Here is a 110992-nt window from a genome sequence, read left to right as displayed (position 1 = left end):
CACGATGGGGCGAATGGCCTTCTCTGAATTGGACACTTTTTGTTCTTCTTATCACTTTAAGCAGAATACTGCCTCATTTTAAAGTTACACTGAGAACCAAGCAGTGCAAAGAAAGAACTCTGACAAAACCATGTAATAAAAGTCTTCTACACAGCTTTCTGAGATTTGTATGCAGATCATTTATTGTTCTTTTAGCAGTTCTATAAAAAAAATAAGTCACTGGAACACACTGTGTGATCTACACCTCTAAGACTCTAAGGAGTCTAGCGAGTTGCAGGCTGTTCTCTGTTTGACGCAGGAGGAGAAATGATTTTCTCAAATAAAAAAAACCCAAACCAACAGTTTTCTTTTTGTCGCCGACTTGAGGCGGGATTCCAGCCACGTGGCGTGTGCCGTATACAGACCTGCTGACACACACGGCAGTGATGTGCACCGCACCACTCCACTGCATCCTGATAAAACAATGTCTGATCCCGATTCTCCAAAAAAACACTTGCTGGTCATATTCCAGTTGATCGTAGTGGGTCTTTATTCAATCGTTTCGTTATCTTTCAAGTCAAAAGCACTGCCCAAAGGGAGGGGTCAACTAAACCTTCCTATCCAAGCTGTGTCACTCAGACAGTGCCTTCCTATTTCCTGTTTGTGTCTATGGTGAGGCACACAGGAACTGTCTTCGCCGTCTCACCTTGGGGTCCTCAGGTTGTCTCCAGGCCTTGTCTTTGGTCTTAAAATAGCTGAAATAGTTTTCGTTGCGGGTGACGCATTTCTCTATATAGTCACTGCATTCGAGACTTAATTACGAACGAACACAGCTGTTGAGTCTCAAGACACTTTATTGCTTCCGGTTCTGTTCGATCCCATGCCGAAGCGCAGTCAGCCTCCACCAGGCGGTTCTGAGAGTTCGGGTCCCACTGTGCCGTGGACGCGCCTCCGAGACCAGGGTTTCCCTCCTCCCTGCGCAGCTGGGTGTCGGCCTCCTCTCTCTCTCTCTCACCCTGAAAGAGAAAGCAAAAACGATCAAAACAAAACAGATATTAATGCACCCTCCCCCCGAAGTGCCTTGTCCAGGACATGCATGACATTGTATTACTGTACTGAGTCATTCACTCGCACACTATCTTGTGTGGAAAAGGCTCAGACGCCAGCCTGCTCTAAACTCAGACCATCTGAGACCGCTGATCTAATGGGACAATGGTCAGCAAGCGTGCGGTTCACTGTGTCTGTTCTGAGCGGCAACTCACAGCCTACATGATCCTGAGGTGCTGCTACAGTGAAATGAAGAGTCTTTATTAATGCAAATAGAGAAGCATCTCTCAGTGACAATCAGAGAATGAACACACCGTGATTCCTGCTGGACTCGCGTCCCCTGTGCGCCTCGGTGCCTCGGCCTCACTGCGCTGCTCTTCAATCCCTGGCTCCCCCTCTCATTCTCAGTCTCTCCCTCTGCCTCATCTTCACCTGCCTCCTTCCTTCAGCTACATCTTCCTGCTCTCGCCCTGCTTCTTCTAGCTCTCTCTCTCTGTCTATCTGTGTCTCTCTCTCCGTGTGTCTCTCCATGTCTCTATCTCTAGTCTCTCTCTCTGTGTCTTTGTGTTTCTGTCTCTCTCTCTCTGTGTGTGTGTGTGTCTGTCTCTGTTTCTCTCTCTGCGTGTCTGTCTCTCACTCTGTCTCTCTCTATTGCCCCGTTTCCACTGGTGGACACGTCCGTGTTTTGTGGACAGTTAACTATCTGCTGCCAGACGTGTCCGTAAGCGTCTGTCCCGCCCACTGAGGAAATATCTCCGCTTCTGAAAGCGAAGATGTGCACTTGACTTGCAGACAGACAGGGAGGAGATCAGATACATTGTGTCGGAAGATATAATCTCAAATGCCGTGTGCGATCACGAAGAAATTAGTTTTATTAGCAGCATGTAGTGAAATCCACATACAGAAACAATGACTGCTTACAGTTAATATCTGAGTGTATTATAAACCATTTACAAGTTAAATTAATGAATACAAAAATACAGCAGATCTGGGTTTCCCTATAAAACATTAAGGACTGGTTTAATAAATGCGTCCGTAAGTTCATAAACGCTATGACCGAGACGTGCACACTTCAGTTAAATTATAACCGGCTATATTGTAGCTAGATTATTAATCGTGAAACGTGTGTATTTTGTAAAGTAAATTATAAATAATACGGCAAAAAGCATTATGTAATAAATACATATATACTAGCACAAATGATGACGATAATAATATTGTTGCACATGGAAACGTATTCTTATGTGCACATGCTTGCCTGAATATAATGTTGTCTACAAGTTTAGCTCTTCCTAATATCTCTTAACAGAAACGTGTATTTATTACGCCGTTTACAATCATGTAAGGCACGAAGAATAAAATAAACACAAAAGTCCTCTCCACGTCAGGCTGTGTCGCTCGTAGCGTCTCTGTTTTTAAAACGAAACAAAAAACAAACCCACAGTCCCACCCATAAGAGGGACGGATTCACAACGGCCTGGTTTTACAAAAAAAAGCTCTGGGACGCGTCGGCATGGCATGGCACAGCACGGCACGGACGCTTAAGCCAGTGGAACCGAGGCATAAGTCTCTCTGTGTCTCTCTCTTTGTCTCTCTCTCTGTCCGTCTCTGCATCTCTCTCTCTATGTCTCTCTGTGTCTCTCTGTCTCTGCCCCTGTCTCTGCATCTCTCTCTGTCTCAGCATCTCTGTCTCTGTCTCACTCTCTATGTCTCTGTCTGTCTCCCTCTCTCCCTCCCTCCCTTTGTCCAGAATTAGATTTTATCGTCATTAAGAAACTTTATATACCCCCCTTCCTCTGCATCTTATTTTATGTCAATCTATTCAGCACATAAAGCCCAATAACACATAAATGTACTGAAATGTGATCTTCCATAAAACAACCACAACAAACAGAACTCAGTGGAAGCGGCTCGGTGATTGTGGCAGCAGTGTGGACCGCCGTCCATGTTTCAAAGAGAAGCAGGCAGTACCATAGAGGACTGAACACCAAAGTCCAGCTATACAAAGCCTGTGTGATCAGCAGTGTCCTCTATGGCAGCGAGTCCTGGACGGAGCGACGCGTCAGGGAAGACGGCTGACGGATGCCAACAACAATTCAATTACAATTAACCTATTCCGGGCGGCCCTTTCTAATTTTGTTCCAATTCATATGATGATGACAATTTGAACTACCCAGTGAGCAATTAATTTCAATGCGACGCATCAGGGACTATGAGGCGCCGTTAGGGACATTATCACTGAATAACAGTTACGCTCTCTACACTGAAAACGAGACCACATAGGTGACGTCAAAATATCAGTACTCCCGCGCAGCATTATTGCATATTAAGTGAAAGTGGAAACTAACATGTGTAATACAGATTAAGCGCAAAGGGCTGGTTTGTCACGCATTTGCATTCTATACATATGTATGGCTATGTACTGTAGCCTATGTATATACAATTAATAGAGTTGTATAAATGTGTTGTTAGGCTATATATTAAAAGCCAGCTGAAGCACAAGCCAATCCAAGCTTGTGTCATAAATATACATTTCACTATGATTATGGCGCGGTCTAGTCTGGACTTTGGCGGAGGTGGTGTGGCATTTATAGCCTGGATAGGATCCTTGGATCACTCGGTTATTAATGGACACCAAACGAGCACGATGGGGCGAATGGCCTCCTCTCGATTGGACACTTTCTTATGCTCTTACGTTCTATTTGATTTAATAAAAATGTTGGCACATTTCTGTGGACTCATGCTTAACTTTGTGTTAACTTTTGTATTATCACTCTTTACTATTGATTACAAATTGGATACAATTTTAGGTCTGTGTGTCCAGTTTGAGCTCATTTAAATTTTTCATTACATTAGCATAGCACAATGGAAGCCAGTTGTCGCAATTGCTAACTTTCAAAAGCTGACTAATATCTGTTTGAGTAGGAAATCTGTCTAAATGCCAAAATACTGTAGTAGTATCCCTTTATATAACTTAAGGCTTAATAATAATAGTAAAGAGTGATAATACAAAAGTTAACACAAAGTTAAGCATGAGTCCACAGAAATGTGCCAACATTTTTATTAAATCAAATAGAACGTAAGAGCATCAGACAGTGTCCAATCGAGAGGAGGCCATTCGCCCCATCGTGCTCGTTTGGTGTCCATTAATAACCGAGTGATCCAAGGATCCTATCCAGGCTATAAATGCCACACCACCTCCGCCAAAGTCCAGACTAGACCGCGCCATAATCATAGTGAAATGTATATTTATGACACAAGCTTGGATTGGCTTGTGCTTCAGCTGGCTTTTAATCTATAGCCTAACAACCCATTTATACAACTCTATTAATTGTATATACATAGGCTACAGTACATAGCCATACATATGTATAGAATGCAAATGCGTGACAAACCAGCCCTTTGCGCTTAATCTGTATTACACATGTTAGTTTCCACTTTCACTTAATATGCAATAATGCTGCGCGGGAGTACTGATATTTTGACGTCACCTATGTGGTCTCGTTTTCAGTGTAGAGAGCGCAAGTGTTTTTCAGTGATAATGTCCCTAACGGCGCCTCATAGAAGACGGCTGACGGACGCCAACAACAATTAAATTACAATGAACCTATTCCGGGCGGCCCTTTCTAATTGTGTTCCAGTTCGTATGATGATGACAATTTGAACTACCCAGTGAGCAATTAATTTCAAATTAGACCAAAAACATTCTGCTGTAAACGTATGAATCTCCAGCGATTCTCAGTCACAGCTTTGGAAGTTTGTAACCCAAAATAATTTAAAGATTCGGTCATCAATAGACGAATCCTCCGGTGGTTTTTTAGATTACATGAACATTCAGTCCAGTGATCTCAAACTGGCTGAGCTTATTTGCGTTCAGGGACTCAGCCAGTTTGACACAGTGCTGCGTCACCTCCTGTATGCTGTTCTTTGTGATCAGCACACAGGTTCCGTCTGGGATTTGCATGCCGTTCTCATTTCTCGAATGAGAGTCGAACACGTGGAATGCCCTGCTTCCACGTATCACGGCAAACGTCGATCCTGCAAACGTGACGAGACAAGCTCTGAACTCAGTCAGCGTTGTCTGCAGAGCGTCGCCCAGGGACAACACTATCCCAGATAAAGCACTGTCACTGGGACCGCCCAGCAGCCCGGCCACCGACTCGCCCATCGATGTGGTGCAGCTGGTGCCAAACACTTTCAGCTGACCTGGAAGTTCAGTAACTAATGTATACGTGTTTTTCACTGCAGCAGTGCTCTGCAGCTTGGAGTACAGCTTGTTCCCGCGCTGCAGGATAGCGTCCAGGTCAGCACTATCCCACTTCTCGGGGCTCTTCACTTCGCTGTATATTACTGAACAGAAGCTGTTGGGCACACACTGCTTCCCGCTGTTGTGCCCAAAGCGCTCGTGGCCCTGGTGACAGCTGCCGCGCACGACGCCGATGGCCGCCTGCTCTCTGGGGAGACGTGCGGTCTGTGTCGCACACGGCTTTGTCTGCTGCACAGAACCGCCTCCACCTTGAGTTCTGCTCGCCGCGCTCGTTTGCTGGTCAGTGTAATTGGTTTTCTTTTTCTCTGTCTGCATCATTTTAACAGGAGACTTAACTTCGCTGTGGTCAGTCGCTTTACCTTCCGAGGAGAGGCCCTCCTCCTCTGCCCATGCCTTCCTCCGAGGCAGAGTCTTACATGGCACCTGTAATATAATACATGTGTATATCGGCTACATGTACATATCAGAATCTATTCAATCTTTTTTTTACCTTCTACCTGTAATTGCTGCTTACCTGACACATTTATAAAGGCAAGACTTCTGCCTGAGGTTGCGCAGCTCGGTCTGGATGTGCGGCCCTCTGCTTCCTGTATCTGAGCCCCAGGAACCCGCACAGCAGCGCCGCACACCAGAGCAGTTCACTATGACACCTAACAGCACTTTTCTTTCTGTCGAGAATTCATCTTTACTGCCCAGACTCTTAAACGACACAGAAGCTGTCCGCGCTCTGTGCTATGGAGTCCTCTTGACTGGTAAACTTGCGCACAGGATTGGCATTATGATTGTTTTATAAAGCACTGCAGTGCTGTGCCATTGGAAAACCACGGTTCACAGTAAACAAAAACCAAGTGAAAGCATGATAAAGAATGGAGAAATATAGGAAACATACAAGAAATTGTCCGCTGTCAAAGCAAGAGTATGTGCAGAGACAACCACATGATTACACAATTGTTTCTATGCTGATCTGTCCCAGATCATTTTTAACAATTAAGGCTGGAAAATAAAGCCTTCTACAGATGTGTCAGACACTTGCAGCTCAGTGTCCTTCCCTTCAATCTCCAGGTATGAAGAGTTTCTAGTCCCAGTCACAGGTGATATAGAAAACGAGAGCGGGACGCCTACCTCTCTCTCCGACTCCTTGCTCTGCTGCTTGGCGAGAAGGGCCCGCAGCTTCCGGTTCTTGCTGAGGAGGGCCTGGTTGCAGTCTTCCACATTCTGGACATAGTTGTCACAGTCGGCCTTCATCTTGGCCAGACTGTCTCTGAACCGCTCCTGCTCCTCGGCCAGGGCCTTCTCGTGCACCAGGCCCTGTTTCTGAGCTGCTGCCAGCTGCTGGCGCAGGAGCTGGTTCTCCAACTGTGCCCGGGCCAGTCTCTCTGCCAGGCTCTCCTCTGGAACTGAGGTCTCGTGCCGTGGCTCCATCACCTCTCGCAGCAGGGCCTGCAGGTGTGCCTGGGCTTGGTCTCTCTCTCGCTGCGCGCTCTCCAGGAGAGCGGTCTTCTCTGCAAGGCAGTGGGTGACCCGGTGGCACTTGTTCTGCAAGACGGTCAGCTGCAGCTTCAGAGACGCAACCTTTATGATAGAAAAGCACAAGAGACACACGAACGGTAAGTCTGGCATTCACAAGTGCTCCCACGTTCACAGCCAACACTCGGACACGGGCTGGTGTTTCTGGGGGACACAGCCTGCCTTCTCACAGGCACAGAGCTGACAGTGAGGAGTGGATTGAGTGAGGATGTGCAGACCTTTGACTGACACACTGACGGAAGCTGTGCCTTTACAGTTTGCCCGGCAGGATCAGAAACTAGAAAAAGACTGAACTGATCAGTACGTATCATTTACAGAACAATATTGATTAAGCTGACTGACAGATCAAATGACATTAAAAATGTAGATGATAAAGACACACATCTACAGGATTAGGACTCATTGGCACGCTGACAGTATTATGTGGACTTTGGGTCCATGTCTGCACCGGACTGAGAGCAGGCCAGCCGTGTCTGTGTTGTAATTCACGGGACAATGAAGCAGGGAGTCGCTGCGACTTCCACATCATGTCCTGTAGCCACAGAGCGAGCAGACAGGACCAAGACAGGAGGGAAGAGAAGAGTTTACCTCATCCCATGCCTGTCCGTCTTCAATGCTGGGGTCACTGGCACTGTCGAGAGCTGCCCCTCCCAGCGTCCATGCTCTGCTCAGGCTGCCAGGGAGCTTGGCCTCCTGTCCCTTGCTGTGTGACGGAGTCTGCGCAGGTCTGCTCTTGGTCCCATGGGTCATGATGCGATTTGAGCAGCTGGAAAGCAAAGGCAACAGGCTCTTAAACAGACACGTTATCTTCCTGTGAGAGTCACAGAGCCGCAGCACTGGAGAGGAGACCCCGGTCACTCGTCCGACTCAGTGTCAGTGTGAGGTGACACAGCCCCTCGTCCCTGGTGAAGCTCTTCAGAACAATTCGAATCATTGTTTTAAATTCCTCTCATTAGGAGCATTTCTTATAAAGACTAATATACATTTGAAAAACTTTTATTACATATATTGTAACGAGAGATACATATGTGTATTCTACATGTGTGCGAGTCAACACTGCTGCATCTGAATCTAAAGGAAAGTACTTTTTCACAAAACAATGCAACAATGCAAAACAATTCACAAAACTACTTGATAATAGATGATCTGCAGAGCAGTCTCACCCGTGGTGTCCATGCATCGCTGCGAGGACCTCAGCAGTGTGTCCACTGCTGTCCTCCAGCGATGCGTCCGCACCGTAGCTCAACAGGATGCAGACCAAGGGCAGGAAGCCGTTGCTGGCAGCTATCATCAGCGGCGTCCTGAGAAAAGCCAGATCATCTTGTTACAGGACAATACTCAACCGTTTCATATAAACACTGTTCATTCTGTGCTCTTGCAAGCTGTCGAGACATTAAACCGCCATCCGGTCCGATCCAGAGGAGACACTCCCCGTCCCTCCCTCTCACAGATCTGTCGCTTTTCTAGGTCATTCTGTGGTCCAGAGAAATAAACCGCTGCCCACCTCATTGAGTTGTCCCTGGCGTTGATCTTGGCCCCTTTCTTGTGCAGCAGGGTGACCACGCGGATGTGGTTCTCCGCGGTGGCCAGGAGCAGCGGGGTGCAGCCTTCCTAAAAGTGAGGAGAACATCTTTACAGCACATCATTCAACTACCCATTACAGTCGCTATTTCTGCATCACATTTTCACTATATATTCACTATATATATGTTTGTGTATTCATTTTACATGTTACATGCCATAAGGCACACAATCCGGAGCTATGAAGCCGTACCTTATTCCTGGCCTCAATGTCTGCCCCGTGTCGCACTAGCTGGGCAGCCAGAGCGACAGACGGGACGAGGGCAGCGAAATGGAGGGCCGTGTTCCCGTCCACGTCCATCACGTTGGGGTCGGCTCCGTGTTTCAGGAGCGCCGCCACGCAGCCCTGCTGCCCACACTGCACCGCCTGCAACACAAACCCCAAAGACACGCTGCGTTACCATCGATCCCACTGGACACTCTTCGTGGATCAGAAGCTGGGTGGTTTGATTGTCTTTGTTTAAAAATAAGAAACTAGGGAAAAAAACTATTTAGAAAGGGAGGGAGTGCAGTACTGATGAGACAGACACGCAGACGCTGGGCTTTACCTTCATCAGTGCAGTGCTGTGCTGGTCATCGCACAGATCCAACTCTGCCTTCCGCTCGGCCAGGAAAGCGACGACCTCCTCCTGTCCAGAGACGCAGGCCAGGTGCAGGGGTGTTCTGGAGACAGAGACAGCAATTAAAACCCTGTCTGTGTTCTCACTGCAGCAGTAGTAGTAATAATAATAACAATAATAATAATATAGAGAGATGTTAATTCATAGTGCAAAGTCTGTATCTAAGCCCTGCCGAGTTCATAATAGACCATAGACACACATATGGCCACCACATCACTATTTTATCCCTGAAGAAAACACTGGAGAAGGAAAGAAATAAACAAACTGACAGGAATGGCTGCGCATCAATGCTTGCATTGGTAAGAGTCTACACTGAGACTCGCAGACCTGCCTACCTGTACGCATCGTAACAACAAAACACGCAAAAATCGGGCTGAAGTTCTGCACACCTGCCGTTATTAAAAGACCGATTAAACACCGAGCAGAGCCAATCCAGGCTACAGTATAAATATGGAGGATTGTGAACATCGCGCGTCACTCTCCGGGCTGGCAGGCGAGACGCCGCCCCCTGTCGCTCGACTCTGACGTCAGTGTCGATGCGACGAGCACGGCGTTTTGTCTGAAGGTTTATTCAAGGTTACCCGTGAAATACAGCATCTCATTGTTCATGCATTATGAAGCAATTAGTCGCTTGCCGTAAATCTGGCAACCGATCAAACCATTAGGAAGTGCGGCTCGATGAGCAGCGCAGGGCCTGCTGTGTGCGTGTGAGGCGTGCAGCCCGAGGCCCAAGACACGAGTCGAGAGCGCGCAGGTCGAGTCGCTACTCGAGTCAAACTCGGCGGCTGCGCGTCATTACAGAGCCGAGAGATGAGCTCCGTCCTCGACAGGTGACAGTTCAGCACCAGCTCTCGTCTCCATTACTGTCCTGTCCCTCAAACAGCACTGCGCGACATCGCAGGACACCCAATTAACCTTAATTGCACGTATACATGCACATACTACTGCCGAGCCGTAATTACGTGTGTACAAGGACTATCACACACACTGAACACAAACACGGCACCGCGGAATGACTTTGATTAGTTTCACTGCTTATGTTGTGTGATTTGCAGCCCATGGCCCCGGCCTTCAGGCGAGTCATTTCTGCAGGTCAGCTAGAACAAACTGCATTATTTGTGGTATTATTCAGTGACTGCACTCTATTTATTCATTAAATGTTGTCTTTTTGTGTTGAGTAAACAGCAATGAGCTACATATACTTACGTTTTCGGGTAGCTACAGAGGCTCTGTTTTTATGTATTAATACTCTACTTGCACTTTATATTGAGAGAAAGCTTATCAGGGAGCACCAGCCCGATACCAGGACAGCAGTTAAGGTAAAAACAGAGTAATAAAGCAGTTGTTATATGCATAGTGTATGGTTTTCTGGGGGACAGGTTGGGCAGTGTAAGTGTCTTAGGCCGCTGAGCGTCCCACTCAAAAACACAATGTCCAGGGTTGGCAGGTGTGTACAGTGAGCAGCATATACATGCATAATAATAATGCACGCTGATACGGTTATGTGCTGGAGAGCAACCTAAATCATCTGGTCTATAAATAGGTTTTTATTTTTTAAACAACATTAATCTAGATCTTCGGCAATAATGTGCCCCCAGAATAACTTTCGATTATCAGTTATTCAGTGTATGATACATGTGTTAAAAAGGCAGGAGCTTCCTCTATAAAGCAGTCATTTTATTCGAGTAATATTATTATTATTAATAATAATAATAATAATACATTTCTTACCTGTTATGTTCGTCCAGCATATTGAAGCCATGCTTCTTTCCAAGTTTTTTCAACTGCGACAGATTCCCCCTGGCGGCAGCTTTGTGTATCTTTCCGATAATATTTTTCTGCTTCTTCTTATTCATAAAACGGAACATCTTTAGTTCCTCTTGAATTGTTTAGTGCAATATGAATGATATCCGCTCGCCGTCTGTCAGCAATGTCAGCTAGTTATGACGAGTTATGACAACTTATGGAAAGACTGATGCACAGTCGAATTATGACGTCATAGTTGCAGTGTACTTTACCATGGCATGGCAACCAGACACGTGTCTGTACAGTGTCTGTGTCTCCCTCATTTTATTATATATATGTATATATATATATATATATATATATATATATATATATATATATAGTTATACCCTGAAACCTTAATAGACACACTGTCAATGTTTATACATTAGTGTAGGAAGTCATGCTTTTGCATACACAGTATGTTTAGCTTTTAAGTCTTAGCAAATGAGCTAGTATTTGGCTGGTTATGTCTAAAATGTGATTATAAAAGTGTCTGAAATACAGATCCCACAATGCACTGTGCAGTCTACCTAATTTTTCCCTAATTTTTGAACGTTCAAAAACAGACTGGATAGGATCCTTTGATCACTTAGTTATTAATGGACACCAAACGAGCACGATGGGGCGAATGGCCTCCTCTGAATTGGACACTTTTTGTTCTTCTTATCACTTTAAGCAGAATACTGCCTCATTTTAAAGTTACACTGAGAACCAAGCAGTGCAAAGAAAGAACTCTGACAAAACCATGTAATAAAAGTCTTCTACACAGCTTTCTGAGATTTGTATGCAGATCATTTATTATTCTTTTAGCAGTTCTATAAAAAAAATAAGTCACTGGAACACACTGTGTGATCTACACCTCTAAGACTCTAAGGAGTCTAGCGAGTTGCAGGCTGTTCTCTGTTTGACGCAGGAGGAGAAATGATTTTCTCAAATAAAAAAAACCCAAACCAACAGTTTTCTTTTTGTCGCCGACTTGAGGCGGGATTCCAGCCACGTGGCGTGTGCTGTATACAGACCTGCTGACACACACGGCAGTGATGTGCACCGCACCACTCCACTGCATCCTGATAAAACAATGTCTGATCCCGATTCTCCAAAAAAACACTTGCTGGTCATATTCCAGTTGATCGTAGTGGGTCTTTATTCAATCGTTTCGTTATCTTTCAAGTCAAAAGCACTGCCCAAAGGGAGGGGTCAACTAAACCTTCCTATCCAAGCTGTGTCACTCAGACAGTGCCTTCCTATTTCCTGTTTGTGTCTATGGTGAGGCACACAGGAACTGTCTTCGCCGTCTCACCTTGGGGTCCTCAGGTTGTCTCCAGCCCTTGTCTTTGGTCTTAAAATAGCTGAAATAGTTTTCGTTGCGGGTGACGCATTTCTCTATATAGTCACTGCATTCGAGACTTAATTACGAACGAACACAGCTGTTGAGTCTCAAGACACTTTATTGCTTCCGGTTCTGTTCGATCCCATGCCGAAGCGCAGTCAGCCTCCACCAGGCGGTTCTGAGAGTTCGGGTCCCACTGTGCCGTGGACGCGCCTCCGAGACCAGGGTTTCCCTCCTCCCTGCGCAGCTGGGTGTCGGCCTCCTCTCTCTCTCTCTCTCTCTCTCTCACCCTGAAAGAGAAAGCAAAAACGATCAAAACAAAACAGATATTAATGCACCCTCCCCCCAAAGTGCCTTGTCCAGGACATGCATGACATTGTATTACTGTACTGAGTCATTCACTCGCACACTATCTTGTGTGGAAAAGGCTCAGACGCCAGCCTGCTCTAAACTCAGACCATCTGAGACCGCTGATCTAATGGGACAATGGTCAGCAAGCGTGCGGTTCACTGTGTCTGTTCTGAGCGGCAACTCACAGCCTACATGATCCTGAGGTGCTGCTACAGTGAAATGAAGAGTCTTTATTAATGCAAATAGAGAAGCATCTCTCAGTGACAATCAGAGAATGAACACACCGTGATTCCTGCTGGACTCGCGTCCCCTGTGCGCCTCGGTGCCTCGGCCTCACTGCGCTGTTCTTCAATCCCTGGCTCCCCCTCTCATTCTCAGTCTCTCCCTCTGCCTCATCTTCACCTGCCTCCATCCTTCAGCTACATCTTCTTGCTCTCGCCCTGCTTCTTCTAGCTCTCTCTCTGTCTCTCTGTGTCTCTCTCTCCGTGTGTCTCTCCATGTCTCTATCTCTAGTCTCTCTCTGTGTCTTTGTGTTTCTGTCTCTCTCTCTCTCTGTGTGTGTGTGTGTCTGTCTCTGTTTCTCTCTCTGCGTGTCTGTCTCTCACTCTGTCTCTCTCTATTGCCCCGTTTCCACTGGTGGACACGTCCGTGTTTTGTGGACAGTTAACTATCTGCTGCCAGACGTGTCCGTAAGCGTCTGTCCCGCCCACTGAGGAAATATCTCCGCTTCTGAAAGCGAAGATGTGCACTTGACTTGCAGACAGACAGGGAGGAGATCAGATACATTGTGTCGGAAGATATAATCTCAAATGCCGTGTGCGATCACGAAGAAATTAGTTTTATTAGCAGCATGTAGTGAAATCCACATACAGAAACAATGACTGCTTACAGTTAATATCTGAGTGTATTATAAACCATTTACAAGTTAAATTAATGAATACAAAAATACAGCAGATCTGGGTTTCCCTATAAAACATTAAGGACTGGTTTAATAAATGCGTCCGTAAGTTCATAAACGCTATGACCGAGACGTGCACACTTCAGTTAAATTATAACCGGCTATATTGTAGCTAGATTATTAATCGTGAAACGTGTGTATTTTGTAAAGTAAATTATAAATAATACGGCAAAAAGCATTATGTAATAAATACATATATACTAGCACAAATGATGACGATAATAATATTGTTGCACATGGAAACGTATTCTTATGTGCACATGCTTGCCTGAATATAATGTTGTCTACAAGTTTAGCTCTTCCTAATATCTCTTAACAGAAACGTGTATTTATTACGCCGTTTACAATCATTTAAGGCACGAAGAATAAAATAGACACAAAAGTCCTCTCCACGTCAGGCTGTGTCGCTCATAGCGTCTCTGTTTTTAAAACGAAACAAAAAACAAACCCACAGTCCCACCCATAAGAGGGACGGATTCACAACGGCCTGGTTTTACAAAAAAAAGCTCTGGGACGCGTCGGCATGGCATGGCACAGCACGGCACGGACGCTTAAGCCAGTGGAACCGAGGCATAAGTCTCTCTGTGTCTCTCTCTTTGTCTCTCTCTCTGTCCGTCTCTGCATCTCTCTCTCTATGTCTCTCTGTGTCTCTCTGTCTCTGCCCCTGTCTCTGCATCTCTCTCTGTCTCAGCATCTCTGTCTCTGTCTCACTCTCTATGTCTCTGTCTGTCTCCCTCTCTCCCTCCCTCCCTTTGTCCAGAATTAGATTTTATCGTCATTAAGAAACTTTATATACCCCCCTTCCTCTGCATCTTATTTTATGTCAATCTATTCAGCACATAAAGCCCAATAACACATAAATGTACTGAAATGTGATCTTCCATAAAACAACCACAACAAACAGAACTCAGTGGAAGCGGCTCGGTGATTGTGGCAGCGGTGTGGACCGCCGTCCATGTTTCAAAGAGAAGCAGGCAGTACCATAGAGGACTGAACACCAAAGTCCAGCTATACAAAGCCTGTGTGATCAGCAGTGTCCTCTATGGCAGCGAGTCCTGGACGGAGCGACGCGTCAGGGAAGACGGCTGACGGATGCCAACAACAATTCAATTACAATTAACCTATTCCGGGCGGCCCTTTCTAATTTTGTTCCAATTCATATGATGATGACAATTTGAACTACCCAGTGAGCAATTAATTTCAATGCGACGCATCAGGGACTATGAGGCGCCGTTAGGGACATTATCACTGAATAACAGTTACGCTCTCTACACTGAAAACGAGACCACATAGGTGACGTCAAAATATCAGTACTCCCGCGCAGCATTATTGCATATTAAGTGAAAGTGGAAACTAACATGTGTAATACAGATTAAGCGCAAAGGGCTGGTTTGTCACGCATTTGCATTCTATACATATGTATGGCTATGTATATACAATTAATAGAGTTGTATAAATGTGTTGTTAGGCTATATATTAAAAGCCAGCTGAAGCACAAGCCAATCCAAGCTTGTGTCATAAATATACATTTCACTATGATTATGGCGCGGTCTAGTCTGGACTTTGGCGGAGGTGGTGTGGCATTTATAGCCTGGATAGGATCCTTGGATCACTCGGTTATTAATGGACACCAAACGAGCACGATGGGGCGAATGGCCTCCTCTCGATTGGACACTTTCTTATGCTCTTACGTTCTATTTGATTTAATAAAAATGTTGGCACATTTCTGTGGACTCATGCTTAACTTTGTGTTAACTTTTGTATTATCACTCTTTACTATTGATTACAAATTGGATACAATTTTAGGTCTGTGTGTCCAGTTTGAGCTCATTTAAATTTTTCATTACATTAGCATAGCACAATGGAAGCCAATTGTCGCAATTGCTAACTTTCAAAAGCTGACTAATATCTGTTTGAGTAGGAAATCTGTCTAAATGCCAAAATACTGTAGTAGTATCCCTTTATATAACTTAAGGCTTAATAATAATAGTAAAGAGTGATAATACAAAAGTTAACACAAAGTTAAGCATGAGTCCACAGAAATGTGCCAACATTTTTATTAAATCAAATAGAACGTAAGAGCATCAGACAGTGTCCAATCGAGAGGAGGCCATTCGCCCCATCGTGCTCGTTTGGTGTCCATTAATAACCGAGTGATCCAAGGATCCTATCCAGGCTATAAATGCCACACCACCTCCGCCAAAGTCCAGACTAGACCGCGCCATAATCATAGTAAAATGTATATTTATGACACAAGCTTGGATTGGCTTGTGCTTCAGCTGGCTTTTAATCTATAGCCTAACAACCCATTTATACAACTCTATTAATTGTATATACATAGGCTACAGTACATAGCCATACATATGTATAGAATGCAAATGCGTGACAAACCAGCCCTTTGCGCTTAATCTGTATTACACATGTTAGTTTCCACTTTCACTTAATATGCAATAATGCTGTGCGGGAGTACTGATATTTTGACGTCACCTATGTGGTCTCGTTTTCAGTGTAGAGAGCGCAAGTGTTTTTCAGTGATAATGTCCCTAACGGCGCCTCATAGAAGACGGCTGACGGACGCCAACAACAATTAAATTACAATGAACCTATTCCGGGCGGCCCTTTCTAATTGTGTTCCAGTTCGTATGATGATGACAATTTGAACTACCCAGTGAGCAATTAATTTCAAATTAGACCAAAAACATTCTGCTGTAAACGTATGAATCTCCAGCGATTCTCAGTCACAGCTTTGGAAGTTTGTAACCCAAAATAATTTAAAGATTCGGTCATCAATAGACGAATCCTCCGGTGGTTTTTTAGATTACATGAACATTCAGTCCAGTGATCTCAAACTGGCTGAGCTTATTTGCGTTCAGGGACTCAGCCAGTTTGACACAGTGCTGCGTCACCTCCTGTATGCTGTTCTTTGTGATCAGCACACAGGTTCCGTCTGGGATTTGCATGCCGTTCTCATTTCTCGAATGAGAGTCGAACACGTGGAATGCCCTGCTTCCACGTATCACGGCAAACGTCGATCCTGCAAACGTGACGAGACAAGCTCTGAACTCAGTCAGCGTTGTCTGCAGAGCGTCGCCCAGGGACAACACTATCCCAGATAAAGCACTGTCACTGGGACCGCCCAGCAGCCCGGCCACCGACTCGCCCATCGATGTGGTGCAGCTGGTGCCAAACACTTTCAGCTGACCTGGAAGTTCAGTAACTAATGTATACGTGTTTTTCACTGCAGCAGTGCTCTGCAGCTTGGAGTACAGCTTGTTCCCGCGCTGCAGGATAGCGTCCAGGTCAGCACTATCCCACTTCTCGGGGCTCTTCACTTCGCTGTATATTACTGAACAGAAGCTGTTGGGCACACACTGCTTCCCGCTGTTGTGCCCAAAGCGCTCGTGGCCCTGGTGACAGCTGCCGCGCACGACGCCGATGGCCGCCTGCTCTCTGGGGAGACGTGCGGTCTGTGTCGCACACGGCTTTGTCTGCTGCACAGAACCGCCTCCACCTTGGGTTCTGCTCGCCGCGCTCGTTTGCTGGTCAGTGTAATTGGTTTTCTTTTTCTCTGTCTGCATCATTTTAACAGGAGACTTAACTTCGCTGTGGTCAGTCGCTTTACCTTCCGAGGAGAGGCCCTCCTCCTCTGCCCATGCCTTCCTCCGAGGCAGAGTCTTACATGGCACCTGTAATATAATACATGTGTATATCGGCTACATGTACATATAAGAATCTATTCAATCTTTTTTTTACCTTCTACCTGTAATTGCTGCTTACCTGACACATTTATAAAGGCAAGACTTCTGCCTGAGGTTGCGCAGCTCGGTCTGGATGTGCGGCCCTCTGCTTCCTGTATCTGAGCCCCAGGAACCCGCACAGCAGCGCCGCACACCAGAGCAGTTCACTATGACACCTAACAGCACTTTTCTTTCTGTCGAGAATTCATCTTTACTGCCCAGACTCTTAAACGACACAGAAGCTGTCCGCGCTCTGTGCTATGGAGTCCTCTTGACTGGTAAACTTGCGCACAGGATTGGCATTATGATTGTTTTATAAAGCACTGCAGTGCTGTGCCATTGGAAAACCACGGTTCACAGTAAACAAAAACCAAGTGAAAGCATGATAAAGAATGGAGAAATATAGGAAACATACAAGAAATTGTCCGCTGTCAAAGCAACAGTATGTGCAGAGACAACCACATGATTACACAATTGTTTCTATGCTGATCTGTCCCAGAACATTTTTAACAATTAAGCCTGGAAAATAAAGCCTTCTACAGATGTGTCAGACACTTGCAGCTCAGTGTCCTTCCCTTCAATCTCCAGGTATGAAGAGTTTCTACTCCCAGTCACAGGTGATATAGAAAACGAGAGCGGGACGCCTACCTCTCTCTCCGACTCCTTGCTCTGCTGCTTGGCGAGAAGGGCCCGCAGCTTCCGGTTCTTGCTGAGGAGGGCCTGGTTGCAGTCTTCCACATTCTGGACATAGTTGTCACAGTCGGCCTTCATCTTGGCCAGACTGTCTCTGAACCGCTCCTGCTCCTCGGCCAGGGCCTTCTCGTGCACCAGGCCCTGTTTCTGAGCTGCTGCCAGCTGCTGGCGCAGGAGCTGGTTCTCCAACTGTGCCCGGGCCAGTCTCTCTGCCAGACTCTCCTCTGGAACTGAGGTCTCGTGCCGTGGCTCCATCACCTCTCGCAGCAGGGCCTGCAGGTGTGCCTGGGCTTGGTCTCTCTCTCGCTGCGCGCTCTCCAGGAGAGCGGTCTTCTCTGCAAGGGAGTGGGTGACCCGGTGGCACTTGTTCTGCAAGACGGTCAGCTGCAGCTTCAGAGACGCAACCTTTATGATAGAAAAGCACAAGAGACACACGAACGGTAAGTCTGGCATTCACAAGTGCTCCCACGTTCACAGCCAACACTCGGACACGGGCTGGTGTTTCTGGGGGACACAGCCTGCCTTCTCACAGGCACAGAGCTGACAGTGAGGAGTGGATTGAGTGAGGATGTGCAGACCTTTGACTGACACACTGACGGAAGCTGTGCCTTTACAGTTTGCCCGGCAGGATCAGAAACTAGAAAAAGACTGAACTGATCAGTACGTATCATTTACAGAACAATATTGATTAAGCTGACTGACAGATCAAATGACATTAAAAATGTAGATGATAAAGACACACATCTACAGGATTAGGACTCATTGGCACGCTGACAGTATTATGTGGACTTTGGGTCCATGTCTGCACCGGACTGAGAGCAGGCCAGCCATGTCTGTGTTGTAATTCACGGGACAATGAAGCAGGGAGTCGCTGCGACTTCCACATCATGTCCTGTAGCCACAGAGCGAGCAGACAGGACCAAGACAGGAGGGAAGAGAAGAGTTTACCTCATCCCATGCCTGTGCGTCTTCAATGCTGGGGTCACTGGCACTGTCGAGAGCTGCCCCTCCCAGCGTCCATGCTCTGCTCAGGCTGCCAGGGAGCTTGGCCTCCTGTCCCTTGCTGTGTGACGGAGTCTGCGCAGGTCTGCTCTTGGTCCCATGGGTCATGATGCGATTTGAGCAGCTGGAAAGCAAAGGCAACAGGCTCTTAAACAGACACGTTATCTTCCTGTGAGAGTCACAGAGCCGCAGCACTGGAGAGGAGACCCCCGTCACTCGTCCGACTCAGTGTCAGTGTGAGGTGACACAGCCCCTCGTCCCTGGTGAAGCTCTTCAGAACAATTCAAATCATTGTTTTAAATTCCTCTCATTAGGAGCATTTCTTATAAAGACTAATATACATTTGAAAAACTTTTATTACATATATTGTAACGAGAGATACATATGTGTATTCTACATGTGTGCGAGTCAACACTGCTGCATCTGAATCTAAAGGAAAGTACTTTTTCACAAAACAATGCAACAATGCAAAACAATTCACAAAACTACTTGATAATAGATGATCTGCAGAGCAGTCTCACCCGTGGTGTCCATGCATCGCTGCGAGGACCTCAGCAGTGTGTCCACTGCTGTCCTCCAGCGATGCGTCCGCACCGTAGCTCAACAGGATGCAGACCAAGGGCAGGAAGCCGTTGCTGGCAGCTATCATCAGCGGCGTCCTGAGAAAAGCCAGATCATCTTGTTACAGGACAATACTCAACCGTTTCATATAAACACTGTTCATTCTGTGCTCTTGCAAGCTGTCGAGACATTAAACCGCCATCAGGTCCGTGTCTGTGCTCTGTGATCCGGTCCGATCCAGAGGAGACACTCCCCGTCCCTCCCTCTCACAGATCTGTCGCTTTTCTAGGTCATTCTGTGGTCCAGAGAAATAAACCGCTGCCCACCTCATTGAGTTGTCCCTGGCGTTGATCTTGGCCCCTTTCTTGTGCAGCAGGGTGACCACGCGGATGTGGTTCTCCGCGGTGGCCAGGAGCAGCGGGGTGCAGCCTTCCTAAAAGTGAGGAGAACATCTTTACAGCACATCATTCAACTACCCATTACAGTCGCTATTTCTGCATCACATTTTCACTATATATTCACTATATATATGTTTGTGTATTCATTTTACATGTTACATGCCATAAGGCACACAATCCGGAGCTATGAAGCCGTACCTTATTCCTGGCCTCAATGTCTGCCCCGTGTCGCACTAGCTGGGCAGCCAGAGCGACAGACGGGACGAGGGCAGCGAAATGGAGGGCCGTGTTCCCGTCCACGTCCATCACGTTGGGGTCGGCTCCGTGTTTCAGGAGCGCCGCCACGCAGCCCTGCTGCCCACACTGCACCGCCTGCAACACAAACCCCAAAGACACGCTGCGTTACCATCGATCCCACTGGACACTCTTCGTGGATCAGAAGCTGGGTGGTTTGATTGTCTTTGTTTAAAAATAAGAAACTAGGGAAAAAAACTATTTAGAAAGGGAGGGAGTGCAGTACTGATGAGACAGACACGCAGACGCTGGGCTTTACCTTCATCAGTGCAGTGCTGTGCTGGTCATCGCACAGATCCAACTCTGCCTTCCGCTCGGCCAGGAAAACGACGACCTCCTCCTGTCCAGAGACGCAGGCCAGGTGCAGGGGTGTTCTGGAGACAGAGACAGCAATTAAAACCCTGTCTGTGTTCTCACTGCAGCAGTAGTAGTAATAATAATAACAATAATAATAATATAGAGAGATGTTAATTCATAGTGCAAAGTCTGTATCTAAGCCCTGCCGAGTTCATAATAGACCATAGACACACATATGGCCACCACATCACTATTTTATCCCTGAAGAAAACACTGGAGAAGGAAAGAAATAAACAAACTGACAGGAATGGCTGCGCATCAATGCTTGCATTGGTAAGAGTCTACACTGAGACTCGCAGACCTGCCTACCTGTACGCATCGTAACAACAAAACACGCAAAAATCGGGCTGAAGTTCTGCACACCTGCCGTTATTAAAAGACCGATTAAACACCGAGCAGAGCCAATCCAGGCTACAGTATAAATATGGAGGATTGTGAACATCGCGCGTCACTCTCCGGGCTGGCAGGCGAGACGCCGCCCCCTGTCGCTCGACTCTGACGTCAGTGTCGATGCGACGAGCACGGCGTTTTGTCTGAAGGTTTATTCAAGGTTACCCGTGAAATACAGCATCTCATTGTTCATGCATTATGAAGCAATTAGTCGCTTGCCGTAAATCTGGCAACCGATCAAACCATTAGGAAGTGCGGCTCGATGAGCAGCGCAGGGCCTGCTGTGTGCGTGTGAGGCGTGCAGCCCGAGGCCCAAGACACGAGTCGAGAGCGCGCAGGTCGAGTCGCTACTCGAGTCAAACTCGGCGGCTGCGCGTCATTACAGAGCCGAGAGATGAGCTCCGTCCTCGACAGGTGACAGTTCAGCACCAGCTCTCGTCTCCATTACTGTCCTGTCCCTCAAACAGCACTGCGCGACATCGCAGGACACCCAATTAACCTTAATTGCACGTATACATGCACATACTACTGCCGAGCCGTAATTACGTGTGTACAAGGACTATCACACACACTGAACACAAACACGGCACCGCGGAATGACTTTGATTAGTTTCACTGCTTATGTTGTGTGATTTGCAGCCCATGGCCCCGGCCTTCAGGCGAGTCATTTCTGCAGGTCAGCTAGAACAAACTGCATTATTTGTGGTATTATTCAGTGACTGCACTCTATTTATTCATTAAATGTTGTCTTTTTGTGTTGAGTAAACAGCAATGAGCTACATATACTTACGTTTTCGGGTAGCTACAGAGGCTCTGTTTTTATGTATTAATACTCTACTTGCACTTTATATTGAGAGAAAGCTTATCAGGGAGCACCAGCCCGATACCAGGACAGCAGTTAAGGTAAAAACAGAGTAATAAAGCAGTTGTTATATGCATAGTGTATGGTTTTCTGGGGGACAGGTTGGGCAGTGTAAGTGTCTTAGGCCGCTGAGCGTCCCACTCAAAAACACAATGTCCAGGGTTGGCAGGTGTGTACAGTGAGCAGCATATACATGCATAATAATAATGCACGCTGATACGGTTATGTGCTGGAGAGCAACCTAAATCATCTGGTCTATAAATAGGTTTTTATTTATTAAACAACATTAATCTAGATCTTCGGCAATAATGTGCCCCCAGAATAACTTTCGATTATCAGTTATTCAGTGTATGATACATGTGTTAAAAAGGCAGGAGCTTCCTCTATAAAGCAGTCATTTTATTCGAGTAATATTATTATTAATAATAATAATAATAATAATAATACATTTCTTACCTGTTATGTTCGTCCAGCATATTGAAGCCATGCTTCTTTCCAAGTTTTTTCAACTGCGACAGATTCCCCCTGGCGGCAGCTTTGTGTATCTTTCCGATAATATTTTTCTGCTTCTTCTTATTCATAAAACGGAACATCTTTAGTTCCTCTTGAATTGTTTAGTGCAATATGAATGATATCCGCTCGCCGTCTGTCAGCAATGTCAGCTAGTTATGACGAGTTATGACAACTTATGGAAAGACTGATGCACAGTCGAATTATGACGTCATAGTTGCAGTGTACTTTACCATGGCATGGCAACCAGACACGTGTCTGTACAGTGTCTGTGTCTCCCTCATTTTAATATATATATATATATATATATATATATATATATATATATATATATATATATATAGTTATACCCTGAAACCTTAATAGACACACTGTCAATGTTTATACATTAGTGTAGGAAGTCATGCTTTTGCATACACAGTATGTTTAGCTTTTAAGTCTTAACAAATGAGCTAGTATTTGGCTGGTTATGTCTAAAATGTGATTATAAAAGTGTCTGAAATACAGATCCCACAATGCACTGTGCAGTCTACCTAATTTTTCCCAAATTTTTGAACGTTCAAAAACAGACTGGATAGGATCCTTTGATCACTTAGTTATTAATGGACACCAAACGAGCACGATGGGGCGAATGGCCTTCTCTGAATTGGACACTTTTTGTTCTTCTTATCACTTTAAGCAGAATACTGCCTCATTTTAAAGTTACACTGAGAACCAAGCAGTGCAAAGAAAGAACTCTGACAAAACCATGTAATAAAAGTCTTCTACACAGCTTTCTGAGATTTGTATGCAGATCATTTATTATTCTTTTAGCAGTTCTATAAAAAAAATAAGTCACTGGAACACACTGTGTGATCTACACCTCTAAGACTCTAAGGAGTCTAGCGAGTTGCAGGCTGTTCTCTGTTTGACGCAGGAGGAGAAATGATTTTCTCAAATAAAAAAAACCCAAACCAACAGTTTTCTTTTTGTCGCCGACTTGAGGCGGGATTCCAGCCACGTGGCGTGTGCTGTATACAGACCTGCTGACACACACGGCAGTGATGTGCACCGCACCACTCCACTGCATCCTGATAAAACAATGTCTGATCCCGATTCTCCAAAAAAACACTTGCTGGTCATATTCCAGTTGATCGTAGTGGGTCTTTATTCAATCGTTTCGTTATCTTTCAAGTCAAAAGCACTGCCCAAAGGGAGGGGTCAACTAAACCTTCCTATCCAAGCTGTGTCACTCAGACAGTGCCTTCCTATTTCCTGTTTGTGTCTATGGTGAGGCACACAGGAACTGTCTTCGCCGTCTCACCTTGGGGTCCTCAGGTTGTCTCCAGGCCTTGTCTTTGGTCTTAAAATAGCTGAAATAGTTTTCGTTGCGGGTGACGCATTTCTCTATATAGTCACTGCATTCGAGACTTAATTACGAACGAACACAGCTGTTGAGTCTCAAGACACTTTATTGCTTCCGGTTCTGTTCGATCCCATGCCGAAGCGCAGTCAGCCTCCACCAGGCGGTTCTGAGAGTTCGGGTCCCACTGTGCCGTGGACGCGCCTCCGAGACCAGGGTTTCCCTCCTCCCTGCGCAGCTGGGTGTCGGCCTCCTCTCTCTCTCTCTCACCCTGAAAGAGAAAGCAAAAACGATCAAAACAAAACAGATATTAATGCACCCTCCCCCCGAAGTGCCTTGTCCAGGACATGCATGACATTGTATTACTGTACTGAGTCATTCACTCGCACACTATCTTGTGTGGAAAAGGCTCAGACGCCAGCCTGCTCTAAACTCAGACCATCTGAGACCGCTGATCTAATGGGACAATGGTCAGCAAGCGTGCGGTTCACTGTGTCTGTTCTGAGCGGCAACTCACAGCCTACATGATCCTGAGGTGCTGCTACAGTGAAATGAAGAGTCTTTATTAATGCAAATAGAGAAGCATCTCTCAGTGACAATCAGAGAATGAACACACCGTGATTCCTGCTGGACTCGCGTCCCCTGTGCGCCTCGGTGCCTCGGCCTCACTGCGCTGCTCTTCAATCCCTGGCTCCCCCTCTCATTCTCAGTCTCTCCCTCTGCCTCATCTTCACCTGCCTCCTTCCTTCAGCTACATCTTCCTGCTCTCGCCCTGCTTCTTCTAGCTCTCTCTCTGTCTATCTGTGTCTCTCTCTCCGTGTGTCTCTCCATGTCTCTATCTCTAGTCTCTCTCTCTGTGTCTTTGTGTTTCTGTCTCTCTCTCTCTGTGTGTGTGTGTGTCTGTCTCTGTTTCTCTCTCTGCGTGTCTGTCTCTCACTCTGTCTCTCTCTATTGCCCCGTTTCCACTGGTGGACACGTCCGTGTTTTGTGGACAGTTAACTATCTGCTGCCAGACGTGTCCGTAAGCGTCTGTCCCGCCCACTGAGGAAATATCTCCGCTTCTGAAAGCGAAGATGTGCACTTGACTTGCAGACAGACAGGGAGGAGATCAGATACATTGTGTCGGAAGATATAATCTCAAATGCCGTGTGCGATCACGAAGAAATTAGTTTTATTAGCAGCATGTAGTGAAATCCACATACAGAAACAATGACTGCTTACAGTTAATATCTGAGTGTATTATAAACCATTTACAAGTTAAATTAATGAATACAAAAATACAGCAGATCTGGGTTTCCCTATAAAACATTAAGGACTGGTTTAATAAATGCGTCCGTAAGTTCATAAACGCTATGACCGAGACGTGCACACTTCAGTTAAATTATAACCGGCTATATTGTAGCTAGATTATTAATCGTGAAACGTGTGTATTTTGTAAAGTAAATTATAAATAATACGGCAAAAAGCATTATGTAATAAATACATATATACTAGCACAAATGATGACGATAATAATATTGTTGCACATGGAAACGTATTCTTATGTGCACATGCTTGCCTGAATATAATGTTGTCTACAAGTTTAGCTCTTCCTAATATCTCTTAACAGAAACGTGTATTTATTACGCCGTTTACAATCATGTAAGGCACGAAGAATAAAATAAACACAAAAGTCCTCTCCACGTCAGGCTGTGTCGCTCGTAGCGTCTCTGTTTTTAAAACGAAACAAAAAACAAACCCACAGTCCCACCCATAAGAGGGACGGATTCACAACGGCCTGGTTTTACAAAAAAAAGCTCTGGGACGCGTCGGCATGGCATGGCACAGCACGGCACGGACGCTTAAGCCAGTGGAACCGAGGCATAAGTCTCTCTGTGTCTCTCTCTTTGTCTCTCTCTCTGTCCGTCTCTGCATCTCTCTCTCTATGTCTCTCTGTGTCTCTCTGTCTCTGCCCCTGTCTCTGCATCTCTCTCTGTCTCAGCATCTCTGTCTCTGTCTCACTCTCTATGTCTCTGTCTGTCTCCCTCTCTCCCTCCCTCCCTTTGTCCAGAATTAGATTTTATCGTCATTAAGAAACTTTATATACCCCCCTTCCTCTGCATCTTATTTTATGTCAATCTATTCAGCACATAAAGCCCAATAACACATAAATGTACTGAAATGTGATCTTCCATAAAACAACCACAACAAACAGAACTCAGTGGAAGCGGCTCGGTGATTGTGGCAGCAGTGTGGACCGCCGTCCATGTTTCAAAGAGAAGCAGGCAGTACCATAGAGGACTGAACACCAAAGTCCAGCTATACAAAGCCTGTGTGATCAGCAGTGTCCTCTATGGCAGCGAGTCCTGGACGGAGCGACGCGTCAGGGAAGACGGCTGACGGATGCCAACAACAATTCAATTACAATTAACCTATTCCGGGCGGCCCTTTCTAATTTTGTTCCAATTCATATGATGATGACAATTTGAACTACCCAGTGAGCAATTAATTTCAATGCGACGCATCAGGGACTATGAGGCGCCGTTAGGGACATTATCACTGAATAACAGTTACGCTCTCTACACTGAAAACGAGACCACATAGGTGACGTCAAAATATCAGTACTCCCGCGCAGCATTATTGCATATTAAGTGAAAGTGGAAACTAACATGTGTAATACAGATTAAGCGCAAAGGGCTGGTTTGTCACGCATTTGCATTCTATACATATGTATGGCTATGTACTGTAGCCTATGTATATACAATTAATAGAGTTGTATAAATGTGTTGTTAGGCTATATATTAAAAGCCAGCTGAACCACAAGCCAATCCAAGCTTGTGTCATAAATATACATTTCACTATGATTATGGCGCGGTCTAGTCTGGACTTTGGCGGAGGTGGTGTGGCATTTATAGCCTGGATAGGATCCTTGGATCACTCGGTTATTAATGGACACCAAACGAGCACGATGGGGCGAATGGCCTCCTCTCGATTGGACACTTTCTTATGCTCTTACGTTCTATTTGATTTAATAAAAATGTTGGCACATTTCTGTGGACTCATGCTTAACTTTGTGTTAACTTTTGTATTATCACTCTTTACTATTGATTACAAATTGGATACAATTTTAGGTCTGTGTGTCCAGTTTGAGCTCATTTAAATTTTTCATTACATTAGCATAGCACAATGGAAGCCAGTTGTCGCAATTGCTAACTTTCAAAAGCTGACTAATATCTGTTTGAGTAGGAAATCTGTCTAAATGCCAAAATACTGTAGTAGTATCCCTTTATATAACTTAAGGCTTAATAATAATAGTAAAGAGTGATAATACAAAAGTTAACACAAAGTTAAGCATGAGTCCACAGAAATGTGCCAACATTTTTATTAAATCAAATAGAACGTAAGAGCATCAGACAGTGTCCAATCGAGAGGAGGCCATTCGCCCCATCGTGCTCGTTTGGTGTCCATTAATAACCGAGTGATCCAAGGATCCTATCCAGGCTATAAATGCCACACCACCTCCGCCAAAGTCCAGACTAGACCGCGCCATAATCATAGTGAAATGTATATTTATGACACAAGCTTGGATTGGCTTGTGCTTCAGCTGGCTTTTAATCTATAGCCTAACAACCCATTTATACAACTCTATTAATTGTATATACATAGGCTACAGTACATAGCCATACATATGTATAGAATGCAAATGCGTGACAAACCAGCCCTTTGCGCTTAATCTGTATTACACATGTTAGTTTCCACTTTCACTTAATATGCAATAATGCTGCGCGGGAGTACTGATATTTTGACGTCACCTATGTGGTCTCGTTTTCAGTGTAGAGAGCGCAAGTGTTTTTCAGTGATAATGTCCCTAACGGCGCCTCATAGAAGACGGCTGACGGACGCCAACAACAATTAAATTACAATGAACCTATTCCGGGCGGCCCTTTCTAATTGTGTTCCAATTCGTATGATGATGACAATTTGAACTACCCAGTGAGCAATTAATTTCAAATTAGACCAAAAACATTCTGCTGTAAACGTATGAATCTCCAGCGATTCTCAGTCACAGCTTTGGAAGTTTGTAACCCAAAATAATTTAAAGATTCGGTCATCAATAGACGAATCCTCCGGTGGTTTTTTAGATTACATGAACATTCAGTCCAGTGATCTCAAACTGGCTGAGCTTATTTGCGTTCAGGGACTCAGCCAGTTTGACACAGTGCTGCGTCACCTCCTGTATGCTGTTCTTTGTGATCAGCACACAGGTTCCGTCTGGGATTTGCATGCCGTTCTCATTTCTCGAATGAGAGTCGAACACGTGGAATGCCCTGCTTCCACGTATCACGGCAAACGTCGATCCTGCAAACGTGACGAGACAAGCTCTGAACTCAGTCAGCGTTGTCTGCAGAGCGTCGCCCAGGGACAACACTATCCCAGATAAAGCACTGTCACTGGGACCGCCCAGCAGCCCGGCCACCGACTCGCCCATCGATGTGGTGCAGCTGGTGCCAAACACTTTCAGCTGACCTGGAAGTTCAGTAACTAATGTATACGTGTTTTTCACTGCAGCAGTGCTCTGCAGCTTGGAGTACAGCTTGTTCCCGCGCTGCAGGATAGCGTCCAGGTCAGCACTATCCCACTTCTCGGGGCTCTTCACTTCGCTGTATATTACTGAACAGAAGCTGTTGGGCACACACTGCTTCCCGCTGTTGTGCCCAAAGCGCTCGTGGCCCTGGTGACAGCTGCCGCGCACGACGCCGATGGCCGCCTGCTCTCTGGGGAGACGTGCGGTCTGTGTCGCACACGGCTTTGTCTGCTGCACAGAACCGCCTCCACCTTGAGTTCTGCTCGCCGCGCTCGTTTGCTGGTCAGTGTAATTGGTTTTCTTTTTCTCTGTCTGCATCATTTTAACAGGAGACTTAACTTCGCTGTGGTCAGTCGCTTTACCTTCCGAGGAGAGGCCCTCCTCCTCTGCCCATGCCTTCCTCCGAGGCAGAGTCTTACATGGCACCTGTAATATAATACATGTGTATATCGGCTACATGTACATATCAGAATCTATTCAATCTTTTTTTTACCTTCTACCTGTAATTGCTGCTTACCTGACACATTTATAAAGGCAAGACTTCTGCCTGAGGTTGCGCAGCTCGGTCTGGATGTGCGGCCCTCTGCTTCCTGTATCTGAGCCCCAGGAACCCGCACAGCAGCGCCGCACACCAGAGCAGTTCACTATGACACCTAACAGCACTTTTCTTTCTGTCGAGAATTCATCTTTACTGCCCAGACTCTTAAACGACACAGAAGCTGTCCGCGCTCTGTGCTATGGAGTCCTCTTGACTGGTAAACTTGCGCACAGGATTGGCATTATGATTGTTTTATAAAGCACTGCAGTGCTGTGCCATTGGAAAACCACGGTTCACAGTAAACAAAAACCAAGTGAAAGCATGATAAAGAATGGAGAAATATAGGAAACATACAAGAAATTGTCCGCTGCCAAAGCAACAGTATGTGCAGAGACAACCACATGATTACACAATTGTTTCTATGCTGATCTGTCCCAGATCATTTTTAACAATTAAGGCTGGAAAATAAAGCCTTCTACAGATGTGTCAGACACTTGCAGCTCAGTGTCCTTCCCTTCAATCTCCAGGTATGAAGAGTTTCTAGTCCCAGTCACAGGTGATATAGAAAACGAGAGCGGGACGCCTACCTCTCTCTCCGACTCCTTGCTCTGCTGCTTGGCGAGAAGGGCCCGCAGCTTCCGGTTCTTGCTGAGGAGGGCCTGGTTGCAGTCTTCCACATTCTGGACATAGTTGTCACAGTCGGCCTTCATCTTGGCCAGACTGTCTCTGAACCGCTCCTGCTCCTCGGCCAGGGCCTTCTCGTGCACCAGGCCCTGTTTCTGAGCTGCTGCCAGCTGCTGGCGCAGGAGCTGGTTCTCCAACTGTGCCCGGGCCAGTCTCTCTGCCAGGCTCTCCTCTGGAACTGAGGTCTCGTGCCGTGGCTCCATCACCTCTCGCAGCAGGGCCTGCAGGTGTGCCTGGGCTTGGTCTCTCTCTCGCTGCGCGCTCTCCAGGAGAGCGGTCTTCTCTGCAAGGCAGTGGGTGACCCGGTGGCACTTGTTCTGCAAGACGGTCAGCTGCAGCTTCAGAGACGCAACCTTTATGATAGAAAAGCACAAGAGACACACGAACGGTAAGTCTGGCATTCACAAGTGCTCCCACGTTCACAGCCAACACTCGGACACGGGCTGGTGTTTCTGGGGGACACAGCCTGCCTTCTCACAGGCACAGAGCTGACAGTGAGGAGTGGATTGAGTGAGGATGTGCAGACCTTTGACTGACACACTGACGGAAGCTGTGCCTTTACAGTTTGCCCGGCAGGATCAGAAACTAGAAAAAGACTGAACTGATCAGTACGTATCATTTACAGAACAATATTGATTAAGCTGACTGACAGATCAAATGACATTAAAAATGTAGATGATAAAGACACACATCTACAGGATTAGGACTCATTGGCACGCTGACAGTATTATGTGGACTTTGGGTCCATGTCTGCACCGGACTGAGAGCAGGCCAGCCGTGTCTGTGTTGTAATTCACGGGACAATGAAGCAGGGAGTCGCTGCGACTTCCACATCATGTCCTGTAGCCACAGAGCGAGCAGACAGGACCAAGACAGGAGGGAAGAGAAGAGTTTACCTCATCCCATGCCTGTGCGTCTTCAATGCTGGGGTCACTGGCACTGTCGAGAGCTGCCCCTCCCAGCGTCCATGCTCTGCTCAGGCTGCCAGGGAGCTTGGCCTCCTGTCCCTTGCTGTGTGACGGAGTCTGCGCAGGTCTGCTCTTGGTCCCATGGGTCATGATGCGATTTGAGCAGCTGGAAAGCAAAGGCAACAGGCTCTTAAACAGACACGTTATCTTCCTGTGAGAGTCACAGAGCCGCAGCACTGGAGAGGAGACCCCCGTCACTCGTCCGACTCAGTGTCAGTGTGAGGTGACACAGCCCCTCGTCCCTGGTGAAGCTCTTCAGAACAATTCAAATCATTGTTTTAAATTCCTCTCATTAGGAGCATTTCTTATAAAGACTAATATACATTTGAAAAACTTTTATTACATATATTGTAACGAGAGATACATATGTGTATTCTACATGTGTGCGAGTCAACACTGCTGCATCTGAATCTAAAGGAAAGTACTTTTTCACAAAACAATGCAACAATGCAAAACAATTCACAAAACTACTTGATAATAGATGATCTGCAGAGCAGTCTCACCCGTGGTGTCCATGCATCGCTGCGAGGACCTCAGCAGTGTGTCCACTGCTGTCCTCCAGCGATGCGTCCGCACCGTAGCTCAACAGGATGCAGACCAAGGGCAGGAAGCCGTTGCTGGCAGCTATCATCAGCGGCGTCCTGAGAAAAGCCAGATCATCTTGTTACAGGACAATACTCAACCGTTTCATATAAACACTGTTCATTCTGTGCTCTTGCAAGCTGTCGAGACATTAAACCGCCATCCGGTCCGATCCAGAGGAGACACTCCCCGTCCCTCCCTCTCACAGATCTGTCGCTTTTCTAGGTCATTCTGTGGTCCAGAGAAATAAACCGCTGCCCACCTCATTGAGTTGTCCCTGGCGTTGATCTTGGCCCCTTTCTTGTGCAGCAGGGTGACCACGCGGATGTGGTTCTCCGCGGTGGCCAGGAGCAGCGGGGTGCAGCCTTCCTAAAAGTGAGGAGAACATCTTTACAGCACATCATTCAACTACCCATTACAGTCGCTATTTCTGCATCACATTTTCACTATATATTCACTATATATATGTTTGTGTATTCATTTTACATGTTACATGCCATAAGGCACACAATCCGGAGCTATGAAGCCGTACCTTATTCCTGGCCTCAATGTCTGCCCCGTGTCGCACTAGCTGGGCAGCCAGAGCGACAGACGGGACGAGGGCAGCGAAATGGAGGGCCGTGTTCCCGTCCACGTCCATCACGTTGGGGTCGGCTCCGTGTTTCAGGAGCGCCGCCACGCAGCCCTGCTGCCCACACTGCACCGCCTGCAACACAAACCCCAAAGACACGCTGCGTTACCATCGATCCCACTGGACACTCTTCGTGGATCAGAAGCTGGGTGGTTTGATTGTCTTTGTTTAAAAATAAGAAACTAGGGAAAAAAACTATTTAGAAAGGGAGGGAGTGCAGTACTGATGAGACAGACACGCAGACGCTGGGCTTTACCTTCATCAGTGCAGTGCTGTGCTGGTCATCGCACAGATCCAACTCTGCCTTCCGCTCGGCCAGGAAAGCGACGACCTCCTCCTGTCCAGAGACGCAGGCCAGGTGCAGGGGTGTTCTGGAGACAGAGACAGCAATTAAAACCCTGTCTGTGTTCTCACTGCAGCAGTAGTAGTAATAATAATAACAATAATAATAATATAGAGAGATGTTAATTCATAGTGCAAAGTCTGTATCTAAGCCCTGCCGAGTTCATAATAGACCATAGACACACATATGGCCACCACATCACTATTTTATCCCTGAAGAAAACACTGGAGAAGGAAAGAAATAAACAAACTGACAGGAATGGCTGCGCATCAATGCTTGCATTGGTAAGAGTCTACACTGAGACTCGCAGACCTGCCTACCTGTACGCATCGTAACAACAAAACACGCAAAAATCGGGCTGAAGTTCTGCACACCTGCCGTTATTAAAAGACCGATTAAACACCGAGCAGAGCCAATCCAGGCTACAGTATAAATATGGAGGATTGTGAACATCGCGCGTCACTCTCCGGGCTGGCAGGCGAGACGCCGCCCCCTGTCGCTCGACTCTGACGTCAGTGTCGATGCGACGAGCACGGCGTTTTGTCTGAAGGTTTATTCAAGGTTACCCGTGAAATACAGCATCTCATTGTTCATGCATTATGAAGCAATTAGTCGCTTGCCGTAAATCTGGCAACCGATCAAACCATTAGGAAGTGCGGCTCGATGAGCAGCGCAGGGCCTGCTGTGTGCGTGTGAGGCGTGCAGCCCGAGGCCCAAGACACGAGTCGAGAGCGCGCAGGTCGAGTCGCTACTCGAGTCAAACTCGGCGGCTGCGCGTCATTACAGAGCCGAGAGATGAGCTCCGTCCTCGACAGGTGACAGTTCAGCACCAGCTCTCGTCTCCATTACTGTCCTGTCCCTCAAACAGCACTGCGCGACATCGCAGGACACCCAATTAACCTTAATTGCACGTATACATGCACATACTACTGCCGAGCCGTAATTACGTGTGTACAAGGACTATCACACACACTGAACACAAACACGGCACCGCGGAATGACTTTGATTAGTTTCACTGCTTATGTTGTGTGATTTGCAGCCCATGGCCCCGGCCTTCAGGCGAGTCATTTCTGCAGGTCAGCTAGAACAAACTGCATTATTTGTGGTATTATTCAGTGACTGCACTCTATTTATTCATTAAATGTTGTCTTTTTGTGTTGAGTAAACAGCAATGAGCTACATATACTTACGTTTTCGGGTAGCTACAGAGGCTCTGTTTTTATGTATTAATACTCTACTTGCACTTTATATTGAGAGAAAGCTTATCAGGGAGCACCAGCCCGATACCAGGACAGCAGTTAAGGTAAAAACAGAGTAATAAAGCAGTTGTTATATGCATAGTGTATGGTTTTCTGGGGGACAGGTTGGGCAGTGTAAGTGTCTTAGGCCGCTGAGCGTCCCACTCAAAAACACAATGTCCAGGGTTGGCAGGTGTGTACAGTGAGCAGCATATACATGCATAATAATAATGCACGCTGATACGGTTATGTGCTGGAGAGCAACCTAAATCATCTGGTCTATAAATAGGTTTTTATTTTTTAAACAACATTAATCTAGATCTTCGGCAATAATGTGCCCCCAGAATAACTTTCGATTATCAGTTATTCAGTGTATGATACATGTGTTAAAAAGGCAGGAGCTTCCTCTATAAAGCAGTCATTTTATTCGAGTAATATTATTATTAATAATAATAATAATAATAATACATTTCTTACCTGTTATGTTCGTCCAGCATATTGAAGCCATGCTTCTTTCCAAGTTTTTTCAACTGCGACAGATTCCCCCTGGCGGCAGCTTTGTGTATCTTTCCGATAATATTTTTCTGCTTCTTCTTATTCATAAAACGGAACATCTTTAGTTCCTCTTGAATTGTTTAGTGCAATATGAATGATATCCGCTCGCCGTCTGTCAGCAATGTCAGCTAGTTATGACGAGTTATGACAACTTATGGAAAGACTGATGCACAGTCGAATTATGACGTCATAGTTGCAGTGTACTTTACCATGGCATGGCAACCAGACACGTGTCTGTACAGTGTCTGTGTCTCCCTCATTTTATTATATATATATATATATATATATATATATATATAGTTATACCCTGAAACCTTAATAGACACACTGTCAATGTTTATACATTAGTGTAGGAAGTCATGCTTTTGCATACACAGTATGTTTAGCTTTTAAGTCTTAGCAAATGAGCTAGTATTTGGCTGGTTATGTCTAAAATGTGATTATAAAAGTGTCTGAAATACAGATCCCACAATGCACTGTGCAGTCTACCTAATTTTTCCCAAATTTTTGAACGTTCAAAAACAGACTGGATAGGATCCTTTGATCACTTAGTTATTAATGGACACCAAACGAGCACGATGGGGCGAATGGCCTTCTCTGAATTGGACACTTTTTGTTCTTCTTATCACTTTAAGCAGAATACTGCCTCATTTTAAAGTTACACTGAGAACCAAGCAGTGCAAAGAAAGAACTCTGACAAAACCATGTAATAAAAGTCTTCTACACAGCTTTCTGAGATTTGTATGCAGATCATTTATTGTTCTTTTAGCAGTTCTATAAAAAAAATAAGTCACTGGAACACACTGTGTGATCTACACCTCTAAGACTCTAAGGAGTCTAGCGAGTTGCAGGCTGTTCTCTGTTTGACGCAGGAGGAGAAATGATTTTCTCAAATAAAAAAAACCCAAACCAACAGTTTTCTTTTTGTCGCCGACTTGAGGCGGGATTCCAGCCACGTGGCGTGTGCCGTATACAGACCTGCTGACACACACGGCAGTGATGTGCACCGCACCACTCCACTGCATCCTGATAAAACAATGTCTGATCCCGATTCTCCAAAAAAACACTTGCTGGTCATATTCCAGTTGATCGTAGTGGGTCTTTATTCAATCGTTTCGTTATCTTTCAAGTCAAAAGCACTGCCCAAAGGGAGGGGTCAACTAAACCTTCCTATCCAAGCTGTGTCACTCAGACAGTGCCTTCCTATTTCCTGTTTGTGTCTATGGTGAGGCACACAGGAACTGTCTTCGCCGTCTCACCTTGGGGTCCTCAGGTTGTCTCCAGGCCTTGTCTTTGGTCTTAAAATAGCTGAAATAGTTTTCGTTGCGGGTGATGCATTTCTCTATATAGTCACTGCATTCGAGACTTAATTACGAACGAACACAGCTGTTGAGTCTCAAGACACTTTATTGCTTCCGGTTCTGTTCGATCCCATGCCGAAGCGCAGTCAGCCTCCACCAGGCGGTTCTGAGAGTTCGGGTCCCACTGTGCCGTGGACGCGCCTCCGAGACCAGGGTTTCCCTCCTCCCTGCGCAGCTGGGTGTCGGCCTCCTCTCTCTCTCTCTCTCTCTCTCTCACCCTGAAAGAGAAAGCAAAAACGATCAAAACAAAACAGATATTAATGCACCCTCCCCCCAAAGTGCCTTGTCCAGGACATGCATGACATTGTATTACTGTACTGAGTCATTCACTCGCACACTATCTTGTGTGGAAAAGGCTCAGACGCCAGCCTGCTCTAAACTCAGACCATCTGAGACCGCTGATCTAATGGGACAATGGTCAGCAAGCGTGCGGTTCACTGTGTCTGTTCTGAGCGGCAACTCACAGCCTACATGATCCTGAGGTGCTGCTACAGTGAAATGAAGAGTCTTTATTAATGCAAATAGAGAAGCATCTCTCAGTGACAATCAGAGAATGAACACACCGTGATTCCTGCTGGACTCGCGTCCCCTGTGCGCCTCGGTGCCTCGGCCTCACTGCGCTGTTCTTCAATCCCTGGCTCCCCCTCTCATTCTCAGTCTCTCCCTCTGCCTCATCTTCACCTGCCTCCATCCTTCAGCTACATCTTCTTGCTCTCGCCCTGCTTCTTCTAGCTCTCTCTCTGTCTCTCTGTGTCTCTCTCTCCGTGTGTCTCTCCATGTCTCTATCTCTAGTCTCTCTCTGTGTCTTTGTGTTTCTGTCTCTCTCTCTCTCTGTGTGTGTGTGTGTCTGTCTCTGTTTCTCTCTCTGCGTGTCTGTCTCTCACTCTGTCTCTCTCTATTGCCCCGTTTCCACTGGTGGACACGTCCGTGTTTTGTGGACAGTTAACTATCTGCTGCCAGACGTGTCCGTAAGCGTCTGTCCCGCCCACTGAGGAAATATCTCCGCTTCTGAAAGCGAAGATGTGCACTTGACTTGCAGACAGACAGGGAGGAGATCAGATACATTGTGTCGGAAGATATAATCTCAAATGCCGTGTGCGATCACGAAGAAATTAGTTTTATTAGCAGCATGTAGTGAAATCCACATACAGAAACAATGACTGCTTACAGTTAATATCTGAGTGTATTATAAACCATTTACAAGTTAAATTAATGAATACAAAAATACAGCAGATCTGGGTTTCCCTATAAAACATTAAGGACTGGTTTAATAAATGCGTCCGTAAGTTCATAAACGCTATGACCGAGACGTGCACACTTCAGTTAAATTATAACCGGCTATATTGTAGCTAGATTATTAATCGTGAAACGTGTGTATTTTGTAAAGTAAATTATAAATAATACGGCAAAAAGCATTATGTAATAAATACATATATACTAGCACAAATGATGACGATAATAATATTGTTGCACATGGAAACGTATTCTTATGTGCACATGCTTGCCTGAATATAATGTTGTCTACAAGTTTAGCTCTTCCTAATATCTCTTAACAGAAACGTGTATTTATTACGCCGTTTACAATCATTTAAGGCACGAAGAATAAAATAGACACAAAAGTCCTCTCCACGTCAGGCTGTGTCGCTCATAGCGTCTCTGTTTTTAAAACGAAACAAAAAACAAACCCACAGTCCCACCCATAAGAGGGACGGATTCACAACGGCCTGGTTTTACAAAAAAAAGCTCTGGGACGCGTCGGCATGGCATGGCACAGCACGGCACGGACGCTTAAGCCAGTGGAACCGAGGCATAAGTCTCTCTGTGTCTCTCTCTTTGTCTCTCTCTCTGTCCGTCTCTGCATCTCTCTCTCTATGTCTCTCTGTGTCTCTCTGTCTCGGCCCCTGTCTCTGCATCTCTCTCTGTCTCAGCATCTCTGTCTCTGTCTCACTCTCTATGTCTCTGTCTGTCTCCCTCTCTCCCTCCCTCCCTTTGTCCAGAATTAGATTTTATCGTCATTAAGAAACTTTATATACCCCCCTTCCTCTGCATCTTATTTTATGTCAATCTATTCAGCACATAAAGCCCAATAACACATAAATGTACTGAAATGTGATCTTCCATAAAACAACCACAACAAACAGAACTCAGTGGAAGCGGCTCGGTGATTGTGGCAGCGGTGTGGACCGCCGTCCATGTTTCAAAGAGAAGCAGGCAGTACCATAGAGGACTGAACACCAAAGTCCAGCTATACAAAGCCTGTGTGATCAGCAGTGTCCTCTATGGCAGCGAGTCCTGGACGGAGCGACGCGTCAGGGAAGACGGCTGACGGATGCCAACAACAATTCAATTACAATTAACCTATTCCGGGCGGCCCTTTCTAATTTTGTTCCAATTCATATGATGATGACAATTTGAACTACCCAGTGAGCAATTAATTTCAATGCGACGCATCAGGGACTATGAGGCGCCGTTAGGGACATTATCACTGAATAACAGTTACGCTCTCTACACTGAAAACGAGACCACATAGGTGACGTCAAAATATCAGTAATCCCGCGCAGCATTATTGCATATTAAGTGAAAGTGGAAACTAACATGTGTAATACAGATTAAGCGCAAAGGTCTGGTTTGTCACGCATTTGCATTCTATACATATGTATGGCTATGTATATACAATTAATAGAGTTGTATAAATGTGTTGTTAGGCTATATATTAAAAGCCAGCTGAAGCACAAGCCAATCCAAGCTTGTGTCATAAATATACATTTCACTATGATTATGGCGCGGTCTAGTCTGGACTTTGGCGGAGGTGGTGTGGCATTTATAGCCTGGATAGGATCCTTGGATCACTCGGTTATTAATGGACACCAAACGAGCACGATGGGGCGAATGGCCTCCTCTCGATTGGACACTGTCTGATGCTCTTACGTTCTATTTGATTTAATAAAAATGTTGGCACATTTCTGTGGACTCATGCTTAACTTTGTGTTAACTTTTGTATTATCACTCTTTACTATTGATTACAAATTGGATACAATTTTAGGTCTGTGTGTCCAGTTTGAGCTCATTTAAATTTTTCATTACATTAGCATAGCACAATGGAAGCCAATTGTCGCAATTGCTAACTTTCAAAAGCTGACTAATATCTGTTTGAGTAGGAAATCTGTCTAAATGCCAAAATACTGTAGTAGTATCCCTTTATATAACTTAAGGCTTAATAATAATAGTAAAGAGTGATAATACAAAAGTTAACACAAAGTTAAGCATGAGTCCACAGAAATGTGCCAACATTTTTATTAAATCAAATAGAACGTAAGAGCATCAGACAGTGTCCAATCGAGAGGAGGCCATTCGCCCCATCGTGCTCGTTTGGTGTCCATTAATAACCGAGTGATCCAAGGATCCTATCCAGGCTATAAATGCCACACCACCTCCGCCAAAGTCCAGACTAGACCGCGCCATAATCATAGTAAAATGTATATTTATGACACAAGCTTGGATTGGCTTGTGCTTCAGCTGGCTTTTAATCTATAGCCTAACAACCCATTTATACAACTCTATTAATTGTATATACATAGGCTACAGTACATAGCCATACATATGTATAGAATGCAAATGCGTGACAAACCAGCCCTTTGCGCTTAATCTGTATTACACATGTTAGTTTCCACTTTCACTTAATATGCAATAATGCTGCGCGGGAGTACTGATATTTTGACGTCACCTATGTGGTCTCGTTTTCAGTGTTGAGAGCGCAAGTGTTTTTCAGTGATAATGTCCCTAACGGCGCCTCATAGAAGACGGCTGACGGACGCCAACAACAATTAAATTACAATGAACCTATTCCGGGCGGCCCTTTCTAATTGTGTTCCAGTTCGTATGATGATGACAATTTGAACTACCCAGTGAGCAATTAATTTCAAATTAGACCAAAAACATTCTGCTGTAAACGTATGAATCTCCAGCGATTCTCAGTCACAGCTTTGGAAGTTTGTAACCCAAAATAATTTAAAGATTCGGTCATCAATAGACGAATCCTCCGGTGGTTTTTTAGATTACATGAACATTCAGTCCAGTGATCTCAAACTGGCTGAGCTTATTTGCGTTCAGGGACTCAGCCAGTTTGACACAGTGCTGCGTCACCTCCTGTATGCTGTTCTTTGTGATCAGCACACAGGTTCCGTCTGGGATTTGCATGCCGTTCTCATTTCTCGAATGAGAGTCGAACACGTGGAATGCCCTGCTTCCACGTATCACGGCAAACGTCGATCCTGCAAACGTGACGAGACAAGCTCTGAACTCAGTCAGCGTTGTCTGCAGAGCGTCGCCCAGGGACAACACTATCCCAGATAAAGCACTGTCACTGGGACCGCCCAGCAGCCCGGCCACCGACTCGCCCATCGATGTGGTGCAGCTGGTGCCAAACACTTTCAGCTGACCTGGAAGTTCAGTAACTAATGTATACGTGTTTTTCACTGCAGCAGTGCTCTGCAGCTTGGAGTACAGCTTGTTCCCGCGCTGCAGGATAGCGTCCAGGTCAGCACTATCCCACTTCTCGGGGCTCTTCACTTCGCTGTATATTACTGAACAGAAGCTGTTGGGCACACACTGCTTCCCGCTGTTGTGCCCAAAGCGCTCGTGGCCCTGGTGACAGCTGCCGCGCACGACGCCGATGGCCGCCTGCTCTCTGGGGAGACGTGCGGTCTGTGTCGCACACGGCTTTGTCTGCTGCACAGAACCGCCTCCACCTTGGGTTCTGCTCGCCGCGCTCGTTTGCTGGTCAGTGTAATTGGTTTTCTTTTTCTCTGTCTGCATCATTTTAACAGGAGACTTAACTTCGCTGTGGTCAGTCGCTTTACCTTCCGAGGAGAGGCCCTCCTCCTCTGCCCATGCCTTCCTCCGAGGCAGAGTCTTACATGGCACCTGTAATATAATACATGTGTATATCGGCTACATGTACATATAAGAATCTATTCAATCTTTTTTTTACCTTCTACCTGTAATTGCTGCTTACCTGACACATTTATAAAGGCAAGACTTCTGCCTGAGGTTGCGCAGCTCGGTCTGGATGTGCGGCCCTCTGCTTCCTGTATCTGAGCCCCAGGAACCCGCACAGCAGCGCCGCACACCAGAGCAGTTCACTATGACACCTAACAGCACTTTTCTTTCTGTCGAGAATTCATCTTTACTGCCCAGACTCTTAAACGACACAGAAGCTGTCCGCGCTCTGTGCTATGGAGTCCTCTTGACTGGTAAACTTGCGCACAGGATTGGCATTATGATTGTTTTATAAAGCACTGCAGTGCTGTGCCATTGGAAAACCACGGTTCACAGTAAACAAAAACCAAGTGAAAGCATGATAAAGAATGGAGAAATATAGGAAACATACAAGAAATTGTCCGCTGTCAAAGCAACAGTATGTGCAGAGACAACCACATGATTACACAATTGTTTCTATGCTGATCTGTCCCAGAACATTTTTAACAATTAAGCCTGGAAAATAAAGCCTTCTACAGATGTGTCAGACACTTGCAGCTCAGTGTCCTTCCCTTCAATCTCCAGGTATGAAGAGTTTCTACTCCCAGTCACACGTGATATAGAAAACGAGAGCGGGACGCCTACCTCTCTCTCCGACTCCTTGCTCTGCTGCTTGGCGAGAAGGGCCCGCAGCTTCCGGTTCTTGCTGAGGAGGGCCTGGTTGCAGTCTTCCACATTCTGGACATAGTTGTCACAGTCGGCCTTCATCTTGGCCAGACTGTCTCTGAACCGCTCCTGCTCCTCGGCCAGGGCCTTCTCGTGCACCAGGCCCTGTTTCTGAGCTGCTGCCAGCTGCTGGCGCAGGAGCTGGTTCTCCAACTGTGCCCGGGCCAGTCTCTCTGCCAGACTCTCCTCTGGAACTGAGGTCTCGTGCCGTGGCTCCATCACCTCTCGCAGCAGGGCCTGCAGGTGTGCCTGGGCTTGGTCTCTCTCTCGCTGCGCGCTCTCCAGGAGAGCGGTCTTCTCTGCAAGGGAGTGGGTGACCCGGTGGCACTTGTTCTGCAAGACGGTCAGCTGCAGCTTCAGAGACGCAACCTTTATGATAGAAAAGCACAAGAGACACACGAACGGTAAGTCTGGCATTCACAAGTGCTCCCACGTTCACAGCCAACACTCGGACACGGGCTGGTGTTTCTGGGGGACACAGCCTGCCTTCTCACAGGCACAGAGCTGACAGTGAGGAGTGGATTGAGTGAGGATGTGCAGACCTTTGACTGACACACTGACGGAAGCTGTGCCTTTACAGTTTGCCCGGCAGGATCAGAAACTAGAAAAAGACTGAACTGATCAGTACGTATCATTTACAGAACAATATTGATTAAGCTGACTGACAGATCAAATGACATTAAAAATGTAGATGATAAAGACACACATCTACAGGATTAGGACTCATTGGCACGCTGACAGTATTATGTGGACTTTGGGTCCATGTCTGCACCGGACTGAGAGCAGGCCAGCCATGTCTGTGTTGTAATTCACGGGACAATGAAGCAGGGAGTCGCTGCGACTTCCACATCATGTCCTGTAGCCACAGAGCGAGCAGACAGGACCAAGACAGGAGGGAAGAGAAGAGTTTACCTCATCCCATGCCTGTGCGTCTTCAATGCTGGGGTCACTGGCACTGTCGAGAGCTGCCCCTCCCAGCGTCCATGCTCTGCTCAGGCTGCCAGGGAGCTTGGCCTCCTGTCCCTTGCTGTGTGACGGAGTCTGCGCAGGTCTGCTCTTGGTCCCATGGGTCATGATGCGATTTGAGCAGCTGGAAAGCAAAGGCAACAGGCTCTTAAACAGACACGTTATCTTCCTGTGAGAGTCACAGAGCCGCAGCACTGGAGAGGAGACCCCCGTCACTCGTCCGACTCAGTGTCAGTGTGAGGTGACACAGCCCCTCGTCCCTGGTGAAGCTCTTCAGAACAATTCAAATCATTGTTTTAAATTCCTCTCATTAGGAGCATTTCTTATAAAGACTAATATACATTTGAAAAACTTTTATTACATATATTGTAACGAGAGATACATATGTGTATTCTACATGTGTGCGAATCAACACTGCTGCATCTGAATCTAAAGGAAAGTACTTTTTCACAAAACAATGCAACAATGCAAAACAATTCACAAAACTACTTGATAATAGATGATCTGCAGAGCAGTCTCACCCGTGGTGTCCATGCATCGCTGCGAGGACCTCAGCAGTGTGTCCACTGCTGTCCTCCAGCGATGCGTCCGCACCGTAGCTCAACAGGATGCAGACCAAGGGCAGGAAGCCGTTGCTGGCAGCTATCATCAGCGGCGTCCTGAGAAAAGCCAGATCATCTTGTTACAGGACAATACTCAACCGTTTCATATAAACACTGTTCATTCTGTGCTCTTGCAAGCTGTCGAGACATTAAACCGCCATCAGGTCCGTGTCTGTGCTCTGTGATCCGGTCCGATCCAGAGGAGACACTCCCCGTCCCTCCCTCTCACAGATCTGTCGCTTTTCTAGGTCATTCTGTGGTCCAGAGAAATAAACCGCTGCCCACCTCATTGAGTTGTCCCTGGCGTTGATCTTGGCCCCTTTCTTGTGCAGCAGGGTGACCACGCGGATGTGGTTCTCCGCGGTGGCCAGGAGCAGCGGGGTGCAGCCTTCCTAAAAGTGAGGAGAACATCTTTACAGCACATCATTCAACTACCCATTACAGTCGCTATTTCTGCATCACATTTTCACTATATATTCACTATATATATGTTTGTGTATTCATTTTACATGTTACATGCCATAAGGCACACAATCCGGAGCTATGAAGCCGTACCTTATTCCTGGCCTCAATGTCTGCCCCGTGTCGCACTAGCTGGGCAGCCAGAGCGACAGACGGGACGAGGGCAGCGAAATGGAGGGCCGTGTTCCCGTCCACGTCCATCACGTTGGGGTCGGCTCCGTGTTTCAGGAGCGCCGCCACGCAGCCCTGCTGCCCACACTGCACCGCCTGCAACACAAACCCCAAAGACACGCTGCGTTACCATCGATCCCACTGGACACTCTTCGTGGATCAGAAGCTGGGTGGTTTGATTGTCTTTGTTTAAAAATAAGAAACTAGGGAAAAAAACTATTTAGAAAGGGAGGGAGTGCAGTACTGATGAGACAGACACGCAGACGCTGGGCTTTACCTTCATCAGTGCAGTGCTGTGCTGGTCATCGCACAGATCCAACTCTGCCTTCCGCTCGGCCAGGAAAGCGACGACCTCCTCCTGTCCAGAGACGCAGGCCAGGTGCAGGGGTGTTCTGGAGACAGAGACAGCAATTAAAACCCTGTCTGTGTTCTCACTGCAGCAGTAGTAGTAATAATAATAACAATAATAATAATATAGAGAGATGTTAATTCATAGTGCAAAGTCTGTATCTAAGCCCTGCCGAGTTCATAATAGACCATAGACACACATATGGCCACCACATCACTATTTTATCCCTGAAGAAAACACTGGAGAAGGAAAGAAATAAACAAACTGACAGGAATGGCTGCGCATCAATGCTTGCATTGGTAAGAGTCTACACTGAGACTCGCAGACCTGCCTACCTGTACGCATCGTAACAACAAAACACGCAAAAATCGGGCTGAAGTTCTGCACACCTGCCGTTATTAAAAGACCGATTAAACACCGAGCAGAGCCAATCCAGGCTACAGTATAAATATGGAGGATTGTGAACATCGCGCGTCACTCTCCGGGCTGGCAGGCGAGACGCCGCCCCCTGTCGCTCGACTCTGACGTCAGTGTCGATGCGACGAGCACGGCGTTTTGTCTGAAGGTTTATTCAAGGTTACCCGTGAAATACAGCATCTCATTGTTCATGCATTATGAAGCAATTAGTCGCTTGCCGTAAATCTGGCAACCGATCAAACCATTAGGAAGTGCGGCTCGATGAGCAGCGCAGGGCCTGCTGTGTGCGTGTGAGGCGTGCAGCCCGAGGCCCAAGACACGAGTCGAGAGCGCGCAGGTCGAGTCGCTACTCGAGTCAAACTCGGCGGCTGCGCGTCATTACAGAGCCGAGAGATGAGCTCCGTCCTCGACAGGTGACAGTTCAGCACCAGCTCTCGTCTCCATTACTGTCCTGTCCCTCAAACAGCACTGCGCGACATCGCAGGACACCCAATTAACCTTAATTGCACGTATACATGCACATACTACTGCCGAGCCGTAATTACGTGTGTACAAGGACTATCACACACACTGAACACAAACACGGCACCGCGGAATGACTTTGATTAGTTTCACTGCTTATGTTGTGTGATTTGCAGCCCATGGCCCCGGCCTTCAGGCGAGTCATTTCTGCAGGTCAGCTAGAACAAACTGCATTATTTGTGGTATTATTCAGTGACTGCACTCTATTTATTCATTAAATGTTGTCTTTTTGTGTTGAGTAAACAGCAATGAGCTACATATACTTACGTTTTCGGGTAGCTACAGAGGCTCTGTTTTTATGTATTAATACTCTACTTGCACTTTATATTGAGAGAAAGCTTATCAGGGAGCACCAGCCCGATACCAGGACAGCAGTTAAGGTAAAAACAGAGTAATAAAGCAGTTGTTATATGCATAGTGTATGGTTTTCTGGGGGACAGGTTGGGCAGTGTAAGTGTCTTAGGCCGCTGAGCGTCCCACTCAAAAACACAATGTCCAGGGTTGGCAGGTGTGTACAGTGAGCAGCATATACATGCATAATAATAATGCACGCTGATACGGTTATGTGCTGGAGAGCAACCTAAATCATCTGGTCTATAAATAGGTTTTTATTTTTTAAACAACATTAATCTAGATCTTCGGCAATAATGTGCCCCCAGAATAACTTTCGATTATCAGTTATTCAGTGTATGATACATGTGTTAAAAAGGCAGGAGCTTCCTCTATAAAGCAGTCATTTTATTCGAGTAATATTATTATTAATAATAATAATAATAATACATTTCTTACCTGTTATGTTCGTCCAGCATATTGAAGCCATGCTTCTTTCCAAGTTTTTTCAACTGCGACAGATTCCCCCTGGCGGCAGCTTTGTGTATCTTTCCGATAATATTTTTCTGCTTCTTCTTATTCATAAAACGGAACATCTTTAGTTCCTCTTGAATTGTTTAGTGCAATATGAATGATATCCGCTCGCCGTCTGTCAGCAATGTCAGCTAGTTATGACGAGTTATGACAACTTATGGAAAGACTGATGCACAGTCGAATTATGACGTCATAGTTGCAGTGTACTTTACCATGGCATGGCAACCAGACACGTGTCTGTACAGTGTCTGTGTCTCCCTCATTTTATTATATATATATATATAGTTATACCCTGAAACCTTAATAGACACACTGTCAATGTTTATACATTAGTGTAGGAAGTCATGCTTTTGCATACACAGTATGTTTAGCTTTTAAGTCTTAGCAAATGAGCTAGTATTTGGCTGGTTATGTCTAAAATGTGATTATAAAAGTGTCTGAAATACAGATCCCACAATGCACTGTGCAGTCTACCTAATTTTTCCCTAATTTTTGAACGTTCAAAAACAGACTGGATAGGATCCTTTGATCACTTAGTTATTAATGGACACCAAACGAGCACGATGGGGCGAATGGCCTCCTCTGAATTGGACACTTTTTGTTCTTCTTATCACTTTAAGCAGAATACTGCCTCATTTTAAAGTTACACTGAGAACCAAGCAGTGCAAAGAAAGAACTCTGACAAAACCATGTAATAAAAGTCTTCTACACAGCTTTCTGAGATTTGTATGCAGATCATTTATTATTCTTTTAGCAGTTCTATAAAAAAAATAAGTCACTGGAACACACTGTGTGATCTACACCTCTAAGACTCTAAGGAGTCTAGCGAGTTGCAGGCTGTTCTCTGTTTGACGCAGGAGGAGAAATGATTTTCTCAAATAAAAAAAACCCAAACCAACAGTTTTCTTTTTGTCGCCGACTTGAGGCGGGATTCCAGCCACGTGGCGTGTGCTGTATACAGACCTGCTGACACACACGGCAGTGATGTGCACCGCACCACTCCACTGCATCCTGATAAAACAATGTCTGATCCCGATTCTCCAAAAAAACACTTGCTGGTCATATTCCAGTTGATCGTAGTGGGTCTTTATTCAATCGTTTCGTTATCTTTCAAGTCAAAAGCACTGCCCAAAGGGAGGGGTCAACTAAACCTTCCTATCCAAGCTGTGTCACTCAGACAGTGCCTTCCTATTTCCTGTTTGTGTCTATGGTGAGGCACACAGGAACTGTCTTCGCCGTCTCACCTTGGGGTCCTCAGGTTGTCTCCAGCCCTTGTCTTTGGTCTTAAAATAGCTGAAATAGTTTTCGTTGCGGGTGACGCATTTCTCTATATAGTCACTGCATTCGAGACTTAATTACGAACGAACACAGCTGTTGAGTCTCAAGACACTTTATTGCTTCCGGTTCTGTTCGATCCCATGCCGAAGCGCAGTCAGCCTCCACCAGGCGGTTCTGAGAGTTCGGGTCCCACTGTGCCGTGGACGCGCCTCCGAGACCAGGGTTTCCCTCCTCCCTGCGCAGCTGGGTGTCGGCCTCCTCTCTCTCTCTCTCTCTCTCTCTCTCACCCTGAAAGAGAAAGCAAAAACGATCAAAACAAAACAGATATTAATGCACCCTCCCCCCAAAGTGCCTTGTCCAGGACATGCATGACATTGTATTACTGTACTGAGTCATTCACTCGCACACTATCTTGTGTGGAAAAGGCTCAGACGCCAGCCTGCTCTAAACTCAGACCATCTGAGACCGCTGATCTAATGGGACAATGGTCAGCAAGCGTGCGGTTCACTGTGTCTGTTCTGAGCGGCAACTCACAGCCTACATGATCCTGAGGTGCTGCTACAGTGAAATGAAGAGTCTTTATTAATGCAAATAGAGAAGCATCTCTCAGTGACAATCAGAGAATGAACACACCGTGATTCCTGCTGGACTCGCGTCCCCTGTGCGCCTCGGTGCCTCGGCCTCACTGCGCTGTTCTTCAATCCCTGGCTCCCCCTCTCATTCTCAGTCTCTCCCTCTGCCTCATCTTCACCTGCCTCCATCCTTCAGCTACATCTTCTTGCTCTCGCCCTGCTTCTTCTAGCTCTCTCTCTGTCTCTCTGTGTCTCTCTCTCCGTGTGTCTCTCCATGTCTCTATCTCTAGTCTCTCTCTGTGTCTTTGTGTTTCTGTCTCTCTCTCTCTCTGTGTGTGTGTGTGTCTGTCTCTGTTTCTCTCTCTGCGTGTCTGTCTCTCACTCTGTCTCTCTCTATTGCCCCGTTTCCACTGGTGGACACGTCCGTGTTTTGTGGACAGTTAACTATCTGCTGCCAGACGTGTCCGTAAGCGTCTGTCCCGCCCACTGAGGAAATATCTCCGCTTCTGAAAGCGAAGATGTGCACTTGACTTGCAGACAGACAGGGAGGAGATCAGATACATTGTGTCGGAAGATATAATCTCAAATGCCGTGTGCGATCACGAAGAAATTAGTTTTATTAGCAGCATGTAGTGAAATCCACATACAGAAACAATGACTGCTTACAGTTAATATCTGAGTGTATTATAAACCATTTACAAGTTAAATTAATGAATACAAAAATACAGCAGATCTGGGTTTCCCTATAAAACATTAAGGACTGGTTTAATAAATGCGTCCGTAAGTTCATAAACGCTATGACCGAGACGTGCACACTTCAGTTAAATTATAACCGGCTATATTGTAGCTAGATTATTAATCGTGAAACGTGTGTATTTTGTAAAGTAAATTATAAATAATACGGCAAAAAGCATTATGTAATAAATACATATATACTAGCACAAATGATGACGATAATAATATTGTTGCACATGGAAACGTATTCTTATGTGCACATGCTTGCCTGAATATAATGTTGTCTACAAGTTTAGCTCTTCCTAATATCTCTTAACAGAAACGTGTATTTATTACGCCGTTTACAATCATTTAAGGCACGAAGAATAAAATAGACACAAAAGTCCTCTCCACGTCAGGCTGTGTCGCTCATAGCGTCTCTGTTTTTAAAACGAAACAAAAAACAAACCCACAGTCCCACCCATAAGAGGGACGGATTCACAACGGCCTGGTTTTACAAAAAAAAGCTCTGGGACGCGTCGGCATGGCATGGCACAGCACGGCACGGACGCTTAAGCCAGTGGAACCGAGGCATAAGTCTCTCTGTGTCTCTCTCTTTGTCTCTCTCTCTGTCCGTCTCTGCATCTCTCTCTCTATGTCTCTCTGTGTCTCTCTGTCTCTGCCCCTGTCTCTGCATCTCTCTCTGTCTCAGCATCTCTGTCTCTGTCTCACTCTCTATGTCTCTGTCTGTCTCCCTCTCTCCCTCCCTCCCTTTGTCCAGAATTAGATTTTATCGTCATTAAGAAACTTTATATACCCCCCTTCCTCTGCATCTTATTTTATGTCAATCTATTCAGCACATAAAGCCCAATAACACATAAATGTACTGAAATGTGATCTTCCATAAAACAACCACAACAAACAGAACTCAGTGGAAGCGGCTCGGTGATTGTGGCAGCAGTGTGGACCGCCGTCCATGTTTCAAAGAGAAGCAGGCAGTACCATAGAGGACTGAACACCAAAGTCCAGCTATACAAAGCCTGTGTGATCAGCAGTGTCCTCTATGGCAGCGAGTCCTGGACGGAGCGACGCGTCAGGGAAGACGGCTGACGGATGCCAACAACAATTCAATTACAATTAACCTATTCCGGGCGGCCCTTTCTAATTTTGTTCCAATTCATATGATGATGACAATTTGAACTACCCAGTGAGCAATTAATTTCAATGCGACGCATCAGGGACTATGAGGCGCCGTTAGGGACATTATCACTGAATAACAGTTACGCTCTCTACACTGAAAACGAGACCACATAGGTGACGTCAAAATATCAGTAATCCCGCGCAGCATTATTGCATATTAAGTGAAAGTGGAAACTAACATGTGTAATACAGATTAAGCGCAAAGGTCTGGTTTGTCACGCATTTGCATTCTATACATATGTATGGCTATGTATATACAATTAATAGAGTTGTATAAATGTGTTGTTAGGCTATATATTAAAAGCCAGCTGAAGCACAAGCCAATCCAAGCTTGTGTCATAAATATACATTTCACTATGATTATGGCGCGGTCTAGTCTGGACTTTGGCGGAGGTGGTGTGGCATTTATAGCCTGGATAGGATCCTTGGATCACTCGGTTATTAATGGACACCAAACGAGCACGATGGGGCGAATGGCCTCCTCTCGATTGGACACTTTCTTATGCTCTTACGTTCTATTTGATTTAATAAAAATGTTGGCACATTTCTGTGGACTCATGCTTAACTTTGTGTTAACTTTTGTATTATCACTCTTTACTATTGATTACAAATTGGATACAATTTTAGGTCTGTGTGTCCAGTTTGAGCTCATTTAAATTTTTCATTACATTAGCATAGCACAATGGAAGCCAATTGTCGCAATTGCTAACTTTCAAAAGCTGACTAATATCTGTTTGAGTAGGAAATCTGTCTAAATGCCAAAATACTGTAGTAGTATCCCTTTATATAACTTAAGGCTTAATAATAATAGTAAAGAGTGATAATACAAAAGTTAACACAAAGTTAAGCATGAGTCCACAGAAATGTGCCAACATTTTTATTAAATCAAATAGAACGTAAGAGCATCAGACAGTGTCCAATCGAGAGGAGGCCATTCGCCCCATCGTGCTCGTTTGGTGTCCATTAATAACCGAGTGATCCAAGGATCCTATCCAGGCTATAAATGCCACACCACCTCCGCCAAAGTCCAGACTAGACCGCGCCATAATCATAGTAAAATGTATATTTATGACACAAGCTTGGATTGGCTTGTGCTTCAGCTGGCTTTTAATCTATAGCCTAACAACCCATTTATACAACTCTATTAATTGTATATACATAGGCTACAGTACATAGCCATACATATGTATAGAATGCAAATGCGTGACAAACCAGCCCTTTGCGCTTAATCTGTATTACACATGTTAGTTTCCACTTTCACTTAATATGCAATAATGCTGCGCGGGAGTACTGATATTTTGACGTCACCTATGTGGTCTCGTTTTCAGTGTTGAGAGCGCAAGTGTTTTTCAGTGATAATGTCCCTAACGGCGCCTCATAGAAGACGGCTGACGGACGCCAACAACAATTAAATTACAATGAACCTATTCCGGGCGGCCCTTTCTAATTGTGTTCCAGTTCGTATGATGATGACAATTTGAACTACCCAGTGAGCAATTAATTTCAAATTAGACCAAAAACATTCTGCTGTAAACGTATGAATCTCCAGCGATTCTCAGTCACAGCTTTGGAAGTTTGTAACCCAAAATAATTTAAAGATTCGGTCATCAATAGACGAATCCTCCGGTGGTTTTTTAGATTACATGAACATTCAGTCCAGTGATCTCAAACTGGCTGAGCTTATTTGCGTTCAGGGACTCAGCCAGTTTGACACAGTGCTGCGTCACCTCCTGTATGCTGTTCTTTGTGATCAGCACACAGGTTCCGTCTGGGATTTGCATGCCGTTCTCATTTCTCGAATGAGAGTCGAACACGTGGAATGCCCTGCTTCCACGTATCACGGCAAACGTCGATCCTGCAAACGTGACGAGACAAGCTCTGAACTCAGTCAGCGTTGTCTGCAGAGCGTCGCCCAGGGACAACACTATCCCAGATAAAGCACTGTCACTGGGACCGCCCAGCAGCCCGGCCACCGACTCGCCCATCGATGTGGTGCAGCTGGTGCCAAACACTTTCAGCTGACCTGGAAGTTCAGTAACTAATGTATACGTGTTTTTCACTGCAGCAGTGCTCTGCAGCTTGGAGTACAGCTTGTTCCCGCGCTGCAGGATAGCGTCCAGGTCAGCACTATCCCACTTCTCGGGGCTCTTCACTTCGCTGTATATTACTGAACAGAAGCTGTTGGGCACACACTGCTTCCCGCTGTTGTGCCCAAAGCGCTCGTGGCCCTGGTGACAGCTGCCGCGCACGACGCCGATGGCCGCCTGCTCTCTGGGGAGACGTGCGGTCTGTGTCGCACACGGCTTTGTCTGCTGCACAGAACCGCCTCCACCTTGAGTTCTGCTCGCCGCGCTCGTTTGCTGGTCAGTGTAATTGGTTTTCTTTTTCTCTGTCTGCATCATTTTAACAGGAGACTTAACTTCGCTGTGGTCAGTCGCTTTACCTTCCGAGGAGAGGCCCTCCTCCTCTGCCCATGCCTTCCTCCGAGGCAGAGTCTTACATGGCACCTGTAATATAATACATGTGTATATCGGCTACATGTACATATCAGAATCTATTCAATCTTTTTTTTACCTTCTACCTGTAATTGCTGCTTACCTGACACATTTATAAAGGCAAGACTTCTGCCTGAGGTTGCGCAGCTCGGTCTGGATGTGCGGCCCTCTGCTTCCTGTATCTGAGCCCCAGGAACCCGCACAGCAGCGCCGCACACCAGAGCAGTTCACTATGACACCTAACAGCACTTTTCTTTCTGTCGAGAATTCATCTTTACTGCCCAGACTCTTAAACGACACAGAAGCTGTCCGCGCTCTGTGCTATGGAGTCCTCTTGACTGGTAAACTTGCGCACAGGATTGGCATTATGATTGTTTTATAAAGCACTGCAGTGCTGTGCCATTGGAAAACCACGGTTCACAGTAAACAAAAACCAAGTGAAAGCATGATAAAGAATGGAGAAATATAGGAAACATACAAGAAATTGTCCGCTGTCAAAGCAACAGTATGTGCAGAGACAACCACATGATTACACAATTGTTTCTATGCTGATCTGTCCCAGAACATTTTTAACAATTAAGCCTGGAAAATAAAGCCTTCTACAGATGTGTCAGACACTTGCAGCTCAGTGTCCTTCCCTTCAATCTCCAGGTATGAAGAGTTTCTACTCCCAGTCACAGGTGATATAGAAAACGAGAGCGGGACGCCTACCTCTCTCTCCGACTCCTTGCTCTGCTGCTTGGCGAGAAGGGCCCGCAGCTTCCGGTTCTTGCTGAGGAGGGCCTGGTTGCAGTCTTCCACATTCTGGACATAGTTGTCACAGTCGGCCTTCATCTTGGCCAGACTGTCTCTGAACCGCTCCTGCTCCTCGGCCAGGGCCTTCTCGTGCACCAGGCCCTGTTTCTGAGCTGCTGCCAGCTGCTGGCGCAGGAGCTGGTTCTCCAACTGTGCCCGGGCCAGTCTCTCTGCCAGACTCTCCTCTGGAACTGAGGTCTCGTGCCGTGGCTCCATCACCTCTCGCAGCAGGGCCTGCAGGTGTGCCTGGGCTTGGTCTCTCTCTCGCTGCGCGCTCTCCAGGAGAGCGGTCTTCTCTGCAAGGGAGTGGGTGACCCGGTGGCACTTGTTCTGCAAGACGGTCAGCTGCAGCTTCAGAGACGCAACCTTTATGATAGAAAAGCACAAGAGACACACGAACGGTAAGTCTGGCATTCACAAGTGCTCCCACGTTCACAGCCAACACTCGGACACGGGCTGGTGTTTCTGGGGGACACAGCCTGCCTTCTCACAGGCACAGAGCTGACAGTGAGGAGTGGATTGAGTGAGGATGTGCAGACCTTTGACTGACACACTGACGGAAGCTGTGCCTTTACAGTTTGCCCGGCAGGATCAGAAACTAGAAAAAGACTGAACTGATCAGTACGTATCATTTACAGAACAATATTGATTAAGCTGACTGACAGATCAAATGACATTAAAAATGTAGATGATAAAGACACACATCTACAGGATTAGGACTCATTGGCACGCTGACAGTATTATGTGGACTTTGGGTCCATGTCTGCACCGGACTGAGAGCAGGCCAGCCATGTCTGTGTTGTAATTCACGGGACAATGAAGCAGGGAGTCGCTGCGACTTCCACATCATGTCCTGTAGCCACAGAGCGAGCAGACAGGACCAAGACAGGAGGGAAGAGAAGAGTTTACCTCATCCCATGCCTGTGCGTCTTCAATGCTGGGGTCACTGGCACTGTCGAGAGCTGCCCCTCCCAGCGTCCATGCTCTGCTCAGGCTGCCAGGGAGCTTGGCCTCCTGTCCCTTGCTGTGTGACGGAGTCTGCGCAGGTCTGCTCTTGGTCCCATAGGTCATGATGCGATTTGAGCAGCTGGAAAGCAAAGGCAACAGGCTCTTAAACAGACACGTTATCTTCCTGTGAGAGTCACAGAGCCGCAGCACTGGAGAGGAGACCCCGGTCACTCGTCCGACTCAGTGTCAGTGTGAGGTGACACAGCCCCTCGTCCCTGGTGAAGCTCTTCAGAACAATTCGAATCATTGTTTTAAATTCCTCTCATTAGGAGCATTTCTTATAAAGACTAATATACATTTGAAAAACTTTTATTACATATATTGTAACGAGAGATACATATGTGTATTCTACATGTGTGCGAATCAACACTGCTGCATCTGAATCTAAAGGAAAGTACTTTTTCACAAAACAATGCAACAATGCAAAACAATTCACAAAACTACTTGATAATAGATGATCTGCAGAGCAGTCTCACCCGTGGTGTCCATGCATCGCTGCGAGGACCTCAGCAGTGTGTCCACTGCTGTCCTCCAGCGATGCGTCCGCACCGTAGCTCAACAGGATGCAGACCAAGGGCAGGAAGCCGTTGCTGGCAGCTATCATCAGCGGCGTCCTGAGAAAAGCCAGATCATCTTGTTACAGGACAATACTCAACCGTTTCATATAAACACTGTTCATTCTGTGCTCTTGCAAGCTGTCGAGACATTAAACCGCCATCAGGTCCGTGTCTGTGCTCTGTGATCCGGTCCGATCCAGAGGAGACACTCCCCGTCCCTCCCTCTCACAGATCTGTCGCTTTTCTAGGTCATTCTGTGGTCCAGAGAAATAAACCGCTGCCCACCTCATTGAGTTGTCCCTGGCGTTGATCTTGGCCCCTTTCTTGTGCAGCAGGGTGACCACGCGGATGTGGTTCTCCGCGGTGGCCAGGAGCAGCGGGGTGCAGCCTTCCTAAAAGTGAGGAGAACATCTTTACAGCACATCATTCAACTACCCATTACAGTCGCTATTTCTGCATCACATTTTCACTATATATTCACTATATACACTCACCTAAAGGATTATTAGGAACACCATACTAATACTGTGTTTGACCCCCTTTCGCCTTCAGAACTGCCTTAATTGATTCAACAAGGTGCTGAAAGCATTCTTTAGAAATGTTGGCCCATATTGATAGGATAGCATCTTGCAGTTGATGGAGATTTGTGGGATGCACATCCAGGGCACGAAGTTCCCGTTCCACCACATCCCAAAGATGCTCTATTGGGTTGAGATCTGGTGACTGTGGGGGCCAGTTTAGTACAGTGAACTCATTGTCATGTTCAAGAAACCAATTTGAAATTATTCGACCTTTGTGACATGGTGCATTATCCTGCTGGAAGTAGCCATCAGAGGATGGGTACATGGTGGTCATAAAGGGATGGAGATGGTCAGAAACAATGCTCAGGTAGGCCGTGGCATTTAAACGATGCCCAAATGGCACTAAGGGGCCTAAAGTGTGCCAAGAAAACATCCCCCACACCATTACACCACCACCACCAGCCTGCACAGTGGTAACAAGGCATGATGGATCCATGTTCTCATTCTGTTTACGCCAAATTCTGACTCTACCATCTGAATGTCTCAACAGAAATCGAGACTCATCAGACCAGGCAACATTTTTCCAGTCTTCAACTGTCCAATTTTGGTGAGCTTGTGCAAATTGTAGCCTCTTCTTCCTATTTGTAGTGGAGATGAGTGGTACCCGGTGGGGTCTTCTGCTGTTGTAGCCCATCCGCCTCAAGGTTGTACGTGTTGTGGTTTCACAAATGCTTTGCTGCATACCTCGGTTGTAACGAGTGGTTATTTCAGTCAAAGTTGCTCTTCTATCAGCTTGAATCAGTCGGCCCATTCTCCTGTGACCTCTAGCATCAACAAGGCATTTTCGCCCACAGGACTGCCGCATACTGGATGTTTTTCCCTTTTCACACCACTCTTTGTAAACCCTAGAAATGGTTGTGCGTGAAAATCCCAGTAACTGAGCAGATTGTGAAATACTCAGACCGGCCCGTCTGGCACCAACAACCATGCCACGCTCAAAATTGCTTAAATCACCTTTCTTTCCCATTCAGACATTCAGTTTGGAGTTCAGGGGATTGTCTTGACCAGGACCACACCCCTAAATGCATTGAAGCAACTGCCATGTGATTGGTTGGTTAGATAATTGCATTAATGACAAATTGAACAGGTGTTCCTAATAATCCTTTAGGTGAGTGTATATGTTTGTGTATTCATTTTACATGTTACATGCCATAAGGCACACAATCCGGAGCTATGAAGCCGTACCTTATTCCTGGCCTCAATGTCTGCCCCGTGTCGCACTAGCTGGGCAGCCAGAGCGACAGACGGGACGAGGGCAGCGAAATGGAGGGCCGTGTTCCCGTCCACGTCCATCACGTTGGGGTCGGCTCCGTGTTTCAGGAGCGCCGCCACGCAGCCCTGCTGCCCACACTGCACCGCCTGCAACACAAACCCCAAAGACACGCTGCGTTACCATCGATCCCACTGGACACTCTTCGTGGATCAGAAGCTGGGTGGTTTGATTGTCTTTGTTTAAAAATAAGAAACTAGGGAAAAAAACTATTTAGAAAGGGAGGGAGTGCAGTACTGATGAGACAGACACGCAGACGCTGGGCTTTACCTTCATCAGTGCAGTGCTGTGCTGGTCATCGCACAGATCCAACTCTGCCTTCCGCTCGGCCAGGAAAGCGACGACCTCCTCCTGTCCAGAGACGCAGGCCAGGTGCAGGGGTGTTCTGGAGACAGAGACAGCAATTAAAACCCTGTCTGTGTTCTCACTGCAGCAGTAGTAGTAATAATAATAACAATAATAATAATATAGAGAGATGTTAATTCATAGTGCAAAGTCTGTATCTAAGCCCTGCCGAGTTCATAATAGACCATAGACACACATATGGCCACCACATCACTATTTTATCCCTGAAGAAAACACTGGAGAAGGAAAGAAATAAACAAACTGACAGGAATGGCTGCGCATCAATGCTTGCATTGGTAAGAGTCTACACTGAGACTCGCAGACCTGCCTACCTGTACGCATCGTAACAACAAAACACGCAAAAATCGGGCTGAAGTTCTGCACACCTGCCGTTATTAAAAGACCGATTAAACACCGAGCAGAGCCAATCCAGGCTACAGTATAAATATGGAGGATTGTGAACATCGCGCGTCACTCTCCGGGCTGGCAGGCGAGACGCCGCCCCCTGTCGCTCGACTCTGACGTCAGTGTCGATGCGACGAGCACGGCGTTTTGTCTGAAGGTTTATTCAAGGTTACCCGTGAAATACAGCATCTCATTGTTCATGCATTATGAAGCAATTAGTCGCTTGCCGTAAATCTGGCAACCGATCAAACCATTAGGAAGTGCGGCTCGATGAGCAGCGCAGGGCCTGCTGTGTGCGTGTGAGGCGTGCAGCCCGAGGCCCAAGACACGAGTCGAGAGCGCGCAGGTCGAGTCGCTACTCGAGTCAAACTCGGCGGCTGCGCGTCATTACAGAGCCGAGAGATGAGCTCCGTCCTCGACAGGTGACAGTTCAGCACCAGCTCTCGTCTCCATTACTGTCCTGTCCCTCAAACAGCACTGCGCGACATCGCAGGACACCCAATTAACCTTAATTGCACGTATACATGCACATACTACTGCCGAGCCGTAATTACGTGTGTACAAGGACTATCACACACACTGAACACAAACACGGCACCGCGGAATGACTTTGATTAGTTTCACTGCTTATGTTGTGTGATTTGCAGCCCATGGCCCCGGCCTTCAGGCGAGTCATTTCTGCAGGTCAGCTAGAACAAACTGCATTATTTGTGGTATTATTCAGTGACTGCACTCTATTTATTCATTAAATGTTGTCTTTTTGTGTTGAGTAAACAGCAATGAGCTACATATACTTACGTTTTCGGGTAGCTACAGAGGCTCTGTTTTTATGTATTAATACTCTACTTGCACTTTATATTGAGAGAAAGCTTATCAGGGAGCACCAGCCCGATACCAGGACAGCAGTTAAGGTAAAAACAGAGTAATAAAGCAGTTGTTATATGCATAGTGTATGGTTTTCTGGGGGACAGGTTGGGCAGTGTAAGTGTCTTAGGCCGCTGAGCGTCCCACTCAAAAACACAATGTCCAGGGTTGGCAGGTGTGTACAGTGAGCAGCATATACATGCATAATAATAATGCACGCTGATACGGTTATGTGCTGGAGAGCAACCTAAATCATCTGGTCTATAAATAGGTTTTTATTTTTTAAACAACATTAATCTAGATCTTCGGCAATAATGTGCCCCCAGAATAACTTTCGATTATCAGTTATTCAGTGTATGATACATGTGTTAAAAAGGCAGGAGCTTCCTCTATAAAGCAGTCATTTTATTCGAGTAATATTATTATTAATAATAATAATAATAATACATTTCTTACCTGTTATGTTCGTCCAGCATATTGAAGCCATGCTTCTTTCCAAGTTTTTTCAACTGCGACAGATTCCCCCTGGCGGCAGCTTTGTGTATCTTTCCGATAATATTTTTCTGCTTCTTCTTATTCATAAAACGGAACATCTTTAGTTCCTCTTGAATTGTTTAGTGCAATATGAATGATATCCGCTCGCCGTCTGTCAGCAATGTCAGCTAGTTATGACGAGTTATGACAACTTATGGAAAGACTGATGCACAGTCGAATTATGACGTCATAGTTGCAGTGTACTTTACCATGGCATGGCAACCAGACACGTGTCTGTACAGTGTCTGTGTCTCCCTCATTTTATTATATATATATATATATATATATATATATATATATATAGTTATACCCTGAAACCTTAATAGACACACTGTCAATGTTTATACATTAGTGTAGGAAGTCATGCTTTTGCATACACAGTATGTTTAGCTTTTAAGTCTTAACAAATGAGCTAGTATTTGGCTGGTTATGTCTAAAATGTGATTATAAAAGTGTCTGAAATACAGATCCCACAATGCACTGTGCAGTCTACCTAATTTTTCCCTAATTTTTGAACGTTCAAAAACAGACTGGATAGGATCCTTGGATCACTTAGTTATCAATGGACACCAAACATGCACGATGGGGCGAATGGGCTCCTCTCAATTGTCAACTTGATGTTCTTAATTAAGGTTCAATTAAGTAATTGAGAGCTCGGTTGGAACAAAAACCAGCAGGGTAGGGGGTCCTCCAGTTTTTATATTTTCAATGTTTTCCCCTGTGTGACAGTCTCTCTAAAGCAATTTTAATAATACAAAATAAAAACTTGAGGACAATGTTATAATATTTACATAAGCACCCCCTTACGAAAATGTGTTTTGACAAATGTATTTCAAAATATATCGCCATACTTACCATATATGTAGCCTTCAAAGCAAAATATATTGTAGAGCAGGGGTGGGCATACTTTTTGTGTAAGGGGCCACAATGGGTCTTGAAGAACAGTCGGTGGGCCACACACATGTAGTAACAATTTATCAAGTGATATATTTTACCATAGTGCATCTAAGTTCAAATTTACAGTCTGGTTCCTTTATTACCTGTGACTGTCAAATAGCCAACTCTTCCAAACAATGTAATTTATTTTTTCCAAGCTTGAGCATAGTAATTTAAATAATTCAATCAATTCAACAAACAATCTGAACAACAGCACATTTCAAAGCACATTCATTAGATTACCATTAAGGCTTTATGAGACAAACACATTGAGTGTGACTTTCTTCCATATCACCACTAGTGCATTTTCTGTAACAGGCACATATGGACAGTGCAATGTGGGAATATACATATATAAAGTAAAGTTTTACAACAAGCATTGAGAAGCCCTGACTACGCAAGTTAGTGTGAACAGTGAAGCTGACCAGCCTGCTTTGCAAGTTTATCAAAGTCAGGTACCATTTTTGTTGTTGAGATCCACAGTAGCCTATAGAGCCCGAATGTTCATCACTTAACCGAGATCTGTGTTTGGATTTACTGTAGTTCATCACAGAGAAGGTTGCCAGCTGCCGCGTGTGTGGGAACTGGGTCTCATTTAATGATGCGTAAAACTCGGGTGGAGTGGCCGTGTCAAACTTATCCCTCAGCGTAGTGTCGCACTGGAGATCGATAAGCTCAAGCTGCTGTTAGGTGGCGCTCTCTCATAGTTGCTCCAGTGAGTCCTCAGTCTTCATGGAGTCAAAGAATCGCCTTGAAAACTCTGCAGCCATGTCTCAGAATATTATTATTATTATTATTATTATTATTTTTATTTCTTGGCAGATGCCCTTATCCAGGGCGAATTACAACATAAGTGCAAACAAAGTGCAAAAATACAGTGAAGTACAAGGCATCGATCATTACAAATTCAATTTTCCTAAAACAGCAATTCAAAATAATACATTTTACAAATTCCAATTTACAATTTACACAAGTACAGTAAGTGACGTCCTACATCCTGGACGGTGAAAGCTAAGTGCTAAGTGCTGCTACGGGAAAGGGAGCAAGGAGGAAAACAATCAAGAATGCGAGAAGCATAATAAAAACTGTGAAGTGCTATCTAGCAGGGATAGAGGACTAATATTACAAGTGCTGTCGGAAGAGATGTGTCTTGAGTAAGCGCCGGAAGGAGGTCAAGGACTCTGCGGTTTTGACTTCGGTGGGCAGGTCGTTCCACCATTTAGGGTTCAGGGATGAGAAGCAGCGGCTCTGGAGGAAGGAGAGTGGAGAGGAGGCAGAGTTAGTCTTCTGGCACTGGAGGAGCGCAGTGGTCTGGAGGGGATGTATGGAGAGACGAGTGACTGAAGCTAGCTTGGTGCAGTGTGGTCGAGACAGCAGTAGGTGAGGGTCAGTGTCTTGAACTGAATGTGTGCCGCTATCGGGAGCCAGTGGAGGGAGCGGAGCAGTGGGGTAGCGTGTGCGAATCGGGGCAGAGAGACACCAGACGAGCCGCAGAGTTCTGGATGAGCTGGAGCGGCGGGTAGTAGATGCAGGCAGGCCGGCCAGGAGGGAGTTGCAGTAGTCCAGGCGGGAGAGGACCAGTGACTGGACGAGTCGAGTAGTCGGTGAGGAAGGGACGGATCCGGCGTATGTTGTTCAGGAAGAATCTACAGGTGCGTGTCAGCGTGGTGATGTGCTGGGTGTAGGAGAGCGCAGGATCGAGGGGGACTCCTACATTTTTAGCAGAAGGAGAGAGAATAGCGCTGTATTTCACTGCACACTGTGCGCACACATTCAAAACTGCCCGTGTTGGAAAGTGAATAAATATCATGTCACTATCCTGCCTGGTGAATAGCACAAGTTTGGCTCTGAATGCTTTTACATAGTTGTACAGCTTGTGCATAAATACATCGTTTCCCTGTAGCTTCACACTGAGGTCGTTTAAATGTCCCAGAATGTCCACTCCAAATGCAAAGTGGCACAGCCAGCTTTCATCCCACAGCTCGGGAAAATCATCAGCCTTGCCCACACTGTGCAAAAAGGTTATGATTTCCTCTCACAACTCCCAGACTCACCGGAACACGTTCCCCAGACTTAACCAACGGACAGATGAGTGATTAAAGCAAGTCATCACGCTCGAATATTACCTCTGAGTTCGGTGCGTCTTCTCTCACTCTGTCCTCTATTCTTTTCAAAAGCCCCACATTTCTCCTGGTAAGATTTGGAGAGCTGTCGGTGTTGACGTTTTCCAGTTCATGCCATGATAAATTAAGTCTCTGGAGATGAGCAGAAATGTTACTGAACAGATCCTCTCCTGTTGTTGTCCCTTTTAATGATTCCATGGCAAGGAACTCCTCCGTTATTTCAAAAGTGTCCATTATTAACCTCACAAAGATAAGAAGTTGCGCAGTGTCCTTCATATCAGTGCTGTCATCCAGTGCAATAGAAAAACACTGGAAATACTCCATTTTTATATTCAGTTGGGACTTAAGCTCCATCCCAATTGATACCACTCACCGAGTGACTGTTCTACACCACAAGCTAATGTTTCAGTAAAGAAATATATTCTTGTTTGTAATTTAATTTATTGATGGGCGTTTTATTCTTAACCTACATCATTATTACCACAATTATTCTCCATCAGCCATTATTAATAATTAGACCAAACCTTCCAGTCATTTTTTTTCTTCCATATTGATGCAAGTACTGTTAACAAGCTGTAGAGCCAGGACTCAGCTCCTCTACACCTATTGAGGAAGTCTAAAAAATATATCAAAATATTGCACCACACATTTTCACATCCTTATATATTAGCCTGTATTGTAATTAGCTGCCTCTCGTTTCGGCCTCTACTTATTTCGGAACAAACGAGCTCAGAGTCACTAGTGATATCCACCCTTCTCTCCCAGCCGGTAACTCGCCTGACACAGAGTTTCCGGCACTTTCTCCCAGTCCAGAGCATTGAGGTTCCCGATGACAGGCCAGGCCGCCGGGCCGGGGGGGACACTGGTATGCACGTGCTTTAGAAGGTCTGAAAAGAAGGCAGAAGAAGAAAGCAAGTGTTAAAGTGAAGAGCAGAGACACTGTGACGGTGTTGGCCAGCAGCACCGTGATCACAGACATGCTTCCTGGAGCTCCGGTGTGCCTCTGCTACTCCTATACTCACGCACCTGCTTATATACAGACATTATTACCATTGGCTTGTGCCTAATGGATCCATTGTTGGTTGTTTCCTTCACCCCTCGACATTGAAGATGCAGACACATGGCCGGCAAGCGACGCATTTAATAGAAATTATCTTTTATTTCCTCGCAACTGGGAAGAAAGTGACTAATGAGAATGAATGTAAGGCCATGTGGGAACACGCCTCGATGTATGCATAACCGACAGCATGGACGATGAGCACTTACTTTGTGAGGATCAGCAATGTCTCCTACTGTACAACTGTAAATGAAAGGACAAACAAATCCAGAAAATAGACAATGCGTGGGTGCAGCACTACGCCTGTCAATGACAGCTGTCCGTAAAATATATCGTATTAATAAATAATATGCATAATGCAATTTGTATTTTACTATATTCACTTTGTTGTAAAAGCCATTGTAGCTTCGACAGCCCGAACTGCAGACTGCACACTGCAATGGAAAAGGTCCGACTTCTATTGAAAGGGATTTCTTGTTTTGTAAAATGGACACAATTCCTTTACATGAAGGCCTGATTTAATATAAATCAATTATAATTAAAAATATATAGCCTATACATATTTTTTTACTTTAACCAAAAACATGTAGTAATTCATGTAATCCACCAGAGGGCAGAAAAGTCTAATACAGATTTTACTTCTGTATTTTCATGGGCAGCTGCGATTCTATTCTGGCTTTGGTTTATAAGAAAAACAAAATCTGTATCCCATCATTGAGGAAATTGAAAATACTCCAATATCTCTGAAGATAATTTAATCTACTTATCAATTTACTGAAACGGATTATTATTAATTTTGTAGTGCAAGCTTGTCCCAACTACATCTAACTACAGCTGATGCCTGTGTTTCTTAATATTTTGGCATTCAAGTGTAAGGAGAGAATGCTACAATCAGTCCCCTGCAAATTAAGTTATTGATGCCTTAACATTGGATATTATTATTAGAACGATTCATGTCCGACTTGTTAGTATCGTGAATGCTATAAAATTGCAACACTTTCTAAACCATTGACATTATTGTAGTTCAAGTTTAATTAGAGACAGGAAACAAAACAGCATCAACTGAGGAGACCACTTTGAGGTTCAGTTGTTCAGTTGTCATTAATTAAGCAGAGGCCATAATCCCAGGTGACATGAAGAGTACAGTTTATACAACTGCAACTTAAACACTGGCCACAGCGTTATTAAAGTTCATACTTCTATGGCTGGGCAGATCATCAGCAAGTGATTTTGATTGGCGTGGAATGCATGTGACGTGCAGGTCTCAATGTGCAGGCCTCTGATGACTAGAGGTGACACGCTTTAACAGTATTTATAATGCCTTCAAAATGTTCTTGCAGCTTTCCCATGATTTCAGATACAAATGGAATCGCTTTTAGTTTGGAATATGCAAAGACCCACTGAAATGCAAATAGTCCCATAAAGCAGAATCCCTTCTCACTTCACCTCAAGTCTGTTTACTCATGACACACTTCCGGTTGGTTGAGCACCGATTCCAGTTGACTGAAGCAAGTGAAGAGTGTAAATCCCTTGATTTCTGTGGAGGGCTTGACCTCAAAGTCCTCTACAAGGCTTAGGATTCAGATGAGCCTCATAGCCTATCCCTTCATCTCCAAAATTGTGCCATCTCAAACCAGGCATCAATCTTCCTCACTTTAGTTTACCACTTTTGCTTCGCCACATCTGTGCCGGAGACCGAGCATGACCCTGACACTCGCACATCCATCCTGAGAACCACACATCTGTGCCTGGGGCAGAGTCTGGCCCTGGACTTGAGCCCGAGGAGGATTGTGAAAGTAAACTGAACGCTAAACCTAATTATTTTCCAGAATGTGACTTTAAAATACTTAAATATGGCTTGTCAACAATCCAAATGCGATGCTAAGACTAAACATCTGTCAGTGTTGAAATAATTACAGGCGAACACTTACACTAACGACAACTCCGTCATCAGCGCGGAGCCCAGCCCGGCTGCAACCCTACACCCTTAAACAACAGCCCATGTCATCTAACAGAGTGACGAGGTTAGCCCACAGTGCATCAATCCCCATCAACAGCCCCCACAAGGAGCATGTTTTAACTGATGGCATGTACCTCACATCTGTCACTTCTAACTCTTTAAATAATCATCGTACCGGCTGGTGTTTAAGTTTAAGATTTGCTGTGAGATTTGCTTATAGTTTATAGCTAGCTTTAATTACTGATACAAGTAGTGATGGTATTAAGGATACATCTGGGAGGTTAAAGATGATAATATTGGCTGATGTTCAAGTTTATGAGTAAGATTAAATGAATGAAATTAATTTTGTTAATATTGGGGGAAGAGTTCCCAGTGAATTGACACTTCACTTAAGCTGAGGTTTGGGTTATTACCATTTTTACATAGACCAGCTGAATCACAGATAACATTTGTCTCCCAATGACTAGAGTTCACAACCCCTACTGCTTACCACAATGTTTTCTAAATCCTTATCTTTAATATAATCCACACATTAGCTTCAAATGTTTAAACAATTGCACAACAATCCAGATGTTACAGATGTCATACTATGATCAATGGCTTCTCACGGTGTGATGCTTATCAAAGGCAAATAAATAATCCCACCAGCACAAACCCGAACCTCTGCCCCGAACAACGCCCAGCTGCAAACCTGAGATTTCTACCACTAAAGCAATATGCATTTTCATTTTAACACTGAACAACAGAACAATATTCCACTTTACTAACTGTACAGAGATCACCAAAGCTCTCACACGAGGCTGTAACCTGGGTCACATCTGCCCCTCCCTGTTATTACACTGCTTGGTCATAGATAAGTGTAAGATATAAGAATTTACATGGGATCCAATTAAGCTTTGGTTGTTAAACCTCAATATCATGGCTTCTATCTTCTTCCCCTCGCTTTATGGTCAGGGTTCAGACTGTTGAGAAATGCCTTTGGCAGCTACACAGTACATGTCTCATTCAATTTAACTTTCAAGGTCGGGTGTGGGTTTTCTCTGGGTTTACTGACATTTGAGATGTGCCTTTCCTTTCAAATATCAGTGCAGTATACACCGATCAGCCATAACATTATGTCCACCTGCCTAATATTGTGTAGGTCCCCCCTTTTGCCGCCAAAACAGCCCTGACCCGTCGAGGCATGGACTCCACTAGACCTCTGAAGGTGTGCTGTGGTATCACCAAGACGTTAGCAGCAGATCCTTTAAGTCCTGTAAGTTGCGAGGTGGGGCCTCCATGGATCGGACTTGTTTGTCCAGCACATCCCACAGATGCTCGATTGGATTGAGATCTGGGGAATTTGGAGGCCAAGTCAACACCTTGAACTCGTGATTCATCAGACCAGGCCACCTTCTTCCATTGCTCCGTGGTCCAGTTCTGATCCTCACGTGCCCATTGTAGGCACTTTCGGCAGTGGACAGGGGTCAGCATGGGCACCCTGACTGGTCTGCGGCTACGCAGCCCCATACGCAACAAACTGCGATGCACTGTGTGTTCTGACACCTTTTTATCAGAACCAGCATTCACTTTTTCAGCAATTTGAGCTACAGTAGCTCGTCTGTTGGATTGGACCACACGGGCCAGCCTTCGCTCCCCACGTGCATCAATGAGCCTTGGCCGCCCATGACCCTGTCGCCGGTTCACCGCTTTTCCTTCCTTGGACACTTTTGATAGGTACTGACCACAGCAGACCGGGAACACCCCACAAGAGCTGCAGTTTTGGAGATGCTCTGACCCAGTCGTCTAGCCATCACAATTTGCCCCTTGTCAAAGTCGCTCAGATCCTTACGCCCCTTTTTTCCTGCTTCTGACACATCAACTTTGAGAACAAAATGTTCACTTGCTGCCTAATATATCCCACCCACTGACAGGTGCCATGATAACGAGATTATCAGTGTTATTCACTTCACCTGTCAGGTCATAATGGCTGATCAGTGTAAATGTGACCTGATATAATTAAGGCCACAATAGTGCTGGGAATGCTTTCTGAACCTTAAGCTTGATTAATGTTCAAACATGTACTTAAAATGTTTATATAGTAGTGCACAACAACTGAAATGTAATGCTCGGACCAATCCTGAAATGATCCACTATAGCCAATTGTAATGTGTTTCTGTGTTTTGTTTTAAGTGCTATACACATTTGGGAAAGCATTGAGTATTATTAACAAAAAGAAAATGCTTGACAAATTCAGTTTCTCCACAGTCCTGAAGCTGTGTTCATTTAATGAGCATCTAATGAAAGTTAATTCATGGACTTGAAGATGTCAGCTTTGTAAATGGATGAATCAATCTTTTCCAGCAAAATTTGGTAATTGCGCACACTTTTCTTTTCTGTCAGCTTTCAGGGACAATTTAATAAGGTTAATTCATTGCAACGCAAAGGCAAGGGTATGCATATGTGTTTCCACCCCGATTCAATGCAATATTTAATGCATTCAAACTAACATTTTTTTTCCACAATGTAGTCTTAATTAATGATCTGTGCAGGAAAACAGGTGTGCAATGTAGTCCTCCAGTGGCCAGCAGGGGGAGAGAAATCGCCATGGACTGAACTGAGAAAAGCAACTTAGATTGAATACATCGCCATTGATGGGTTTGTTTGAAGAGAAAGCCTGATCTACGTGAATTTGTTGTATTATTTTTTCCCAAAACATTTACTCAGGGAATTTGCTACACGTATTGGCTCATTTCAAAGCTATAGAAGTAATGTTTTGGTAAGATAATACAGTACATGTACATTTATCTTGTAATTCAATAATACATTTAGAAAAAATCTAGTTTTCTATGGAAACAACAAATCAGAATGTCTCTTTCCATCAGAACTATAGATTTTTTTAAACTAAATCCTTTCCCCTATTATTATTATAAAATGTCCTACTTTTACCTGTAACATTTATATTAAACAAGGAGGCATAACAGTCCATGAAATAATTTAGTATTTGCTTCGATAGCTGAACATCTTGATAGATAGTTAAAATGATGCAACCGTAATCTCAATATAACTTGAGTACAATTCAGAATTCACACATTCAGGGGTTTTACTGCACCCTTTCCACAATACAGATCCAGTGGGGTTTTGTTATTTTTGTGTATGCATTCCCCATCACAGACTCACGCTGGCTGTGTGATCTTCTGCCAGGTTCAGGTTTGGAGGTAGGCCCAGGGGACTGGTGGGGCCACTGTATCTGATTTAAACCCAATTGTTTAGAATAATTTGGGCATAAGAATGCAGTTCTCATTGCTTGGTCAATCAGCCAATCCGATGGCTGACTTATAACATACTAGTACAAAGCAGGGTTTATTCATTCCTATAACCTAATGAAGAGAAGTTATTAGGATTGCCACCCAACACAACACTTCCACCAACAACTAAACTGTTGTCGGATACAGATGGAGCAGAAGACCTGGTGGGACACATCCCCTGAGACTGGAGGACATGGGAGCCCCAGAGGGATGCCTATGTGCTTGAGATTTTTAGACACACAATTGTAAGGTCTAACTGACCTGTTTGAGTTTTTCCAGTGCTGTATTGCTTGCTGTCGTTGTCTTGAACCCATGCCACAGATTTTAGGATGCAGGCAAGAATTCAATTAACGTATATATTAATACACTGCTCTCTTGTCCTCCAGCTAAACAACCCACTATAATGGGACTGAACCCGAGGCTGTGGATTCAGTTTACCAGTGAGGTGGTCTTTGTCCAGACTGAGTACCCTGAGGTTAACTCTCGCCTGTAAGTCTCTCGCCTCCGAGCCTAATAGCTGCTTCACGTATAGATTCTGTAAAGAACTGTGGCAATTGGCAAAGGGGGCGCTACTGTCTTTGCAAAAGGTTGTACTTGGTGTGCTGATGCCCCCCAGATGGAAGGAGAAGGCACTGGGACCCCCTACCCCCAAGAGTAGGGGGTGTCTGCACCAAAGGGACCACCACCCTGACCTAGACCAGAAGAGGTGATGTCAATCCTATAGGGTCTGTGAGTTGCTTGGGATTTAAATGCTCTTAAAATTCTGCCCTCTAACAGTTTGCACCCAAATACCAGGGTAACCCCAGGGACCCCAACACCTAAAGGTAACTCCTCCCTGTACAAGAGGCAGCAAGCCAATGTGTGCCACTGTCCTAGCAAATGGCACTAATTAAATGAAACTGCCAGTCAATATTCTGGCCACAACTGTCTTGGCTGTGCAGTCTGCAGATATTCAATTGCAAGGTCTATGCCTCCTTGTCCTAATGTATGCATTTTAAGAACTGAAGGTCATGTGGGGTATAGGCATGGTAATGTTCTCGTGTGCTGCAGGCCAACTTCCAAACTTTTTCTACCACTCCTTTCATAGTTAGCTGGCCTACACTAATAGGGGTTGACTTTAATGTTTATTAGGTGTTTGCTCAAAGCGAACAGTGTAGAATTAATTTACGGACGTGCGCCAAAAATAACACAACCCATTCTGATGCCAAACAAACTGTGTTGGGGTTCTTACAACTAGTGAAGTGGCAAATTAATCAAGGCTTCATGGTTTGCGACTGATAGACATACCACCTTTCTCTGTGCATAGGTTACTTATTTTCCATGTATGAAAGGTTTGGCTTTCCATGAAACTTTAAGGGTCTAAATTAAAGACCAAGTTTTGTTTGTTTTCTTTCTTGGCTGAAAGAGTTGGCTTAAATAAAGCATAGTAGATGGCATTGTTTTTCAAGGGTTAAAAGGGCCACTTCTCAATCCACGTTACCTGGCAAAAGCCCTACATCCTGCACATTAGCGTTCGGCTAGGAAATGACCTTGTGACACACAGGCAAGGACCACTCCATTTTCCCTGGGGCCATTTGGTTTGGTCCCGCCCTCATTTGTCAAGACAAATTCATGTGATTTGGCAAAGGGGGAGCTATAAATCTTCAAATAAAGATGCATGTTGCCGACAAAGATTTGTAAGTTGTTGATTAAATGCGTTATGGCAAGGAGCGTTGTCCAACAATACCATCTACTTCAAGTGCTTTTGCGTACAGAGGACTTGGAGAGCTTTAAAAGGCAGCGCGGCGAGGATTATTTGGAGAAAGTGTGTGCCTGAGCCACATTAAAGCTGCGAGTGAGAGAAATGTGTTGATTAATCTCAGACCGCATTTTAACACGTTGCTCTGTGCCTGCCCTGCCAGTGGCTCTCGAGCGCTCGACCGCAGACATCGCGCTCCAAACACATCGGCTTGCCATTAGTCTTCCTTCGCTAACGAGGCGGTTCGGTTCCAATAAAGCTAATTTTGTCAGCGGTCCCCGACATCAAGGCCTGCGTTTGAGGCGGCGGGGGAATGGGACTTGAATAGGTTATGATAGTATTTATCATTATTCCCATAAACACAAAACCAACAATGATGAGCTAAAGGGATTTCTGTCTGTCTTGTCTGTTTATCTGTCTACCCATCTATCATCTATCTGTCTCTATAACTAGTCATCACAGGCATCAACCTGTACAGAACCTATAAACAGAAAGTTGTGGTCCAGCTAATCAGTTCATAGTGCTGGGAGAACCCGCAAACAGAAAAGCTTTGTAAAGAAAACAAAAAACAAATTGAAGGCAAGGAGAGAGGGGGTCGGGGTTGCACTCAGTTTGTATTGGAGAGGCCCCAGTACAGTGATGTTTTTCCAATGGTTTTTCAAGGGATCAAACCCAGCCCAGTCCAGGTGGCTCATCTCAGGCCAGGCCAGAGCGCCAGGGAATTCACAGGCGGAGAGCGAGAGAACGCGCTGAAAGACTCGAGGGCCTCTGAGGGCTTCACTCCACAAGCATTTTACACCTTAGGGGCCCAGTGTCCTGCTTTCCACATCACCAGCGCATGTTGAATAGGTTCAAGGACCACACCTTACATTCAGAGTTCTGGGATAATTTATCTTACTAATATATCTGTAGCTGTTTTTAACTGGCAGAGATGGTGGAGAAAGCAAGTCTTGGTTCGGCTAAACACTCAAACATGTAACTGAGCCTGATCCCTGACCCAGAGGCTAATGTATTGCACTGCACTTGGTTTCTCTTCCTGGCCTTATTCTCATGTGTGTTATATTGAGTACATGATGGAGGTATGAATTATTATAGGAAAAAGTGGGAGAAATATGAGTAAGGGTCATATCAATCCCACTGTTACGGAAACGGCCAGGGACCTTAACTGATAACATCTCCGTTTTGAGCAGAAAATAATCATACTGTGGAAACCATGTAATGATTTAAATATGAGAGGAACAGGAAATAATCGCCAATTGCATCACTTTTTCTATTTGAATTGCTCTGCTTTGCGTTTCCCATCTTTTACTGCCAATTTGAAATATATATATATATATATATATATATATATATTAATCAAAAGGCCAGCTACCCACACATGCCTGTATCTCAGACTTTCTCAAGGAGAGAAGCCCAAGAATATCATCAGTAAGTTTCATTCATTTGGGAGCTTTTTTCAGATTAGAACAATGATGTCAATGCACTGAATTGCTCAAACCTCACTCAGGATTGTGGGATCAGAAATACAAAATAACTGAAAATACAACGACATCTCTTTGAAGCTCATCCTACAACATTTCAGTTGCAAATGGAGATCCATCCAGTTAAACAACTCAGAGGGGGTGTTCAGGGTTATTATAACGTTGACGAACAAACCATCACCTGCAGGTCATTCCTGAGGGTCCTGTATGATTCTGATATTTTCATACATATATAAGTATGAGATCAAAGAGCATTCAAACACAAAATAAGTGTACCACAACGAGCTGCCTGCCACAAAGGGAATAACAATTCATGAAAATGTCTCCAACTCAGGTGGTAAAATAATCAATTTAATCAACTCACTCCTTTAGATCCATGAAAAATATGAACCGTTCAATCAAGGTGACTTGTATGATTGAAGTGTTCATAATTGGATCTACATTACATTACATTATTTGTCATTTAGCAGATCTAAAAGAGTGAGTTGATTAAATTGATTATTTTACCACCTGAGTTGGACACATTTTCATGAATTGTTATTCCCTTTGGGGTGGGCACATTGTGTTACACTTTTTTGTGTAGATATATATATGCAGGCATCATAATATTCATATATAGGGGGAGGGTGCTTTTTCTGGGGTTATTCAAACACCTGTATCATGAAAGCTGTGTTCCCCATGCTCTCATATGTATATGTATTGTGTACTAAATGTCATTACTACAGGTTTGAATGTTTGAACAGGCCGACTAACTTTATAAGCCATCGGTATGGAATGCATTTGATATTTGTATGGGTGTATATGTATGAAGGTTCTAGGGGCAGGGTGACCAAAAGCACATTTTGGTTGTTTTGAGGAATATATAATATATATCTATATAAATATATATCTATATTATAGGACAGTATCCTTGGATGCTTGGATGTTAGGAAACATTGAGTGCATTGTTCCACTTCTGCATATATCGGTGTGTATTTCTTATAATAACTCCAAAGAAATGAAAACAATACATTGAAAAGTGTGGGCTATTCTATTACCTCTTTTCACAATAAAGATGACAATTTTATCGATAAAATAGTCTGGCGGGGGAGAGGAGGTTGGGCCCGGTTTGCCGAGGGTCTTGGCAGGAGGAATGTAGGTTGCTATCCATCAGAGAGAAGGGGAAGTAGAGAGAGCGAGTGGCAGCAGAGGAGCAGAGCCAGGGAAATACGATCATTAAAAACCCTTCTGGCTGTCTCGGGGAATTTAATTAAATTGCTGGAGAGAGCTGTGCTGTAAGGGGGCACATCTGGATTCAATATGTGGAGCTTTTGATTTTTTTTTCGTGCTTTTCTCTTTCTTCATTTTTTTCCCCTCCACACACTGGAGACCTCCTTTCCCATCTCCGTGTCGGTGGGGAGGAAGACGGGAATGAAAGTACTTGGGATTCTGTTGGGATGCAAAAGTCCTCTTCAACACCAACACACCGCCATCTGTTTTGTCCAAGTACTATTATTTGTTTCTGTATTTCAATTTCCCTAAACATAACTGAAACAGTCTAGAGTGCTTTAGCACAAAGAGGGAAAACAATTTTCTATCTCGGGGCCCTTTTCCTGAGAGAAATAATACATAAAACAAACGGGCACAAGAAATTGAAGTGGCAATGTGATCTGTGGTGAGGGAACAGTCTTTCAATAATATATATAAATATACCTCCTACGTTAACAAACAAAATCCAAACAAACTCAAAATCGAATTGTTCAGAGAAAACTAAAGTTAAATCAGAGACATCAAAACAAAAACCTCTTAAATCAGAGAAGTAGTTCAGAAGCCACTCAGAGCCAGGCATTGTTTCCCACTTCTCAGCACACATACACATGCTGAGTTTGTGTGTAATGGTCGGTCTCCTGGGACAATAAACCATATTTTCTTCCTGCCGAATATAGATATGAAGATCCTTTGTGAGAAAAATACTTTTTTCGGACAAACATGCCACATGGGACAAATACACAATCTTCAATTAAATAAGTGGCGAAGGCAAAATCTTTACTTCTCTGTGTCTTTTATTTAGGCTTTTATCAACTTATGTCTAGAAAAGGCACTGAAGAGTTGTGCATCAAAGTGCTATGAATAGAAAAGTGTGTTCAGCTGTACATACAATATGTGCTTATGATGACAGCACATAAATCAAAACCTGGAAGAGTTCTGTATCATCGGAGCTACTACTTTGCAGTTCAAACACTCTACTGTTCAGTTTATTAATGAATGAATTGGTAATAAATTAATACATTTGAGTTGTTCAGTCCTACTTTAAACAATTACAAAAATAAAGTATAGTTTTACTTGGTTAAATGTAGCACTCACAGCACCAAAAGTGTAATATTTGTCAATACATATTCAGATACATATTCAGGAACCACTTTAAAATCACTCAGTGGCATCACTTGATTACTTTCTTCACAGTTACAATGTAATGCAAATATAACTAGACTGGGGTTACACAATAGTACATTTCAGGAAGAAAATGCTATACATGTTAATAAATGGTCTCATTTAATTAAAAATTGTAGTTTTAATAGTTTATTAATTAAATACTAGTTGTCTCTAGACAGGGCAATAACTTCCACGGTGCTGAAGGCTCTTGTGGTATGAGTGTGAAACTGTGAATAGCTAGCTAAATAAAATAATAATAAAAACATCACTATGAAAAAAGAAACAAAGTCCATTCATAAATATTGACATTGGATATAGGCTAAACTAGTGTTTTCAGTGTTGCATTCACAAAAGGGAGAAAATAACTTCCTGTAACTCAACATTGCGGGGTTGTTTGATGTCCAGAGAGCCTGGTGGAAAAGACAAAATAATCATAATAATGATAACTGAAAGATATACTGTCCCCCTCTCCCTCGCAGCGGGACTAAATGTGTAGAGAACACGTCGGGTTTGGACATTTAAAGCCCCCTGTAGATCCCTGAATAAATCTTTGCGTGTTTAAAGAAACCTAGCGGTGTCCTTTCAGTTATTATGAACAGAAAAAGGGCAGTTTGCTAGGGAGTCCGCGTTTGCCTTTGATCATCGAAAAGGTCATATTTCATTGCAAAGCCTTTTAAAGAGAGGCGGTTGTGAAACTGAAATATGATGTCCAGAGATTTTCCAATTACTCTACATTTTGTTTTTTCTCTCTTGCATATAAGGGAAAAAGTGAATAGTCCTGCATTGAAATACATTATTTTAATAATCCGCCCAATTAAGATATGCGTTAAAAAGACAGCCAATAAGTGTTGTGTTGATGTCAGACATATAGTTATATATATATATATAGTATATAGTATACTAGTATAGTATATATAATCCATAACTGCGGTAAGATGGAGTGGAGCCAATTACATACAATTAAACGTGAAATGAATGTTTAAGTGAAACTTGGCTTAATAGTGCGGTGAGGTCAGTTATTATGACTGAGAAGTCGCCTATATCCCAAAATAAAAAGGAAAGAATAAAATCCATCAAAACTATGTACAGCCGTTAAGGACCCGTGCACTCTTCTCAAGCGGTGATAGTTAAATCGCCATGTGGCTTTAATTATATGATTGTGGATGTTTATTTTATATGATTGTAAATAAAGTTTATACCTCGGGATTCGGCGCTTCGGGAAAAATGTAAATAAAAAGGACTAAAACTATGCATTTTCTTATAGTAGCCCTACCTTGTATTATTACATTCAACTGCATTAGTTTATCTCAAAATTGTTCATAAATAATATTTAATTTTCTCCAAATCAAAACACTTTTTTTTTTAGTCGGCTTGTGTACATTGTGACTTGATACATTTACAGTTGTATAAGCCAGCAGCCCTCTAAATTAGAGACCAAAAGGCTTGCTATATATTATATATACACACACACTCATATATACTGTATGTGTATTTATGCACACTCCTATATAATGCATATTGAAATATCACATAAAGCGAAATCGTCTTCTCCTTTTCGCTCTGTTGAAAAGGACACATTGGACCTTGTAGCCCCTGGTTTGAATTAGAGGGACTGCTCTTGTAAATCCTCGGGGCTGAGTGAGGATTTGAACCTTTAGATGAGACATAATTATCTCATTAGAGCAGCTCTCAGTCCCGGGGGGACGCGCTGAGTTAATGGAGGGAAGTCGGACTGCGCCCAGTATTTCGGGAGAAACTGTTTTATCCTGGATTAGGGTGCCAGGCCCCGGCCGACCCTTTCAACCAAAACTGCACAATCCAGGCGGGGAGAGACGACCGACTCACACAAGCCCCGTCTCCGGAGCACAGACTCCTGTCCCTTCACCCCGCAGAGACGCGGAAAGGCCAAGAGTTTCCTTGGGGGGAGCAACTTTGTCCAACTTTTCTTTTTTTAAGTTTGTGGGGGTGTGGAAATGCTTTTACTTTTTAACAAGACGTCAGGCGAAAAGGGAGTTTTGAAGGGGGGGAATGATTTTCTTTAAGTGATCCCGACATCTGTAGAGTATCTGCTGAGGGAAGCGGGAGGGGTGGGGGGGAAGGAGAGAGAGAGAGTTTTGTTCACTGGTTTGGGAAGGAGGGATGGACACTGGGTATTGGGTAGAAAAACAATTTGCCCCGACCCCTGTGCGCAGGATGGACTCCATAGAAGGCAGTCAAAACAGGACCAACTTCAGCGTCAGCCACCTCCTGGACCTGGAAGAGGGGTCCGGGATGAGCGGCGTGGAGGAGCCGGCGGGAGGGGGCCGGGGAGCCGGGAGAGGGAGCAGGGAACCCGGGAGGGGGCTCCAGGAGCAGGCCGGGGTAAGCAGTGGAAGTGAGGCAACGTTTCAGGACAGTAAGTGCTTTTCTTGGTCATGTAGAAGACAATATCCGTGCATGGCTGAAGTGTTGAATGCCTTGCGTGCAATAGTTACTGTTAAGATGGCTTATCGGTGGTTTACACAGCCTGCTATCTGCTGTGATTTGTGTTCATGCGTAATTCCGTTCACATCTGCCTTCATTGCGCTGATTGCAATGTGCATTGAGTCATCTATTTGTGTCCTTTATTCTAACGCAAAGGAGGGACACTATCTGGTTGGTGTTTATACAGATGTCAGTGTAAAGTCTGTATAATGATCACACTTCAGCGCACTGTACATCGGGGGGGGGGGGGGGGGGCAATGATTGTTTTTCTGTGTCTGACTGGGAGTGACTGATGAGAGTGAAAACTCAAAATCATTGAATTTTATCAATTGGTCATAAGCTTCGACAACAGTGTATTTTTAAATGTAATTATTATTTATTTTGTCTGCTTTTTGGCCGCTTAGACCTATCTATGGACTCTGTCAAACCAGTATTGCTTGGGACAAATTCAATGTGACAGTTGGTTTATTGGCTAGTCTGAATGTCCTGATTTGTGTGGCACTTTCCAAGCACAAGAAAGAGCATCCTAGATTTCAGAGTAAACCATTTTAAAAGCAGTAATAATACATTTGAAATTCGTGAATACTGATGATTATAATTGCATTATCTAATATATGACACATTGATTTTCTATTCCGTTATTTTAAATTGTTTTATTTTCTCCCACTGTGAAATGTCAACGGTATCTCTTTCTTATGATTTAAAATGTTTAAAATGAGTTAGTGTTGATGGGGTTTATTGGGGTGATTTTTTGGGGGTGACTGAAGCATTTGTTGTGACGAATATAGTCTCTCTTTTTTGATATTTTAAATGAATACACTTCAAATTATTTCTGGAGTGCATTTGAGTGTGCTTTGTCTTTATGCAATCATTTAATCAGTTGGGCTGTCTTTTTATAGTGTTCTTTATTATTTTATATATGAAAACCTGCCTGTAACATTATCGACCAATAAAATGTGGAGACGTCCTGTGTATAGGGAGCATGATATACATACATCAACCAATTATCTTAATATATTGAATCAATCCCATCATGGCACCGTTAACACTGTGGGCCAGAAAATATCACTTTGGGAAAAAGACCATTTCAATTCGGATTAACCCGAAGGTACATTACAGTAAACCTATAATATATATATATACACTTAAAGTGACGTTTGAAATGTTTTCTGATTATTCTTCCAGTCGTTAACCTGCTTGCTTATTTTTGTTCTGTCATTATACTATTCGCCCTGAATCACAATATATATAATTTTATTATTATTATTATTTTCCTTTGATACCGATTGTTTAACAACTCTACGTGATCAATTTAAGATTATACAGAAACTGCTTTTTGGTTAATGTAAATGTGAAAGAATAGGCTAATTTGTAAAGACGGTTCAGTCGTTTATGGTCATTTATTTCTAAATAATTTAATATACCAGAAGCGCTTCTTGCTATGCAGAACAAACGATATGCATTTGATTAATAGTTTCCCCCCCATATATATATATATATATATATATTTTTCACCCATGAAACTGGATGTGTAAACTATAACACCCCACCCAGGTACTTCAATGTTTGCTAAAAAGAAACAAAAAAAGAAGAATTAAACTTTTACCCAACTGCTAATAATAATAATATAATAATAATAATACGTATAGGTTTGTAGGTTGCTTTAGGCGGGAAGGTCAAGGTTTTGATGTATTCCTAATTTAATTTCATTAGGCCTATAGGTCAATGAATCCATATTAAGAGAGAAGCTCGGTTCGACATGTTTCTGTAAAAGTTATAGGCGAAAAATACACCGACTGCATTGGAAACAGACGCGTTTAAAGTTATATCGTGTAGGTCTGGGCGGAAAAATATTTAAGGAAACATAACTATTGATTTGAATTACAGGCAAATTCAGTATACATGCCCATTCAAAAAGGTAAATTGCTTCAAAGTTTTACACAACCAAAACATTTAAAATCAAACTCATTTTAAAAACGTATTAGATTGTTACAATATGTCAGCATTTTACAGACTATTTTCATACCAGGTTTGAATGATAATCGATATTATGAATAGCTTATGAACGTTTTGTACCAAATGCGAACACTGTGGACCTTTGACTTACAGGTCTTCAATGAAGGACAGTTTCCCGGCCCCACTGCCATTTAAATTGAGCTCTAGTAAGACAGTAATAATAATTGTCCGCGTTAACATCTGATATGATTCCGCTGAATTTACTCATGTCATTGCAGTAAAAAAAATTAAATACATTTTAAATTAATTTTGGCAGTGATTTAACTGTCTCTGATTCAATGAGGGGGTTGATCTCATCGATGAAAACAGAAATAAGATTCACACATAAAATAACTCCTTTTAATGTCTATAATTTCTATTATAACTATCACTGGTTCATTTATATTATCACACCAATCGCATGCATTTCACAGATGGTTTAAACTGAATATATTTTTTCCCTTTTTTGTTTCGGTTTAAAAACATTACAATTGTAAGAAATGAAAACCATTTATATAACATAATACTGAGGAAGTTTTTTTATATATATATATATATATATATATATATATATATATATATATATATATATTAAAAGAAAACTTCCTCAGTATTATGTTCTGTTTTGTCAAGCACACGGATATTGAAAACCTTTCTGACAGGTTTACATTGTGAGGGAAATATAAATTCAGCCAACAAGTACTTGGACGATACTTGGGCGGTTCATTTATTTAGTCAAGGGTTTGTTTATTATCGCTGACTGCAGTCAGAAATGACAAGAGCAGGATCTAGGTGTCCCGACTCTTTGAGGATGGATAGAAATATGTGCAGTATAGTATTGCTGTTGTTATTGCAATCTGTAGTCATAATAGTGTATGTTAATATGGAAATTAATTGCAAGCTTTTCGCCGCAGTGTGCATTTACTGTCGGCCCCGCAGGAGCCCTGCTGCTTCACCTTTTCAAATCCTACTATTTTAAGTGAAAAAGAACAAATATTTACACAGATGTTAACGAACTACTGCTCTAAGAGTACGTTTTATAAGCCACAAATGCAACATGCCGAAGGTGTGCTGTAATAGCTTTTTATTTTTAAATTAAAATGTTCCCAGAGGATTTCCCCTTTTACGAAGCAATCAATCTCATTTTAACGACATTTCTTTTTGAATTCAGTTGTTCATTTAACATGCTTAATATACACTACCGTTTATTTGTATATCTCTTTTGGGATCCGGGTCATGTGAAACATTAAGGAGCACTGTCAAGTTTTCATCTGAGCATTTCTCCCCGGCTGAGAGACAACCCGACCGACCAATGTGGTTTAGTGGAGAGCACGACATCTATTCACAGACCATCATCATCATCATCATCATCATCATCATCATCACTGGTGCAGTGCTTCCACTCTGCGCTTAACGAGCAAGCAGAGAAAATAAGCAAACGAAAAAATCTCACTCGACATTATCTTTTCATCAAAATGTTTAGATGTGAAGGACTCAGAGTGGCCGGCCTGCCAGGGAAGCTCGTCTGTTTTCTGCCGCAGAGGGGTATGGGAAAGCAAATGCTGATTGTAGTCACTGGCTATATTCAATTAAACTAAAAAAAAAACACGATTAAAGATGATTTAAAGACAGATATCTTAGGGAAAAAAATAATTATTGCAGTACATGAAAATATATGTCTATAAGAAAGTAAAACTGTTTAATGAATTAAAAATATATATATGTTGAATCTTCTGATTGTCAAGTATTGCTGCGGTCATTTACTGCTAGTACACTTGCTGCGGCTTTATAATGAAGTGTTAACTATTCCAATATGATCAAATGTGTGAAGCAAGTCTTGGATTGATGTGGTCCGCCTTCCAGGAATGACCCGTCATTCAACCAAGCCACCGTTTCAGCTACATGTTGGGCCTAGTCCTCCATTTGAGTACATTTACTTTTTTTGTGTTTTTCATGCGCAAAAGGAGCAAGAATGTGGAATATATGAAACCCGATCGTCTTTCCCTTCTGTGTTTCTGTCAGTGGTGAATCCCGTGGACAGAAGTAGAAAGCCCGACTGTCTTTGGGAATCTGTTAATCCCATTTTATATCACTCTGCTCTGCGGTTGTGGACCGTCTGGGGGACGCTGGGCTGCAATAGTTGAATTTTGGCATCGCAGGGTAGTGGGAAAAATAAAGTTTTCCAAAAACATTTGTCTAATGCTGGGACTCCTCTCCCATTTTCCTATCTGCACGCTGGTCTTGTCCTCTAAACAAGCAAGCACTGTTTAATTTCTTAGCCCCTCAAACAGAGGTGAATGTAGTAGTGCTTCTGGCTGAATATTAATTTGGGTTATGAGGTTTAACTTTTATTGAAATGACTGTAAAAAGAGGGCCCTAGTAGGAGGAATCTCTGGTGTAGCTTTTAAAGGATAAATACTTTAAGCAAATGATGTCCCTGTCATTCCCATTGTTATGAAAGCTACTGAATAGTTTCACATAAGTGTGGTAAATCTTTTATATAGATTTTACTACCATCTGTTTCTTCTATATCTAACTAGGAATGTGCAGTGTGAAAAGGCAGGGTTATTATAAAAAAACTGAACAATTTCAAGAAACGGCGAATGAAACAACACAACGTGACGAAACTGTGTTTCTGATACACAAACAGTTGCCAGAGTTACCCACGCAGCTCGTATGGAACATTTATAAGCTGGGAAAAATCAGATACTGTTTCCATTGACAGTCTTATTTGTGTATCACAAATAGTTTGAACAGAAGACATGTTATTGTATGCGTCTGTTATAGTAACCCTGCAGTTCAGAAGCTACTGCATTGGAAAAGGTAATCCTATGTGTTACATCTTGGAGACTAATGTTATTGATTGTAAAAGATTTCAAAGTAAATGTACAGTTGAGATTATAGACTTCATTCCAGTCGGGAGATATTTGAATCCTCGTGTTTTAAACACCATTGTGGAGCACTGCAAGGGGTGAACTTGAGCTAAGACATCCCAATCCACCGTCCTCCGAGTCAGAGCTGAAAACTCATGGAATTTCCTGAGATTTTACCGGCTCAGCATCAGGTTGCAGACTGACGGAAGATGGATAGTAAAAACACAAAAAATGCATTTGAACTGAGTGTGTACTCGGAAACTCTCGATTTGATTCCTAATTGTCTTTCACTTGGCTGCATAAGAGTTAAAACAGACAAGGCCAAAGGTGATAAGATCCTGTCTAAGTCTAAAACACCTGCTTAGCTTAGGTGGTTGTGATCTAAACTTCTTTTTTTTTAAATGTCACAACTGGAGAATTATATAAAATCTTACACAAAATGATGAAGAACAAAACTATACATTTTCCATGTTCCCTTTCAGTATTTGGGGAGATTTCTGCCATGGGTATACAAAGTTTTGTTTTTGTCTCGTTAGAAGATTGCATGGTTTTAATAAACCCAGATTGGTCTGGGCAGATCGGGTATAAAACTATTGCTTTCAATCTCAAAAACAGGGCCTCAATGATATTTATGAAATCTACATTATAGTGATTGGAGGAACAACACAAACATTATTTTTTATATTGAAAGATCAATATTATACATTATATGTTCATAAAACTAAGGAATATCGGCATAGAAATTCTGGATAACGGTACTATCCAGATTATTTTAATGCTGTATAAAGGCTGCTTTGTGACACATACTAGAAGATGCATTTTGTTACCTAGCATCTATATAATTATCCCTTAAAAGCCCTTGTATAGGAAAGATAAAGCTTACAGGTTCAATCACCTCACCCTTCCAAATAAGGAAGACCGTCAGGGACTGAAACACGAGTGAGGAGAAGTTTTTTCAGGCGAGAGAAGAAAAAGAAAAGGCAGCCCCTCAGACTGGACCTAACTGATTTGCAAGCACAAGCGAGAGATTCGAACTCGTGACTGAAATCATAACTGTGCTTCAATTACGTTAATCCGAACAGCCTTAACAGAAAATGGTGGACTGGGGATAAACCAGTCTTTTCTAGCCCTAGTAACGCACTATACTTTAACATGCCAAGTTTGAATCAGTCAAGCATCTTACATGCAAGTCTTTTCTTGCATCCCGCGGCCGGAGCTACACTGGTCTCATAACAACTGGCACTAGAGTCCACATGGGTTCTGAATGTCAAAACCAGTCCAGGTTATTCCAGGTCATTCCTAAATAACTGGAAACAACAAGGGGATGTAAATTGAGAGGGAACTTTCTTTTCCTTTTCCTGTTTTTTCCCTTATTGTGTGCTGCACTCTGTGGAAATCCATTGCGAAAGGTGCTACATAAATATCTAATTGAATTGAACCAGCAGCTTCATCGTGACAACGCAAAGCCTGAGCTGGGTTAAACTGGACCAAAAAACAACTGGCTCCTGTTATTGGCTCACAAAAAAAGTCTTAAAAGAGCAATATTGCTGCTATGGCTGGTTGAACATCCTTGCATCTCAAAGGGCAGGACGTTAAATACCCTTGTGGAATATTTAAACCCAGGGAAGGCACTTGATTACTCCCAATGAGGAGAAAAACTACCACTTCCTTGCCCTGTCTGACCTGGAGGTAATTCAGTAGGAGTGATGAAAGCAGTGTTAGTGGAAGGTGAAGGGTTAGCAATACCTCCCAGTCTAGCCTATCCTCTAGGTAATAATGAACAACGAATCCAGAGACTGGCAAAGGTCGAAGGGCGGGGGAGGCACAGACACAAGCACTGTTTTTATTAACAGCCTCGGAGAAGGTCATGATTGGGCCCCATTCCCTCTCCCGTTTGGCGACAACATTACCAACGCCTGCCGATGAACGTATTTACCTCTGGGAGCACTGAGAGACACGTCACTTTGGAGAGCTTTTCCGTCACACAAACGCGATTTTGAACACGACATTCCCCCAAGTTCATTACACAGTCACGGGGGCTGTTTTTAATTCCACACGCTTTTGTTTTAAGGTTTGATTAGTTGAATCTACACGCAAGCATGTTCAAGCGGGGAGTGCTGTTCGCTGAGGTTTTATTTTTAAGAGCTGCAGCTCCTTCAGGCACAAGGCAACCCGTAGCTTTCTGTGGCAGGATCTGTGGTTTTCTAGGGGAACAAATCGGAGCCCGTCTGACTTAATAATAATTCCCAGGCAACTTAATCAATTTCAGTTCAGTTAATTGGTCTACTAACAAGAAATAGTATTTATGAGTTAGTAAATAGTCAGTAGATATTTGGAAAATATTATAAAAATGAAATAAAAGCTTCATCTTCAGGGCAGTTTACTTTTGGAAATGGATACCCAAACAAAACGACAGAACCATTCGAATGAACATAGGCTTAACTTTGTGTACTTTAAGCTTATAAATGAGACCTTTTCTGGAAAAACGCTAATGGGGAAACTGAAGACGTCTTGTATGGGGACAAAACAATTAATTTATATATTCAACGGTTGTATTTAAGCATATTTGAAGTTACTGACATGATGGCATAGCGCATATAGTAGTAAACAATTTAGTTAATCACAGCCCTGAGGACTGGATACTTTCCCTGCCCTCACAAAGGCATAAAGGTATCTGTTATATGAATAAAAGTAAGTAAAAGCACTGCATGAGGTGCTCCTAGCAATGTGTTCATTCCAAGATTTCTGTTTTTTATTAAGAGGCCTGCCAATTAGTAATAATGTGGGTGTTTTTAGGGGAGTTTTAGGCATATTGTTAAAGTAAGAAACAAAAAACAACTATAAAATTCACTCCACATGTCAAATTGTCTGCCAAATTGATTCCAAGAACTCCTAAGGTTAAAGATGAATATAGTTCAGATCACCCTCCTTTTCCCTTTAATCACATAATAAGTTGTGCTTTGGTGCAATATGCCAGATCTGGGAGGAAAAAAATACCAGAAATGATGGATTCGTTTGAGTAATTGACTTTGAAAATATTGAGTTACGCACATATTTACGGTGGTTGAAAAATGTAAGGCACCTTGCAGGGTTTTAAAGGAGTTGTGTGAAATTACTGTGAAGAAATCTTTATTTTAACTAAAGTACAAGACTAATAGGAAAGGCCAGTGGACCAGTGGAAATTAAAATATCACTTGATTTCAAATGCAACCATAATCAATTCAGCCATTCCAAAATAAAAATGAATTGAACATTTTTAGTTATTTGAGTGATAAACGAAGAAGGTTAAATATTAGACAAGTTGGGAAATATTTCCACCTCATAAGATTATCATAGTTATCTAATTTTAATTAATTGTGCAAATAGAGCAAATGTAGATTATTTAATAATACGGTCAATTTCTTAAAAAAAAAAACGAATCAGTTCAAACAACAATGATGAATCATTTAGAAACTTTTGTTGAGATGATTCTTTAATCTCTCTAATATAATTTGTTTAGATTCGTATGATTATTGGGGAGATAATCTTGAGCTTTTAGTAAAGGAATCCTCTCGGCAAATGTTTTGGAGACATTGCTCGTCTGCGTTCGTTTGAATTGAACATTTACTGGCTTGCTGACAAAATATAACACTAAGTACATGCTCATGGAAATATCTAGATATGTGGATTAATTATATAATTCATGAACCTCCCACACAGGATGACATCAAATACATTTCATATCATATTGATCAACCTGTATTGAGCTTTGTATGGAGATTCGAGGATCAGAGTTTGAAAGACCAGAAATGAACTGCACCTGTAACTTTCCAGAATGATCTGATGTGCATTTTATTAAGGATACATTCTGATGTCTTGACATACCTCCGAATGAAACGCAAAGTAATGGATACAATTATCTTGTGTGTTCATGTGCCTGTGTTAAAATAAATCATTAAACCCAGAGGCAATCACATCAGAAGAGTGTGAAGGTGTTTCAGGGTTACTTCACCCAAATGAATTGCATCTTAAAATGAACAGTGCTGTTTATGTAGTGTCTTTGTTGCTTTTTTTAAGATTGGTATCTAAGTAAAATTATAAAGCACAATAGAAATTGATCATAATCACCACCTTCATGGTTATAATATTACTATGCTGAATACTATCTAAGGGTGAAATGTCACCACAATATACAGGAAGAAAATGGTTCTTCACTTCAGTTTAAGAGCCCACAGCCACACAAAGGACGCTATACAGAAATGTAACACAAGACTGAAGTACTGTGTTTGGCTATGGAAAAATATATCATTGTACATGAATGCGAGACATTAGGTCAACAGGTTTATGGCTCAAAACAACTTGTGGCTGTCTGATATCCCAAACTGTTGATGTCTTAAAAAATATATATATATATATATATATATATATATATATATATAAACCATTTAGTTTTCACAAAAAACAATATGATTTAACAATACATGTAACACGGGCACATTTAAATAATCATAATATTGTGTTTTAAAACGAACAGATTTTTGTGTTGCTCTGAACACATTATTTCAGTCGACTGCCCTCCTCTACTCTGGCACACAGAACTATACGGCTGCTGAAACGCAGAGGGTGAACTACGACTTTGTGACAAGTCAGATCACCATCGACTAGTAGCAACTGTAAACAGACACCAGCTTGCCCTGTGAAAGAGCCTACAGGTTTCCTCTCAGAAACACGCATCACACTGTATAGCATACTGTGGTCATTCACGACTGTCTAGCTTCCTCTGAGGATATGTAATAGTTCTAGTGCTTGACAAACACACATATAAATGTACTGGATTTTTAAGTTATTATTATTTGAGATTATTTTACAACAACTTCTGCTGATGTATGTATGTGTTTGGTATGTTTCAACTGATTCACAAATTTAAATTATAATATATCTCTTTAAAAACTGAATAATAATAATAATAATAATAATAATAATAATAATAATAATAATAATAATAATAGTAATAATAATAGTAATACTAATAACAGCAATAAAATGAAATATTGTCCCACCAATGCCTTCAAATTGTGATAGATTTTTTATATATAGACTAAAACTACAGGATGGAAGAGTGAGAAGGTGTTGATTGTGGGCTGGACTGAATCTAATTCCCCACCGGGAATCAGAGACCGGGTGAATGATGATGTAATAATGGGTTGTAATATATGATAGGCAGGTCAAAAGTCAAATATATGATTTAATTCGGTGCCTTGACGGCAACTGTTATATAAAGTGGAAAAGGGATTCTACTACAATATGTTGTCGATATTATTGATACGTTTCATTTTCTCGCGTTTGTCTTGTGTAAGGTATTATATAGTTACTCAAACTATCTTGTTGCGTATCCTACCTTTATCTTCCAACTTGCTGAGCCATTTTCCATCAGTAGAAATTTCTGTCTAAAGCATCTCTCCCTCTCTAAAAGAAAAGAAAAACGATAAATTGATACAGCAGTTTAGGGAAAAGGTTTGGTCTTCTGACGAAGTTGTTGCGCGGCTGTATTTTATTACGGTTTCAAGTAACCTTATTAAGTAAATTAATTTGTTAATTGTCAAAATAATTGAGGATATTATTATCTTCTCAAAATGAATTTACTAGGTTTATATTGTATTTTATATTTCAACGTTTTTAAAAGTGATAGCCTATTCAAAATATTGATTTATACATTTTTATTTACTAAAAAATACTACAAAAACAGATACTGCAATTAAAACAATGATGACAATGAACACAACAACAACAACAACAACAACAATAATAATAATAATAATAATAATAATAATAGGCTAAACTTTTCTTAAAGTCTACTTCAGAAGAAGAGATTTTTAAAAACATTGCTTACCTTCGCACTATGATTTAGTTTAAACTATAAGTCCAGTGATTTTACTTTGAAACCGTTGCGACAGATTCAACAAGAAAAGCAGCGCTGGCTCTTTCAAACAAATCAAATCACTTAAAACAGAGGCTGTAGCTGTATTTCTACCACAAATGGGGATGTGATTCGGATCTAGTTTATTTATTAAAATGTTTGAAATCGTATGATTGGTCCTCTGGCTGTATTGTACAATACTGTGCATTAGCCCTTATGGACACGTTTTACACCTTTTACAGGTACAATATCATCGCGACTGTATTGGTCTTTTCTGGTTTGGTTTAGTTTATTTTTCGCAGGGGATGCGGTTCAAATTGAATCCATTCTCTATAAGAACCTACTTACAGAGAATGCAATCCCCCCATTTCAGTCAGAACCCCGCCTTTGAAAATTATTTCCCCCCATACAATCCCCTATGAAACCTTTCCCCCTGTTTTTTCACCCATGGCTTTCATGTTGCCCAGAAATGGGAGATTTTCCCCCAATCTGGCAGCCCTGGCTGGGCGCAGGGGCTCTCGCACAGAGAGGCGCCACATCTGTCACTGATCCAGATGTGCGCCGGCGCCGTCCCGGCAGCGCCTCCGGCAGCGGCCCGCAGCGGGGCTCTCACGCACGGCACGCCCGTCTGGGACTGCGGGGCTCGGGCAGGGGCGACCCGTCACTGCACCTAAAGGAAGAACAAATTGCCCTATTACCTCTATACGTAGCCGCATTTTATATGGGAAGTATATATATATATATATATATATATATATATATATATATATATATATATAAGTGAGCTTCTCTAACTCACACTGTGGGCTGGATTTTCAAACGAGTGTCCGCCTTGGGGCTAATGGGCATCGGACCCTTTCACGATTGGCATTTGTTATTGTCACTTTTTAGTTTCATAGGAAGGTCTGAGCAACTTGCTTTAGCTGTAACATTTGTGTGCTTTTATGCACAGATGCTAGAACAAGAGAAGATATTCATTTTCTTAGCTCTTACAAAAATAAATACATGAATGCTTGCACATTAACTTATGTGTGTCCTGGTTAAATTTGCATTGCTTTAGTTAAATTCCCCCCATCCAGCAATGAAGAATCAATTAATTAATCTTTATATGAGCATGTATTGTATTTTGTTATGTAATGGGATTAGAAAGGTAAGGTGCTGTTTCACATGTAGTAAGCTTGTCCACTGCAGAAATACAAACTCTGGCTGCGCTACGCTTGAAACCCACAAACATCTGGCTTTTTGTAATTCTGAACTAAAACAATTAGGCCATTTGCGCTGCATGTGTGAGCAGAGGTCATGGTTCATAATGCTCGATATTCCCTATTGAGCAGATAATCCAAGTCTTCAGGATAAGCATCTTTGACGGAAGACTATTGCTAATAAGGCATTCCTCCAGAATTGGCCAAGGTATCAAGACAAGAACCAAGGTTTCTAGATAAACAGGATTTTCAGTTTGGCAGAGAATTTAGTTTTTCTTTATTTTATTATATATATTTTGTTAGAATTGTTTTTATATCTGAACTGCGCTGATTTAATGTATGGTTAATTATTAGCTTACCACCAAGTGTCATTTCTGCACTGTGATCAGGGCCTACACATCCTAGTTGAATAAACTTTTCTGTGCTCAACGTCTGAAGGAATAAAATGAGGCTGCAGCTTCAACTCCAACCAAAATGTTTACCAGCATGACAACTGACATTAGGACAAACTGTAAATTACATTTTCACTTCCATTTCCATTTGTACATAAAATACTGCGCTTTTTTTCTCCAAAGGGCAATAGTGGATACTGTTTGCTGTTTTGCTGAAATATTAAAATTATGTTTGCTTTTTAATGAGGCTGATGGTTCTCTGTGGGCTCCGACCTGTATTAAGATAGTTAAACCATTCTACCTCAACATATCGTGTTTGTGTATATGCTGGTTATGATTACATACTTTTAACGTTAATGAAACACTGATTCTCTCAATTTTTTTTTTTAATCACAAGGAACCTGAGAACAATACTCGATTACTCAGCTTCAGATTTCAACATTCAATTGTTAGCTTTATGTGTCTGTTTTTGAACTTGTCGTTGCTTGATGCACTGGGAGAAAAACAGATAGCTCCATTCTCAGGCTAGTCAGCTTTCTACGATCAATAAGAACATATTCTTTCTCTCCCAAGTGCCATCAAATTTTAAAACTGGAATATTGTTTACCTTTGGATTGCTGCACTTATATACATCCTTACAGTCCTTATCCAGCTGAATGTATCAGAGGCATAACTAATTGACTGCTGTGGCATGTTGCCTTTGTTTTAAGGGGTTACAGCACTAATACAGAATAGCTCTCTTGGGTCTCCTATCACCCTTTCTAGATGCCGTGTTTGACAGACAGAATAGCTCGAGTGTGTGTTTGAATGCACGTGTTGCACGGCTTTAGAGAAGCAATGAACCAAGAGGCATTAATTGAGATATGAACAATCCTGTGTTTCAATATCAGCAACAGGCAGAGGTGTGCTTGTGACTGCTGGGTTTTAAGGTTCGTGTTTGACCAAAGCTGTAATGTCTGTATGTCAAAGTATTTCATTTTAACATGGCATGGCTTTGTGTGTTAAATGACACGCGTCCATTTGAGCGAATAAAGTAAAACTAAAAGGTCAGATATGAATATCACATAGTATAGAGTAAACCAGCGACAGACAGGGAGGTGTATATGAGGTTAATGTGACGCACATTTAAGTTGAATTTTCTCACAACATACTGTTCACATTTTTTTATATGGGAAAATCTTGAACAAGTAAAATTCACAGCAGTAGACTATACTGTCACTGACAACTATGCATCTTGTGAAATTAATAAAGCAAGGGACCTGAATGTGGGGCTCAGTGACATCAATACATAGGCTTCACAAAGCTTTTATTAAATCTAATAATTTTCTCATAAAATAAGAACATATGAAAGTGTCCAATCGAGAGGAGCCCATTCGCCCCATCGTGCTCGTTTGGTGTCCATTAATAACTAAGTGATCAAGGATCCTATCCAGTCTATTTTAAATGTTCCCAAATTGTCTCTTCAGCCACATCGCTGGGGAGTTTGTTCAGATTGTGACACCTCTCTGTGTGAAGAAGTGTCTCCTGTTTTCTGTCTTGAATGCCTTGAAGCCCAATTTCCATTTGTGTCCCCGGGTGCGTGTGTCCCTGCTGATCTGGAAAAGCTCCTCTGGGTTGATGTGGTCAATGTCTTTCATGATTTTGAAGACTTGGATCAAGTCCCCACGTAGTCTCCTCTGTTCCAGGGTGAAAAGGTTCAGGTCCCTCAGTCTCTCAGTAGGACATTCCCTTCAAACCTGGAATTATAATTAGAACCATTGTGCGTATCTTCACGAGCCATACTTTGTCAGTTCAGTATGTGTACTCAGGATTTAATAAATGTCTGCTGTAGTCTTTCTCTCCTTGCTGCTGTCTTATATGAGAACTCCAGTGGATTTAAACAGATTCTGGGAACACAGTGACTGTTGAACTGGGTCATAAAAGGTCATTTGATCTCAGGATCAGTGAAAGCAAACAGTTTTATTATTTTTAATTTCTGAACATAGCAGAATGAATTTGAAAATACAATACCTTATCCAATTCATTAGTTGCATTGTCTGACAAAAACTATGTGCAGCTTGTCCTGGAGGGTTAGTCTGTCATGTCAACAGATGTCCTAACACTGTTTTACTGCTAAATCAGACAGGCTACCAGTCCCCCTTTCTATGCCATTGACAGTATCCACGTCAGAGGCAGAGGAACCACTCTGCGCAAACTCCCCAGAGACGGGGCAGGGGTGAAAGCGATTTGATTCACGTCGGTCGATAACTCTATCTGATAGATCTCAACACTTCCCCTGCTGCACCGGCGATGGCACAGACAGAGGCGTGTTACCAAGAGTGGGCCAGTCCCTAGAACTCGCATGTGTCTGACAGCATCGCAAGAACAAATACATCAATCGCTGGATCTGAAAAACAATCCAGGCCCTGCGACCTCTAATGACACACAGCTGTTTGTTTTGTTTTGTTTTTCTGTGTGCCGAAATAATCTCGATCACACGCAGTAAGACAGCGACTCGGCTGGATGGCGACTGTTCCTAATCACTAACAGTAGGACTATTCTCAGAACATGGGCACAGGGTTATTCCATTGTCTGTTCCTTTGCCTCCAACATGCTGAAATGAAACAACCTCAATCAGAGCAAAGCTGCCTTCCAATCTTCACGAGACCATTTCAGCTGAGTGAAAAGGTTTAATGGTATACTGAGTAATATATCAGCAGTAATCAATCTATTTTCTTATCAATATTTGGATTTTGCTTGCACCCAATTTTAAGCTCACAAAGACACATAGAAGTCAATTAATGCGATCTCTTCAGCGGTCTGAGATTTTGACCTTCGTTAATAATGAACGTTTGAGTTCCAGATCACGATGCATCCAATAAATGATAATCCTCACTATTAACAAGGACATATCACAGCTACTGTTAATATTTGTTTCATGATAGACTGCTCAGTGGACTAGTAGGACCAGAACACTTTGATATTTCTATAAGATACCAGCTATAGTGAGGGATAAATACTGGCCAAAATGTACTATTCAGAAACCACAGGAATTCACAGTTATGTGATTGGTCAGCTGGAATTGGTTCGTTCATAGGGATTGTGTGTAACTGCACCACGTTGCAAACATTTTACTAGCATTGAAAAAGATTTTAATAGATGTTTCATTTAACTATCCATCTGTGGCAAAAAATTAAATAAAAGTAGTATATGGATATAATAAAAAAAAATTGTGTTGAGTCCTTTCTCTGCTGGAAACAGCTTCCCGGGTTGTATTTATTTTGTAGCTTGTTTGCCAATGTCATTAAAGGGGTTGGGGGGGGGGTGGTGGAGCACAAACCTAAAGCATTTTCTACAGTCTAATTGGACGTCTGAAACTGCCTGGAGGGACACTGGCTGGAGAAGGGAGTTATTTCTTTGAAAGCCTCATCACATCCTAAAAATGACAGCGGAGGGAGTCAGCTGTTTATTTTCACACACTATACTCTTGGTTCACAGAGAGCTGCATTCTATGCTAATAAGCCCAACTGGCTATTTTTAATACAAAATAATAATAATACATTTATATTACATATGTGGGGGAGTTTGGAAACCATTTCATTATTCCCAACTGGATCTGTAAACGTCTGGGAAAAGGCATAATTAAAAAGAAAGAAATTGCATTTGCTTAATCGGAAAAGGACAAGTCAAATATAAATCAGGTACTGTTGGAATCAATCCTTTAGTTTACTATGGAATCATTGGTCACAGACTCGGGTGTGTTGAAGTGTTGAAGGGATCGGAGTTGTGTTTTTATTTTTACAAGATAATGACTGGATGTGAAAGCAGTGAATTCATTCATTATTAGGGCGAAGTACCTAGCGTGGAGATCGCAGGCTGGTGGAGCTCAAGTCCTAGGTTTGATCAGTCAACAACTGCGACAAATCTGGCTCAGTGTTCGTTGTGACAGCAGATTTGAAGGGGATATTCATGAACTCCAAAAGACACGCGTCTCTGTGTCAGGATTCGGTTCCATCATTCCCCCGCCCCCCTGTTTTGTTGATCCCTGGTCTTTCCACTGGTTAATCTTGTCGTTAACAAAGGAGTAATGCTCACGATAGGAAAATGCCCAGTCAGAATAGGGGTCAGAATTTGACAGACACTGTGTGAGGTTCATTGTCTTCTATTATACCATGGGCAGAGACCTGAATGAGGTCAGAGATCTCCAGGCCCGATCCAGGAAAGCTACACAATGTTCTGGTTTTCAATTTGGCACAGCTCTCTGTTACATACTTGAGATACTTACTGGCTTCATTAATCCAGCTTCCCATTTTCCTCAGCCACTGATTGGAGCCAACTATGAAGACATTGGGACTCTCCAGCACCAGGGCTGGTGACCACGGATTTAAGAGCGTTCACCATTTTCTTTACACTTTGTCACTGGGATGCTGGTCTTGGATTCCCTTAAAAGCACACATGAACTGGGAGCTGCTCTTTCTCTCCCTAATGTCTCTACAAGTGAACTATAAGCAAACACGACACTCGCACTGCTACTGGTTCTTCAACTACCACTACAAAAAAGAAATAACGAACGTACTGGTGTAATTATTAACATGTGTGACATGTTCTCTCCATCTTCCAAAGCTCACCTCCATGTAAGCGAGCCGATCTCCCCAGAACTCTCTCCGAAACACAGACATGACGTTCGCTTCCAGAAATGTGATCTGGGCCGAAGGTTATTTGCATCAGAAAAAATGTCAGGCAAAGACTGATTTATAGCCCCCCCCCAGTCCCTGAAAAGGGCTCTGAAGGCAGCCATGTCATCGATTCATTCTTGGCATATGGAAAAAAACATTTAGGTGGACTATCATTACAACTACATTTCTGTTAAGGAGTGACAGGTTTGACTCCAGATGTTTGAAAGTGAATGCAACCTAAAAGAATAACAGGTTGAAGACAGTCTTTCTTCTGGCTGGTCTATTAAGGGAACATGCTGGAATAACAAATCTTCTTAGGGAAAGTAAAACTAACCTTGAATATCATACAGCTTAAGCAACCTCCAGCCGGGCCCACCAATCCCCACACCCAAACCCCATTCCCTAAAGAAACCTTCAGGTGTTCAAATGGGTTTTGAAGACTCAAGGTGATTCCAAAACTCACACATCATAAAGCTTTCAGATAGATGCCAAATACAATTAGGCTTGCGTTGGTGTGCTCCGCTTCGCAATGCCTGGGAACGGTGCCAGTGGAATGAAGTAATTCAGAACAGGAGAGAACTCAGTTGCTGCTGGCAGATTATCTTGTATTAGTTCACAAGGTCTGCTCTGGTGTTCAGAGTCTGTTAATGTAAAAGGACCTTGGAGAGACCCAGCATACTTGAATCGGTTCTCTACCTTTTGTTCCCTAAACTCATTCTGAAGCTTGAAGGAGGCTCAGTGCTTACACATGATACCAGGACTTGAGTAAAACCTGGTCCGTTTGTGTAGATTTTCTTATAGGTGGTCTCCTTATCATTGGAACCATCTAGAAAGGGGCTCATGTTTTAAATGTACAGGTCTGTATAGAGGACACAATCTTAACTGTTGGAGACCATTGCCCAATACAACAAATTGGGTTTCTGTCAAAAGTATAAACCACCCCGAGGGCTGGTTCACATTTGGCCAATGGACGCTACAAACGCTGTGCAGATGGTAGTGCACGATTGCTGTTACTCTTCCTCCTGATTGGGCAATAAAAATTCTGTCAGAATGTTCAGAGCGGGAACACTTGGAAAGTGGGTTCTTAAAATGCCTTCTTGAGTTTTGTTTAAATTCATTAGTCAACTGCTAAAACCGAGTAATACCAGCAGATGATGGGTGAGGCCCATTATTCAACATGGGTTTCAGCAGGGAGCCAGCCTGATCTCTAGCCCTCCCAAAGCAGACCGCCTGACAAACCCTCCTCTCTCCCCCGTCTCAGCAGAAGGCCTGAACTCCGACCAGAGCCTGACAAAGCGGAGGAAGAAGGAGCGGCGCAGTCGGACCACCTTTAACAGCAGTCAGCTGCAGGCGCTGGAGCGGGTGTTCGAGCGCACACACTACCCCGACGCCTTCGTCCGAGAGGAGCTGGCACGCAGGGTGAACCTCAGCGAGGCCCGAGTCCAGGTGAGAGCCTGAAGTAGCAGCCACAGTCTTCCCTCAATATCCAGCCATAGCACGGGTCTGATGAGCGCCGGGGGTTACACTACTGTCCTGCAGAAGCTCTTACTTATTCAATTAATGCAATGGTTCCCAATTCTGGTCCTGGAGGACCCCCTACTCTGCTGTTTTTTGTTCCAACCGAGCTCTCAATTACTTAATTGAACTAATAATTTCCTAAATCACAGCCTATTAATGATTTAAAACAGTATGGGTTTTAAGTATGTAATTGTATAAAGAACTTATTAAATAACCAACTCTTATTACACAATCTAAAAAGTGAAATCTAAGCAGATTAAGGTTAAATTAAGTAATTGAGAGCTCAGCTGGAACCAAAGCCAGCAGAGTAGGGGATCCTGCAGAACCAGGATTGGAAATGTCCTAAATTACTGTAATTATTTCCCCAGGTAGGTCTACCTAAGACTATTACATTATTATTTTAGTTTTTAGTGACATTGTTACCCTTGTATTCCTGTGTACAGTTATGTTATGTACATATTTGGACAGTGACACAATTGTCATCATTTTGACTCTGTACGCCACCACAATGGATTTGAAAGGAAACAGTCAAAATACACTAGTTTTATATGTGGTCCCCCCAATTTTAGGGGGTCAAAAGTAGTTGGACAAACTAACATAATCATTAATTAAATTGTGAGTTTCAATACTTGATTGCGAATCGTTTGCAGTCAATGACTGCCTGAAGTCTGGAACCCATAGACATCACCAGATGCAGGAACTAAAGACACTGCAGTGCAGGCCTGGCAGAGCATCACCAGGGAAGAAACCCAGCAACTGTCTATGGGTTCAGACTTCAGGCAGTCATTGACTGCAAACAATTTGAAACAAGTATTGAAACTCACAATTTAATTCATGATTATGTTAGTTTGTCCAAGAACTTTTGAGCCCTTAAAATTGGGGGGAGCACATATAAAAATGGGTGTAATTCCTACACCGTTCACCCAATTTGGATGTAACTACCCTCACATTAAAGATGACAGTCTACACTTAAATCACATCTTGATTGTTTTCTTTCAAACCCATTGTGATGGTGTACAGAGCCAAAATGATGACAATTGTGTCACTCTCCAAATATTTATGGACCTAACTGTGTATGTCGAATGCCACACGTCTGATTGTTAACCATGAAATTCCATATTAATAATAATAACACCACCACCAGAATCTGGGACTGTCAAGCAATTTGGGCACTAGTTAAGTGATGGTATGGAGAGAGACAACTAAACACTGGAGCAAACCTGGACAGGCGAGGTGCTGCTGCCACAACACTGCCACACTCCTCCATCACAATGCCACATGCCTCTATGTATCTATATTTAAAAGATCACCCACTCACCTTTTTGTCCTACTTCCTGTTCCCAACAAACCCCCAAATCCCCCTCCAGTTTGCCCAGGCCTTTGTGTCGGAGTCCCCTCTCACCTTGCTCTCCTCTGCCCCAGGTGTGGTTCCAGAACAGACGAGCCAAGTTCCGGCGGAACGAGAGGGCCGTTCTGGCCAGTCGCTCGGCCAACCTCCTCAAGTCCTACAGCCCCGACGTGGTCATAGAGCAGCCCGTGGCCCCCCGGCCCGCGCCCCTCAGCTCCGACTATCTCTCCTGGTCCCCAGCCGCACCTTACAGGTACAACACTCAACACCACGGCTCCAGGGGCCCACAGTGAGGAGCAGGAACCATCTCCCTGTGAGCCCAGACCAGACTCACCCTGCTAACTGTATTCATTGAATGAAGAAAGACACCTTTGGAGGTATATGTCTCTTATACAAGAGGGCCATATAAGACTGGAGACTTTTTTACTTCCTTTACAGCTCCACCTGCTCACAAACTGGAAGTAATGATTAATTGGTTATATTTAGCAAATAAAAATTAAAAGTATCTGAACCTAAAGACAGTATATGAAATCCAGTGATTCAAGCAGAAGATGTATGCAAAACACAAAAGAAAACCTCCACATACAGAAAAAAGAGGAAACCCAGAAACAATATAAAACTGTGTCAGCATATTGGTAGAAATTATTTAGATTTGTTTGGGGGTGGATTGCATTCTCTGTCCCAGAGATATTGATAAGGAGTGTATTAAAACTCCTCAGGGCTTTCTTTGCCCCCCGATATTGCTGTGTTACTGAATTCAAGATCGAGGACTTGACCCCCGCCTGATAGTGGACTCTCTTGTGTTTGACTTGCAGCACCGTGTCCTCGTACAGCTCGTCCAGCACGCCCACTGCGGGTCAGGGGGTCAACATGGCCAACAGCATCGCCAGCCTGAGGCTAAAGGCCAAAGAGTACAGTATGCACCAGAGCCAGGTGCCCACCGCGAACTGACGCCAAACCCCGGGCACCGGACTGACGAGACACAGCAAAGCTCACCAAGCTGGGATAACGAACACAAGTCCCCACTGGCACTGACCTGGACCACGGGCTTTTCACAGGACTGTGCTTGGGCATGGAAAGGGTGTATTTTTATGTCCTAAAATAGCCTATATGAGATGTACAGGATTTGTCATTGTTTTTTATTATTATTACATTTTTTTGTTTTTTTATGGGACAGTTTCATAATATGTTGTCAACGTCTCCCATTTGAACCATTTCGAAGGGAAAATATCTTAAAATCGAGAGGACCACCTGGCCCAGTGCTTGATAAAATGTATCTTAATGGTGCAATACACACTCAAGCAATTCACACGCACTTTCTGCAGTTCTCAAGAGGTGCAAAAGTCCCACGTCAATTGGTAGCAGTTGGAAAAAAAACTAAAAATGACTTTAGGCAGTGCAGAACATATTCTGAACACAGGCCCTGAAGGACTGGTTCTCCGTCTGCATGTGGATTTTTTGGATTGAATGTGGATTCTCCATTGATTTTCCAAGGAGAAGCTGTTGGGGTATTTAAGTACTTTGGGGAATATTGTGAAAATACGGGGCTGGAAACTGTGTTCAGTGGCTCAGAGGAATTCCACTCGAGACAAATATCAGCAAACGTGGACGGACTGAATAGTGGATTTGGGGTCCCAGTGATCTTGGCGTGGCGGAGACGTTGAAATGCCTAAACCAGAAGGAACTGTTCCAGCACTTATTGTAATTTAATATTTTCCAGCTTATTTTCGATCAGCAGTTTTCCGCTGACTCCAGGCTGAAGCTGAAGGTCAAGTCTCACCTGACTTTCAAGTTCACAGCGCCCCCCCTTTGGTTCCGAGCTCCCGGTGTAATCACTGATTAAGACAAACACGGCGTCACTGGATGTCAGGGTGCAGAAGTCACAACAGTTCCCCCTGGCACTGACACTGTAGCACAGCGAGTCCAACTTCCATTCTGGCCTGTGATTGTACAATAAGATTTAATGTAAAATGATCTGCTGTCTGTTGGGCATGTCTGCCCCCTCTCTTTCTCTCTCTCCCTCTCTCTATTTTTGTGTGTGTGTAAAAATAAACTTTGAAGAAAGAATTACAATATAAATAAAGGACTCAGTGCTGCGTATTCCAGGAAAGACAACAGCAGAATGGGTTTTAACATGTTTACATAACTACAAAACAGAACTTTTTAAACTGAAAATCAGTCATCAGCCTGCCAGGCCTGGTGCTCTGGTGGGGAATTAGGTATAGGCAGCTACAGTTGATGGGCAGATGTAAATAAATGCAAACCTTTGGTGTTAGTTTCCTGTCCAACCTTGTGAATGATAATTTTAATAATCTGATTATCACTCTGATTGTCTGTGTTGAGTTTTTATGGTCCGTGTATGTCGACAGCTTCGAAAACCAAATGCTTAGAAAGAGTTTAGTGTTTAGAGTTTAGTAAAGAGTGTAGTGTGGCTATTGTCTCTTTACTGTCTCTAAAATCAGCAGCACACAATATATACTGCTAACTGTGGCCATGAAATAATGCAGGTTGGCAAACAAAAATGAGGCTGATGGATTCTGCAAATCCTGATCTTTTTCCCCAGCAGAACAGGCATGGGAGCGTAAAGTAAAGAGAGAATCAGGGACACCTCCCCACCCTCCCTTCCAAACCAGTGTAATGTTAATTTCCATCATAACTGCATTCCAGATGGCCATTATGCTATTCAGTTTCACACGTAATAGCCACAGTTTCAGTTATTATTTTCCTTTTTTTTTTTTTAAAGTCTCCCTCAGAAACAAATGACCTAAAAAAAAGAAAACAGTTCAAAATTTTCATAATTATATTTGAAGGGGAAAAAGAGACATAATTGCGGAACCCTTATTAAAGCTCATCTGCGGTTACGTTGTTTGGGTAGGGAGGTTATTTCCAAGCAGACTTTGAGTTGAAGGTCACGCCGAACACTGATCAAGTTACCTTTGGCCCGTCTGTCCCAATTACAGAGCGCTGTGTGATTCCTCGGTGCTGCGGCTCCACGGGTGATCCAAACCTGCAGGTAGCTGATAAGTCTGTTGTCCAGTCTCACTGCCTCACTGCCTCACTGTCTCAGTCTCACTGCCTCACTGTCTTAGTGTCTCAGTGTCTTATTGTGCCTCACTGCCTCAGTGCCTCACTGTCACATTGTCTCAGTGCTTCACTCTCACTGCCTCAATGCCTTACTGTCTAACTCTCTCATTGCCTCAGTGCCTCACTGTCAAACTCTCCCCAGAACAAACCCTTCAGTAGTACATTTTAAGACCGTTTAGCATCCCTTATGCAGGCGTACCCCGGTGAATGTACCATTTCGATTTCAGGACTTTTAACATGGTTTTGAGTGACAAACGTGCAGTGATTTCCTATGGTCTTAACATTGGTTTTACTGTGCTTTACTACACTTTACCTTCAATAAACCACAATTTACCAAAGTAAAAAAAGCTTTATTATGATGTTATTCCTGTGGTCCAGTGTAGTTAAGCACAGTGAAGAAAATACACTATAACCACAGTAAAACCATGTTAAAAGTTCACCATTGTATTTTTGTATTTAATCAAGGTATACTTGAATATGGGATGGTCTGTATATTTACAAACACAGCTGAGCACAAACAACCAGTTTCCAAAAAGAAGAATTCAAACTTTAACAAGCAAGGCCCCTGTGCATGAAAAGAGCATATATGGTTTACGATGGTAACATTGTTAATTAGTTATTTAGGTTACCAAAACTCTAAAACTCACATTCCTTAATTTAACATGCTTAAAGCTGTATATTATGAGGGTGTATGAGGTATAGAGATATTCTCCGTGTCAACAGCGCGCACACAGGTCTTTCACAAACCTTCCTCACACTAAACCACTTCTACTTCTGAACTACAAGGATGAGTTAATGCAATAAAGAGGATTGTCACAATTCTTTGATGACATCGCTCAGATATTTGTAATTATAGCTTATTGCAAAACACATTATTTCAGTTCTTCCATTTTGTGGTGTGGGTTTTGGGCCTATATATTCTGGAAATATATTTTTGTGACAGGTCTTAAAAAAAAAAAGATATTGAGCCTGCAAGATTATGCTGACAGCAGAGGTTTGCCCCACATGCCTGGAAAATGGGCTCCTAGCAGAAAACAGCGCAGCGACAGAATTCATTGTCACGCTCTCTGGTACAGCTAGACCCAGATCACATCATCCCTGCAATAAGAGTCATGTGTGCACCGTGACTCTCTCAGCCTCCTCCCGACCGTTTTGTTTTTTTAATAAACAACAGATGTCCCCTTACCTCATTGTGTACTGATCCGATCTATATACCATCCCCAAAACTGCCAGTCTGCCTCTGCGGCCCGAGCCCTGCCCAGCCCTCATCTCGTGTCACAGCAGCACTATAGGCTCAGCGACACTAAGGGTCTGATTTTAAAAGTCTGGTTGACGTTTAGAGCCAGTTTGTTGTATGTGACATGTTGCAGTTTCCCAAATAAGCTCATTTATGTGTTACAATTGATTTAGAGTCTGTTTGCGGTTAGTAAGTTCCTGTGGATGTTGTAGTTTTTTTGTAGACTTGTTGAAGCTGTAAATTCAATTTTCCTTTTATAAAAGCAGAAATTATGACTAAGTTACGAGTATAGTAACAGATCATAAACTTTGTTGCAAACTAGCAACAAGTATTATTTCTCAAAGTCATTGTAAATATACATTTTGCAAGGGCAAATGTAGTTACATACATACATTCAATTATTTTATTTTTTTAGCTATTTAGTTTTTAGCTGTCAGGAGTTCATTTGGAGTCAGAAAAAACAGCAATTTCTGAGAAAATGTCAACTCACAGTTTTGAATTAATATTTGTTAAGTTAATTACCCTTTTGTTTTATTGAGCTATTATAAGAGTCTCTTGGTTGTAAAGTTGTACTCTTGGCTTCACTCCCCCTCCATAGACAATTAGAACACAGACATTAAACATAATATACAGTTACAATACACAAAAGGTAAGTATAGTATGTTTTCTTATTTTGAGGAATTCCTTAAATGTTTCAGGACAAATGGCTTAAGTAAAACACTGGTATAGAGGCCATTTAACTACATAACTTATTAGTGTTCTGCCATCTTTCCCTTTGTGAACATTCCTGGACTAAGAATATAAATATTGTAAAAACACTTTCGACAAGAGCCCTCTGTCTTGACACCACTGACTTACTACCAAAGCTCAATTTTGTGTGTCATGTAGTGTAACAGAAAACAAGAAGAGAAACTTTCTACTCCTACTGAGACACGCACAAGAAATGTATGGTTCGTTTGCAAATAATAAGGCTATTCACTCTACATTACCATCGCAAATGTCCAGCCCCCTCCCCAGCATGCTGACACAGTCATTTACATTCTGCCTAAAACAATTAAGGTGTAAGGGCACGAATATAAACTTGTACTACCGCACTGCATTTATTTAAGAAGAGTCTAGAAATAGCAACAGAGCACTATTACATTGTTGTGTGTATGAGAGAGAGAGATTTAGAAGTTAAATACAGTTCTTGACTGCATTTTCTTAGCATTTAATTAAGTTTAGGGTTTAATGAATAAATTATATTGCCTGTGTCCCACTAGGTGGCAGCAGAACTACATAACTCCACCTTTCAGCCCATAAGGAGGTTGAGGTCTTATTTCTCTACACTGTTGCCATCATGTGGTAAAAAGCCCTCACTGGGGAACACCATACCTGCTGTATCACATGGGTCTCAGTGTCTCCTGGCTTCTGGTCCAACCTATCTCCCAGAAACGTTCCTGCTCTGATTAACCACATAAGTGGGGAAATTAAATAATTCTCTATACAGGATGCAAATTATGTTACAGGTAGCATGCCTTGAATCAAGGAACAAAAACAAACAAACGCAAAGTTAAAGAGATATTTAAATAATCTCCTATAATGGCTAACTGATCTTTAAGTCATTTAGAGCTTGGGTTGGACCAAAAACCAGAAGATACAGTGGCCATTCAAGGAACTGGGAACTTTGCTGGGAAACCTGTGACCAGCAGAGGGCGCTCAACAGTCACAATTGACCTGCAGAGTACATTCCAAGGCACATCTGGATCTTTATTAATCATTCTGTTTACAATGCTTACATAGACAAACCACTTTTCCTTGTATATTTCACATTGACGCACAAGGCCTTGCTGTGTTGTTATAAAGTCCACCACAGAGAGCAGTGGGCCAAGCCCCCCTGCGTGATGAAACAGTTCTAATGAGGCAGGAACACTTGACATTCGATCAGCAAGCCCCTCGGGAATGTAGGTCTGACCAGTAGTCTCCGTTTTGGAAATCACAAACCTCCAGTGGCAAATGAAAATTCATATATAAACACTTTCGCGTGGATGACACAGTGATGATTAGTTCACGAAGTTTGAATACATTCAATGGTTTCGATGACCAAGTCGCAAGTCATGTTTCCACATGAACACTGCTTCCAACAAACGCACTAATGGTCACAGTTCGTATTCATTTTCCTTTGCCACTGTCAAGCAGTATCATGTTACATTAACTCTCTAAGGCCCAGATAAACCAAACCTTTAAAGGGGAAACAAATGAAAGCACAGACGATCTTTGAATTGTCCTTCACTCACTGCTGCCCACATAAAATATAACATAAAAACCTTACAAAGCACTTACCAAAACCAAGAAAATTATGATTTGTTAGTACTGTTCAACACATATTTTATTTTTCACTTCCTGGGCACAGCGAGATAATCATCACCCTCACAAAATAGGTCCAGAATAGTTTTAAAATTTAATTTCTCCACAGTGAAACCGATTGATCCAATTTTGGTTTTATAATATGCTACCTGTTGTCATTTGTTTACATTATTATTCATTAAAAAAGGTTTAGCTCTCATTTTGTTGTTTTTAGCTGTTTTTACGGCATAAACCTGAGTTGCAGCAGCACCACCCTTTCTTGCGGACGCCGAAAACAAAATAAACATTACCTCTTCCAGTTTGGCCTCTGCAGATGGGCTGGAAAAGACCCAAGGGAAGAGTTTACATAACCCCGAGCCAAGAATGCGGGGATCTTTCTGTGCGCTCGGCACGCTGGACTGAGCAAGGCCTGCTGGCGGAAGAGATTACATCTACAGGCCTCACTGAACTCTATAATGAACAAACTAACAATATGACACCAGTCCCACTTCAGCAATATCCAGAACTGCGGACACACAATAAGCACAATCTGATCTGAACTTCAAACGCATATAAATGCTGGAATGTGGTCTTATTATATTTTCCAAAGGCAGAGACCCAAATAAACATCTAAAAAACTCCCCTCTAAAGCAGTCCAGTCCAGGAGCTTTTAATGGGGCGTGTACTTGTTTGGCCTTCACCTCACCAGTGTTTAAAGATTTGGACACAAGATCAGTTGCGCAGGTGTTGTGGTAAATTCAGCAATTTTCGAGGTCCATTAAGGCAGCTGAATACTCATCAGTCCCCCAGAATAAGAGCACCCTTGGACTGATCACAAATGGTGTCCCTGGGACTCCCGAGTGGCTCTTGCCCACATTGGGCACTATGAGCTGAGATTTGCCGGTTCGATCCCAGCTCATATCATTAGTTGACCGTGGCCGTGAGAGCTCAGTGCCACCAGGGCTGGGCTGGGGTGGGTTAAATCAGCAGGGCTGATCTTGCCTCACTGCCAACGAGTGTTGCCTGCAGGCTTTCAGAACTGCTGGAAGGGACACACCGCCCCTCCAATTGGCACTGAACCTCTCATGTGGGCTGTGAGGCCAGCATTGTGAAAAGACACAGATGGACAGGGTTTGGTGATTTGCGGGGGACCTATAAAACTGACTGGTGGTGCATGGCTGGAGATCACTGCTCTAAACAGACTAGTTGAAACGTGTAGGAATGCCTTATAAGAGAGCCAAAGAAATTAGGTAAACATCGGCTTTACACCAAAATGTATTCATGATGACATTCTGAAACGACATTTGGAAAACAAGAGCTGCGTAGAAGTACACAGCTTTTGGTTAAAACAGTTGCCTGGAGTGCAAATAGCTTTCTAAAGGCCTGGGTGCCATATTTCTGAGGCTATGGATCAAGAAAACTTGCTTACAGTATAACTGAAATCAGTAAAAGCAATATTTAAAGACTGCAGGTGTCGAATCCATTACATTGTTCTAATCGTGACAAACGTTCAATTTTGGGAGGCTTTGCTTCCATCAAGTGATACCTGTTGGATTATAAGTTTTAAAGGGTTGACATGGCAATCCGTTGAGTGCTGTCCTCATAAATAGTGACAAGACACTGATGAATTCACACACCTCAGATCTATCTATTATTATAAGTACAAAATGCCAGTTTTGTAGTAATTTCTTTGCCATAAAACCAGGCCTGGCCCTCTATATAAAGCACGAACAAACTTTACAGTGAAAAGCTATAGAGTACTACCTCTGTCTTCCTCTGGGGTGCTCTTCACACACTGGCTCTTGCTAAAAAAACAAATACACAAAATGTCAACGTGTCTTTTAACTGATCCTGAAAATCTAGTCTAATCTTAATAGATTGTGTTTCTTAGTTTTTCCCTAAACTAAGGAGATTTCGAAGTATAAAATACATAAATGCGATGCTAGTTACTGTTCTCTATTGGTGGCTTTTTGACTCTGGAAGGCTCTGCTCTAATATGAGGTGGATGGTTTGAATCCTCCAGCTCGATGGGTTTCACCAGTGGGACGCCACAGCAAAGAGGACCTGCACTGCCATGGAGAAGCAGGGCACCTGAGCAAGGCTGTAGGCCACGGAGCGGGTGGGGGCCTTCAGGGCACACAGGTAGGCGACAGTGTGGACCAAACGGCCTACAAAGAACACCTGGAAGTGCAGTCGGGCTGTGAGCAAGGTCGGCTCCGTCAGGGAGTAAACCGCTCCCAGGAACAGGAATGGGAAAATGTTCTCCATGTCATTTTGGTGACACCTGAAACAAACAAAGGCAGGTTTAAATGACGTGATCTCACGTTTTGCTCACCAATGGAGCTGCAAAGAAAGGGCAGAGTCGGAAAGACACTTACCATCGCATAAAACAACGTAAAAACTTTATTAAACCATAACTAAATATTCATAATAACCTGGGGTGATGAGAACAGCTTTAAAAGCAGGCTTAAATTTCATTCTTGTATATTGTTGTTTTTTTCTGGACAGTGAAATCTGACAATAAAACCGAAGACCTTTGCTGCTCTTTGTGAAGAGAAGAAGCTCTTTCCTATGTTTTCTGGAGTCTAAGACCCATTTTAGTCATTTTGCGTAAGCAAGTCTGTTTATTGAAGCCTTAGTGCTGTTTTGCCTGTGCCAGACTGAAGCAACCACAGGAACAGGCTAAGCAGGGCACCAATGACAGAGCTCTTAATGTGTAGCAGGTGAATCACCCCATGGAAAAGACCATACATAGCGTGGCCCTGTGTTCTGCTCAACATCAGCTGAGAGATAGTTTACACACACTTCAGCCTTGACGTCCACTGCTAAACCCGCTCTGTTTCACTTTCCCAGAATGCAGTCTCACTCCCACAGAACAGAGCCCCACTTCAAATAGAAACCATGTTCAAAATGGCGATTGGGCAAGTCACAATATCCCATTTATCCCATGTAGCCGAGGTACTTAACACTGACGAGGAAAGTAGTATTTAAAACAATACTGATGTAATACGAGTAACACTATAATCAACAAATAAATTAACATAAAACTTTAAAATATATAATAAACCATAAATGCTGGTTTCATTCAAGGAGTTTGAGGAGGTGGGTGGATATTTTGGTAAAGGATCTCAAACACGTATTACATTTTCATTGATGTCAGGCTGATATACGGGACGTACAGAATGGCTTTGAAGTGCTGTGTTTTGTCCTGTAAGGAGCTTTCTATTTTCATCTAGAAGCTCTTGTAGCAGGCATCCTTGCTTTATTCACATGCTCCTTACTGGTTAAATATTATACAGTCATTCTAATTCTATCCCCTATATGCAGTTCCTATATGGTAAATGTATTTTGGCATTGTCTCTAAGCTCTTTGTAATCGCTATCCTTGAAAACTAAATTCAAAGTGTATTTGTGGTAAATGTATTGTATATTTGTTATTTATCTGTGTATTTTTTTTGTGCGGTTAGTGCAGATAAATCAAAACTGCATAGCCACATAATTTGTGCTATGATCACAAACAATGTGTTTAGGAGACTTCACACTATTAGATCATTGGTAAACTGTTGGCATGCATTAGTACCTCAAATGATTAACTCTTTCCTGCTGCTGTGTATTTGGCAAAATACTACAACCTGACCACAGTTTACGTCCAGAGGTTTCCTATTTCATCACAGCTCCTGATCACTCCGGCAGTGGTACCACCATCCTCCAGTCTGCGGAGGAATGTCTCATCTATAAAATCACTCAGGCGTGTGTCTGTGTTGTGTAAGTCTGTTTGGAACGATTCTGCTCATCATTCGGCTCGATACCAGTTTACAGCGTAATCTAAGAAACTCTGCCAGTTGTATATATAAGGAATGCCACGTAGCAGAGCTTTTCTGTTTATGAAGCTGACTTGAGTGTACAAATCTAGCCTGCAAGCCATGGATTCATTTTTGTTATATTATAGTCCTTAGCAGACACCCATATCACATTATACTGATGCATAATGACCCATTTACACAGCTGGGTTTTCACAGTGCCTTGCTCAAGGGTACAACAGCAGTGTCCCCCTATATATATACACTCACCTAAAGGATTATTAGGAACACCATACTAATACTGTGTTTGACCCCCTTTCGCCTTCAGAACTGCCTTAATTCTACGTGGCATTGATTCAACAAGGTGCTGAAAGCATTCTTTATAAATGTTGGCCCGTATTGATAGGATAGCATCTTGCAGTTGATGGAGATTTGTGGGATGCACATCCAGGGCACGAAGCTCCCGTTCCATCACATCCCAAAGATGCTCTATTGGGTTGAGATCTGGTGACTGTGGGGGCCAGTTTAGTACAGTGAACTCATTGTCATGTTCAAGAAACCAATTTGAAATGATTCGACCTTTGTGACATGGTGCATTATCCTGCTGGAAGTAGCCATCAGAGGATGGGTACATGGTGGTCATAAAGGGATGGACATGGTCAGAAACAATGCTCAGGTAGGCCGTGGCATTTAAACGATGCCCAATTGGCACTAAGGGGCCTAAAGTGTGCCAAGAAAACGTCCCCCACACCATTACACCACCACTACCAGCCTGCACAGTGGTAACAAGGCATGATGGATCCATGTTCTCATTCTGTTTACGCCAAATTCTGACTCTACCATCTGAATGTCTCAACAGAAATCGAGACTCATCAGACCAGGCAACATTTTTCCAGTCTTCAACTGTCCAATTTTGGTGAGCTTGTGCAAATTGTAGCCTCTTTTTCCTATTTGTAGTGGAGATGAGTGGTACCCGGTGGGGTCTTCTGCTGTTGTAGCCCATCCGCCTCAAGGTTGTACGTGTTGTGGCTTCACAAATGCTTTGCTGCATACCTCGGTTGTAACGAGTGGTTATTTCAGTCAAAGTTGCTCTTCTATCAGCTTGAATCAGTCGGCCCATTCTCCTCTGACCTCTAGCATCAACAAGGCATTTTCGCCCACAGGACTGCCGCATACTGGATGTTTTTCCCTTTTCACACCATTCTTTGTAAACCCTAGAAATGGTTGTGCGTGAAAATCCCAGTAACTGAGCAGATTGTGAAATACTCAGACCGGCCCGTCTGGCACCAACAACCATGCCACGCTCAAAATTGCTTAAATCACCTTTCTTTCCCATTCAGACATTCAGTTTGGAGTTCAGGAGATTGTCTTGACCAGGACCACACCCCTAAATGCATTGAAGCAACTGCCATGTGATTGGTTGGTTAGATAATTGCATTAATGAGAAATTGAACAGGTGTTCCTAATAATCCTTTAGGTGAGTGTATATATATATATATATATATATATATATATATATATATATATATATATATAATGCTATTATTGTCTTCTGTTTATCTGTTGTTTGTTGCTCAGCCTGCACTACATTATTATTCATTTCTTGGCAGATGCCCTTATCCAGAATACATTTAATTAAAAACTATAGCAGGAATTGGACACAACTACAATTTCAAGCACATATTTTAACGCTGTCAACAGATGGACCATAAAAACACATACCCTTGAGGCATGGAGGCACGGCACATGAAGACATTGAACAACCCAATAAAAACAACACCGTGCACAAAAGTAGCCATAGTTACATCAACATAAACTAACTTAAGAGTCTCGTTTGGCCTTTAAAAACGTTAAGCGCCTGGAGCACGTCTGCTATTAATGTTTTCCAACATTAAGAATGTTTTACACACCAAGCCTACTGCATGTTTAATCATACAGTTAACATACATGCACACTATATCCACTCCTACAGGCCAGCCCATTTCCCTTCTCCGGCGGGGGTAAAGAAGTAGGTCTCCAGAAACCAGACGACAGAAACACAAACCTGGAGCCGCCTTCCCTCTCCGGTGTCTGTAACCAGGAAGGGCAACAGAAGCATTTCCTTCAATTCAGACATTCAGAAAATGATTACATATTTGGTTTAAGGGTGGAAAGACCTTGAAATAATAAGATACTGATTTGTCTTAAACTTTGATTGAGATACTGTGTGTGTGGGGGGTAACTCTTAAGTTCTTTTATAATATAATGTTCTAGAGTTACTAAAGTCTAAAAGTCTAAAATTACAGCTATGCTAGTGTTTTATTCCCCCGCCTGCCCAATAGCTACACATTACCATGTAAACCCGAAGCAATCACACTGGAACAACATCACCGTTCATCTGTGTACAGCGAACTCTCTGTTAAGCTGTGGAACAATGCGTTGAAACTGTACATTTGTTTGTTTTTTTCTTCTTCTTGCGTTTAAGTGTAACAGGCAAGAGAAAGTGAAGTGAAAGAATGCACTTTTCTTTCGGAAATGAAATGACATGTGGATGCTGTTTTGCTCAGACACCAGAGTGGAAAGTTTCTGGAAGAGAAGCAGCTGTGCTTTTTTCCTCACAAAGTCAAGACCGATCATTTCCTGGCAGGCTCTGAATTTTACAGGACTCCGGAGACAACACAGCTGGATTTTTCTGCAATCATCCTAAACTCTCAAGCTACCATGTCTTTATTTACCAAGAAAAATAACCGTCTTCCTGTATAAGCCAAAGCCTGTGTTTTAAAGACAAAATACAAGAAAAATGCGCAATACATCTACAATTGCAAATGACTAACTTGTACCAAATAGATTTTTTAAATTAATTTATAAATACCAAAAAGGATTCAAAATAATAACAGTTGGGACCAGGTTCATCATTTGCAACTGGTATGCAGACTCGGTCTAGGCCAGATGTAATTGATTGAGGACATTGGCAATTAATCAAACCATTGTATTTATGTCTCTGTTTCCTTACTGTGTTAAATGTTTTTTTTTAATACCTTGTGTTGTCAACAACAGTCTTGTTTACCAGACTTCCCAATCTTTCAGTGCTGGTAACAATGTTTTAAACAAATGTTTTCATAAGGATGAATCTTTCAGTCTGCTCCCCTACAAAAAATGTTTGGATGCTTTCTCTCAATTTAGGCTACTGCAAGTAACAATATTTTTACACTGAAATAAACATCTGTTAAGCAGCTTGATTTTATTCTCTTGGCTTTGTCTAGTTGTGTTTGTTTTCTGCAGGTACCACAAAAACACAATACAGCTCAGGAGCTCAGATATCGCCAATAAACCGTCAGATAACGTCAGAGGATTTACAAATGTGAGGGAAATTATTATTCACAGTATTCATACATTCATTTTCTCAGTAACGTGTTTTATTCTAAAGCAAAATATGGAGATCACTTCATTTAAAAAAACAGCTCTACTTACTGTCTATATTATTCTATCCTACTTCACACAGGGTTTACTGGAATATACCCAGTACAAGAAATGACTTTTTGCTGCAAAGCTAGAACACACATTCAATAATATTTGGATTGAGCGTTTTGTGTGTGTTGTTATTACCCGGGTGCAATCCAAACATTTTACCAGCATCACACTATGATCTGTCCATTCAAACTGACCCACCAGCAAATCACAGATTTTTTGTTTTTTGTTTTGGGAGAGACTACTTTCTACTAATACAAAAATGCCATCAGCTGTTTGATTGCAATCGGGGCTGTGGTCCCTCACTGACCTCCTGCATCTCTCCACATCTGGGTCCTGTCTGCAGAGCTGCGCTCCTCCGTGCCGCAGCGCGTCCTCCGGGTTAGCAAACGCCTGCGGACACATCGGATACATGAGGTGGAAACTGTGGGTGAAGTAGCAGTTAGATTCATCTTCGTGAGTTATATTTATGTTTGCTGATTGGCTCCAGGCTGCCAGAAGGAGACCATGTCTTTTTTAGTCACAGCAATTAGCGTCCGTTACGTGAGAAACAGTCGCGTTTAACAGAACTGGGAGCTGTGCAGGAACAGACGCGCGGTTTGCAAGAGTCGTGTTTTTCCTGGAAACCTAAAGTCGGTACATTTACATTAAATGCGCATTAAATTACAACTGAATGCATTACATGTCTCAATCTCAGACCGTACTGGGGTGCATCTCTCGTTTTGTTTTTAGATTTTAGTTTCATAAAGTAAAGTAATACATCAATAAATATATACCCTCAAGCATGTCCACGCCGATACGTACCTTTTTGCGGAGTCGGACTTGTCCAGTGATAATGGCCACGATGTACATTTTGAGCACCAGAAGGGCGCTATAAAACACAAACGACGCGAAAACCTCGTTGTCCAGCATGTTGGGCTTTTGTCCGTCTGCGTCGTGTTACAGCAAACGTTTCCAGAACTGCACCGCTGGCTACATTGACACGCACATTTGACACACAAAAGCTGTGCAACTTTCACTGGAGAGCCTTAACCCCTCCGTGCCCGGAGGAAACCAGGTCTGTTTGTGCTCCGAGCAATAGCACTAGAATAACCAGAAGCCCCAGTGTGTTAGTGCTTATGATATATGAAATATGCTACAATTGATCAAGACATGCCTACAACCTTCAGTGTTGCAAGAGAGGCTCTGAAGGGACCTGAGGTCGGACTCGCATGAAGAAAAGGAGACTTCTAACTTCGTACAAACTCGTTTAAGTTTCGTTTTAATGTTTATTTTATATGTTACGTGTTATAGCAGACGTTTTCAGTGTACATCTGTAACACGTTCTTAGGGTTCATGAAAAGTATAACATTCAAGAAAGTGTCAAACTACCAGATGTTTTTCACATTAAATGTACAAGCTGAGCAATTATCGTGGACTATAGTATAATTGATCTCATGTCAAAGTAATCAGGCGATTTTCAGTATTAATAGTACAACTGTTGTTAACTATAAGTTGGTTTATATAATAATCCTTACACTTTTCTGTCTACGCGCTTTTCATGTTAGGGGGTCCCTCCTCCAGCACCAATGCATACGGTCACCACTACTCATCAGCTACTCAGTGGGGAGGTGGGCAGAAGGAGATGAATGCCAATGTAGGAGGCCATGATAGATTAGGGCCATAGGTGGGAATTTGTTCAGGACACTGGGGTCCTACTCTTTTCGAGGAATGATCTGAGATTTTTAGTGACCACAAAGAGTCAAGATCTCTGTTTTACGTCTCATCTAAAGGAGGGCACTTATTCACAGCACAGTGTCCCCATCCCTGGACTGGGGCATTGGGATCCACACAGAGCACAGGGTGACGCCCCCTACTGGTCTCACCAACACCTCTTCCAGCAGCAACCTTAGTTATACTCCCATCCAGACAGTATATAAAACATTGTATAGTTTTGTTAGCACTGAAGTTGAAGACCACCCCAAGAGAGGGACAAAACACTGAATACAAATCCAGAGTGCTTTTTCAGTTTATTGTAGTTTTCATCTGCAG

At 43.3% G+C, this 110992-nt stretch overlaps 7 protein-coding genes across 12 annotated transcripts; 1 reads left to right on the top strand and 6 right to left on the bottom strand.

Annotated features, from left to right (window-relative positions):
• Positions 1 to 4581: 4581 nt before the first annotated feature.
• On the bottom strand, positions 4582 to 11053 carry LOC136758188 (putative ankyrin repeat domain-containing protein 20A4). The gene is made up of 8 exons (XM_066712457.1): positions 10753 to 11053; positions 8950 to 9064; positions 8595 to 8768; positions 8325 to 8431; positions 7984 to 8121; positions 7409 to 7586; positions 6416 to 6865; positions 4582 to 5716 (listed from the first exon to the last, which is right to left on the bottom strand). Exons 1-8 carry the CDS (start codon positions 10887 to 10889, stop codon positions 4844 to 4846), a joined length of 2172 nt encoding a protein of 723 aa, XP_066568554.1. The 5' UTR covers positions 10890 to 11053; the 3' UTR covers positions 4582 to 4843.
• Positions 11054 to 15999: 4946 nt separating this feature from the next.
• Positions 16000 to 21360, bottom strand: LOC136758187 (ankyrin repeat domain-containing protein 20B-like). Its single transcript, XM_066712456.1, has 9 exons — positions 21346 to 21360; positions 20854 to 21023; positions 20393 to 20507; positions 20038 to 20211; positions 19768 to 19874; positions 19402 to 19539; positions 18827 to 19004; positions 17834 to 18283; positions 16000 to 17134 (listed from the first exon to the last, which is right to left on the bottom strand). The coding sequence occupies exons 1-9, from the start codon at positions 21358 to 21360 to the stop codon at positions 16262 to 16264; spliced, it is 2220 nt and encodes a 739-aa protein (XP_066568553.1). The 3' UTR covers positions 16000 to 16261.
• A 6158-nt stretch (positions 21361 to 27518) lies between these two features.
• On the bottom strand, positions 27519 to 33925 carry LOC136758410 (putative ankyrin repeat domain-containing protein 20A4). 3 transcript variants are annotated; one of them, XM_066712719.1, is made up of 8 exons: positions 33621 to 33925; positions 31818 to 31932; positions 31463 to 31636; positions 31193 to 31299; positions 30852 to 30989; positions 30277 to 30454; positions 29284 to 29733; positions 27519 to 28584 (listed from the first exon to the last, which is right to left on the bottom strand). In XM_066712719.1, exons 1-8 carry the CDS (start codon positions 33755 to 33757, stop codon positions 27712 to 27714), a joined length of 2172 nt encoding a protein of 723 aa, XP_066568816.1. In that variant the 5' UTR covers positions 33758 to 33925; the 3' UTR covers positions 27519 to 27711. The 3 variants fall into 3 exon arrangements, with proteins under 3 accessions (XP_066568816.1, XP_066568819.1, XP_066568817.1); XM_066712722.1 differs by lacking the exon at positions 33621 to 33925 and adding an exon at positions 32225 to 33496; XM_066712720.1 differs by lacking the exon at positions 33621 to 33925 and adding an exon at positions 32279 to 33496.
• Positions 33926 to 38847: 4922 nt separating this feature from the next.
• Positions 38848 to 45343, bottom strand: LOC136758408 (putative ankyrin repeat domain-containing protein 20A4). 3 transcript variants are annotated; one of them, XM_066712716.1, is made up of 8 exons: positions 45041 to 45343; positions 43241 to 43355; positions 42886 to 43059; positions 42616 to 42722; positions 42250 to 42387; positions 41675 to 41852; positions 40682 to 41131; positions 38848 to 39982 (listed from the first exon to the last, which is right to left on the bottom strand). In XM_066712716.1, exons 1-8 carry the CDS (start codon positions 45175 to 45177, stop codon positions 39110 to 39112), a joined length of 2172 nt encoding a protein of 723 aa, XP_066568813.1. In that variant the 5' UTR covers positions 45178 to 45343; the 3' UTR covers positions 38848 to 39109. The 3 variants fall into 3 exon arrangements, with proteins under 3 accessions (XP_066568813.1, XP_066568815.1, XP_066568814.1); XM_066712718.1 differs by lacking the exon at positions 45041 to 45343 and adding an exon at positions 43648 to 44917; XM_066712717.1 differs by lacking the exon at positions 45041 to 45343 and adding an exon at positions 43702 to 44917.
• Positions 45344 to 50251: 4908 nt separating this feature from the next.
• On the bottom strand, positions 50252 to 57998 carry LOC136758407 (POTE ankyrin domain family member B-like). The gene is made up of 8 exons (XM_066712715.1): positions 57656 to 57998; positions 55856 to 55970; positions 55501 to 55674; positions 54020 to 54126; positions 53654 to 53791; positions 53079 to 53256; positions 52086 to 52535; positions 50252 to 51386 (listed from the first exon to the last, which is right to left on the bottom strand). Exons 1-8 carry the CDS (start codon positions 57790 to 57792, stop codon positions 50514 to 50516), a joined length of 2172 nt encoding a protein of 723 aa, XP_066568812.1. The 5' UTR covers positions 57793 to 57998; the 3' UTR covers positions 50252 to 50513.
• A 16287-nt stretch (positions 57999 to 74285) lies between these two features.
• LOC136758405 (paired mesoderm homeobox protein 2-like) lies at positions 74286 to 97152 on the top strand. Of its 2 annotated transcripts, none has more exons than XM_066712713.1 (4): positions 74286 to 75122; positions 93468 to 93649; positions 95144 to 95322; positions 95885 to 97152. In XM_066712713.1, exons 1-4 carry the CDS (start codon positions 74867 to 74869, stop codon positions 96018 to 96020), a joined length of 753 nt encoding a protein of 250 aa, XP_066568810.1. In that variant the 5' UTR covers positions 74286 to 74866; the 3' UTR covers positions 96021 to 97152. The 2 variants fall into 2 exon arrangements, with proteins under 2 accessions (XP_066568810.1, XP_066568809.1); XM_066712712.1 differs by having other exon boundaries at positions 93465 to 93649.
• A 2741-nt stretch (positions 97153 to 99893) lies between these two features.
• ptges (prostaglandin E synthase) lies at positions 99894 to 110084 on the bottom strand. Its single transcript, XM_066712714.1, has 3 exons — positions 109766 to 110084; positions 109272 to 109354; positions 99894 to 103999 (listed from the first exon to the last, which is right to left on the bottom strand). The coding sequence occupies exons 1-3, from the start codon at positions 109871 to 109873 to the stop codon at positions 103750 to 103752; spliced, it is 441 nt and encodes a 146-aa protein (XP_066568811.1). The 5' UTR covers positions 109874 to 110084; the 3' UTR covers positions 99894 to 103749.
• Between the last annotated feature and the right edge of the window lie 908 nt (positions 110085 to 110992).

Source organism: Amia ocellicauda, chromosome 9 (assembly GCF_036373705.1).
Source record: "Amia ocellicauda isolate fAmiCal2 chromosome 9, fAmiCal2.hap1, whole genome shotgun sequence".
In the NCBI taxonomy this organism is placed as follows: Eukaryota; Metazoa; Chordata; class Actinopteri; order Amiiformes; family Amiidae; genus Amia; species Amia ocellicauda.
Note: the sequence above shows the minus strand (reverse complement) of the source record. Positions and strands in the feature narration are given on the sequence as shown.

Bases quoted from the DNA above. Each gene is read 5' to 3' on its own strand.
- LOC136758187 (XM_066712456.1), bottom strand. The intron at 20,212-20,392 runs GTAAAGCCCAGC...TTTGTGTTGCAG, and splicing joins ACAGCACTGCACTGATGAAG to GCGGTGCAGTGTGGGCAGCA. The intron at 18,284-18,826 runs GTAAACTCTTCT...TCTATCATAAAG, and splicing joins ACGCACAGGCATGGGATGAG to GTTGCGTCTCTGAAGCTGCA.
- ptges (XM_066712714.1), bottom strand. From the start codon at position 109,873: ATGCTGGACAACGAGGTTTTCGCGTCGTTTGTGTTTTATAGCGCCCTT. The intron at 109,355-109,765 runs GTACGTATCGGC...ATGTGTCCGCAG, and splicing joins AAGTCCGACTCCGCAAAAAG to GCGTTTGCTAACCCGGAGGA. The intron at 104,000-109,271 runs GTCAGTGAGGGA...TGTTTGTTTCAG, and splicing joins GATGTGGAGAGATGCAGGAG to GTGTCACCAAAATGACATGG.
- LOC136758188 (XM_066712457.1), bottom strand. From the start codon at position 10,889: ATGTTCCGTTTTATGAATAAGAAGAAGCAGAAAAATATTATCGGAAAG. The intron at 9,065-10,752 runs GTAAGAAATGTA...CTCTGTCTCCAG, and splicing joins ATGCTGGACGAACATAACAG to AACACCCCTGCACCTGGCCT. The intron at 8,122-8,324 runs GTGGGCAGCGGT...GGCTTTTCTCAG, and splicing joins GCCAGGGACAACTCAATGAG to GACGCCGCTGATGATAGCTG.
- LOC136758410 (XM_066712719.1), bottom strand. From the start codon at position 33,757: ATGTTCCGTTTTATGAATAAGAAGAAGCAGAAAAATATTATCGGAAAG. The intron at 30,990-31,192 runs GTGGGCAGCGGT...GGCTTTTCTCAG, and splicing joins GCCAGGGACAACTCAATGAG to GACGCCGCTGATGATAGCTG. The intron at 30,455-30,851 runs GTGAGACTGCTC...TTTGCTTTCCAG, and splicing joins GCGATGCATGGACACCACGG to CTGCTCAAATCGCATCATGA.
- LOC136758408 (XM_066712716.1), bottom strand. From the start codon at position 45,177: ATGTTCCGTTTTATGAATAAGAAGAAGCAGAAAAATATTATCGGAAAG. The intron at 43,060-43,240 runs GTAAAGCCCAGC...TTTGTGTTGCAG, and splicing joins ACAGCACTGCACTGATGAAG to GCGGTGCAGTGTGGGCAGCA. The intron at 39,983-40,681 runs GTAGGCGTCCCG...ATTATATTACAG, and splicing joins GCAAGGAGTCGGAGAGAGAG to GTGCCATGTAAGACTCTGCC.
- LOC136758407 (XM_066712715.1), bottom strand. From the start codon at position 57,792: ATGTTCCGTTTTATGAATAAGAAGAAGCAGAAAAATATTATCGGAAAG. The intron at 53,257-53,653 runs GTGAGACTGCTC...TTTGCTTTCCAG, and splicing joins GCGATGCATGGACACCACGG to CTGCTCAAATCGCATCATGA. The intron at 51,387-52,085 runs GTAGGCGTCCCG...ATTATATTACAG, and splicing joins GCAAGGAGTCGGAGAGAGAG to GTGCCATGTAAGACTCTGCC.
- LOC136758405 (XM_066712712.1), top strand. From the start codon at position 74,867: ATGGACACTGGGTATTGGGTAGAAAAACAATTTGCCCCGACCCCTGTG. The intron at 75,123-93,464 runs GTAAGTGCTTTT...CCCCCGTCTCAG, and splicing joins TGAGGCAACGTTTCAGGACA to CAGAAGGCCTGAACTCCGAC. The intron at 93,650-95,143 runs GTGAGAGCCTGA...CCTCTGCCCCAG, and splicing joins TCAGCGAGGCCCGAGTCCAG to GTGTGGTTCCAGAACAGACG.